This window comes from Bufo gargarizans, chromosome 3 (genome assembly GCF_014858855.1).
Source record: "Bufo gargarizans isolate SCDJY-AF-19 chromosome 3, ASM1485885v1, whole genome shotgun sequence".
NCBI classification, from domain to species: Eukaryota; Metazoa; Chordata; class Amphibia; order Anura; family Bufonidae; genus Bufo; species Bufo gargarizans.
The window spans coordinates 531,082,295-531,226,473 of NC_058082.1; the positions used below are offsets into that span (position 1 = coordinate 531,082,295).

A 144,179-nucleotide genomic window follows, 5' to 3' on the forward strand; every position below is an offset into this window, starting at 1 on the left:
GGTCATACAGCAGTTTAGGACCACATATGGGGTGTTTGTGTAAACTTCAGAATCAGAGTAATAACTATTAGGTTTTGTTTGGCTGTTAACCCTTGCTTTACTATTGGAAAAAACTGTTTAAAATGGAAAATTTGGCAAAAAATAGCTGTTTTGGCACTGTTTTTATTTTATTTTTTTGACCGTGTTCATCTGAAGGGTTAGGTCATGGGGTATTTTTATACAGCAGATTCTTACGGACGCGGTGATACCTAATATTTATTTATTTATTTAGGTTTTACACTATATTATCCTTTTATAAACAAAACAAAAAAACATTTTAGTATCTCCATAGTCTAAGAGTCCGATTTTTTTTGTTTTTAGCCGATTATCTAGGTAGGGGCTCATTTTTTGCAGGATGGTTTTATTGGCACTATTTGGGGGGCATATGACTTTTTGATCGCTTGCTATTACACTATTTGTGATGTAAGGTGACAAAAAAATACCAAAAAATACAGTTTTTATAAAAAAAAAATTTACAGTGTTCATCTGAGGGGTTAGTTCATGGGGTACTTTTATAGAGCAGATTCTTATGGACCCGGCGATACCTAATCCTTTTTTTATTTATTTTAGTTTTACAAAATCAAGTCTGAGAACCATAGTTTTTGTGTCCGATTGTCAGTGGCTAAATGGAATTAAAATAGGGGAAGGGGATTATAAATGTAGTACTCCATGGAAGTGTGGTACTCCCTGAAGCAACCAATAATGCAGAGGCCCGGATGATCGGGGCACGTGTCACACTGAGTGATGGTGTCCTTCCGTATCCCCCTCCTGTGACACACTCTGCACCTTTTTTGGGTCCGTCCCTTCTTTCCAGTATGGGGGACCACACCTGGAAAGTGTTGGCCAGGGACGATCCAGGCGCCTCCAGTTCCTGAGGCACTCTATTCTGCTCTTTCCTGAGGACTGCCTCATAGAACTGGAGGAATTTCCCTGTGTTGCCAGTGCTCCGGGACAGCACAAAAGAGTTGTACAAGGCAACCTGTACCAAGTAGACCGAAACTTTTTTGTACCATGCCCGGGTTTTGCGCATGGCATTATATGGCTTGAGGACTTGATCAGAGAGATCAACTCCTCCCATATACCGATTGTAGTCAACGATACAATCGGGCTTGAGGACTGTTGCCGCGGTACCTCGCACAGGGACAGGGGTGATGCCGTTTCCGTGAATTGTGGACAGTACAAGGACATCCCTCTTGTCCTTATATCTGACCAGCAACAGGTTTCCACAGGTAAGGCACGGGTCTCACCCCTGGGGATAGGTACCTGGGTAGGGAGGCCGCGTTGATTTTTCCGCACGGTCCCACAAGTGGACGGGGATCTGGCGGCGAAGGACTGGAACAAGGGGATACTAGTATAAAAGTTATCCACGTACAGGTGGTAACCTTTATCTAGCAGTGGGTGCTTAAGGTCCCACACAAGTTTCCCGCTAACACCCGGACATTCTGGGGGTTCTATACAAGAATCTCGCCCCTCGTACACACGAAACTTGTAAGTATACCCTGAAGTACTCTCACAAAGTTTGTACAGCTTCACGCCATACCTCTGTTGGGCATACAGGTTAGTTTGCTCCACCATCAGGTTCACAAATTGGTCACTGAAAAAAAGACTAAAGTAGTCGTATTCAGTGAAGCCCACTGTGGGAATCTGGATTCCTGGTTGGCCAACAAAATCAGGAATCGCAGGCTCAAAATGCTCTGGGGTACACCGTGCAAGTTCACTGGTAGGGGGCTCCGGTGGACTTAACCGGTCGGCCGGAAAATTAGTACGGGACCCAGAGCTTCTTGTAGTTGTGTGGGCCACAGGGTCCCTAGCATGGCGGTCCCCTTGATCCGCCTGGTGGCGAGTCCGCCGCCTTGGGGGCTCATCATCATTGCTAGATGATGAGGAGGAGGCGGATGACAAAAGGAAAGTGGGGTCATCCTCATCCTCACTGGGGCTCTTGGAGTCGGAGGCAAGCTGGGCGTATGCCTCCTCGGCTGAGAACATCCAGCGGGCCATAGGGTAGTGTGTGTATGTGTGTGCGTGGAAATCTTTATTTAGTGTGTGTGGGGGCACGGGTGTTTGCGGACTTTGCCCTAGATCTAACAGAAAAAAAAAGGCCAAAAAATTAGATTTTTTAAAATTTTTATTTTATTAATTCAAACTCGCTGATCAGCCGTCCAAAGCTGATCAGCGGTGGGGTGTGCAATACACTAACAGTGGCCGGACGCTAAGAGTGCCGACCACAGTTAGAGTACGCAGAAAAAAAAATACAAAAAATGCTTGCGCCCCAAAAAATGTGTGTGTGTGGAGGCAGGGGGGCAAGCTGCAGCACCCCTGGGGGGTCTAAGGTCACACAGCTGTGCTGTGGACCCCAGACACCCGATTAGGGTGATGCAACAGTTAAAGCGCTTCTGTCACCCCCCCAAAAGTAATTTTTCGGTTTTGGGCTACTTAAAATCACCCTTACCCTTTTTCGTTTAGTAATTTCTTTAAAAATGGCACTTTTATAATATGTAAATTATCTCTACCAGCAAGTAGGGTGGTTACTTGCTGGTAGCAGCCGCATCCTGCTTTAAAAAAAACGCCCCCTCCTCCTGTTGATTGACACGGCCAGCGAGCGCTCTCGTCCCCTGGCTGGCCCTGTCTGCTCTCTAAATCTCGCGCCTGCGCCGTACCAGTCTTCAGTCGGCGCAGGCGCACTGAGAGGAGGACGCTTGCTCGGCCGCTCCTTCCTCAATGCGCCTGCGCCTATGACATCACATCTACACCAGGCGCACTGCGGAAGGAGCGGCCAAGCGAGGTGATGTCACCATCACCTCTCAGGATCGCAGGATGGTGTTTGGTGGTGTATTATCACACCACCGATCACCATCCTGTTCCGGGTTATCGGGTGCCCAGAGACCCTAATAACCCGGAAACGCAGCAAACCGCAGGGGGGGGGGGGGCACATTGTCCCAGGGTGCATGCTCAATGATTTGAGCAGGCACCTTGTTCCGATCACCACTCGCCACGTGGCGGTAATCGGAACTACACATGACGTACCGGTACGTCATGTGTCCTTAAGTACCGGGACATCATGACGTACCGGTAAGTCATGTGTCCCCAAGAGATTAAATGGAACCTGTCACCAGGATTTTGGGTATAGAGCTAAGGACATGTGCTGCTAGATCGCCGCTAGCACATCTGCAATATCCAGTCCTCATAGCTCTCTGTGCTTTTATTGTGTCAAAAAATGATTTTATAGATAAGTAAATGAATCTTAGACGAGTCCTGTCTCCTCCATGCTTGAGAGATGAGTCCAGCATTCTCTGACTCTGAGCTAACGCATGCGCAGTTCGTTCCCTGAGGCTGATGCCAGCACAGGGAAGGAACACTATGCCGACACTGCGCATGCGCTAGCTTGTGCATCGCGAGATTACGGCGCTCTAGTTTTGTGACGTCTGGGAGCAAGGAGGAGATTCCGAGATGCAGGCTGGGCTCCTTCACAGTGGGTGTGGCTGGGCTCCGGAAACGTTAGTAGCCTCATTTACATATATATATAAAATCGTTTTTTTGACACAATAAAAGCAAATGGGGAATGGATATTGCGGATGTGCTAGCAGCAATCTAGCAACCCATGTCCTCAGCTCTATACCCAAATCCAGGTGACAGTTTCCCTTTAAAGGTAAAGTATTATAACAGGCCAGAAACAACAACTTTAACCCCTTAGGGACCCATGACGTACCAGTATGGCATGGTTCCCGAGTCCTTAAGGACCCATGACGTATCGGTACGTCATGTGTTGTTCCGATCACTGCCGCCTGAACCAGCAGGCACCTTGGATAAATGCGCGGGGTTAGGGTGACCCCCCCCCCCCCCGTGTCGGTGATTGCTGCAAACCGCAGGTTAATTCAGACCTGCGGTTTGCGGCTTTTACAGTATTACTCATACAGCCAATGCATTCCAATACAGAAGTATTGGAATGCATTGTAAAGGATTAGATCCCCCAAAAGTTCAAGTCCCAAAGTGGGACAAAAAATAAAGTGAAAAAAAAGTTGAAAAATAAAGCTTTCCCCCCAAAAAATTTAAAGTTTCAAGTAAAAATAAACAAAAACTTCATTTTCCCCAAATAAAGTTAAAAAAAATTGGCAAAAAATAGGGGGGAAAAAAGTATACATATTACGTATCGACCGGCTCTATAAACCTATTACATGACCTAGCCTTTTAGATGAACACCGTAAAAGCTTTAAAATAAAAACTGTGCTAAATAAACCATTAATGTGCTAAATAAACCATGTAATAGCAAGCGATCAAAAAGTCACACGGACCCCAAAATAGTGCCAATAAAACCGTCATCTCATCCCGCAAAAATCATACCCTACCCAAGATAATCGCCCAAAAACTGAAAAAATTATAGATCCGTTTTGAATACCTTGAGGAGTGTAGTTTATAGAATGGGGTCATTTTTGGGTGGTTTATATTATGTAAGCCTCGCAAAGTGACTTCAGACCTGAACTTGTCCCTAAAAATTGGGTTTTTGAAAATTTCTGAAAAATTTCAAGATTTGCTTCTAAACTTCTAAGCCTTGTAACATCCCCCAAAAATAAAATATCATTCCCAAAATGATCCAAACATGAAGTAGACATACGGGGAATGTAAAGTAATAACTATTTTTTGAGGTATTACTATGTATTATAGAAGTAGAGAAATTGAAACTTGGAAATGTGCAATTTTTATTTTATTTTTTGGGGTAAATTTGGTATTTTTTTTACTTCATTTTACCAGTGTCATGAAGTACAATATGTACAATATGTACAGAATGGCCTGGATAAGTCAAAGCGTTTTAAAGTTATCAGCGCTTAAAGTGACACTGGTCAGATTAGCAAAAAATGGCCAAGTCCAGAAGGTGAAATAGGGCCGAGTCCTTAACGGGTTAAAGCCTTCAGCTATTGAACTTCTCATATTTTAATTTTAATGAGCCGCCTTGGGTCATTTTATGTCTATTTGTGTGGGGTGTTTCCCTCAAGTAGAGGAGTATTAGAACAGCCTACTGTCATTTCCTCTTGGCTATGCTGAAGTTGGTGGTGCAGGTGTTGCGCTGACGTGATGAGGAGGTGGTAGAGGATGAACTAGAGGAGGAAACTGAGTCAACAGGAGGCACCAAGAAACATCCAGCAATCCTCTGTGGCAGTTGGACATGTGCCAAATGTCCGTCTCGGGCCCAGCCACTATTACATTTACCCAGTGGGCAGTTTGGAGATATGACGTCCCTGCCCGTGCTTACTGGTCCATGTGTCGGTGGTTATGTGGACCTTACCACTGATAACGTTGCGCAGCGCACACCTGATGTTTTTCCACCTGTAAAAGTAGTGGTGGCTGGGAACCATGTGGTACAGCCACTGTCAGTAAAAGTTTTTAAAACTGTCCATCTCCACCATACGGAATGGCAGCATTTCAAAGGCTAGGAGTTTTGAAAAGATGACATTCAGGTCCGGGGCCCGCAGGTGGGTAGGGGGGTACTTCCTCTTTCTCTCCAGTGTTTGGGGGATAAACAGCTGAACGCTTACATGGGACAGTGTGGAGATGCTTGGTGACAGTGGTGATGGTGTTGCTGTCACATTCTCACTTTGAGGGGTGCCAGGTGGCCCTGTCGCTCCAGAGGGGGAGGAAGAGGCCGAGACTGCAGCAGAAGAAAGAGCAGGAGGAGTCTCAGATCTTTCGTGGTTCTTCACGTGTCTACTCCACTGCAGCTCGTGCTTTGCGGTTAGATGCCTGGTCATGCAGTTGGTGCTCAGGTTGAAAACATTTCTGCCTCGCTTCAGGCTCTGACTGCACAGCGTGCAAACCACCCGTGTCCTGTCGTCAGCACATGTCTGAAGAACTGTCACGCCAAGGAACTCCTTTGCGCTGGCTTTGGTGTGCTATGTCCCTGGGCGCATTGGGCAGTAGCATGTGTACTGGCTGGGGGATGGCAGTTCTGCTTTTGTACCCTGCTCCCTCTTTTGCTGTGCGGTTGGCACTGCATGATCACTACCTCTTCCGACAAACTGCAGACGTCACTCTAATGACCGGGATGCCATTGAGGTCTTGTGACCGCTAAGTGACTGTGTATGACTTTAGGGTTAGACTGCTTTGCTGATGTGCAAGGGGTTGAGGTGGAAGATGGATGCCCGTGGACTGGGTGGAAGACAATGTGAAGGAACTGGAGGCACTCTCAGCCATCCAATCTACTACCGCCTGTACTGTACTTGTCCTGGCCTCACCATTCTTAGAGCGGTATTTGGGCCTGCAAAATAACGCTGAATGTCCTGTCACCTATGTGCACCAGAGGAAGGTGTTTCATTTGGTCGACTAGCTGGCACAGACCAACCCTAACCCTAACCCTAACCACCTAACTGTTTTGACCGAGTCCAGCTCGGGCAGTGGGAAAATTAGCTAACTGGAGGGGGGACAGCTAAAGTCCAAGCAACAGAGGAGAAATAACTGTTAGAAATCGATTCGGGAATAATGGGGGTAAAACCTGTTTTTACTTTCACTTTCAGCTGCATTCACAGCATCCTGATTTCTATCAGTGATATCCTCCCTTGTACTGAACATATGCAATGAGCGCCTCCCCCAGGACCCTCTATATAACGCGTCCCAGGTGTAGGAATGCCGAGTGGTATGTTGCGGCTTAAAATGTCTCTATGTGTGTCACGGTTCTCCTACCTGGATACCGCTGGACCCCAGGCTATGGCTCTAAAGCAATAAATAGGGGAAATAATTGAGGAATAAAAGAAAACTTCCAGACCAAACCTTGAGATGAAGTTCATTTGCAGCTTTACTTAAATTAACATTTCTCCAAAACGGTGTACAGGCTTTGTCTTGGATCCAGCAGGCTTTAGCATGAAACTGGTAGGCAAACTCCACTCTGTTTTATCTGTTTCTGACTCTGATGTACTGATAGGCTAGCTGTATAAGGGTACTTTCACACTAGCGTTTTTGTTTTCCGTCACAGGAGCTCAATACAGGAAAAAAACTGATCAGTTTTATCTTAATGCATTCTGAATGGAGAGCAGTCCATTCAGGATGCATCAGTTCAGTCCCTCTTACGTTTTTTGGACTGAGAAAATGCTGCAGAATACATTGAAGTGTATTAGTGCCGGATCCGGAATTAAGTGTTCTGGCAAAACAGATCCGGATTTCCTGTCTGTGCATGCGCAGACCTTTAAAAATGCAAAAAGAAATAATACCGGATCCATTTTTCCGGATGACACAGAAGAGACGGATCCGGTATTTCAATGCATTTGTCAGACTGATCTGCATCCGGATCCGTCTGACAAATACCACCCGTTTGCGTCCGGAATTTCGGATCCGACAGGCAGTTCTGGCGACGGAACTGCCTGCCGGAATCCTTTGCCGCAAGTGTGAAATTACCCTAACTCAGCTTCTTCCGTATACTGCACTTCACCTTGTAGTCTGACTCTAGGTTATGCCAGGGAACTTTCCTCCTGGCTCCTGAGGATTCAAGCTTTGGCCTCCATGGCCAGCAGAGCTTAAGGTGCTCTGGTTGACGTGGGCACATCCAGCAGAGATGTGCCCCCTGCACACCCTTCCTCTAGCTGGGGGTAAACTAGACTGACTAGAACTTTTGCCCCCACCCTTCCTACAGGAAGTAAGACTTGCCCACTTCTCTCCAGAGGGAGGTTAGAATGGAATAGTAAGTGTCATTCTATCTACATACAGCTCTGCCATGTTTGCTGCCACCTGCTGATGAACCAGGCATATTACATGTGAATGTAACAGTTGCATAACAAAACAGGAATGCACATTGTGGAGGACCTGGAATAAATACACAAGATGACATGAGTTTAGAAAAATAAAGACAGTAGCAGGGTGCAGAAGCGGTAACACCACTCTGGGGTGTTACACATATTGCTTTCACTCTGGTATTGGCTGAAAGATTGGATGTCAGCTTTCAAACAAGACCAGTTGCATGTTTCTAGCTGCTACCATTCAGGAGATAGCAGCATCTAAGGCAGCCCCCCCCCCCCTCCAGTTAGCTATTTTCCCACTGCTGGAGCTGGACTGGGGGAAAACAGTTAGGGGGTTAAATCTCCTATAACAGTAAGACAGATGAAAATGTGGAGTTTTCAACCCCAATAATGACTTTAGGTCACCCACAGAATTAACAGCACAATTAAGTATTGTATTTCTCTATCACTGAGGAGCTGTATTGCAGCCACATAAATGCCTACAGGTCACTCACAGAGTTACTAAAAACATTAAAATCCAAACACTGTCCCTCAGTGCAGCAACTTCCTGTCCCTACACTAGTCAGGTGCTGCAGCCTTTCAATACGAACATGGACTTTGGCGCCAATGTTCAGGTTTGAGTGCTCAGACACCGTAATGTATGAACCTGAAGAGTACGGTCTTGGTTCACTCATACCTAAACATCAGTAGATGCAGTAAAAGAGGACGGCCCACCCTCACTGTCTCCAGCACCACAGCCCTCAGCTCACGTGACTTCTGCAATAACTGGCCTCAGTGGTCTCATGCTGAATACTGCTGAAGCCAGTGATTGGCTGCAGTGGTCACATGCCGTACATGGTTACATCATGGCTGCGGTGCTGGAGAGAGTGAGGACTAAGTGCCATGTGTCTTCTCTTATTATGTTGTTACATTTAGGGGAGCAGAGGGACAACCCCTTTAAAGACATAATGTAACATATTAGGATGGCACAGTGACATAGGAGGGCACAGTGACCTAATCAGACATAGTGGTCTGTGGTAATCAGATAGGTTTCCTTATGTGCTTCATCTTGATATTGTTACTAGCGCCACGTTTTTGCACTCCGCTGGTGTCATCTATGGTGTTTTTACATATTTCTCAAATTGAAGAAGTTTATCGAAAATGGCCAAATTCCAGAATGCCCTGTGATGTTAGCAATGAAATCCGTACAAACAAGGTCTGGAGATTTGATGACTTCATTCCATCATCTACATTACAGTCACTGATCACAGCAGAGATACTGCCATCAAACTCGTGCCCCGAGTGGATGAGCCACCCCATGGAAACCCATCAAGCAGATAATACAGATACTTATATTCCTGACAAAATCAGTCCCAAAAACCATGAAGAACCGAGCTGCCGGAACCTCTGACGAGATCCTCATGGGTAAGAGGAGAACTCATAACCAAACTCAGCCGATCTGAGGATAAGCTCCTTGTTCTTGTAACAGGGGAAGAAGGGGGTTGCACAATCATCTGGTCCTTGTCCAATCTGGTCGTTCTCAGGATAATTGAGAGGCAAAGCCTTGTACCGGGCCATCCATGATTCAAAAATCCTGCAAAACACAAAAGACAATGCCCCGGAGTCATCACAGCAGATAATCCCACCATTAATTATCAACTAGGAAGAATTCATACTAACTAGGAAGCAATCTGAAGGATGTTGGGGCAGATTTACAAATGAGGTGACACTAGATTGCCCTAGAACTGACGGTCACGCCCCCTTTACAGGAAACTATGCTTCAGTGTCCTGGCCTCTTCCAATTAGTCCATTGCCCCTTTGTCTCAGAGCTCTTCTCACTGAAGGGGACATTTAGCTTTTCTGTTGGTTTTGGTGTCAGTTTTATGTCTTTGCTTTGTTAGGTGGCGGCAGATTTATGAAATTCCGCCCAGTAGTGCAGTGTGTAGAGGGGGTCGCCCCACCTCACATAATAAATGAGACTTAGGTCTATTTTAAAATCCTGTCCTGCCTTTCACCCCATTTCTACAAGTGGCGAGGCTTACAAATGTCGCAGGAATATGCACCAAATTGTCATCACTGGTGACTTCTTTACGCCACAATACTGGACTTGCACATTTGCTATATGACTCCTATTATATACACCTAGTGATTAAAATGGTCTTATAACTGTCTCAGAATTCCCGGCTGAAGCCAGGGGCAGCCATAGACCTTACAGGGAAATTTCCCAAAGGGCCGCCAAAGCCCTTTTCTCTGCCGCTGGCCAGGTAGATAATTAGCTCTCAGTGGTAATTAACGCTGTGAGAAGATCATAAACTCATGTATAGTGTTGATCGCGAATATTCTAATCTCAAATTGTTATCATGAATATCTGCACTTCGATATATAGTGCTGTATCTTCGCAATTGCGAACATTCTAGATTTTTTTCATCAGTAACCTTCCTTCTTGCTTGTGGGCCAATGAGAAGGCTGCAATATTTTGGTCTGAGCTTAGCAACATCCCTAGCAACCAATCGGAAAGTTGCCTACCCCTTACTATATAAGAACCTCCCCAGAAGCCATTTTCTGCAGTTTTTTGCAGTTCTGAGAGAGAGAGAGCAGTGACATTGCTGAGCTCTGTGCTTTCATCTGGATCCTATTACTTATTCAATTCCATTAGATAGTTAGTTAGCTGATATATATAATACAGATAGTCAGTGCAGGTTATATCCTGATATATATATATAATACAGATAGTCAGTGTAGGTTAGATAGTGATATAGTATAGCCGATAGGTTCTGCTGTCCATACATACATGCTACAGACATAGTGCTGTGATGTCACAACTAGAGATGAGCGAGTCGAAGCTGATGAAATGGAATTAGTTTAGCATTTCAGAAATTTGATTTGCAACAAATGTGAATTTCCTGACGCTTCATGATGATGGATGTGAATGATGAGAAAATGAAGACGCGGCACTCACCAGATTGCAAAAATAATGTTCAGGCTTTATTCCTTACTGCAAAGACAACAGACAGGCAGGGGAGCCGATCCACAGTGAATGGCTTGCTCCGCTCCCCTGCCTGTCTGTTGTCTTTGTCTGGTGAGTGCCGCATCTTCATTTTCTCATCATTCGCATCCTTTGGACTTGTGTTTTTGCATGCTGTGCACCACTGATAGATTTTGCTTTTCATACAAGAGGCTGTTTGGTCGATGTCATATCGTCTGTTGGGGTATTGTTTGCTTGTCTGGTAGTGCTGCTGTGTTCAACTCTTCATTCTACTATTGATTCACTTCATCATAACGAATCCCATTTTTCATAAAATGGCGGCTACACGTGTGAGGACTGAGGACATGGGGCAAGGAACTCTGGGAAGGCGGGACCACCCAGATTAACATCCCTGCATGCAGCCAATCAGCAGCCAGCCAGCCCGGTAATATCACAGCCCTATAAATAGGGCGGCCATCTTAGAGACAGACATTTTCCAGCGTTCAGAGTGCAGGGACAGATGTGTGAAGGCGCTAGGGACATCAATTGGAAAAACCTAATTGTGGGAAAAAAAGACAGAAAAAACGATTTATAAGTGCAGGGAAAGGACAGGGAGGAATCATTTCACAGCATCTTAGTGCAGGGAGAGATGACAGAAGGTGCTAGGGACATTGATAAGAAAGCAATTTACAAGTGCAGGGAACGATTATTTGGAGATCCAAATAGCCATTATACAGCTCTGTCATTCCAGCTATTTGTTACAGAAATAACATTTTATATTTATATTTTCTTGCTACTGTGGTGGCACTGGGCAAGTGGGCACAGTATATGCTGTGAGCCTGAGACACACGCTGGCAGGCAAATGCAATTAGATTACAGAGAAAAAAAAAAAAAAGCAGACTGATGTACTAGCCCTAAAAAGGGCTTTTTGGTAATAACAGATACGGCAAGGCAGTGGTATTTGTGCCCGCCATAGGCAAAATTATAGTAATTGTGTTCCCCAGCAAACATCAGGGGGCGCCGTGTTGTGCAGTACAACGGTCTTGGCCCCGGCCGAGTGTATGTAAATTTACTTTCTGCTCTTTGCATGTGGGGTTATGTTTGATATCACTTTTCAGTAAAGTAAAGTTTGTTTTGCTGGTGTCGGAGTTACTTTCTTCATTCGTAACTTCACTGTATCCTGGGGAGCCCACCCCGGTACATTTAGAGCGAACTTTAAATGTGATTTTGATGTCTTCTGTGATATTCCTGTTGGAAATGAGAAAGGGAGTGATGATATGCGGACATTGTTTGCAAAACTAGAAAAGGAATTCATTAGGGAAATAAGAACCAGCTGGGATATTGCCTCCCTGGAGCGACTCCTAATGGAAGGCAAGATCCCAGAGGGTTTAAGATGGCAACTCCCTTTGGTAACTGAGGAGGGGGAGGATTTAGTGGGATGGGAAAAGGTATTGAATGAATGTGCATGGAAAGTGATGCAATATATCATTTCTGTTCGGAAAAATAAGTTAAAAAAGATTAATCAAGTGATTGATGAATTGCAAGAGGCGATCAATCCAGAAAAAAACAGCAATAGGGAAACTTATGAAAAATGTAGCAAACAATGCCAAGAAGCAGTGCTTAAATCTGAAAAAGAAATAAGGAACAAAAAGCAGAAAAAGTATGCTAAGATTAATAACGATTATAAAAATGATATAGTGTATAAATGGAAAAATAAACAAAAAAATACAGAGGAGACTATGTTGGATGTGGAGCAGGTGGATGAGCCCAGTGGTGGTAATCCTAAACCGGGATACCACACTGAAGGTTTTAGGAGAACAGAAAATGGGGGTGGAAAACAAAAGGTTTTTAATAATAGGAATAATTACACTCCAAACTACCAAACTAATGGGTATATACCGCAATATAAACATGGGTATTACAATAGGAATTATGAATATGCATATCAGCCTAATAGAGATAATGAAAATGGATATGAGTCAAATTTTGGGAGAGGAAATGAACATACATACCCTCAAAATCATACTTACCAGCATTACCATACAGGCCAGCAGAGTAGAAACTATGGTCATAACAACGGATATAAAGGATATCAATACAGACAACCATATAGACCACCTTATCAAGGGGGTGGATATAAGGGAAAGAAAAATTGGAGACCACAGGATGATTACGGTACGAATCAATATGGAAGAGGGACATATTATGAGGGGAATGGCCGTGGAGAGAATCAGATTAAAGAAAATCAAGACATAGATAGAACAAGGTTAAAACAGCAAGGTGAACAGAATTTTCCCCATCAGAGTATAAAGGGAGTGCAGAGGGAAGGGGAAATAAGAGAACAGGTTGTGAGAACACCATTAAAAAGAAGTCTTGCAGAGGAAGACGGGGAAAAGGGAAGAATAAGCCCAAAAACCAAAAAGAGCAAGGAGATATGAGAGGGATTTTCAATTTGAGTAGCCACATTTTAACAGAAGGAGAAATAAGTGTCCTTGGGAAAGGTCTGAAGTATGCACCAAGCCAGAAAGTAAATAAATTCGAGACATTCCTGGATATTCATAAGTACATTAGGAAAATTAATATGGCCAAATATTGGATAAATAATCCAGCACCGCAGAATAAATGTGTGGAGGAGGAAAAGGGTTTTGTCCACACACAAATGAAAGAAAAATCCAAATTCTTTCCCAAAAACCAGAATAACGAGTGTGTGGAGGCATTCAAGACAGGCCTATTGAAAGAGCTGGAAAATATAGATACTAGTAAGGTGTCACATAATCTTAATTACAATGAAAGAAAGGCCCTGAAAGATCTGGAGCGGAACCCGGATATTATTGTTAAGCCGGCTGACAAAGGGGGGGGGGGGGTGGTTGTAATGAATAAAGAGAACTATGAATCAGAAATGGCGAGATTGGTTTCCGATGAAACAACATATAAGAAGTTAAAAAAGAACCCCACCTCTGAATATAAACAGATTCTTGATGGAATATTAAAAGAGGGTTTTAGGAAAGGAGTACTAAACAAACAAGAGTATGAGTACCTTACCGTTCCTTTTCCAATAGTGCCGGTGATATATCATCTACCAAAAGTGCATAAGAGCATGACTGACCCCCCAGGGAGGCCAATAATTTCTGGTCTCAATTCACTAACCTGTAGAATTACGGAATATATCGATTTTTTTCTGCAGGGATATGTGATGGAAAACCCATCGCACCTAAAGGATACAGGGGCAGTGATACACCTTATCAAGAATTTAATTCCCCCCACGATGAATACATGGATGGCCACAATTGATGTGGCATCCCTGTATACCGTTATCCCAAAGGGGTTAGGCATAGAAGCGGTGGAAAGCAGGATTAGGAATGACCCTAAAATAGGAGATGTGCAGGGGAATTTCATCTTGAAATGTCTTGAATACTGTTTGGATTACAATTACTTCTGGTTTAGGGACTCCCACTATGTTCAGTGCATTGGTACGGCGATGGGGGCGAAATTCGCCCCCAGTTTCGCCAATATTTTTATGGGGGCATGGGAGGAGAAGACTATCCTTCCCACACTAGGAGCAGATATCCAAGGGGGTAAGCTTACCTTCTGGAGAAGATATATAGATGACTGTCTCCTGGTGTGGGAAGGAGAGAGGGAGGGACTTGAGACCTTTATCCAGGGACTAAATATTAACAACTGGAACCTGCGTTTTGTGGGGGAGGTCAGTAATACATCTGTTAACTTTCTGGATTTGTGTATACAGATAGAGGAGGGGCGATTTAAAACTAGCTCGTACTTCAAAGAAACTGATGTGAACTCATACATCGATACGAAAAGCTGCCACTACGGGCCATGGCTCAAAAACATACCTAAAGGGCAGTTTAAAAGGATGGCCCGTAATTGCACAGTAGTAGAAGACTATAGGACACAGTGTAAGGTGCTAAAAGATAGATTTCTAGAAAGGGGTTACGATGAAGTTGTTTTGGACACATGTATTAAAACGGTAGAGGAGGAAAAAAAGAAAGAGAATGAATGTAAGCAAGACAGGGAGGACACAAAAAGGAAAAAGAATGAAAAAGACTACAGATTCTCTTTTGTGACAAAGTACTGTTCGATGGCTGATAAGATTAAAAAAGCGGTGAAAAAGAACTGGCGCGTCCTAAAGAACGACCCAGTGTTAGGTAAGGTCATACCCGACAATCCCTCTTTTATCTTTAGAAAAGCGGCGAGCATTAAAACAAAGCTTGTTCATAGCGCTATCCCCCCAGTAAATGTAAAACCGAGGAAAGATGGAGGAAAATTCACATGGTGCGGCTTCTGCACTGGATGCAGAAACCGGGACAATAAAGGACGTTTAAAAAACATCAACTGTATGATATCGAAAAAAAATGGTGAAGAGTTCCGTATAAAAGGGAACTGTTCATGCGAAAATGAGGGGATCATATACGTGCTGGAGTGTCCTTGTGAGCTCCAGTACGTTGGCAGGACAGTGAGAAAATTAAAAATAAGGATTCAGGAACATGTACGGAATATTAAGAAGGGACTGATGACTCACAGTGTGTCGGCTCACTTCAAACTTATGCATGGGAAAGATCCGCGAGGCTTGAAGTTCGCCGGAGTGGAAGTTGTCAAGCCGCACTGGCGAGGAGGGGACTCGCTGGCACAGATCAACAAAAAAGAAGTAGAATGGATCTACCAGCTGGGGACCCTGCAGCCTGGGGGCCTGAATATTGAATTTGACTTAAAACCCTGCATAATATGAACGATCCTTTCTTATGACGTCATTTGGTGAGTTCTCTGCCATCCTTCTTGAGGACCTTTGAGGCACGTCAAGGGGCGTGGCCACCTGACGGGCGTCGAGGCTAGGTGACGCGGATATTGTGAGGAAGGAGGGCTGAGAACACCTGAATGACGTGGGCATAGGAGGGTGGGACTACATGTAACGGCAAGTGTAATGGTGCAACGGGAAGTATAATGATAAATGTGCACGTAATGATAAATATGCATGTAATAGTAAGTGTAAATCGAGTAACCCTAGAAGACTGGAATATTGACTATATAATCCGGAACGAGAAAGAGCTTTTTTAGGTGATATGCAAGATGCAGGTCTGGAATAAGATAAATGAGATCCTTTGTATAACAGCGGTAACCCGAAAAAGGAAAGGGTGTTTTAAAATGCTGCAATTAGAGAGAAAATTTTTTGAATATATAGGATGCTTTTATTATTTACTGAGTTTGTTTGATTTGTAACAGTAGGTATGAAAATGTGAATGTGATTTGGGCCGATATCGGCACTTGTAATATAAGAGGCCGGACTATTTAAAGGGCCTGACTGCGGACATGCGCAGTTGTCGCCCCTGAGGAAGCCAGCGAGCGAAACCCGGGTCGGGCAGGAACGTGACGGTTCTTTTGTGTTTTATGCCTGTTTTCTGCAAACTCTTGTGAGTACAATAAAACCTTTTAAACCAACGTAATAGAGGGTACTTCACTATCTTGCGAAATCTTCTTGACCCTGTAGAGGAGGCGGTCTGTGAAGGATTGGATCCCCTTTAGGTGAAGAGGAGAGAAGCGGGTGCCCTGCTATATCCACTGGCAAAACGGACTACATAGCCTCGAGCAGCGCGGTTCCAAAACCATTACACCCCGGTACATGGCTTACAACTTGGCGTAGGCCGGCAGGATGCAGCATATGTTATGGACTGGAACATGGCGGGAGACCTTCCCCCAGCGCCAATGGCACCGGACCTGGACCCAGCTCAGGGTGCGCCTGCACAAGGCCATCTTGCCCCCAACACTATGCCCGCCCCAGTAGGGTACATCCCCGTGGGGGTGCTGTTGCATCTTTTTCCAAACTATGATAGTAATAATATGACGTTGCAGGACTGGATTGAAAGGGTGCGGAGTGCGGTTAGAATGTGTAATCTGACCCCCAAGCTGCAGGCAGAGGTTGCATTGGGAGCTCTGGAGGGTGACATTAGACGGAGAATGATGGTAAGGCCCGAATCTGAGAGGGACACCCTAGAAAAAATATTCTCCCTGCTGGAGAGAGCACAGGGGGGGCGTGCTAAAGTAGTGCAGCTGCGAAGACACTTCTTCAACTGACCACAGTGAGAGGGCGAGACTCTGATGCAGTACGCCAATGCCTTACAGGAGACGCTCAATGAAATACAGCAGCGGGACCCAGAGGCCATGGGGGCCTTCCAGGAGGTGGACCTTCTTCTAAGATATCAGTTCTTAGTGGGGCTCTCCAACAAATTCTTACAGGACAAGCTGCAAGAGATGACCCAGACGGTGACTGACATGACATTCTACAGTATCTACCTAGCCGCCGTGGAGAGAGTGGTGGTGAGTGTGGTGAGTACACTCATGCTACCGGGGACCGGTCAGGGTCTGAAGAATCCGAGTCCCTGAAGGACAGGCCCTGCGGACAAAACTAAGAGGACTTCGGCTTGAAGTGTCCCAGATGAAGGCGGAAACATCCCGGTCTCCAGAAATGACCCCAACATCCCGCACCACTCCAACCAAGGAATACCCAGGTGCGGGGGCACATCAAAAGAGGGCCCAAAAAAAGCCCCCTCTCTGTTGGACTTGTCGACAGTACGGCCATATGGCCGGAGAGTCCCCCAAATAGAAGGAGTCCGAGCCGACGTTAAACTTCTGACCACCGCAGTAGCTGGGCATCCTGCGACATTACACCAGAAGCTAAGCCCTATTTGTAAAGAACATGACCAACATTCATACCTAGTGTCATGTCCCGGAAAGAAATGGGGTAACTTTTGGGTGGTTTCTGAAGAGAAATGTGACTCCATCTTGTTTATTCTAAATATGTAAAGAATTGTTATAACATCTCACCCACACACTGTTTCAAGTTCCCCCATTGTGAGTTAGGTTTGCTTATCTGTCCCAGGACAGATTCTGGGAATCTCCCAGAAATAGTACAAACGTTCTTGCCTTATTCAGGGTCATTCGGTTCAGGATCATTAGGCACAACTGAGTACATTCTTATATGTGACTGATTAAAACCTATTCTTTTTGCTTACTGCACGTACACATACCATATAAGGATGTTCCGGTAGTATGTGTATGAGCACCAATGTTTATATTTTATGATTGGCTTAACACTGTTGTTATGCAAACTTTTCTACTGCCTATATAAGGCCAAGAGATGCCATAATAAAGTTAGAGTATTTCTCAGTGATACCACTATAAGAATGGACAGGCTTATATCTGTATTACTTACCCTTATTGGGGTAATAGATGCGCATACTGGGGGTCAGTAGGATGGAATACAGGAGAAGACTGGGTGTATAAACCACAGAATGCCCTTAATCGAAAGGATAAGAATGGTAAATCCTTGATTAGTAGAATGGCAATTATCAACGGAGGGGACTGTCACATAGATGTTAGCCTATATCCTACAGGGTGGGCATGTCCTAAGATGGTGTCTGAGATGAAAATAATTATAAACATATAAACCCCAACAAAGGCGATGAAGGAGATTACGTGCTGGGATGGTACTTTCACAACATGGGGGGGGGGGGGGTATCCTTATATTTCTGACCCTACCCTGGCAGCAGAAACTGGGTTCTCTGATGCCAACCTATGGTTAGAATGGATAATGTACAGTGCAGCTTAAGTAAATAAAAGCAATTGTTATATATGTGGGACCGCTAAGCCTCATCTAGGTACTGTGCCCTTAATATTGCCCTCTAGTGTTGAGGAATGTTTTTTGCAATTATTCTCAAATTCATCTAGTAACCAGTCTGCATGTAAAGAATGGAAGCAAAAATACCCACTCCTCATAAAAACTCTCCACCCTGGTGCAGGTATACATATCTATCCTGGTAACTATACCTGCCACAGAGGAGGAGATCAAGGAAGATTCCTGGGTAATTTCACTGAAGGATACTGTGCAACTTACAGTGAAACAGATATCCCCCTCACACAGAATCAAGTATACTTGATTGGAGATGTATATTGGATCTGTGGGGATGGAAAGATAAGATCTAGACTAGAGGGTTCCTGGAAAGGTAAATGTGCTCTTGCTAAAGCCATAATGAGCCCTAACCCTAACCCAAATATATATTTTAATCATGGGCCATTTTTATGCGTCTTTAAGGGGAATTCTCAAAAATGTGCCCTGCTGGAGCCTAGAAAAAATGTATTTTAGGCCACGGGAGTACGGGCCCCAAAAATTAGGCATTCACCTGACATAAAAGAAATTGTCACTGAATAACAGTTTTACTGCAGGCCAGTGGAGTACAGGCCCAAAACATTAGGCATTCACTGTACAGAAAATATCAAGTGATTATATGGCTGGAGGTATATTAGACGGTCATTGGATATCAATTTTACTGCAGGCCAGTACAAATACATGTCAAATACATATGTTTAAAAGAACTAAAAATATAAAATTCGATTAAAAACATGGCTAACGAAATTTACCCTCTTGAATAAACCCCAAATGATAATAGGTGAAATTCGATAACACGTAGTCGTCACAGGTGTTGAATTCCTCCGCGGCCCCAACAATTAGGCATTCATCATACAGAAAAGATGAAGTGAGTATGTGGCTGGAGATATATTAGACGGTCATTGGATGCCAATTTTACTGCAGGCCAGTGGAGTACAGAAACCAAACATTAGGCATTCACCGGACCGAAAAGGCCTTTTATGCCACTGTATTTAGATAAGACAGGGACCATTCTTTATTCTGAGTGGTGGAGGACATGTGTGGGCTGGCATGAGGAAATTCAACTAAATGTTGTCATCACAGGTGTTGAATTCCTCTGAGATCCATGCCTCATTCTTTTTAGAAATGTGAGGTAGTCCACACTATCGTGAGCTAGGCGAGTGCACTTATTGGTCACGATCCTCCCTGCTGCGCTGAACGTCCTTTTGGAAAGGACACTCGATGAGGGGCGAGCCAAGAATTCCATGGCAAATTGTGCCAGCTCTGGCCACAGGTAAAGCCTGCACACCCACTAGTCCAGGGGTTCCTCGCTTCTCAGAGCATCCACATTGGCCATTAACCCGATGTAGTCGGATGCCTGTCAGTCTAGGCTTTCCCTGAGGCTGTATCTGGAGGGCGGCTGTCGATGGGTTGGCTGCAAGAATGATCTCATATCCGAAGTGACCAACACATCTTCAAACCGCCCTCTTCTTGCATGCACTGTAGGATTGGTACCCGCAACGTTTTCTCTGTGGGTGGAAATTCCTCTGCCAGCGTCCACAACAGCAGAATGCAGCCTCTCTCGCAGCAAGGCCTGGAAATGCTGCATTCTGACAGCCATCTGTGATGCTGGTAACATGTCCGCCATTTTGTGTTTGTACCAGGGGTCTAAGTACGTTGCCACCCAGTACTGGTCCTTGCCCTTTATGCTTTTTACACAGGGATCCATCTTCAAACACTGGAGCATGAAGGCCCCCATTTTCAATAAATTGGTAGCGGTGGAGCGCCCTGTTTCCTGCTCATCGCCCAGGAGAATGTCATCCTCGGTCTCCTCCCCCCATCCACGGACCAGGGATCCCCGAAAGGTTTAAAGTTTGCTCTTGTTGCTCCTTCTCCTCCTCACCCCAGACTCCATCCTCCTCTGACTCCTCTTCAGACTCCTGCTGACTTGTCTCAGATGGAGTAGCTCCCCCTGGAAATTCATTCAGCATTGCGACTTACTCATCTTCCAGCTCCTGCTCTTCGACGGCTTGATCAATGACACGATGCAATGCACGCTCCAGAAAGAAGGCATAAGGCACAATGTCACTGATGGTACCCTGGCTGTGAATGACCAGTTTGGTGATCTCATCAAAAGGCCGCAGAAGTCTGCATGCGGCATGCATGAGCAGCCACTGGCGCAGTGAAAAGAAACCAAGCTCCCCAGAACCTGTCCTGCCGCAGAGTTCGTACAGGTAGTTGTTAACGGCACGTTTCTGCTGGAGCAGCCTATCAAGCATATACAAGGTGGATTTCCAGCACGTCGGGCAGTTACAAATCAGACGCCTGAAGGGCAGGTGGTGTCGCCGCTGAACGTCAGCAAGGCGAGCCATGGACGTGTAAGATCTTCTAAGATGGCCAGAGATTTTCCTGGCCTGCCGCAAGACGTCCTGGAACCCAGGGTATTTGGCAACGAATCTCTGCACGACTAAGTTCAGGACGTGTGCCATGCACGGCACATGTGTAATTTTGCCCTGTTTCAGCACGCAGATTGAGCAGATTGGCACCGTTGTCACACACCACTTTACCAACTGTCAAATTGAGTGGGGTTAGCTACTGATCGGCCTGTGACTGCAGAGCTGAAAGCAGTGCAGGACCGGTGTGGCTCATGGCTTCCAGGCACAACAGCTGCAGCACAGCATGGCAACGTCTCAAATGGCACATTGAATAGGATCTGGGGAGCTTGCGGGGGTGCAGCGGAAGAGGCGGTAGCAGTGGAAAAGGAGTCATCTGAGGAGGAGACGGAGAATGGAGTAGGAGGAGGAGAAGAAGAGGCCGGCCTCCATGCAATCCGTGGCGGTAACACTCACTAAATCCACACGGATGCCACGGGTTTCATGCTTGATGGCCATCAGAAGGTTCACCCAGTGGGCAGTAAAAGTTATGTACCTTCCCTACCCTTGTGTGCTAGACCACGTGTCTGTGGTCTGATGTATCTTGGCACCGACACTGTGTGCCAGAGATATATGAACCTGCCGCTGAACGTGGCCATATAGTTCAGGGATGCCCTTCTGGGAGAAATATTTCCTTCCGGGGACCTTCCATTGCAGTGTGCCAATTGCCACAAATTTTCTAAAGGCCTCCAAGTCCACCAATTTATATGGCAGGAGTTGGCGGGCTAGCAGTTCCGACAAGCCAGCGGTCAGCCGTTGGGTAAGAGGATTATCCTGCGTCATACATTTTTTTGCGCTCGAGCATTTGGGCCACGGAAGCCTGCCTTGTGCCATATGAACGCGACAATGGCATGGTGGAAGGTGGAGTAAAGGACAAATGGGAGGAGAGAAGAGAAGGAGAAAAGGCAGGACAAGGAGTGTCGGGAGTGTGGCTTTGTGGGTTCTGACGGCGTTGCTCCCACTGGGCTCGGTGATGGGAGGGCAGGTGCCTTCTTAAGGCGGTCGTCCCTAGGTGAGTGTTGGGCTTACCGCGACATGTCAACACTATCAGCAGCTGACATGTTAAAAAAGCACACACTGCTGAGCCATGTGCCAGTGTTCTGGGAGCGCAAGATGTGACTGTGCATGTTGAATGGCTCGCTCCAGATACATTTGCAGTCTGCTTTTTGCCTCCTGTGCATTGCGAGTTCTACCTGCTTCTCCTCCTTCTCTTCATTATCTGCTGCTCCGTCTCTCCCTCTGAACTCCCCTCCTCTTTCTTTCTTGTGGGCACCCACGTGATGTCCATTGACACATCATCCTCGTCACCCTCACCAACACTGACATTAGAGATCTCGGGTAGGCAGCAACAGTGGGTACCACCCTCCTTGGGCTGATCTGGGTACTGTCGTCAGACCGCGGGGTGGTGGCCGCTGCTACCTCCTCTTCCTCACCTGATGCCAAAAATGGCTGCGCATCGGTATGGTCTGGGAATGGATGGTAAAATAATTCCTTTGACTCGAGTGGAGGGGTGGTGTCTTTGGGGGTGCACACAGCAGAGAGTGAGGAGGGTACAGATAAAGAGGATGAGGAGGGTGAAGAAGTGGAAGGCTTCTTGAGTGAGCCACTCAACCAAGTCTGGTGTGCCCTTTGAAGTTATTGCATGTGCCTTCTCCAACTTCCCACTTAGGCTCCGGCCTGGTGCACCTTCCCGACCCCTATCATCCCTGCGGAACGGTCTGCCTCTTCCTCTGCCTGTAATTTTCTAAATGACCCTCTGCCTAAGTATGTAGAGGAGAGCAGTATTTGTGGAAACAGGTATATCGCAGTCCTCAATCAGTATTTAGTTGAAGAAGGTATATAGCAATAGCATCCCTCAATCAGTATTTGGCGGAAACAGGTAAATAGCACCCCTCAATCAGTATTTGGCGGAAACAGGTATATGGCACCCCTCAATTAGTATTTTGTGGAAGCAGGTGTATTGCAGCCCCCAATCAGTATTTGGTGGAAGAAGGTATATAGCAATAGCACACCTCAATCAGTATTTTGTGGAAGAAGGTATATGGCACCCCTCAATCAGTATTTGGCGGAAACAGGTATATAGCATACCTCAATCAGGATTTTGTGGAAGAAAGTATATAGCACCCCTCAATCAGTATTTGGCAGAAACAGGTATATGACACCTCTCAATCAGTATTTTGTGAAAGCAGGTGTATTGCACACCTCAATCAGTATTTGGTGGAAGAAGGTATATAGCACCCCTCAATCAGTATTTGGCAGAAACAGGTATATGGCACCTCTCAATCAGTATTTTGTGAAAGCAGGTGTATCGCACACCTCAATCAGTATTTGGTGGAAGAAGGTATATAGCACCCCTCAATTAGTATTTGGTGACCCATGACACACCTGATGGATGTTATCTAGTAAGAAGCAGGGCGGCACTACCTTATTTAAATTCGTGGTGCACGTGTCCGTGGATAGGCGTCCAGACAAACGTTTCAAAGGAAAGGACCGGCACTTCGCGAAGTGCCGGTCCTTTCCTTTGAAACACCTGATGGATGTGTCATGGGACAAAGTTCGGCGCTATGCCCAAAAAAATGGCGCATTGCAATATCGCCATATGTTCGCAAGTTCGGCGAATCACGAACGAGCAAAGTTCGCCTTGAAACGACCGCTGGGCGAACTGCAAGGCCATCACTAATTTTAATATATTTATATTTTTACATGACATTTTTATATATAATGTATATATCCAGTATGTGTTTTCTATACCTTCTACACGTTTGTCATCCACAGTCCCTATTGGATATTTTATTTATTTATTGTCTTTCCACACCATTGTTCCAGGATGTGTTTTGTACAGGAAGCGCTTGTAACGCCCTAAGATTAGGGCGCACCAATTTTTAAATTTTTTTATATACTATGATGGGTATTAAATAAGGGTGTTCCATATGATGACGGATATTATATAAAGTCTGTGAAGGTTCTAATTTATCCAGGTCATGGTATATATCTGTAAAGAATAAATCAAGGCAACTGGACGTCCTGTAGATTTCTTGAAAACGTTTCACTCGTTCTTCCAACAAGCTTTCTCAATTCTGAGTGACTGTACAAAAATTCTGGGAATAAATATGTAACTGAATCCACATCTGGTAATTATACCCAGCATTGGGTCAAAGGTGTGATTCTATTATCCTAATTGGAGTCAGTAGGTGATAAAGACTTCCCAGAAAAAGGTGTCAAGACAGTATTGGATATTACCATGTTGGATATTATATAACAGTGTTCTATATGATAACGGATATTATATAAGGGCGTTCTATATGATGTTGGATATTATATAACAGTGTTCTATATGATAACGGATATTATATAAGGGCGTTCTATATGGTGGTGGATATTATATTAGGGCGTTCTAGATGATGGTGGATATTATATAAGGGTGTTCTATTTGATGATGGATATTATATAAGGGCCTTCTATATGATGATGGATATTATATAATAGCGTTCTATAGGATGATGGATTTTATATAAGGGCGTTATATACCATGTCGGATATTATATAAGGGAGTTCTATATGATGATGCATATTAAATAAGGGCGTTATATATGATGATGGATATTATATAAAGGCATTTTATACCATGTCGGATATTATATAAGGGAGTTCTATATGATCGTAAAAACACAAATGCAATCGCACTCTGCAACCAGCACTCTGCCCTGCCTCTATGCTGGATGCTGAATGAGGCATCAGTGCACACCTTGGCCAAAGCGTAATAAGCCCCTCACCACGTCAAGGTCGCCTCTATGAATGGTCCCTAACACTAGTTCCTACCTGTTATGGGCCATGTCAGCCACACAAAGTCCAGGGAGCGCAGGTACAGCATGCACGCCAGGCACACTCTGCTTTTAACCCCGTCCGGTGCCATTACAGCTTCCATCGGATCCAGGGATACAAGTACCAACATGCATGCTGAGCCCACTATATACTTCTCCTGGAGCCAAATGGCTACTGGTAGGCGCTATGAAAGTGTCACCACTAGAGTTGAGCGGACACCTGGATGTTCGGGTTCGAGAAGTTCGGCCGAACTTCCCGGAAATGTTCGGGTTCGGGATCCGAACTTCGTCCCGAACCCGAACCCCATTGAAGTCAATGGGGACCCGAACTTTTCGGCACTAAAAAGGCTGTAAAACAGCCCAGGAAAGGGCTAGAGGGCTGCAAAAGGCAGCAACATGTAGGTAAATCCCCTGCAAACAAATGTGGATAAGGAAATGAATAAAAATAAAAATAAAATAAATAAAAATTAACCAATATCAATTGGAGAGAGGTCCCATAGCAGAGAATCTGGCTTCACGTCACCCACCACTGGAACAGTCCATTCTCAGATATTTAGGCCCCGTCACCCAGGCAGAGGAGAGAGGTCCCGTAACAGAGAATCTGGCTTCATGTCAGCAGAGAATCAGTCTGCATGTCATACCAGAGAATCAGGCTTCAGGTCAGCCACCACTGCAACAGTCCATTGTCATATATTTAGGCCCAGCACTCAGGCAGAGGAGAGAATCTGCTTTCATGTCAGCAGAGAATCAGTCTGCATGTCATAGCAGAGAATCAGGCTTCACGTCAGCCACCACTGCAACAGTCCATTGTCATATATTTAGGCCCAGCACCCAGGCAGAGGAGAGAGTTCCCGTAACAGAGAATCTGGCTTCATGTCAGCAGAGAATCAGTCTGCATGTCATAGCAGAGAATCAGGCTTCACGTCAGCCACCACTGCAACAGTCCATTGTCATATATTTAGGCCCAGCACACAGGCAGAGGAGAGAGGTCCCGTAACAGAGAATCTGCTTTCATGTCAGCAGAGAATCAGTCTGCATGTCATAGCAGAGAATCAGGCTTCACGTCAGCCACCACTGCAACAGTCCATTGTCATATATTTAGGCCCAGTACCCAGGCAGAGGAGAGAGGTCCCGTAACAGAGAATCTGGCTTCATGTCAGCAGAGAATCAGGCTTCACGTCACCCAACATTGGAACAGTCCATTGGCATATATTTAGGCCCAGGCACCCAGGCAGAGGAGAGAGGTCCCGTAACAGAGAATCTGGCTATATGTCAGCAGAGAATCAGTCTGCATGTCATAGCAGAGAATCAGGCTTCACGTCACCCAACATTGGAACAGTCCATTGTCATATATTTAGGCCCAGCACCCAGGCAGAGGAGAGAGGTCCCGTAACAGAGAATCTGGCTATATGTCAGCAGAGAATCAGTCTGCATGTCATAGCAGAGAATCAGGCTTCACGTCACCCAACATTGGAACAGTCCATTGTCATATATTTAGGCCCAGCACCCAGGCAGAGGAGAGAGGTCCCGTAACAGAGAATCTGGCTTCATGTCAGCAGAGAATCAGTCTGCATGTCATAGCAGAGAATCAGGCTTCACGTCACCCAACATTGGAACAGTCCATTGGCATATATTTAGACCCCGGCACCCAGACAGAGGAGATGTTCATTCAACTTTGGGTAGCCTCGCAATATAATGGTAAAATGAAAATAAAAAGAGGATTGAATGAGGAAGTGCCCTGGAGTACAATAATATATGGTTAAGGGGAGGTAGTTAATGTCTAATCTGCACAAGGGATGGACAGGTCCTGTGGGATCCATGCCTGGTTCATTTTTATGAACGTCAGCTTGTCCACATTGGCTGTAGACTGGCGGCTGCGTTTGTCTGTAATGACTCCTCCTGCCGTGCTGAATACACGTTCAGACAAAACGCTGGCCGCCGGGCAGGCCAGCACCTCCAAGGCATAAAAGGCTAGCTCTGGCCACGTGGACAATTTAGAGACCCAGAAGTTGAATGGGGCCGAACCATCAGTCAGTACATGGAGGGGTGTGAACACGTACTGTTCCACCATGTTAGTGAAATGTTGCCTCCTGCTAACACGTTGCGTATCAGGTGGTGGTGCAGTTAGCTGTGGCGTGTTAACAAAACTTTTCCACATCTCTGCCATGCTAACCCTGCCCTCATAGGAGCTGGCCGTGACACAGCTGCCTTGGCGACCTCTTGCTCCTCCTCTGCCTTGGCCTTGGGCTTCCACTTGTTCCCCTGTGGCATTTGGGAATGCTCTCAGTAGCGCGTCCACCAACGTGCGCTTGTACTCGCGCATCTTCCTATCACGCTCCAGTGAAGGAAGTAAGGTGGGCACATTGTCTTTGTAGCGTGGATCCAGCAGGGTGACAACCCAGTAGTCCGCACACGTTAAAATGTGGGCAACTCTGCTGTCATTGCGCAGGCACTGCAGCATGTAGTCGCTCATGTGTGCCAGGCTGCCCAGAGGTAAGGACAAGCTGTCCTCTGTGGGAGGCGTATCATCATCGTCCTGCCTTTCCCCCCAGCCACGCACCAGTGATGGGCCCGAGCTGCGTTGGGAGCCACCCCGCTGTGACCATGCTTCATCCTCATCCTCCTCCACCTCCTCCTCATCCTCGTCCTCCAGTAGTGGGCCCTGGCTGGCCACATTTGTACCTGGCCTCTGCTGTTGCAAAAAACCTCCCTCTGAGTCACTTCGAAGAGACTGGCCTGAAAGTGCTAAAAATTACCCCTCTTTCTCCTCCTCCTCCTCCTGGGCCACCTCCTCTTCCATCATCGCCCTAAGTGTTTTCTCAAGGAGACATAGAAGTGGTATTGTAACGCTGATAACGGCGTCATCGCCACTGGCCATGTTGGTGGAGTACTCGAAACAGCGCAACAGGGCACACAGGTCTCGCATTGAGGCCCAGTCATTGGTGGTGAAGTGGTGCTGTTCCGTAGTGCGACTGACCCGTGCGTGCTGCAGCTGAAACTCCACTATGGCCTGCTGCTGCTCGCACAGTATGTCCAGCATGTGCAAGGTGGAGTTCCACCTGGTGGGCACGTCGCATATGAGGCGGTGAGCGGGAAGGCCGAAGTTACGCTGTAGCGCAGACAGGCGAGCAGCGGCAGGATGTGAACGCCGGAAGCGCGAACAGACGGCCCGCACTTTATGCAGCAGCTCTGACATGTCGGGGTAGTTGTGAATGAACTTCTGCAACACCAAATTCAGCACATGCGCCAAGCAAGGGATGTGCGTCAAACCGGCTAGTCCCAGAGCTGCAACGAGATTTCGCCCATTATCACACACCACCAGGCCGGGCTTGAGGCTCACCGGCAGCAACCACTCGTCGGTCTGTTGTTCTATATCCCGCCACAACTCCTGTGCGGTGTGGGGCCTGTCCCCCAAACATATGAGTTTCAGAATGGCCTGCTGACGGCTGTGCTGAAGTTGGTGGTGAAGGTGTGTGGCTGACTGGATGAGCAGGTGGAAGAAGAGGAGGAGGAAGCCGAGTAGGAGGAGGATGCAACAGGAGGCAAAGAATGTTGCCCTGCGATCCTTGGCGGCGGAAGGACGTGCGCCAAACAGCTCTCCGCCTGGGGACCAGATGCCACTACATTTACCCAGTGTGCAGTTAGGGAGATATAGCGTCCCTGGCCGTGCTTACTGGTCCACGTATCTGTGGTTAGGTGGACCTTGCCACAGATGGCGTTGCGCAGTGCACACTTGATTTTATCGGAAACTTGGTTTTGCAGGGAAGGCACGGCTCTCTTGGAGAAGTAGTGCCGGCTGGGAACAACATACTGTGGGACAGCAAGCGACATGAGCTGTTTGAAGCTTTCTGTGTCCACCAGCCTAAATGACAGCATTTCATAGGCCAGTAGTTTAGAAATGCTGGCATTCAGGGCCAGGGATCGAGGGTGGCTAGGTGGGAATTTACGCTTTCTCTCAAATGTTTGTGAGATGGAGAGCTGAACGCTGCCGTGTGACATGGTTGAGATGCTTGGTGACGGAGGTGGTGGTGTTGGTGGTACATCCCCTGTTTGCTGGGCGGCAGGTGCCAACGGTCCTCCAGAGGCGGAAGAAGAGTCGGAGGCGGCAGCAGCAGAAGAGGCCAAGGCGGCAGCAGCAGAAGAGGCCGAGGCGGCAGCAGCAGAAGAGGTAGCAGGGGGAGCCTGAGTGACTTCCTTGTTTTTAAGGTGTTTACTCCACTTCAGTTCATGCTTTGCATGCAGGTGCCTGGTCATGCAGGTTGTGCTAAGGTTCAGAACGTTAATGCCTCGCTTCAGGCTCTGATGGCACAGCGTGCAAACCACTCGGGTCTTGTCGTCAGCACATTGTTTGAAGAAGTGCCATGCCAGGGAACTCCTTGAAGCTGCCTTTGGGGTGCTCGGTCCCAGATGGCGGCGGTTAGTAGCAGGCGGTGGGTGTTCTGCTTTTGCCCACTGCTCCCTCTTTTGCTACGCTGTTGGCTCGGTCTCACCACTGCCTCTTCCTCCGAACTGTGAAAGTCAGTGGCACGACCTTCATTCCATGTGGGGTCTAGGACCTCATCGTCCCCTGCATCGTCTTCCACCCAGTCTTGATCCCTGACCTCCTGTTCAGTCTGCACACTGCAGAAAGACACAGCAGTTGGCACCTGTGTTTCGTCATCATCAGAGACATGCTGAGGTGGTATTCCCATGTCCTCATCATCAGGAAACATAAGTGGTTGTGCGTCAGTGCATTCTATGTCTTCCACCGCTGGGGAAGGGCTGGGTGGATGCCCTTGGGAAACCCTGCCAGCGGAGTCTTCAAACAGCATAAGAGACTGCTGCATAACTTGAGGCTCAGACAGTTTCCCTGGTATGCATGGGGGTGATGTGACAGACTGATGGGCTTGGTTTTCAGGTGCCATCTGTGCGCTTTCTGCAGAAGACTGGGTGGGAGATAATGTGACCGTGCTGGATCCACTGTCGGCCACCCAATTGACTAATGCCTGTACCTGCTCAGGCCTTACCATCCTTAGAACGGCATTGGGCCCCACCAAATATCGCTGTAAATTATGGCGGCTACTGGGACCTGAGGTAGTTGGTACACTAGGACGTGTGGCTGTGGCAGAACGGCCACGTCCTCTCCCAGCACCAGAGGGTCCACTAACACCACCATGACCATGTCCGCGTCCGTGTCCTTTACTAGATGTTTTCCTCATTGTTATCGTTCACCACAACAACAAAAATATTATTTGACCCAATGTATTGAATTGAAATTCAGGCCTTTTTTTAAAGACAACTAACACTATCTGGCTATCTATTTAGGTACCGTATTACACTACTACAGGCACAGCAGTAACCACAGATTTAGCTGACTATAAATTTGAGGCCTATTATTTAGGCGCTGGGTGACAGGTAGAAACCACTAAATTAGAAAATTGCTAAATTGGGAATTGTATTTCAACCCAGAACAAAAAATGTCCTTTGACGGACACTAAATAACTTGACCAGCCGCAGCAGTAACGACAGATTTAGCTGGATATAAATTTGAGGCCTAGTATTTAGGCGCTGGGTGACAGGTATAGGTTTACTGACAGAATCCACAGTAGCGTGTGTGGGAAGTTATTCAGAATGACCCTATCTGCACCTTGAATCTAATATACCCTTTTAGGGATAAATTTAAAGTAGGCCTGATACAGCAGAAACCACTAAATTAGGAAATTGCTAAATTGGGAATTGTATTTCAACCCAGAACAAAAAATGTGCTTTGACGGACACTAAATAACTTGACCAGCCACAGCAGTAACGACAGATTTAGCTGGATATAAATTTGAGGCCTAGTATTTAGGCGCTGGGTGACAGGTATAGGTTTACTGACAGAATTAGACTTGGAAATGCACAGTAGCGTGTGTGGGAAGTTATTCAGAATGACCCTATGTGCACCTTGAATCTGATATACCCTTTTAGGGATAGATTAAAAATAGCTCTGATACAGCAGAAGCCACTAATTTAGGAAATTGCTAAATTGGGAATTGTATTTCAACCCAGAACAAAAAATGTGCTTTGACGGACACTAAATAACTTGACCAGCCACACCAGTAACGACATATTTAGCTGGATATAAACTTGAGGCCTAGTATTTAGGCGCTGGGTGACAGGTATACGTTTACTGACAGAATTAGACTGGGATATGGCCAAAAAATAACCACACTATTGATGGTTAAATGCACTTGGTGTGACAGCTTGACCAACCACACTATTGAGGGTTAAATGCACTTGGTGACGGGCGCAGCTTGCCCCTGATGTAGTATATGGCCAAAAAATAAACAGACTATTGATGGTTAAATGCACTTGGTGACAGGCTCAGCTTGCCCCTGATGTAGTATATGGCCAAAAAATAACCAGACTATTGATGGTTAAATGCACTTGGTGTGACAGCTTGACCCTGATGTAGGATTTAGCCAAAAAACAACCACACCATTGAGGGTTAAATGCACTTGGTGACAGCTTGCCCCTGATGTAGTATATGGCCAAAAAATAACCAGACTATTGATGGTTAAGTGCAATTGGTGTGACAGCTTGACCCTGATGTAGGATTTAGCCAAAAAACAACCACACCATTGAGGGTTAAATGCACTTGGTGACAGCTTGCCCCTGATGTAGTATATGGCCAAAAAATAACCAGACTATTGATGGTTAAATGCACTTGGTGTGACAGCTTGACCCTGATGTAGGATTTAGCCAAAAAACAACCACACCATTGAGGGTTAAATGCACTTGGTGACAGGCTCAGCTTGCCTCTGATGTAGTATATGGCCAAAAAATAACCACACTATTGCTGGTTAAATGCACTTGGTGTGACAGCTTCACCCTGATGTAGGATTTAGCCAAAAACAACCACACCATTGAGGGTTAAATGCACTTGGTGGCAGCTTGTGCTGGCGCACCACAAGACACAAAATGGCCGCCGATCACCCCAGAAAAAAGTGACTGAAAAACGCTCTGGGCAGCCTAAAAACAGTGAGCAATTCAATAGCAGCAGTTCAATCATCCACAGCTGCAGATCGATCTCTGAATGAAGTCTTTTGGAGGAGTTAATCACTGCCTAATCTCGCCCTAACGTAGCGGCTGCAACCTCTCCCTATGCTGATCAGAGCAGAGTGACGTGCGGCGCTACGTGACTCCAGCTTAAATAGAGGCTGGGTCACATGGTGCTCTGGCCAATCACAGCCATGCCAATAGTAGGCATGGCTGTGACGGCCTCTTGGGGCAAGTAGTATGACGCTTGTTGATTGGCTGCTTTGCAGCCTTTCAAAAAGCGCCAAGAAAGCTACGAACACCGAACCCGAACCCGGACTTTTACGAAAATGTCTGGGTTCGGGTCCGTGTCACGGACACCCCAAAATTCGGTACGAACTCGAACTATACAGTTCGGGTTTGCTCATCCCTAATCTTGTGCCACTCTTGTGTCAAGGGTAGCCAGCTCAGAGAGTATCTGGGTGTTTGCATTCATGCAAGATGTTGGTTGCAAAACTTGAGAGATCAGCTTTAGAGGGCAGGGAACAGATGAGGGCACATAAATCTGCCATGGTGGTGGTCTAGAGTCCTTGTCAAATAAATCTGCCGAAGATGGAGGTCTCGGGGAGGAGTGGAGGGATAACCTCTGGGCAGGAATGGCCGAAAAGCTGGCTAAATTCTTAGAGACAGAAGGTGTTGGCTTAGGCTCATGTTGATGGGAGCTGCCCCATAAATAACTGGTGGACCAGTGCCAAGATGATGTCAAGGAAGGTCCAGGCGAGTGAAGAGGTGAAAGGGTACTTTTTGCGGCAAGAGGAGGGCAATGAATGGCAAGCAACTAAGCCGGGTCACTGCCTCTGGTGGTCCAAAGCCTGCTCCTGGAAGGAAGCCCCAGGCCCCGGAGATGGTTGGTTATGTGGGGGCCTGTGGTGCAATTCTGGGAGGTCAGACACCTTGTGTGAGCACACTCTTGGCCAGAAGGGATGGGCCATCAGCCTTAAAGGGTTTCTGTCACCTGAAAAATGGGTATTAAGCTGGCTGACATTAGCGATATGCTAATGTCAGCTGAACATAACTATATTAGTGCCATCTCACTGACTGAAGCCTTTATTAGGAAAAACAAACTTTTATAATATGCTAATTAGCCTCCAGGAGCAGTGAGGAAGCTGGCTTCCGGAGAACGTTCTTTCCTCACTGCACCTGTGCTGAATACTGAACGGGGACTGCGCAGGCGCGAGATTTTCTTAGTAGACACGGCCGGCGGGAGGAGAGCAGCGCTGCCCTGGCCCTGTCAATCAAGAGAAAAAGGATGTGAAAAGAGGTGGGAAAACTGAGCCTCTAGGAGCAAGTGCAACGCCCCCCCTCCCTGCTCCTAGAGGCATATTATAAAAGTGATTTTTTTCTCAATAAAGGCTTCAGGCAGTGAGATGGCACTAATATAGTTATGTTCAGCTGACATTAGCACATTGCTAATGTCAGCTAGCTTAATACCCATTTTTCAGGTGACAGAAACCCTTTAAAGCGTAGTCCAAGGGGTTAGCAGGGCTAACAGCTGCTGCAGTTAGAGAAGACTGAACTGCACATCTGGGTTCAGTTGTGGCCACGTGTGGGCTTGTCTCAGGCTCTGGCGAGGTAATGGGGTTGTGCAACTGTGATGGTGGCAGGGAAGCACGGTCGGAGCACTGTGGAGGCTCGCAGCGCTCATCGGGGGAGCACAGAGAAGGCACTGAGGTGAAGCAGCACCCTTGTAATTGTGAGGTACATATTGAAAGCTGATCAATTTTCTCTCTACCTATACCAGATAGGAAAAGCCATGGCAGATAATGGCACACCACCATGACACCTGGTGCTGGTCCTGTGTGTCTCCCAATACCAGACAGTGCTGGTAGCTGATGGTGCCCCCACCATGACACCTCCATCAATACCAGATGGAAATGGCGCCCCCACTATGATGCCTGGTGCTGGTCTTGTTTGTTTCAGCACTATATGATGATGATGTATAGTCTTGTGTACACGCAGTCTTACCCTTAGGGCCTCGATGCGCTTAGCTGGCTGAGAAGAAGGCATGACACTTTGCCATGGGCCACGCCACAAAGGCCTAGAGAATAAGGTGGCTATTCCAGAGACCAATTTCCTAGCACTATATATGATAGCAGCAGACATTCTCCAGTCTATTCTGTTCTTGGATGCTGCCATCAGTGGTAAATAGCAGTGATGAAAACAGGTTCTTCTTTGATACTAATCATGTACCACCTACATCCTCACCACTACTACTCGCTTCCTCTCCATGCACACCCTGAGTTTCTGTATGTGAGTATTGTATATAGTGTGTGCATATGTATATTCAGGAGGGGCATGAAGGGAGGACCCATACACACATCCTGCACAGGGGCCCCGCCAACCATCTATTGATCACATTTGTTTCATTTTTCATCTATTTACTCACTTGTCAACGAAACTGTGATGAAACAGAAATATGGGGTCATTGCTTGAGATTGGAATCTGAGACATGGTGCCCCCCAGATAGATGTGGACCAAGTTGTGCATGCTTCTTCGTAATGTCACTCCATCTGGAGAGAGGAAACCTGGAAGAAGGGAGAAGGATATAGAATATTCCATAAATTCATGAAAGAAGCTTCAGACAAACAACTGGATATAAAATAACAGGAGGAAGCGATCAGTTCATGATATCTCATTACATTTACTGGGGAGGACGTGGTCAGTTCATGATATCTCATTACAGTTACTGGGGAGGACGTAGTCAGTTCATGATATCTCATTACATTTACTGGGGAGGACGTAGTCAGTTCATGATATCTCATTACAGTTACTGGGGAGGACGTGGTCAGTCCATGATATCTCATTACATTTACAGGGGAGGACGTAGTCAGTTCATGATATCTCATTACAGTTACTGGGGAGGACGTGGTCAGTCCATGATATCTCATTACATTTACTGGGGAGGACGTAGTCAGTTCATGATATCTCATTACAGTTACTGGGGAGGACGTAGTCAGTTCATGATATCTCATTACAGTTACTGGGGAGGACGTAGTCAGTTCATGATATCTCATTACATTTACTGGGGAGGACGTAGTCAGTTCATGATATCTCATTACAGTTACTGGGGAGGACGTGGTCAGTCCATGATATCTCATTACATTTACAGGGGAGGACGTAGTCAGTTCATGATATCTCATTACAGTTACTGAGGAGGAAGCGGTCAGTTCATGATATCTCATTACAGTTACTGAGGAGGACGTGGTCAGTTCATGATATCTCATTACAGTTACTGAGGAGGAAGCTGTCAGTTCATGATATCTCATTACATTTACTGGGGAGGACGTAGTCAGTTCATGATATCTCATTACAGTTACTGGGGAGGACGTAGTCAGTTCATGATATCTCATTACATTTACTGGGGAGGACGTAGTCAGTTCATGATATCTCATTACAGTTACTGAGGAGGACGTGGTCAGTTCATGATATCTCATTACAGTTACTGAGGAGGAAGCTGTCAGTTCATGATATCTCATTACATTTACTGGGGAGGACGTAGTCAGTTCATGATATCTCATTACAGTTACTGGGGAGGACGTAGTCAGTTCATGATATCTCATTACATTTACTGGGGAGGACGTAGTCAGTTCATGATATCTCATTACAGTTACTGGGGAGGACGTGGTCAGTCCATGATATCTCATTACATTTACAGGGGAGGACGTAGTCAGTTCATGATATCTCATTACAGTTACTGAGGAGGAAGCGGTCAGTTCATGATATCTCATTACAGTTACTGAGGAGGAAGCAGTCAGTTCATGATATCTAATTACATTTACTGGGGAGGACGTAGTCAGTTCATGATATCTCATTACAGTTACTGGGGAGGACGTAGTCAGTTCATGATATCTCATTACAGTTACTGAGGAGGAAGCGGTCAGTTCATGATATCTAATTACATTTACTGGGGAGGACGTAGTCAGTTCATGATATCTCATTACAGTTACTGGGGAGGAAGCAGTCAGTTCATGATATCTAATTACATTTACTGGGGAGGACGTAGTCAGTTCATGATATCTCATTACAGTTACTGAGGAGGATGTGATCAGTTCATGATATCTCACTACATTTACAGGGGAGGAAGCGGTCAGTTCATGATATCTCATTACAGTTACTGGGGAGGAAGCGGTCAGTCCATGATATCTGATTACAGTTACTGAGGAGGAAGCGATCAGTTCATGATATCTCATTACAGTTACTGGGGAGGACGTAGTCAGTTCATGATATCTCATTACAGTTACTGAGGAGGAAGCGGTCAGTTCATGATATCTCATTACAGTTACTGGGGAGGACGTAGTCAGTTCAGGATATCTCATTACAGTTACTGGGGAGGACGTAGTCAGTTCATGATATCTCATTACAGTTACTGGGGAGGACGTAGTCAGTTCATGATATCTCATTACAGTTACTGAGGAGGAAGCGGTCAGTTAATGATATCTCATTACAGTTACTGGGGAGGACGTAGTCAGTTCATGATATCTCATTACATTTACAGGGGAGGACGTAGTCAGTTCATGATATCTCATTACAGTTACTGAGGAGGAAGCTGTCAGATCATGATATCTCATTACATTTACTGGGGAGGACGAAGTCAGTTCATGATATCTCATTACATTTACTGGGGAGGAAGCGGTCAGTTCATGATATCTCATTACATTTACTGGGGAGGAAGCGGTCAGTTCATGATATCTCGTTACATTTACTGGGGAGGACGTAGTCAGTTCATGATATCTCATTACATTTACTGGGGAGGACGTAGTCAGTTCATGATATCTCATTACAGTTACTGGGGAGGAAGCAGTCAGTTCATGATATCTCATTACATTTACTGGGGAGGAAGCAGTCAGTTCATGATATCTCGTTACATTTACTGGGGAGGAAGCGGTCAGTTCATGATATCTCATTACATTTACTGGGGAGGAAGCGGTCAGTTCATGATATCTCATTACATTTACTGGGGAGGAAGCAGTCAGTTCATGATATCTCGTTACATTTACTGGGGAGGACGTAGTCAGTTCATGATATCTCATTACATTTACTGGGGAGGACGTAGTCAGTTCATGATATCTCATTACAGTTACTGAGGAGGAAGCTGTCAGATCATGATATCTCATTACAGTTACTGAGGAGGAAGCTGTCAGACCATGATATCTCATTACAGTTACTGAGGAGGAAGCTGTCAGTTCATGATATCTCATTACAGTTACTGAGGAGGAAGCTGTCAGACCATGATATCTCATTACAGTTACTGGGGAGAATGCGATCAGTTCATGATATCTCATTACAGTTACTGGGGAGGACGTGGTCAGTCCATGATATCTCATTACAGTTACTGAGGAGGAAGCGATCAGTTCATGATATCTCATTACAGTTACTGAGGAGGAAGTGATCAGTTCATGATATCTCATTACATTTACTGGGGAGGACGTGGTCAGTTCATGATATCTCATTACATTTACAGGGGAGGACGTAGTCAGTTCATGATATCTCATTACATTTACAGGGGAGGACGTAGTCAGTTCATGATATCTCATTACATTTACTGGGGAGGACGTGGTCAGTCCATGATATCTCATTACAGTTACTGAGGAGGAAGCGGTCAGTTCATGATATCTCATTACAGTTACTGAGGAGGAAGTGATCAGTTCATGATATCTCATTACATTTACTGGGGAGGACGTGGTCAGTTCATGATATCTCATTACATTTACAGGGGAGGACGTAGTCAGTTCATGATATCTCATTACATTTACTGAGGAGGACGTGGTCAGTCCATGATATCTCATTACAGTTACTGAGGAGGAAGTGGTCAGTTCATGATATCTCATTACATTTACTGGAGAGGATGTGGTCAGTTCATGATATCTCATTACATTTACAGGGGAGGACGTAGTCAGTTCATGATATCTCATTACAGTTACTGGGGAGGAAGGGGTCAGTTCATGATATCTCATTACAGTTACTGAGGAGGAAGCGATCAGTTCATGATATCTCATTACATTTACTGGGGAGGAAGCGGTCAGTTCATGATATCTCATTACAGTTACTGGGGAGGAAGGGGTCAGTTCATGATATCTCATTACAGTTACTGAGGAGGAAGCGATCAGTTCATGATATCTCATTACATTTACTGGGGAGGAAGCGGTCAGTTCATGATATCTCATTACATTTACTGGGGAGGAAGCGGTCAGTTCATGATATCTCATTACAGTTACTGAGGAGGAAGCAGTCAGTTCATGATATCTCATTACAGTTACTGAGGAGGAAGCGATCAGTTCATGATATCTCATTACATTTACTGGGGAGGAAGCGGTCAGTTCATGATATCTCATTACAGTTACTGAGGAGGAAGCAGTCAGTTCATGATATCTCATTACAGTTACTGAGGAGGAAGCGGTCAGTTCATGATATCTCATTACATTTACTGGGGAGGATGTGGTCAGTTCATGATATCTCATTACATTTACAGGGGAGGACGTAGTCAGTTCATGATATCTCATTACAGTTACTGGGGAGGAAGGGGTCAGTTCATGATATCTCATTACAGTTACTGAGGAGGAAGCGATCAGTTCATGATATCTCGTTACATTTACTGGGGAGGAAGCGGTCAGTTCATGATATCTCATTACATTTACTGGGGAGGATGTGGTCAGTTCATGATATCTCATTACAGTTACTGAGGAGGAAGCAGTCAGTTCATGATATCTCATTACAGTTACTGAGGAGGAAGCGGTCAGTTCATGATATCTCATTACAGTTACTGGGGAGGACGTAGTCAGTTCATGATATCTCATTACATTTACAGGGGAGGACGTAGTCAGTTCATGATATCTCATTACAGTTACTGAGGAGGAAGCGGTCAGTTCATGATATCTCATTACAGTTAATGAGGAGGAAGCTGTCAGACCATGATATCTCATTACAGTTACTGGGGAGGACGTAGTCAGTTCATGATATCTCATTACATTTACAGGGGAGGACGTAGTCAGTTCATGATATCTCATTACATTTACAGGGGAGGACGTAGTCAGTTCATGATATCTCATTACAGTTACTGAGGAGGAAGCGGTCAGTTCATGATATCTCATTACATTTACAGGGGAGGACGTAGTCAGTTCATGATATCTCATTACAGTTACTGAGGAGGAAGCTGTCAGATCATGATATCTCATTACAGTTACTGAGGAGGAAGCGGTCAGTTCATGATATCTCATTACAGTTAATGAGGAGGAAGCTGTCAGTTCATGATTAGGGATGAGCGAACTCGAACTGTATAGTTCGGGTTCGTACCGAATTTTGGGGTGTCCGTGACACGGACCCGAACCCGGACATTTTCGTAAAAGTCCGGGTTCGGGTTCGGTGTTCGTCGCTTTCTTGGCGCTTTTGTGACGCTTTCTTGGCGCTTTTTGAAAGGCTGCAAAGCAGCCAATCAACAAGCGTCATACTACTTGCCCCAAGAGGCCGTCACAGCCATGCCTACTATTGGCATGGCTGTGATTGGCCAGAGCACCATGTGACCCAGCCTCTATTTAAGCTGGAGTCACATAGCGCCGCCCGTCACTCTGCTCTGATTAGCGTAGGGAGAGGTTGCGGATGCGACAGTAGGGCGAGATTAGGCAGATTAACTCCTCCAAAGGACTTCACTTGATTAATCGATCGATCTGCAGCTGTGCATCATAGAGCTGCTGATACTCAAATGCTCACTCACTGTTTTTAGGCTGCCCAGACCGTTTGTCATTCACTTTTTTATGGGGTGATCGGCGGCCATTTTGTGTCTTGTGCGGTGCTGCGACCAAGTGCATCCAAGCTGCGACCAACTGCATTTAACCCTCAATGGTGTGGTTGTTTTTTGGCTAAAGCCTACATCAGGGTGAAGCTGTCACACCAAGTGCATTTAACCAGCAATAGTCTGTTCATTTTTTGGCCATATACTAAATCAGGGGCAAGCTGCGCCTGTCACCAAGTGCATTTAACCCTCAATGGTGTGGTTGTTTTTTGGCTAAAGCCTACATCAGGGTGAAGCTGTCACACCAAGTGCATTTAACCAGCAATAGTCTGTTCATTTTTTGGCCATATACTAAATCAGGGGCAAGCTGCGCCTGTCACCAAGTGCATTTAACCCTCAATGGTGTGGTTGTTTTTTGGCTAAAGCCTACATCAGGGTGAAGCTGTCACACCAAGTGCATTTAACCAGCAATAGTCTGTTCATTTTTTGGCCATATACTAAATCAGGGGCAAGCTGCGCCTGTCCCCAAGTGCATTTAACCCTCAATGGTGTGGTTGTTTTTTGGCTAAAGCCTACATCAGGGTGAAGCTGTCACACCAAGTGCATTTAACCAGCAATAGTCTGTTCATTTTTTGGCCATATACTACATCAGGGGCAAGCTGCGCCCGTCACCAAGTGCATTTAACCCTCAGTAGTGTGGTGCGTCAAGCTGTGACACCAAGTGCATTTAACCCTCAATGGTGTGGTTGTTTTTTGGCTAAAGCCTACATCAGGGTGAAGCTGTCACACCAAGTGCATTTAACCAGCAATAGTCTGTTCATTTTTTGGCCATATACTAAATCAGGGGCAAGCTGCGCCTGTCACCAAGTGCATTTAACCAGCAATAGTGTGGTTATTTTTTGGCCATATCCCAGTCTAATTCTGTCACTAAATCCATACCGGTCACCCAGCGCCTAAATACTAGGCCTCAAATTTATATCCCGCTAAATCTCTCGTTACCGCTGTCCTGTTGTGGCTGGGAAAGTTATTTAGTGTCCGTCAAAGCACATTTTTTGTTCTGGGTTGAAGTACAATTCCCAATTTAGCAATTTCATAATTTAGTGGTTCCTGCTGTATCAGAGCTATTTGAAATCTATCCCAAAAAGGGTATATAATATTCAAGGTGCACATAGGGTCATTCAGAATAACTTCACACACACCCGCTTCTGTGCATTTCCAAGTCTAATTCTGTCACTAAATCCATACCGGTCACCCAGCGCCTAAATACTAGGCCTCAAATTTATATCCCGCTAAATCTCTCGTTACCGCTGTCCTGTTGTAGCTGGGAAAGTTATTTAGTGTCCGTCAAAGCACATTTTTTGTTCTGGGTTGAAGTACAATTCCCAATTTAGCAATTTCATAATTTAGTGGTTCCTGCTATATCAGAGCTATTTGAAATCTATCCCAAAAAGGGTATATAATATTCAAGGTGCACATAGGGTCATTCAGAATAACTTCACACACACGCTTCTGTGCATTTCCAAGTCTAATTCTGTCACTAAATCCATACCGGTCACCCAGCGCCTAAATACTAGGCCTCAAATTTATATCCCGCTAAATCTCTCGTTACCGCTGTCCTGTTGTAGCTGGGAAAGTTATTTAGTGTCCGTCAAAGCACATTTTTTGTTCTGGGTTGAAGTACAATTCCCAATTTAGCAATTTCATAATTTAGTGGTTCCTGCTATATCAGAGCTATTTGAAATCTATCCCAAAAAGGGTATATAATATTCAAGGTGCACATAGGGTCATTCAGAATAACTTCACACACACCCGCTACTGTGCATTTCCAAGTCTAATTCTGTCACTAAATCCATACCGGTCACCCAGCGCCTAAATACTAGGCCTCAAATTTATATCCCGCTAAGTCTCTCGTTACCGCTGTCCTGTTGTAGCTGGGAAAGTTATTTAGTGTCCGTCAAAGCACATTTTTTGTTCTGGGTTGAAGTACAATTCCCAATTTAGCAATTTCATAATTTAGTGGTTCCTGCTATATCAGAGCTATTTGAAATCTATCCCAAAAAGGGTATATAATATTCAAGGTGCACATAGGGTCATTCAGAATAACTTCACACACACGCTACTGTGCATTTCCAAGTCTAATTCTGTTAGTAAATCCATACCGGTCACCCAGCGCCTAAATACTAGGCCTCAAATTTATATCCCGCTGAATTTGAATACAATACATTGGGCCAAATAATATATTTGTTGTTGTGGTGAACCATAACAATGAGAAAAACATCTAGTAAGGGACGCGGACGTGGACATGGTCGTGGTGGTGTTAGTGGACCCTCTGGTGCTGGGAGAGGACGTGGCCGTTCTGCCACATCCACACGTCCTAGTGTACCAACTACCTCAGGTCCCAGTAGCCGCCAGAATTTACAGCGATATATGGTGGGGCCCAATGCCGTTCTAAGGATGGTAAGGCCTGAGCAGGTACAGGCATTAGTCAATTGGGTGGCCGACAGTGGATCCAGCACGTTCACATTATCTCCCACCCAGTCTTCTGCAGAAAGCGCACAGATGGCGCCTAAAAACCAACCCCATCAGTCTGTCACATCACCCCCATGCATACCAGGGAAACTGTCTCAGCCTCAAGTTATGCAGCAGTCTCTTATGCTGTTTGAAGACTCCGCTGGCAGGGTTTCCCAAGGGCATCCACCTAGCCCTTCCCCAGCGGTGAAAGACATAGAATGCACTGACGCACAACCACTTATGTTTCCTGATGATGAGGACATGGGAATACCACCTCAGCATGTCTCTGATGATGACGAAACACAGGTGCCAACTGCTGCGTCTTTCTGCAGTGTGCAGACTGAACAGGAGGTCAGGGATCAAGACTGGGTGGAAGACGATGCAGGGGACGATGAGGTCCTAGACCCCACATGGAATGAAGGTCGTGCCACTGACTTTCACAGTTCGGAGGAAGAGGCAGTGGTGAGACCGAGCCAACAGCGTAGCAAAAGAGGGAGCAGTGGGCAAAAGCAGAACACCCGCCGCCAAGAGACTCCGCCTGCTACTGACCGCCGCCATCTGGGACCGAGCACCCCAAAGGCAGCTTCAAGGAGTTCCCTGGCATGGCACTTCTTCAAACAATGTGCTGACGACAAGACCCGAGTGGTTTGCACGCTGTGCCATCAGAGCCTGAAGCGAGGCATTAACGTTCTGAACCTGAGCACAACCTGCATGACCAGGCACCTGCATGCAAAGCATGAACTGCAGTGGAGTAAACACCTTAAAACCAAGGAAGTCACTCAGGCTCCCCCTGCTACCTCTTCTGCTGCTGCCGCCTCGGCCTATTCTGCTGCTGCCGCCTCGGCCTCTTCCTCCGCCTCTGGAGGAACGTTGGCACCTGCCGCCCAGCAAACAGGGGATGTACCACCAACACCACCACCACCACCTCCGTCACCAAGCGTCTCAACCATGTCACACGCCAGCGTTCAGCTCTCCATCTCACAAACATTTGATAGAAAGCGTAAATTCCCACCTAGCCACCCTCGATCCCTGGCCCTGAATGCCAGCATTTCTAAACTACTGGCCTATGAAATGCTGTCATTTAGGCTGGTGGACACAGACAGCTTCAAACAGCTCATGTCGCTTGCTGTCCCACAGTATGTTGTTCCCAGCCGGCACTACTTCTCCAAGAGAGCCGTGCCTTCCCTGCACAACCAAGTATCCGATAAAATCAAGTGTGCACTGCGCAACGCCATCTGTAGCAAGGTCCACCTAACCACAGATACGTGGACCAGTAAGCACGGCCAGGGACGCTATATCTCCCTAACTGCACACTGGGTAAATGTAGTGGCAGCTGGGCCCCAGGCGGAGAGCTGTTTGGCGCACGTCCTTCCGCCGCCAAGGATCGCAGGGCAACATTCTTTGCCTCCTGTTGCCACCTCCTCCTTCTCGGCTTCCTCCTCCTCTTCTTCCACCTGCTCATCCAGTCAGCCACACACCTTCACCACCAACTTCAGCACAGCCCGGGGTAAACGTCAGCAGGCCATTCTGGAACTCATATGTTTGGGGGACAGGCCCCACACCGCACAGGAGTTGTGGCGGGGTATTGAACAACAGACCGACGAGTGGTTGCTGCCGGTGAGCCTCAAGCCCGGCCTGGTGGTGTGTGATAATGGGCGAAATCTCGTTGCAACTCTGGGACTAGCCAATTTGACGCACATCCCTTGCTTGGCGCATGTGCTGAATTTGGTGGTGCAGAAGTTCATTCACAACTACCCCGACATGTCAGAGCTGCTGCATAAAGTGCGGGCCGTCTGTTCGCGCTTCCGGCGTTCACATCCTGCTGCTGCTGCTCGCCTGTCTGCGCTACAGCGTAACTTCGGCCTTCCCGCTCACCGCCTCATATGCGACGTGCCCACCAGGTGGAACTCCACCTTGCACATGCTGGACAGACTGTGCGAGCAGCAGCAGGCCATAGTGGAGTTTCAGCTGCAGCACGCACGGGTCAGTCGCACTACAGAACAGCACCACTTCACCACCAATGACTGGGCCTCCATGCGAGACCTGTGTGCCCTGTTGCGCTGTTTTGAGTACTCCACCAACATGGCCAGTGGCGATGACACCGTTATCAGCGTTACAATACCACTTCTATGTCTCCTTGAGAAAACACTTAGGGCGATGATGGAAGAGGAGGTGGCCCAGGAGGAGGAGGAGGAGGAGGAAGAGGGGTCATTTTTAGCACTTTCAGGCCAGTCTCTTCGAAGTGACTCAGAGGGAGGTTTTTGGCAACAGCAGAGGCCAGGTACAAATGTGGCCAGCCAGGGCCCACTACTGGAGGACGAGGAGGACGAGGATGAGGAGGAGGTGGAGGAGGATGAGGATGAAGCATGGTCACAGCGGGGTGGCACCCAACGCAGCTCGGGTCCATCACTGGTGCGTGGCTGGGGGGAAAGGCAGGACGATGACGATACGCCTCCCACAGAGGACAGCTTGTCCTTACCCCTGGGCAGCCTGGCACACATGAGCGACTACATGCTGCAGTGCCTGCGCAACGACAGCAGAGTTGCCCACATTTTAACCTGTGCGGACTACTGGGTTGCCACCCTGCTGGATCCACGCTACAAAGACAATGTGCCCACCTTACTTCCTGCACTGGAGCGTGATAGGAAGATGCGCGAGTACAAGCGCACGTTGGTAGACGCGCTACTGAGAGCATTCCCAAATGTCACAGGGGAACAAGTGGAAGCCCAAGGCCAAGGCAGAGGAGGAGCAAGAGGTCGCCAAGGCAGCTGTGTCACGGCCAGCTCCTCTGAGGGCAGGGTTAGCATGGCAGAGATGTGGAAAACTTTTGTCAACACGCCACAGCTAACTGCACCACCACCTGATACGCAACGTGTTAGCAGGAGGCAACATTTCACTAACATGGTGGAACAGTACGTGTGCACACCCCTCCACGTACTGACTGATGGTTCGGCCCCATTCAACTTCTGGGTCTCTAAATTGTCCACGTGGCCAGAGCTAGCCTTTTATGCCTTGGAGGTGCTGGCCTGCCCGGCAGCCAGCGTTTTGTCTGAACGTGTATTCAGCACGGAAGGGGGCGTCATTACAGACAAACGCAGCCGCCTGTCTACAGCCAATGTGGACAAGCTGACGTTCATAAAAATGAACCAGGCATGGATCCCACAGGACCTGTCCGTCCCTTGTCCAGATTAGACATTAACTACCTCCCCATAACCATATATTATTGGACTCCAGGGCACTTCCTCATTCAATCCTATTTTTATTTTCATTTTACCATTATATTGCGAGGCTACCCAAAGTTGAATGAACCTCTCCTCTGTCTGGGTGCCAGGGCCTAAATATATGCCAATGGACTGTTGCAGTGGTGGCTGACGTGAAGCCTGATTCTCTGCTATGACATGCAGACTAATTCTCTGCTGACATGAAGCCAGATTGTCTGTTACGGGACCTCTCTCCTCTGCCTGGGTGCTGAGCCTAAATTTATGAAAATGGACTGTTGCAGTGGTGGGTGACGTGAAGCCTCATTCTCTGCTATGACATGCAGACTGATTCTCTGCTGACATGAAGCCAGATTGTCTGTTACGGGACCTCTCTCCTCTGCCTGTGTGCTAGGCCTAAATATATGCCAATGGATTGTTGCAGTGGTGGCTGACGTGAAGCCTCATTCTCTGCTATGACATGCAGACTAATTCTCTGCTGACATGAAGCCAGATTGTCTGTTACGGGACCTCTCTCCTCTGCCTGTGTGCTAGGCCTAAATATATGCCAATGGATTGTTGCAGTGGTGGGTGACGTGAAGCCTGATTCTCTGCTATGACATGCAGACTGATTCTCTGGTGACATGAAGCCAGATCCTCTGTTACGGGACCTCTCTCCTCTGCCTGGGTGCTGGGCCTAAATTTATGAAAATGGACTGTTGCAGTGGTGGGTGACGTGAAGCCTCATTCTCTGCTATGACATGCAGACTGATTCTCTGCTGACATGAAGCCAGATTGTCTGTTACGGGACCTCTCTCCTCTGCCTGTGTGCTAGGCCTAAATATATGCCAATGGATTGTTGCAGTGGTGGCTGACGTGAAGCCTCATTCTCTGCTATGACATGCAGACTAATTCTCTGCTGACATGAAGCCAGATTGTCTGTTACGGGACCTCTCTTCTCTGCCTGTGTGCTAGGCCTAAATATATGCCAATGGATTGTTGCAGTGGTGGCTGACGTGAAGCCTGATTCTCTGCTATGACATGCAGACTGATTCTCTGGTGACATGAAGCCAGATCCTCTGTTACGGGACCTCTCTCCTCTGCCTGGGTGCTGGGCCTAAATTTATGAAAATGGACTGTTGCAGTGGTGGGTGACGTGAAGCCTCATTCTCTGCTATGACATGCAGACTGATTCTCTGCTGACATGAAGCCAGATTGTCTGTTACGGGACCTCTCTCCTCTGCCTGTGTGCTAGGCCTAAATATATGCCAATGGATTGTTGCAGTGGTGGCTGACGTGAAGCCTGATTCTCTGCTATGACATGCAGACTGATTCTCTGGTGACATGAAGCCAGATCCTCTGTTACGGGACCTCTCTCCTCTGCCTGGGTGCTGGGCCTAAATTTATGAAAATGGACTGTTGCAGTGGTGGGTGACGTGAAGCCTCATTCTCTGCTATGACATGCAGACTGATTCTCTGCTGACATGAAGCCAGATTGTCTGTTACGGGACCTCTCTCCTCTGCCTGTGTGCTAGGCCTAAATATATGCCAATGGATTGTTGCAGTGGTGGCTGACGTGAAGCCTCATTCTCTGCTATGACATGCAGACTGATTCTCTGCTGATATGAAGCCAGATTGTCTGTTACGGGACCTCTCTCCTCTGCCTGTGTGCTAGGCCTAAATATATGCCAATGGATTGTTGCAGTGGTGGCTGACGTGAAGCCTGATTCTCTGCTATGACATGCAGACTGATTCTCTGCTGACATGAAGCCAGATCCTCTGTTACGGGACCTCTCTCCTCTGCCTGGGTGCTGGGCCTAAATTTATGAAAATGGACTGTTGCAGTGGTGGGTGACGTGAAGCCTCATTCTCTGCTATGACATGCAGACTGATTCTCTGCTGACATGAAGCCAGATTGTCTGTTACGGGACCTCTCTCCTCTGCCTGGGTGCTGGGCCTAAATTTATGACAATGGACTGTTGCAGTGGTGGCTGACGTGAAGCCTGATTCTCTGCTATGACATGCAGACTAATTCTCTGCTGACATGAAGCCAGATTGTCTGTTACGGGACCTCTCTCCTCTGCCTGGGTGCTGGGCCTAAATTTATGACAATGGACTGTTGCAGTGGTGGCTGACGTGAAGCCTGATTCTCTGCTATGACATGCAGACTGATTCTCTGCTGACATGAAGCCAGATCCTCTGTTACGGGACCTCTCTCCTCTGCCTGGGTGCTGGGCCTAAATTTATGAAAATGGACTCTTACAGTGGTGGGTGACGTGAAGCCTGATTCTCTGCTATGACATGAAGACTGATTCTCTGCTGACATGAAGCCAGATCCTCTGTTACGGGACCTCTCTCCTCTGCCTGGGTGCTGGGCCTAAATATCTGACAATGGACTGTTGCATTGGTGGCTGACGTGAAGCCTGATTCTCTGCTATGATATGAAGACTGATTCTCTGCTGACATGAAGCCAGATTGTCTGTTACGGGACCTCTCTCCTCTGCCTGGGTGCTGGGCCTAAATTTATGAAAATGGACTCTTACAGTGGTGGGTGACGTGAAGCCTGATTCTCTGCTATGACATGAAGACTGATTCTCTGCTGACATGAAGCCAGATTGTCTGTTACGGGACCTCTCTCCTCTGCCTGGGTGCCGGGGCCTAAATATCTGAGAATGGACTGTTCCAGTGGTGGGTGACGGGAAGCCAGATTCTCTGCTATGGAACCTCTCTCCATTTGATTTTGGTTAATTTTTATTTATTTAATTTTTATTTTAATTCATTTCCCTATCTACATTTGTTTGCAGGGGATTTACCTACATGTTGCTGCCTTTTGCAGCCCTCTAGCCCTTTCCTGGGCTGTTTTACAGCCGTTTTAGTGCCGAAAAGTTCGGGTCCCCATTGACTTCAATGGGGTTCGGGTTCGGGACGAAGTTCGGATCGGGTTCGGATCCCGAACCCGAACATTTCCGGGATGTTCGGCCGAACTTCTCGAACCCGAACATCCAGGTGTTCGCTCAACTCTATTCATGATATCTCATTACAGTTAATGAGGAGGAAGCTGTCAGACCATGATATCTCATTACAGTTACTGGGGAGAAAGCGATCAGTTCATGATATCTCATTACATTTACTGGGGAGGAAGCGGTCAGTTCATGATATCTCATTACATTTACTGAGGAGGAAGCGGTCAGTTCATGATATCTCATTACATTTACTGGGGAGGAAGCGGTCAGTTCATGATATCTCATTACATTTACTGGGGAGGAAGCGGTCAGTTCATGATATCTCATTACATTTACTGGGGAGGAAGCAGTCAGATCATGATATCTCATTACAGTTACAGGGGAGGAAGCAGTCAGTTCATGATATCTCATTACAGTTACAGGGGAGGAAGTAGTCAGTTCATGATATCTCATTACATTTACTGGGGAGGACGTAGTCAGTTCATGATATCTCATTACAGTTACAGGGGAGGAAGCTGTCAGTTCATGATATCTCATTACAGTTACTGGGCAGGACGTAGTCAGTTCATGATATCTTATTACAGTTACTGAGGAGGAAGCTGTCAGACCATGATATCTTATTACAGTTACTGAGGAGGAAGCTGTCAGACCATGATATCTTATTACAGTTACTGGGGAGGAAGGGGTCAGTTCATGATATCTCATCACAGTTACTGAGGAGGAAGCTGTCAGACCATGATATCTTATTACAGTTACTGGGGAGGAAGGGGTCAGTTCATGATATCTCATCACAGTTACTGGGGAGGAAGGGGTCAGTTCATGATATCTCATTACATTTACTGGGGAGGAAGCGATCAGTTCATGATATCTCATTACAGTTACTAGGAAGGAAGTGGTCAGTTCATGATATCTCATTACAGTTACAGGGGAGGAAGCGGTCAGTTCATGATATTTCATTACATTTACTGGGGAGGAAGCGGTCAGTTCATGATATCTCATTACATTTACTGGGGAGGAAGCAGTCAGATCATGATATCTCATTACAGTTACAGGGGAGGAAGCAGTCAGTTCATGATATCTCATTACAGTTACAGGGGAGGAAGTAGTCAGTTCATGATATCTCATTACATTTACTGGGGAGGACGTAGTCAGTTCATGATATCTCATTACAGTTACAGGGGAGGAAGCAGTCAGTTCATGATATCTCATTACAGTTACAGGGGAGGAAGCTGTCAGTTCATGATATCTCATTACAGTTACTGGGCAGGACGTAGTCAGTTCATGATATCTTATTACAGTTACTGAGGAGGAAGCTGTCAGACCATGATATCTTATTACAGTTACTGAGGAGGAAGCTGTCAGACCATGATATCTTATTACAGTTACTGGGGAGGAAGGGGTCAGTTCATGATATCTCATCACAGTTACTGAGGAGGAAGCTGTCAGACCATGATATCTTATTACAGTTACTGGGGAGGAAGGGGTCAGTTCATGATATCTCATCACAGTTACTGGGGAGGAAGGGGTCAGTTCATGATATCTCATTACATTTACTGGGGAGGAAGCGATCAGTTCATGATATCTCATTACAGTTACTAGGAAGGAAGTGGTCAGTTCATGATTAGAGTTGAGTGAACACCTGGATTTTCGGGTTCGAGAAGTTTGGCCGAACTTCCCGGAAATGTTCGGGTTTGGGATCCGAACTCGCCCCGAACTTCGCCCCGAACCCGAACCCATTGAAGTCAATGAGGACCCGAACTTTTCGGCACTAAAAAGGCTGTAAAACAGCCCAGGAAAGGGCTAGAGGGCTGCAAAAGGCAGCAAAATGTAGGTAAATCCCCTGCAAACAAATGTGGATATGAAAATTAATCAAAATAAAAATAAAATAAATAAAAATTAACCAATATCAATTGGAGAGAGGTCCCATAGCAGAGAATCAGGCTTCATGTCACCCACCACTGGAACAGGCCACTGTCAGATATTTAGGCCCCGGCACCCAGACAGAGGAGAGAGGTCCCATTGCAGAGAATCAGGCTTCATGTCACCCAACACTGGAACAGGCCACTGTCATATATTTTTAGGCCCCGGCACCCAGACAGAGGAGAGGTTCATTCAACTTTGGGTTGCCCCGCAATATAATGGTAAAATGAAAATAAAAAGAGGATTGAATGAGGAAGTGCCCTGGAGTACAATAATATATGGTTAAGGGGAGGTAGTTATAAATGTCTAATCTGCACAAGGGATGGACAGATCCTGTGGGATCCATGCTTGGTTCATTTTTATGAACGTCAGCTTGTCCACATTGGCTGTAGACAGGCGGCTGCGTTTGTCTGTAATGACGCCCCCTGCCGTGCCGAATACATGTTCAGACAAAACGCTGGCCGCCGGGCAGGCCAGCACCTCCAAGGCATAAAAGGCTAGCTCTGGCCACGTGGACAATTTGGAGACCCAGAAGTTGAATGGGGCTGAACCATCAGTCAGTACGTGGAGGGGTGTGCACACGTACTGTTCCACCATGTTAGGGAAATGTTGCCTCCTGCTAACACGTTCCGTATCAGGTGGTGGTGCAGTTAGCTGTGGTGTGTTGACAAAACTTTTCCACATCTCTGCCATGCTAACCCTGCCCTCAGAGGAGCTGGCCGTGACACAGCTGCCTTGGCGACCTCTTGCTCCTCCTCTGCCTTGGCCTTGGGCTTCCACTTGTTCCCCTGTGACATTTGGGAATGCTCTCAGTAGCGCATCTAACAACGTGCGCTTGTACTCGCGCATCTTCCTATCACGCTCCAGTGCAGGAAGTAAGGTGGGCACATTGTCTTTGTACAGGGGATCCAGCAGGGTGGCAAACCAGTAGTCCGCACACGTTAAAATGTGGGCAACTCTGCTGTCGTTGCGCAGGCACTGCAGCATGTAGTCGTTCATGTGTGCCAGGCTGCCCAGAGGTAAGGACAAGCTGTCTTCTGTGGGATGCGTATCGTCATCGTCCTGCGTTTCCCCCCAGCCACGCACCAGTGATGGGCCCGAGCTGCGTTGGGTGCCACCCCGCTGTGAACATGCTTCATCCTCATCCTCCTCCACCTCCTCCTCATCATCGTCCTCCTCGTCCTCCAGTAGTGGGCCCTGGTTGGCCACATTTGTACCTGGCCTCTGCTGTTGCAAAAAAACTCCCTCTGAGTCACTTCGAAGAGACTGGCCTGAAAGTGCTAAAAATAACCCCTCTTCCTCCTCCTCCTCCTCCTCCGGGGCCGCCTCCTCTTCCATCATCGCCTTAAGTGTTTTCTCAAGGAGACATAGAAGTGGTATTGTAACGCTGATAACGGCGTCATCGCCACTGGCCATGTTGGTGGAGTACTCGAAACAGCACAACAGGGCACACAGGTCTGGCATGGAGGCCCAGTCATTGGTGGTGAAGTGGTGCTGTTCCGCAGTGCGACTGACCCGTGCGTGCTGCAGCTGAAACTCCACTATGGCCTGCTGCTGCTCGCACAGTCTGTCCAGCATGTGCAATGTGGAGTTCGACCTGGTGGGCACGTCGTATATGAGGCGGTGAGCGGGAAGGCCGAAGTTACGCTGTAGCGCAGACAGGCGAGCAGCGGCAGGATGTGAACGCCGGAAGCGCGCACAGACGGCCCGCACTTTATGCAGCAGCTCTGACATGTCGAGGTAGTTGTGAATGAACTTCTGCACCACCTATTTCAGCACATGCGCCAGACAAGGATGTGCGTCAAACCGGCTAGTCCCAGAGCTGAAACGAGATTTCGCCCATTATCGCACACCACCAGGCCGGGCTTGAGGCTCACCGGCAGCAACCACTCGTCGGTCTGTTTTTCTATACCCCGCCACAACTCATGTGCGGTGTGGGGCCTGTCCCCCAAACATATGAGTTTCAAAATGGCCTGCTGACGTTTACCCCGGGCTGTGCTGAAGTTGGTGGTGAAGGTGTGTGGCTGACTGGATGAGCAGGTGGAAGAAGAGGAGGAGGAAGCCGAGTAGGAGGAGGAGGCAACAGGAGGCAAAGAATGTTGCCCTGCGATCCTTGGCGGCGGAAGGACGTGCGCCAAACAGCTCTCCGCCTGGGGCCCAGCCGCCATTACATTTACCCAGTGTGCAGTTAGGGAGATATAGCGTCCCTGGCCGCGCTTACTGGTCCACGTATCTGTGGTTAGGTGGACCTTGCCACAGATGGCATTGCGCAGTGCACACTTGATTTTATCCTCTGTTTGCTTGGCGGCAGGTGCCAACGTTCCTCCAGAGGCGGAGGAAGAGGCCGAGGCGGCAGCAGCAGAAGAGGTAGCAGGGGGAGCCTGAGTGAGTTCCTTGTTTTTAAGGTGTTTACTCCACTGCAGTCCATGCTTTGCATGCAGGTGCCTGGTCATGCAGGTTGTGCTAAGGTTCAGAACGCTAATGCCTCGCTTCAGGCTCTGATGGCACAGTGTGCAAACCACTCGGGTCTTGTCGTCAGCACATTGTTTGAAGAAGTGCCATGCCAGGGAACTCCTTGAAGCTGCCTTTGGGGTGCTCGGTCCCAGATGGCGGTGGCCAGTAGCAGACGGACTCTCTTGGCGGTGGGTGTTCTGCTTTTGCCCACTGCTCCCTCTTTTGCTACGCTGTTGGCTCGGTCTCACCACGGCCTCTTCCTCCGAACTGTGAAAATCAGTGGCACGACCTTCATTCCATGTGGGGTCTAGGACCTCATCGTCCCCTGCATCGTCTTTCACCCAGTCTTGATCCCTGACCTCCTGTTCAGTCTGCACACTGCAGAAAGACGCAGCAGTTGGCACCTGTGTTTCATCATCATCAGAGACGTGCTGAGGTGGTATTCCCATGTCCTCATCATCAGGAAACATAAGTGGTTGTGCGTCAGTGCATTCTATGTCTTCCACCGCTGGGGAAGGGCTAGGTGGATGCCCTTGGGAAACCCTGCCAGCGGAGTCTTCAAACAGCATAAGAGACTGCTGCATAACTTGAGGCTCAGACAGTTTCCCTGGTATGCATGGGGGTGATGTGACAGACTGATGGGCTTGGCTTTCAGGTGCCATCTGTGCGCTTACTGCAGAAGGCTGGGTGGGAGATAATGTGAACGTGCTGGATCCACTGTCGGCCACCCAATTGACTAATGCCTGTACCTGTTCAGGTCTTACCATCCTTAGAAGGGCATTGGGCCCCACCATATATCGCTGTAAATTCTGGCGGCTACTGGGACCTGAGGTAGTTGGTTCACTAGGACGTGTGGCTGTGGCAGAACGGCCACGTCCTCTCCCAGCACCAGAGGGTCCACTAACACCACCACGACCAAGTCCGTGTCCACGTCCCTTACTAGATGTTTTCATCATTGTTACCGTTCACCACAATAAGAAAAAAATTATTTGGCCCAATGTATTGAATTCAAATTCAGGCCTTTTTTTTACAGGCACCTAACACATCTGGCTATCTATTTAGGTACCGTATTACACTAATACAGGCACAGCAGTAACCACAGATTTAGCTGAATATAAATTGTAGGCCTATTATTTAGGCCCTGGATGACAGGTATCCCTTTTACGGACAGAATTAGACTTGGAAATGCACGGTAGCGTGTGAAGTATTCGCACCTTCAATCTAATATACCCTTTTACGGATAGATTTAAACTTGGCCTGATACAGCAGAAACCACTGATTTAGGGAATTGCTAAGTTGGGAATTGTATTTCAACCCAGAACAAAAATATATCCTTTGCCAGACAGCAGACAGTATTACAATTGGCTGGCCACAGCTGAAACACCAGATTTAGGGTACTGCTATTTTGGCAATTGTATTTCACCCCTCAATAAAATAGCAAGCACAGCCGAGCCCCTGATGTAGGATATAGCAAAAAAAAAAAAAACACACTATTGATGGTTAAATGTATTTGGTGGCAGCTTGTGCTGGCGCACCACAAGACACAAAATGGCCGCCGATCACCCCAGAAAAAAGTGACAGAAAAACGCTCTGGGCAGCCTAAAAACAGTGAGCAATTAAATAGCAGAGGTTGAATGATTTACAGCTGTAGATCGATCACTGAATTAAGTCCTTTGGAGGAGTTAATCTGCCTAATCTCGCCCTAACAGCAGCAGCTGCATCCTCTCCCTACACTGATCAGAGCAGAGTGACGTGCGGCGCTATGTGACTCCAGCTTAAATAGAGGCTGGGTCACATGGTGCACTGGCCAATCACAGCCATGACAATAGTAGTCATGACTGTGATGGCCTCTTGGGGCAAGTAGCATGACGCTTGTTGATTGGCTGCTTTGCAGCCTTTCAAAAAGCGCCAAGAAAGCGCCAAACACCGAACCCGAACCTGGACTTTTACGAAAATGTCACGGACACCCCAAAATTCGGTACGAACCCGAACTATACAGTTCGAGTTCGCTCATCCCTACTTGTGGGTATTGTTAAAGTATTAAAATCATCTTAAATCCAGCGCTGTACTACTTACTACTAACTTCTTGGCAGTCAGGAGGCTGGGCGGGCGCTCACAGCGTAGCTCACTACGTCATGCACCTGCACCACCTGCTTCATTCATAAAGTGTACGGAGCAGGCGCGTGACATAGTGAGCTACGCTGCGAGCGCCCGCCCGGCCTCCTGACTGCCAAAAAGTTAGTAGTAAGTAGTACAGTGCTGGATTTAAGATGATTTTAATACTTTAACAAAAACCACAAGTTAGATATGATTATACTAGTGAACGGGGCTCGGTGTAGTAGAATACAGTGACTGCACCGGGCCCCGCTGCCATTACAGAACCAGGTGCCGGCCCCCAGCCCCTCCTCCCTCTCAGCTGATACACCCGATGGTCGCAGCATTCGCCCCATAAGATGCACTGCTATTTCCCCCCCACTTTTGGGGCAGAAAAGTGCGTCTTATAGGGCGAAAAATACGGTATATTGTGTTTTAGACTAATGGCAATCTGCTGTTTTTGTTTGACAGCTATCTGATGTGCTTAGCTAAAGGCTATCTGGTGTTGTGGCTGACAGCTGTCTGGTGTGCTTGACTCACGGCTATCTAGTGTTTTTGGCTAATGGCTATCTGATGTGTTTGTCTGTTAGCTATCTGGTGTGTTTGACAGCTATCTGGTGTGTCTGGCTGATAGTCGTCAAGCAAAAACACCAGATTGCTATCTGATGTGTTTGGCTGATGGCTTTCTCATATGTTTCGCTGACGACAGTCTGATGTGTTTGGCTGATGGTTGTCTGGTGTGCTTTGCTCACAGCTATCGAGTGTTCTTGGCTGATGGCTATTTGGTGTGCTTGGCTCATGGCTATCTGGTGTTATTGGCTGATGACTATCTTGTGTTGTTGGCTGATGGATTTCTGGTGTATTTTGTCAGCTGTAGGGCTTTAACGAGTCTTTGTGATGTTAATGAATTTGGAAATACATTAGTTAGAGTGTAAGAATTGTATCCAATGAAACTATAATTAGAGTTGATAAAATGAAGAGATGACTATATGAACACAACTGCCCAAAATGATGATGTTATAAGACATATCCCACCTTCCAGGGCGTTTCTGAAGCTGTATAAAGATGTCTCATTATAAGGTGGAGTGTCAAAGTTCTCAAGCTTCAGTATGTTCTCCACATCCAGGAATGTGGGTAAGTTGGTGGCATATGGTGTGGTCCCAGGTTTCCTATGCAGTCTTTCCATCTTGTGCTCAGAGTCTGCCAATGGACAATATTCATCTGGGAAATTGAACCCGCTGCAAATTGCCTACAAAATGTAATCAGAGTGAAGATTTTGTGTATTGTAATAGATTTAAAAACAGCTATAGATACTGGCACTGTACCATATGTTACCGGTCTGAATGACAATAATAGCATTACCATAACGTTACAGGTGATCTGTTAAGACAAAGATTAAATTCCTGGGTGCAAGAAACAGGGAACCTGTCACCTGGATTTTGGGTATAGAGCTGAGGACATGGGTTGCTAGATGGCCGCTAGCACATCCACAATACCCAGTCCCCATAGCTCTCTGTGCTTTTATTGTGTAAAAAAAAAATGATTTGATACATATGCAAATTAACCTGAGATGAGTCCTGTCCCTGACTCATCTAACGTACAGGACTCATCTCAGTTTAATTTGCATATGTATCAAATAGTTTTTTTTTTACACAATAAAGGCACACAGAGCTATGGGGACTGGATATTGCGGATGTGCTAGCGGCCATCTAGCAACCCATGTCCTCAGCTCTATACACAAAATCCCGGTGACAGGTTCCCTTTAAATGGGTTCTCCAAGAGTATTAAATGTCCCCTCATGTGCTGAGCACCCGACATGGAATATACTTACCCCGTTCTCCGCTCCTGGAGCCACTCCTGGTCCCTGCACCACTACTGTTGCTTCTCCCTGCACAGGGATGTAGACATCCGGTGTTGGGGGGAGCAGCCAATGGCAGGCGGGGATGGGGACAAGCCTCCCTAGCATAGCCGGTGACGCTATGAAGGCTCGTCCCCGCCCCCGCCTGCCATTGGCTGCTCCCCCGACATCAGATGTTTTCATTGGTGTGCAGGGAAAAACAGCAGTGGCGGGGACCAGGAGTGGCGCCGGAAGAGGGGACCGGGGTAAGTATATTGCATGTGGGGTGCGCGGCACATGAGGGGACATTTTATACTCTTGGAGAACCCCTTTAATGGAGTGTTTCTATTATTCCAACTGAAGAATTAGGAGCTGTTACATTACTAGTGCAAGGGATGCAAGAAAAATTACCACAGAAACCAAATAGTCCTATTGCACTTCTCAGTGTGGTGTACACTTTGTGCATCTTGTCACATATCTCCAGAAGTCATCACTAGAGATTAACGATTTGCAAAGAATGCAAATTTACTTACGCTTTGTGGTAACGAATCACAATTTTTCTAAAATAGAGGCTACAATGGCGGCTACACATGTGAGGACATGGGACAAGGAACTCTGGGAAGGCGGGCTGACCCATAATGACATGCATGCAGCCAATCAGCAGCCAGCCAGCCCTGTAATGTCACAGCCCTATAAATACGGCGGATATCTTAGAGTCAGACATTTTCCAGTGTTCAGAGTGCAGGGACAGACATAAGAAGGAGCTAGGGACAGCAACTGGAAAAACCTCTATGTTTAAAAAAAAAACTGAAAAAACAATTTTTTAAGTGCAGGGAAAGGATAGGGAGGAATAATTTCACAGCATCTTAGTGCAGGGAGAGACATCAGAAGGCACTTGGGACAGTGCTAGAAAAACCTCATTGTGAAAAAAAAGCGATTTACAAGTGCAGGGAAACATTATTTGGGATCCAAATAGCCATTAAAAAGCTCTGGCATTCTAGAAACGTTTTCTTGTTATTGGGGTGCAAGTGCTATGTTGAAAAGCCTTTAGTGGCTTATATCTGTGGAAAAAGAAAAATATATACGCATTTCACTTCTGCAGTTATTTGTGTTGAAAGAGTTTAGTGGCCTATTTCAATATAAAAAGGAAAAATATATACGCATTTCACTTCTGCAGTAATTTGTGTTGAAAGAGTTTAGTGGCCTATTTCAATATAAAAAGGAAAAATATATACGCATTTCACTTCTGCAGTAATTTGTGGTGAAAGCGTCCAGTATTAGGGATGAGCGAACCCGAACTGTATAGTTCGGTTTCGTACCGAATTTTGGGGTGTCCGTGACACGGACCCGAACCCGGACATTTTCGTAAAAGTCCGGGTTCGGGTTCGGTGTTCGTCGCTTTCTTGGTGCTTTTTGAAAGGCTGCAAAGCAGCCAATCAACAAGCGTCATACTACTGGCCCCAAGAGGCCGTCACAGCCATGCCTACTATTGGCATGGCTGTGATTGGCCAGAGCACCATGTGACCCAGCCTCTATTTAAGCTGGAGTCACATAGCGCCGCCCGTCACTCTGCTCTGATCAGTGTAGGGAGAGGCTGCAGCTGCGACAGTAGGGCGAGATTAGGCTGATTAACTCCTCCAAAAGACTCCATCCAGAGATCGATCTGCAGCTGTGGATGATTAAACTGCTGCTATTGAATTGCTCACTGTTTTTAGGCTGCCCAGAGCGTTTTTCAGTCACTTTTTTCTGGGGTAATCGGCGGCCATTTTCTGTCTTGTGTTGCGCCAGCAGAAGCTGCAGCCAAGTGCATTTAACCCTCAATGGTGTGGTTGTTTTTTGGCTAAAGCCTACATCAGGGTGAAGCTGTCACACCAAGTGCATTTAACCAGCAATAGTCTGTTTATTTTTTGGCCATATACTACATCAGGGGCAAGCTGCGCCTGTCACCAAGTGCTTTTAACCCTCAATGGTGTGGTTGTTTTTTGGCTAAATCCTACATCAGGGTGAAGCTGTCACACCAAGTGCATTTAACCAGCAATAGTCTGTTTATTTTTTGGCCATATACTACATCAGGGGCAAGCTGCGCCCGTCACCAAGTGCATTTAACCCTCAATGGTGTGTTTGTTTTTTGGATAAATCCTACATTAGGGTGAAGCTGTCACACCAAGTGCATTTAACCAGCAATAGTCTGTTTATTTTTTGGCCATATACTACATCAGGGGCAAGCTGCGCCTGTCACCAAGTGCATTTAACCCTCAGTAGTGTGGTTGGTCAAGCTGTCACACCAAGTGCATTTAACCATCAATAGTGTGGTTATTTTTTGGCCATATCCCAGTCTAATTCTGTCAGTAAACGTATACCTGTCACCCAGCGCCTAAATACTAGGCCTCAAGTTTATATCCCGCTAAATCTGTCGTTACTGGTGTGGCTGGTCAAGTTATTTAGTGTCCGTCAAAGCACATTTTTTGTTCTGGGTTGAAATACAATTCCCAATTTAGCAATTTCCTAATTTAGTGGTTTCTGCTATATCAGAGCTATTTTAAATCTATCCCTAAAAGGGTATATAATATTCAAGGTGCACATAGGGTCATTCTGAATAACTTCACACACACGCTACTGTGCATTTCCAAGTCTAATTCTGTCAGTAAACCTATACCTGTCACCCAGCGCCTAAATACTAGGCCTCAAATTTATATCCAGCTAAATCTGTCGTTACTGCTGTACTGTTGTGGCTGGGCAAGTTATTTAGTGTCCGTCAAAGCACATTTTTTGTTCTGGGTTGAAATACAATTCCCAATTTAGCAATTTCCTAATTTAGTGGTTTCTGCTGTATCAGAGCTATTTTAAATCTATCCCTAAAAGGGTATATAATATTCAAGGTGCACATAGGGTCATTCTGAATAACTTCACACACACGCTACTGTGCATTTCCAAGTCTAATTCTGTCAGTAAATCCATACCGGTCACCCAGCGCCTAAATACTAGGCCTCAAATTTATATTCAGCTAAATCTGTCGTTACTGCTGTGCCTGTATTAGTGTAAAACGGGACCTAAATAGATGCCAGATAGTGTTAGGTGTCTGTAAAAAAAGGCCTGAATTTGAATTCAATACATTGGGCCAAATAATATTTTTGTTGTTGTGGTGAACGATAACAATGAGGAAAACATCTAGTAAAGGACGCGGACGCGGACATGGTCGTGGTGGTGTTAGTGGACCCTCTGGTGCTGGGAGAGGACGTGGCCGTTCTGCCACAGCCACACGTCTTAGTGAACCAACTACCTCAGGTCCCAGTAGCCGCCATAATTTACAGCGATATTTGGTGGGGCCCAATGCCGTTCTAAGGATGGTAAGGCCTGAGCAGGTACAGGCATTAGTCAATTGGGTGGCAGACAGTGGATCCAGCACGTTCACATTATCTCCCACGCAGTCTTCTGCAGAAAGCGCACAGATGGCGCCTGAAAACCAAGCCCATCAGTCTGTCACATCACCCCCATGCATACCAGGGAAACTGTCTGAGCCTCAAGTTATGCAGCAGTCTCTTATGCTGTTTGAAGACTCCGCTGGCAGGGTTTCCCAAGGGCATCCACCTAGCCCTTCCCCAGCGGTGGAAGACATAGAATGCACTGACGCACAACCACTTATGTTTCCTGATGATGAGGACATGGGAATACCACCTCAGCATGTCTCTGATGATGACGAAACACAGGTGCCAACTGCTGCGTCTTTCTGCAGTGTGCAGACTGAACAGGAGGTCAGGGATCAAGACTGGGTGGAAGACGATGCAGGGGACGATGAGGTCCTAGACCCCACATGGAATGAAGGTCGTGCCACTGACTTTCACAGTTCGGAGGAAGAGGCAGTGGTGAGACCGAGCCAACAGCGTAGCAAAAGAGGGAGCAGTGGGTAAAAGCAGAACACCTGCCGCCAAGAGACTCCGCCTGCTACTGACCGCCGCCATCTGGGACCGAGCACCCCAAAGGCAGCTTCAAGGAGTTCCCTGGCATGGCACTTCTTCAAACAATGTGCTGACGACAAGACCCGAGTGGTTTGCACGCTGTGCCATCAGAGCCTGAAGCGAGGCATTAACGTTCTGAACCTGAGCACAACCTGCATGACCAGGCACCTACATGCAAAGCATGGACTGCAGTGGAGTAAGCACCTTAAAACCAAGGAAGTCACTCAGGCTCCCCCTGCTACCTCTTCTGCTGCTGCCGCCTCTGCCTCTTCTGCTGCTGCCGCCTCGGCCTCTTCCTCCGCCTCTGGAGGAACGTTGGCACCTGCCGCCCAGCAAACAGGGGATGTACCACCAACACCACCACCACCTCCGTCACCAAGCATCTCAACCATGTCACACGGCAGCGTTCAGCTCTCCATCTCACAAACATTTGAGAGAAAGCGTAAATTCCCACCTAGCCACCCTCGATCCCTGGCCCTGAATGCCAGCATTTCTAAACTACTGGCCTATGAAATGCTGTCATTTAGGCTGGTGGACACAGAAAGCTTCAAACAGCTCATGTCGCTTGCTGTCCCACAGTATGTTGTTCCCAGCCGGCACTACTTCTCCAAGAGAGCTGTGCCTTCCCTGCACAACCAAGTATCCGATAAAATCAAGTGTGCACTGCGCAACGCCATCTGTGGCAAGGTCCACCTAACCACAGATACGTGGACCAGTAAGCACGGCCAGGGACGCTATATCTTCCTAACTGCACACTGGGTAAATGTAGTGGCGGCTGGGCCGCAGGCGGAGAGCTGTTTGGCGCACGTCCTTCCGCCAACAAGGATCGCAGGGCAACATTCTTTGCCTCCTGTTGCCACCTCCTCCTTCTCGGCTTCCTCCTCCTCTTCTTCCACCTGCTCATCCAGTCAGCCACACACCTTCACCACCAACTTCAGCACAGCCCGGGGTAAACGTCAGCAGGCCATTCTGAAACTCATATGTTTGGGGGACAGGCCCCACACCGCACAGGAGTTGTGGCGGGGTATAGAACAACAGACCGACGAGTGGTTGCTGCCGGTGAGCCTCAAGCCCGGCCTGGTGGTGTGAGATAATGGGCGAAATCTCGTTGCAGCTCTGGGACTAGCCGGTTTGACGCACATCCCTTGCCTGGCGCATGTGCTGAATTTGGTGGTGCAGAAGTTCATTCACAACTACCCCGACATGTCAGAGCTGCTGCATAAAGTGCGGGCCGTCTGTTCGCGCTTCTGGCGTTCACATCCTGCCGCTGCTTGCCTGTCTGCACTACAGCGTAACTTCGGCCTTCCCGCTCACCGCCTCATATACGACGTGCCCACCAGGTGGAACTCCGCCTTGCACATGCTGGGTGTGATGTTGTGATAGATCACTGTGACCTTTCCCCTTTTTCTCCTGATGCATGATGGGGGAGGAGGAGCTGTACCAGGAAGTCAGACAGTGTGTGTGAGGGGAACTGGAAGCAGACACATGAGGCTGAGAAGGGATTACATCTGATAAGGACAGAAGCTGTTGGAATAAGACTCCTCCATGTAAGAATGCCATAATGTTCTGAGTAATAAACCTTGCTCTGGTTAAGTAGTACATCGGCCTGTGTGCGTAACTTGTTGAGCAGATACTGGCAGCATTGCCAGCAGCACCTGAGAGACACAGAGTGTCCAGGGGACATAACAGTGGCGACGAGGATTGTTGATTTTAGCACACATGGCCTTCATAGGGTTTATTCAACCATTTGATCCTGCAGCTGAGTCATGGACCTCCTGGGTGGAGAGGCTGGAACAGTATATGGAAGCGAATAATGTGACTGTTGAAAAGAGAAGTGCAGTTTTTCTCACTGCATTGGGTCAAGCTGCATATGGAACCCTCAGAGACCTTGTTTCTCCAGACAAGCCAGCCTCTAAGTCCCTGCCTGAGTTAATTCAGACGCTACATACACACTACAACCCGAAGCCGTTGGAAATCGCGGAGCGGTTTAAATTCTACGGTAGAAGGCAGCAGGCCGGGGAGGATATAAAGACATATATCATTGCTTTACGTAAACTGGCTGCCACTTGTCAGTTTGGAGACTACCTACAGACGGCTCTCCGTGACATGTTCGTTATGGGACTCTGCGACCCAGCCATACAGAAACGTTTACTCACAGAACCCGACTTGACTCTGACGAAAGCCACTGACCTTGCTACGGTCATGGAGTTGGCAACACGGGACGCCACCCTACTGAAGGCACCACCTACAACTCCTGCAAGCCAGGGTGAGGAAATATTCCACACTGCTATCACTCAACGCTCGAGACGCCCGTCCCCTGCCACTCGGCTTAAACCTCGCCACCCTAATTCTTCTGTCTCTGGGACCCCGACTTGCTACCGTTGTGGTAACACTACTCACAGTGCGCCTGCTTGCAAGTTCAAGGATGTCGTTTGTTTTCGCTGTGGGAAGACTGGTCATATTGGGCGCGTTTGCCGCAGCTCTCGCTCCCCGAACACTACCACTAAAGATAGACGTAAACAGACATTCCGTGTGGATATGGACAATAACGGTTTTAGCTCTGATGAGGAGACATGTGTCCATGTTGGACTGTTTTGAGTAGCTGGGAGTACTCCGGCGATTAAAGTGGATGTCACACTCAATGGCTGTCCTGTCTCCATGGATGTTGATACACGGGCAGCTGTGTCTGTCATTTCATGGACTGATTTAAAGGCATCGGGTCTGTCCCTGCCGCTAAAACCTACAAAGCTCACGCTACAAACCTACAGCAAGGAACTACTACAGCCCTTGGGTTATGTAAAGCCCCTTGTTACATTAGGCAACCACAGTCAAAGTCTACGCCTTTATGTTGTAAGGAATGGAGGTCCTCCGCTGTTTGGAAGGGACTGGATCAAAGCCCTGGGCATGCCTCCTTTTACCATTGGCCAATGTACATTGCTTTCTAAAGTAGACCATTGGGTGGAATCCCTGAAGTCACGTTTTAAAGAGGTTTTTGAGGACTCTTTGGGCACCGTAAAAGGAAAGATGGCCCACCTCCTCTTGAAGCCTGGTGCTACACCTCGTTTTTGTAAGGCAAGATCAGTACCTTTTGCCTTGCGGAAAAAAGTGGAAGCAGAGCTGGACCACCTATTGGCTGAAAAGATCATAACGAAAGTGGATAGAAGTGAATGGGCATCACCAATTGTGCCTGTCAAGAAAAAGAATGGAGACATTAGGATTTGTGGTGATTTCAGGGTAGCTCTGAACAACCAACTTCTTGTGGATCAATACCCATTGCCTCGACTTGAAGATTTATTTGGCTCACTGGCTGGGGGGCAAAAGTTTACAAAAATAGACTTAAAGCAAGCTTACCTGCAACTGCAAGTACACCCAGATTCACGCCATCTGTTGACCATTAACACTCATAAAGGATTATTCCAGTATAACCGCATGGTTTTTGGCATAGCCCCAGCTCCAGCCATCTGGCAGCGGATCATGGATGAGGTACTGGCAGGAATACCTTTCACCCAATGTCTACTGGATGACATGCTCATCACTGGTCCCACTGATGAAGAACACAGAAAGAATGTTGAAGCTGTGCTAGGGAGACTCCAAAAGTATGGTTTAAGTGTCAATCTGTCAAAATGCGAATTTCTCAAGTCTCAACTGGAGTTTTGTGCCCACACGGTGGACCGTCATGGGTTACACACTACTGAAGAAAAGGTTAAAGCCCTTACCCATGCCCCTACCCCCCGGAATGTCACCCAGCTCAGGTCCTACCTTGGCCTCCTAAATTACTACCACCGTTTCTTGCCGAACCTAGCGCACCAGCTCTACCCATTACATCGCTTACTGGATGCAAGAGCTAAATGGATATGGACAGACAAATGTGAAGAAGCTTTTCGGCTTTCTAAAGAACTCATTCTGTCTTCTCGAGTTCTGGTCCACTATGATTTAAAGAAACCCGTCATCCTGGCTTGTGATGCCTCGCCTTATGGACTGGGTGCAGTGCTTTCCCATGTCATGCCGGATGGCACGGAGTGCCCCATTTCTTTTGCCTCCAGGTCTTTAACCTCAGCAGAACAAAACTACTCCCAGATTGACAAGGAAGCTTTGGCCATTGTATGGGCCACAAAAAAATTTCACGCGTACGTCTATGGTCGGGAGTTCACACTTATCACTGACCACAAACCTCTGTTGTCAATACTGAACCCTCAGAAAGGAATTTCTACAACAACCGCATCTCGCTTACAAAGGTACGCTTTATTTTTAGGAGCTTATGCTTATTCGATCAGATACCGCTCCCATGATACCCATGGCAATGCAGATGCATTTTCCAGATTGCCACTAAGAGATGACCACCCACTAAGAGAGGTACGTGTAGTGGAAGTACACAGGCCACAATCTTGCATGTCCACCTCCCTGATTGCCAGACATACAGCCACAGATCCTTTTCTGTCTCAGATATTCTCTTATGTTCAGACTGGATGGCCAGGGAGTGTTTCAGGTGACTTTCGTCCGTACTTTGCCAGAAAATGTGAGCTTGTGACTAATGCTGGTTGCCTACAATGGGGCAATAGAGTGATTGTACTCCAGTACTTGCAATCAACCATGCTAAGGATACTGCATGAAGGCCATCCTGGTGTGGTGCGCATAAAGCAGCGGGCCCGGAGCTATGTTTGGTGGCCACAAATGGATACAGCAATTGAAGATTATGTTGCTCAATGTCCTGGGTGCTGTCAAGCCCAGCGACCCCAAAAGAGAGGAACCCTGCAACCTTGGCCATGGCCAACAGAACCGTGGTCCAGACTCCATCTTGATTTTGCTGGCCCCATCCAGGGTAAAATGTATTTGATCGTGGTAGATGCACATTCAAAATGGCCGGAGGTTTTTCAAATGCCTTCTATTACCTCAGCTGCTACCATTCTAGTCTTAAGGAAGCTCTTTGCTCAATTTGGCTTGCCTACAGCCATAGTCTCCGACAATGGAACTCAATTTACATCGCATGAGTTTCAATCCTTCCTTAGTGGTTTGGGTGTCCAACACTACAAAACAGCTCCTTATCATCCAGCTTCAAATGGGCTGGCAGAACGATTTGTGCAGTCATTTAAGAAGCACTTACTGTCCACTCTGGACCAGGTTGGACTGTCAGAAGAGAAGCTGCTGGAATTCTTGATCATGTACCGTAACACGAAACACGCTACTACTGGGCTGTCACCGGCTTTTCTTATGTTTGGCAGGCATCTCCGCACCAAACTTGATTTAGTTCGTCCGCAGGAGCAGTCACCAACACCTCCTCCGCCGGGCCGTCTGGGATTCCGTGCCGGTGATCTTGTATGGTCTCAGAATTACAGAGCTTTGCCTCCTTGGCTTCCTGGCGTTATTGATGGAACTCTTGGCAGAAGAATGTACCTTGTCCGCCTGGAGGAAGGCATTTGTGTTCGGCGACACCTTTCACAATTGAGGAAACGCATTTGCCGGCCACTAGTGACAAAACCGACCCTTCTTTCTGACCACCCACCAGAGTCTACTCTGAACTCTGCTGGTGACATATGGCATGGTGTCTGGCATGATCCCACAAGTTTACACCCAAACCCTGAACCGGTTGGTGACCATATTCCTAAGGAGCCCGGACATGTGCCTGAAGTTACAGAGACTGATTTGTCTGTGGGACGCCCACTGACATCTCCAGTACCTTTGACTGACTTTATTCCTCCCGGTGCTGTACCTCTGCGTAGGTCTACCCGTCAAAGACGTCAAACGCCTCGCTGGCAAAGTGCTGAAATCTTACGGGACACATTGGAGGTCAGGGAACAGAGACAAAGGGCTCATGAAGTGCTGCGGAAATCACAGAACTGAATTGGAGATACTACTTGCTGAACGGATCTCGCTTGCCTTGTTATGTTATGTGTTCAACATTTTGTTCTCTTGTTATGTTTTTTTTTTTTTTTTTTTGGGGAGGAAAGGAGGTGTGATGTTGTGATAGATCACTGTGACCTTTACCCTTTTTCTCCTGATGCATGATGGGGGAGGAGGAGCTGTACCAGGAAGTCAGACAGTGTGTGTGAGGGGAACTGGAAGCAGACACATGAGGCTGAGAAGGGATTACATCTGATAAGGACAGAAGCTGTTGGAATAAGACTCCTCCATGTAAGAATGCCATAATGTTCTGAGTAATAAACCTTGCTCTGGTTAAGTAGTACATCGGCCTGTGTGCGTAACTTGTTGAGCAGATACTGGCAGCATCGCCAGCAGCACCTGAGAGACACAGAGTGTCCAGGGGACATAACACTGGACAGACTGTGCGAGCAGCAGCAGGTCATAGTGTAGTTTCAGCTGCAGCACGCACGGGTCAGTCGCACTACAGAACAGCACCACTTCACCACCAATGACTGGGCCTCCATGCGAGACCTGTGTGCCCTGTTGCGCTGTTTCGAGTACTCCACCAACATGGCCAGTGGCGATGACGCCGTTATCAGCGTTACAATACCACTTCTATGTCTCCTTGAGAAAACACTTAGGGCGATGATGGAAGAGGAGGTGGCCCAGGAGGAGGAGGAGGAGGAGGAGGAGGAGGAGGAGGAAGAGGGGTCATTTTTAGCACTTTCAGGCCAGTCTCTTCGAAGTAACTCAGAGGGAGTTTTTTTGCAACAGCAGAGGCCAGGTACAAATGTGGCCAGCCAGGGCCCACTACTGGAGGACGAGGATGAGGAGGAGGTGGAGGAGGATGAAGCATGGTCACAACGGGGTGGCACCCAACGCAGCTTGGGCCCATCACTGGGAAACGCAGGACGATGACGATACGCCTCCCACAGAGGACAGCTTGTCCTTACCCCTGGGCAGCCTGGCACACATGAGCGACTACATGCTGCTGTGCCTGCGCAACGACAGCAGTGTTGCCCATATTTTAACGTGTGCGGACTACTGGGTTGCTACCCTGCTGGATCCACGGTACAAATGTGCCCACCTTACTTTCTGCACTGGAGCGTGATAGGAAGATGCGCGAGTACAAGCGCACATTGGTAGACGCGCTACTGAGAGCATTCCCAAATGTCACAGGGGAACAAGTGGAAGCCCAAGGCCAAGGCAGATGAGGAGCAAGAGGTCGCCAACGCAGCTGTGTCACGGCCAGCTCCTCTGAGGGCAGGTTTAGCATGGCAGAGATGTGGAAAAGTTTTGTCAACACGCCACAGCTAACTGCACCACCACCTGATACACAACGTGTTAGCAGGAGGCAACATTTCACTAACATGGTGGAACAGTACGTGTGCACACCCCTCCACGTACTGACTGATGGTTCGGCCCCATTCAACTTCTGGGTCTCTAAATTGTCCACGTGGCCAGAGCTAGCCTTTTATGCCTTGGAGGTGCTGGCCTGCCCGGCGGCCAGCGTTTTGTCTGAACGTGTATTCAGCACGGCAGGGGGCGTCATTACAGACAAACGCAACCGCCTGTCTACAGCCAATGTGGACAAGCTGACGTTCATAAAAATGAACCAGGCATGGATCCCACAGGACCTGTCCATCCCTTGTGCATATTAGACATTACCTACCTCCCCTTAGCCATATATTATTGTACTCCAGGGCACTTCCTCATTCAATCCTATTTTTATTTTCATTTTACCATTATATTGCGGGGCAACCCAAAGTTGAATGAACCTCTCCTCTGTCTGGGTGCCGGGGCCTAAATATCTGACAATGGACTGTTCCAGTGTTGGGTGACGTAAAGCATGATTCTCTGCTATGACATGCAGACTGATTCTCTGCTGACATGAAGCCAGATTCTCTGTTACGGGACCTCTCTACTCTGCCTGGGTGCCTGGGCCTAAATATATGACAATGGACTGTTACAGTGGTGGGTGACGTGAAGCCAGATTCTCTGCTATGGGACCTCTCTCCAATTGATATTGGTTAATTTTTATTTATTTTATTTTAATTCATTTCCCTATCCACATTTGTTTGCAGGGGATTTACCTACATTTTGCTGCCTTTTGCAGCACTCTAGGTCTTTCCTGGGCTGTTTTACAGCCTTTTTAGTTCGGGTCCCTATTGACTTCAATGGAGTTCGGGATGAAGTTCGGGTCGGGTTCGGATCCCGAACCCGAACATTTCCGGGAAGTTCGGCCGAACTTCTCGAATCCGAACATCCAGGTTTTCGCTCAATTCTATCCATAACCTACTAAAGGGGCCCCATGACACTTATTTAGAGTTTAGCAACAAGTTGTCCCATGCCCTCGACCAGTGGACCCGTGGGCCCTGGACCAGTGGACCCATGGCTGTGGCGTAGAGACTTTTGAGGACCTCCGCCAGCTATTTCTGAAGGAGCAGTTTTTGGAAATTTGTCCAGTAGGAACTAGGAAGTGGGTGATGGATCGAGAACCCCAAACATTAGAGGAGGCAGCCTGCCTTGCAGATAGGTATATGGAAAGTCGATCTGCAACACAGAAGGCCTGCACGAACCACGAACACCAGCCAAGGTAACTGACCGCACAACCGAGGGGGGCTTGCACCCAACTTCTACAGGCCTCCTGTAAACTATCTGCAATGGCTCCTGCTGGCTCAAGAAATTGTTATAAATGTGGCTCCTTAGGGTTAGGGTGCCACCTATCACTAGAGCTCCAGTGGCACACCCTATTGCTTCAGTCAGTACGGAAGGGATGGCAACAGGTTGAGAATGTATTCCATACCAGAGGATGCCAATGGGATGTCCAATGGACTACAGAGCATGGGAGACTCTGAGTATTTGGTGATGCAAATCCACTGGACTCACACTGAAGAGGAGAAATCACATATTCCCAGTAAAGGTGAATGGATGACCAGCTGAAGGATTTAATGAACCTTCATCCCTCTGGTAGAACCCCATGTGGTCACCTTGGATAAAAAAAATCCTGGGACAGAAAGCCAAGATAGTGTTGGCTGGAGAGAGACATGAAATGCCAGTTGCCGAGGTGACTCTGGACTGGGGTGAAGGACCCATCAACCACACTGTAGGTGTAATGGACAATCTACCTGCGGACATACTGCTGGGAAATGATGTTTAGGACATCTACTGCAGCATTACCAGGAGACAGGCACGGCTCACAGGAGGGCATCCATCGGTCCCCAATCGCAACCAGAGAAGCCGCTGAATGAGCCTATAAATACCCTAATAGCATTATAGATGGCTGTAGAACAAATGTGAACCTCACATATATTGGAGCTCAGCCCAGGACCCTCCAAGATGGTTCACTCAGGGTGCAGCAGCTACACCCATCCTTCATTCAAAGACCTATTGGGCTGACACCACAATGTATCTACCCACCATCCCTTGTGCAGCTAAGTGTGGTCATTCCAATCTGACTACCTCCATATATTGACTATAATTCTGCCCATCGCACCACAGATGCCTATGGACAGTATCCCTGTGCAGCCCTACCTGCCACTGGCTACATGGTGCCACCACAAGGACCTTTCACAGCAATGTAGAAATATTATTGTGACAGGGACTACAGACTAATCAATTGTAGATACCTCCAGGCTCCCCCTGTTTAGGGGTCGTCCAGAGGTCCACTATTTGGGGGGAAGGTGTGTCACTATTGACTGTCATATCTGGTTAATGTGCTTCTTTTATTAGTCAGTGTGTTGTATTAGATATTGTGTTTGGAGTTATGGTCTTCACTAGTGTTGAGCAAGCACGCTCAGCTAAACACCAGTTCGGCCGAATACCTTGTGTGCTCGAGTCAATGTATTTAAATCCAATTTAGCCTCTATTTCTGAAAAGCTTCTGCCAGGATTTGAACTCGCAACCTTCTACATTAGCGGCAAGGACTTTAACCACTCAGTTATAAAGCTGAATGATAAACTATGTCAGAATAACCTCATAGTAGTTTGTCATGTAGTAAGTATTCCTATACAGCAGAAGTATCATTTCATATTTTAGTGCAGGTTAACATGTAGCTGTATAGTGTAGTGGCTAAGGTTCTTGGCTCTAATGTAGGAGGCTGTGAGTTCAAATCTCAGCAGACACTTTTCAGAAATAGAGGCTAAATTTAATTTAAACATATATACTGCCTGTCCCCCCCCAAAAAAGGTCACATACGCTAATATTTAGTTGGACCGCCTTTAGCTTTGATTATGGCACACATTCGCTGTGGCATTGTTTCGATAAGCTTCTGCAATATTACAATATTTATTTCCATCCAGTGTTGCATAAATTTTTAACCAGGATTTTGCATTCAATGGGGTTAAGGTCTGGACTCTGTGGTGGCCAATCCATGTGTGAAAATGATGTCTCATGCTCCCTGAACCACTCTTTCACAATTTGAGCCCGATGAATCCTGGTATTGTCATCTTGGAATATGTCTGTGCCATCAGGGAAGAAAAAATCCATTGATGGAATAACCTGGTCCTTCAGTATGTTCAGGTAGTCAGCTGACCTCATTTTTGGAGCACATACTGTTGCTGAACCTAGACCTGACCAACTGCAACCCCAGATCATAGCACTGCCCCCACAGGCTTGTACAGTAGGCACTAGGCATGATGGGTGCATCACTTCATCTGCCTCTCTTCTTACCCTGATGCGCCCATCACTCTAGAACAGGGTAAATCTGGACTCATCAGACCACATGACCTTCTTCCATTGCTCCAGAGTCCAATCTTTATGCTCCCTAGCAAATTGAAGCCTTTATTTTTCAGTTTTGCCTCACTGATTAGTGGTTTTCTTGCAGCTACACAGCTGTTCAGTCCCAATCCCTTGAGTTCCCTTCACATTGTGCATGTGGAAATGCTCTTACTTTCACTATTAAACATAGCCCTGAGTTCTACTGTTTTTCTTCGATTTGATTACACCAAACGTTTAAGTGATTGACGATCACAATCATTCAGGATTTTTTTCCAGCCACATTTCTTCCTGGAATACGATGGGTCCCCACTATCCTTCCAGTTTTTAATAATGCATTGCACAGTTGCCTTAACCCTTAAACCAATTTTAGTAGTTTCTGCAATATCCCTAGATGTTTTCTCTGCTTGATGCATGCCAATGATTTGACCCTTCTCAAACAGACTAACCTCTTTTCCACGACCACGAGAAGAGTCTTTCGACATGGTTATTTAAGAAATGAGAAGCAACTCATTGCACCAGTTGGGGTTAAATAACTTGTTGCCAGCTGAAAGATAACCGCCCATGCAGTAATTATCCAATAGGAGGCTCATAACAATTTGCTTAGTTAAATCCAGGTGGTGACTTTTTTTTGGGGACAGGCAGTGTATATAAAAGTTTTTAGCCATAAGATATTTACATCAGTAGTAGTTTCCCACATATTATGCATTCATATATATTTTAGAAGTATGATTTATTTATATATATATATATATATATATATATATATATATATATATATAGTTAGTAATTACACATTTATTTTGTGCCATACATTTTTTACAATTACTAAAAAAAATATATAGATTTAATGTAGCCTCTATTTCTGAAATGTTTCTGCTGGGATTTGAACACACAACATTCTACATTAGAGCAAAGAACTTTAACCACTACGCTATACAGCTACATGTTAACCTGCACAGAAATATGAAATGATACTTCTGCTGTATAGGAATACTTACTACATGACAAACTACTATGAGGTTTTTCTGACTTAGTTTATCATTCAGCTTTATAACTGAGTGGTAAAGTCCTTTCCTCGAATGTAGAAGGTTGTGAGTTCAAATCCTGACATAAACTTTTCAGAAATAGAGTCTAAATTAGATTTAAATACACTGGGTGTCCCCAAGAACTGACTCCATATATGGACATAGCTATATATGAAGTCAGAGCAGGGATTCCCTTACTGTACAGCGATCTTCTGAATAGACCTCAGTGGGACCTGGTACCCTCCCCTCTTCAGAGCAGGGGGTGCCTGGTTTAATGCTCAATTTCTCCCATTGACTTCCATTGTGCTCGGGTGTTCTGTAGAGCACACGAGCATTGCAAAGTGTTCTATCAGAGTACCCGAGCAAACACTAATCTTCACATCTCCCTAGTACCAGAGATAAGAGTATGCTGATGACTAGAGATAAGCAAATTTGTAAAAAATTTGGCTAGACCTGAATTTATTTGTGGCGAATCGCGTTAAAAAACGTATATTTCCTGTCTGCAAAGAGCCTTTATAGTGGTGCAGAAAACTGTGCCTTGCAGTAACATGGGAGTCTGCTATGGTAGTCAAATAATACTGTGAGTCCGTGTGACATGCAGATGACCGGCGTTGCTCTTAGAATCACTGCACACTTCACTTATTTGGGCAGTCACGGGGCCAAAACTGACAAAATAATTCAAGTATGAACTGAGCCTTACAGGTTGATGTTAGCCCAAGAAGAAGCGCATTCCTTTTACACCGTTGTCAGCTTATTCCACATAGATATGTGTACAGAACTTGTTCTATTAAACGCTTATACAAGTAGAGCCCCCCTGACAGAGTGGAGAGGGTGTCAGCAGTAAGTTTGTGTTGACGTCACAGATTATTTTGCCCTTCCTCTGATCCATCAGAACAATAATCCCCAAAATACGGATCCTGTCTGTCTGTGGAGCATCCGCAGTGGATAAACAGAGTGGATAAACAGAGATGACACATAAACTGAATATTTGCATGTCTTCTGTGTTTTGTATCCACTCCTGCTTTTGGCTACTAAATCATAAGCCAATTATGATGGGACCATACAGGCCTTACAGCTGCTATGCAGACAAGATCCGTTGTGCGTCTCCTTTTTACTTCCTTCTGACAGATCAGAAGAAGGGTCAAATAACTTATGATGTCAGCCAAGTCAAAAAGGCTAAATAGTGGCCCAATTACAGTTTGGAGGAGGGAGCAGCATCAGAAGACCACAGAATGGCAAGGTGACATATTGTGGAGGTGGCAGCAGCATCAGGCGACCACATAGTGGCAAGGTGACATAGTGTGCAGGTGGCAGCAGCATCAGGAGGCCACAGAGTGACACAATGACAGAGCGTGGAGGTGGCAGCAGAATCAGGGGAGGCCACAGACAGGCACAATGACAGTGTGGAGGTGGCAGCAGCATTAGGAGACCATAGAGTTACTCGGTGACAGAGTGGGGAGGTGGGTGGCAATACCACTACCAGCTGAAGATGGTGGGTGAAAGAAGGAGCACTTGACATCTGATATGTGGCATCAGGCGGGTGGCAGCATCCGAATAATAGCTGAGGCAGGTAGCCAGAAGAAACCGATCTCTTTTGTCAAAGTGTTGGTGTGGCACCATGGATGATCTAGTCTGGTGCATCAGGCATTAGTGGGAGGAAATCCTGGCTGATCCATGCCTGATTCATCTTGACAAAGGTCAGTCTCTCCACATTTAGGGTGGACAGGCGAGTTGTCCTTGGGGTAACTATGGCCCCCGCCGCACTAAACACCTGCTCTGATGCCACACTACTAGTTGGGTAGGACAGCTTTTCCAGGGCAAACTCGGACAGTTGTGGCCACAAATCCAGTTTGGCTGCCCAGTAGTCCAGCGAATGGCAGGATGCTGTCCAAGTATGCCACCACCTGTTGGTTCAGGTTCTGCTCCAGGTCTAGATGCTGCTGCTGGTCAGTAGTTTCTTCACTAGGGGGGTGAAGAAAGCTGCTCATCAGCGACTCTAGACTCAAGTTGCTGCTGATGGAGCTGGAATTGCTCCTACCCCCCTCCCTGCCACAGCAGCCATGGCAGAGGGCCCCTCTGGTCAGACCTGTGAGAAAATGGACGATGGTGCAGATAGGCAGCGGCTAACTGACTACATAGGATGTCTCTATAGTAGTTCCGTTTGTCCTCTCTCTCAGCAGGTGTAAAAAATGCCCCCCTTTTGGACCAGTAGCGAGGGTCCAACAAGGTGGAGAGCCAGAAGTCATCCCATCTGCCGAATGGTGACAATTCAGCTGTCATTATGCAAGCAAGTTAGCATGCATCGGGCCATTTTTGCAAGCGACTTGGAGGGACTCCCTGCCTCCATCTCCAATGCATACTGCCACGGTTTATCTGGGTCCTCTGCCTCGTCTTCCTCATCGCCCTGTAGCTCCTCTGGCTGCTCCTGCTCCTCCTCTCCTGTCAGGGGCTCATATGGCCATTAGATCTAGGCGCACATCTCCAGTCCCCTGACCAGCCAGATTTACCAGCATCTGTTCCAGGAAATGAAGCAGTGGAATGACATTGTTCATCCCGTAGTCCTGGCGACTGACAAATAACGTGGCCTCCTCAAAGGGCCTTAGCAAACGGCAGGTGTCACGCATGAGCTGCCACTGGCTGACATCGAAGTTACACAGGGGAGTACTCCTGTCCGCTTGGATCATTAAGAAATCGCTTATAGCCTTTCTCTGTTCATATAGTCGGTCCGACATATGGAGGGTGGAATTTCAACGGGTGGAAACGTTTCATATCAGCCTTTGTTGGGGGATGCCGTTCTGCCGCTGCAGCTCAAGGAGGTCGTGCTTTGCGGTGTATTCTGAAGTGCATGCAAAATTTCCTGGACATTTTTAGGATATCTTGCACATGGCTCAGCCCTTCTTGACACTGTTCCGACACAATGTTCTTCCCGTTGTCGGTCACCATAGTTCCGATTTTTAGTTGTCGCGGAGAAAGCCAGGATTCGATTTCTTGATGAAGGACACCGAGCAGTTCCTCCCCTGTGTGACTCACCAAGGCAAACGAGGTGCAGAACAGCCTGACACCGCTGTGCCCTGCTCATGTGGTATGCTGGAGGGCCACTGTGAATTGTCCCTGCAGTGAAGGATGAGGAGGCAGAGGCGGACATTGCCATAGGAGCAACGGCGTGAGAACGTGGAGGCGAAAGCGGCTTGACCTGGCCAAGTTTCGGGTGTGGCTGTGCAGGAACCACATTCACCCAGTTGGCCATAACGGACATGTATTGTCCCTGACTGTAGTTACAGCTCCACATGTCAACGCTGCCGTGCACTTTGGCAGACACTGACAGGCTCAAGGACTGGCCCACCTTCTGTTCTACATGTGTGTGTGCATGGCTGGTACTGCCTTTTTGGCAAAGAAATGACAGCTTGGGACTCTCCACCTCGGCTTGGCACAAGCCATCAGTTCTCCGAAAGGTGCAGAGTCCACCACTTGGAAAGGGGGGGACTGCAGCACCAGCAACTGGAACAGGAGCACATTCAGCTTCTGCGCCGTTGGATGAGTGCACGCATACTGCTGTCTCTTAGCAATCGCTTCGGTGATTGATTGATGACGGAATGACTGATGACAAGTAGAAGGAGGAGGAGCAGTAGCATCAGGAGCAGCAGATGATGGGAAGGACAGACAGCTCCTTTTGACTGAGGTGGTGAAGCCTTGACTGCCTAAAATTGGGTACGTGCCACTGGATGATGCAGTGGTTGCTGTGGCAGGCTGGATCACCACATCAGAGCCACGGTTCTCCCAGGCCACTTGCTGACTATGGTGACACTGCATATGTTGACGCAGGGCCGTGGTGCCAACATTGACACCCTGGCCATGCTTTACCTTCTGCCCACAGATTCTATATATGTCCATGTTCACCTCCTCCAGCTGCTTAACAAAAAACTGCCACACAGCCGAGTAGGGTTTTTTTACCTCCAACACTACGGTACCCTCTTCTCCCGACTATGAAGCCCCTTCGTCACCCGGATCCCAAGTGCAAGCAGCTACATCATCCTCATCGAGTACTGTCTGCACCTCACTGAAGTCCTCCTCAACGGTCTCTGGGTCAGGAACCTGACCGCTTGCAACACCTGCTCCCGCGCCATTCTCGTCATCACTACTTGCCCACCTAGTGGAGGAAGTGGCGGATGTCTCTATACATCTTGGCTTGCCAGTAGCTGCTGACTGTCTTCTAGTAGCTTGTCTTCTAGTAGCTCGTCCTCGCTATATAGTGGAGATGAGCCCACAGCATATAATACTTCTCGCGGTGAGGGAAAAGAAAAGGACAGAGGCAGGTTGAGAATAAGTGAGGGCACAGGGCCTGCTCCCGGGCCATGCCAGCTAAGGATTGTGTCTAACGAACCCACGACTCTTTGCTGGAGGCATCTGATGTTACTTGAGATGAAGTCGAAGATAGAGTCAACCATTTAACCACTTAAGGACCACAGGTTTATACCCCCCTAGTGACCAGGCCCTTTTTTACAAATCGGCACTCCACAACTTTAGCGGTTTATTGCTCGGTCATGCAACTTACCACCCAAATGAATTTTACCTCCTTTTCTTCTCACTAATGGAGCTTTCATTTGGTGGGATTTCATTGCTGCTGACATTTTTTCTTTTTTTGTTATTAATCAAAATTTAACGATTTTTTTGCAAAAAAATGTCATTTTTCACTTTCAGTTGTAAAATTTTGCAAAAAAAACGACATCCATATATAAATTTTTCGCTAAATTTTTTGTTATACATGTCTTTGATTAAAAAAAAATGTTTGGGTAAAAAAAAAATGGTTTGGGTAAAAGTTATAGCGTTTACAAACTATGGTACAAAAATGTGAATTTCCGCTTTTTGAAGCAGCTCTGACTTTCTGAGCACCTGTCATGTTTCCTGAGGTTCTACAATGCCCAAACAGTAGAAAAACCCCACAAATGACCCCATTTCGGAAAGTAGACACCCTGAGGTATTCGCTGATGGGCATAGTGAGTTCATAGAACTTTTTGTTTTTTGTCACAAGTTAGCGGAAAATGATGATTTATTATAATTTTTTTTTTTTTCTTACAAAGTCTCATATTCCACTAACTTGTGACAAAAAATAAAAACTTCCATGAACTCACTATGCCCATCACGAAATACCTTGGGGTGTCTTCTTTCCAAAATGGGGTCACTTGTGGGGTAGTTATACTGCCCTGGCAATTTAGGGGCCCAAATGTGTGAGAAGAACTTTGCAATCGAAATGTGTAAAAAATGGCCTGTGAAATCCTAAAGATGCACTTTGGAATATGTGCCCCTTTGCCCACCTAGGCTGCAAAAAAGTGTCACACATCTGGTATCGCCGTACTCAGGAGAAGTTGGGGAATGTGTTTTGGGGTGTCATTTTACATATACCCATGCTAGTTGAGAGAAATATCTTGGCAAAAGACAACTTTTCCCATTTTTTTATACACAGTTGGCATTTGACCAAGATATTTATATCACCCAGCATGGGTATATGTAAAATGACACCCCAAAACACATTGCCAAACTTCTCCTGAGTACGGCGATACCAGATGTGTGACACTTTTTTGCAGCCTAGGTGGGCAAAGGGGCCCACATTCCAAAGAACACCTTTAGGATTTCACCGGCCATTTTTTACAGATTTTGATTTCAAACTACTTCGCACACATTAGGGCCCCTAAATTGCCAGGGCAGTATAACTACCCCACAAGTGACCCCATTTTGGAAAGAAGACACCCCAAGGTATTCCGTGAGGGGCACTGCGAGTTACTGGAATTTTTATTTTTTTGTCACAAGTTAGTGGAATATGAGACTTTGTAAGGGGAAAAAAAAAATAAAAAATCATAATTTTTTGCTAACTTGTGACAAAAAATAAAAAATTCTAGGAACTCGCCGTGCCCCTCACGGAATACCTTGGGGTGTCTTCTTTCCAAAATGGGGTCACTTGTGGGGTAGTTATACTGCCCTGGCAATTTAGGGGCCCAAATGTGTGGTAAGTAGTTTGAAATCAAAATGTGTAAAAAAGGACCTGTGAAAATTTTTTATACACAGTTGGCATTTGACCAAGATATTTATATCACCCAGCATGGGTATATGTAAAATGACACCCCAAAACACATTGCCCAACTTCTCCTGAGTACGGCGATACCACATGTGTGACACTTTTTTGCAGCCTAGATGCGCAAAGCGGCCCAAATTCCTTTTAGGAGGGCATTTTTAGACATTTGGATCCCAGACTTCTTCTCACGCTTTCGGGCCCCTAAAAAGCCAGGGCAGTATAAATACCCCACATGTGACCCCACTTTGGAAAGAAGACACCCTAAGGTATTCCGTGAGGGGCATGGCGAGTTCCTAGAATTTTTTTTTTTGGCACAAGTTAGCGGAAATTTATTTTTTTTGTATTTTCTCACAAAGTCTCCCTTTCTGCTTGGGACAAAAATTTCAATCTTTCATGGACTCAATATGCCCCTCACGGAATACCTTGGGGTGTCTTCTTTCCAAAATGGGGTCACATGTGGGGTACTTATACTGCCCTGGCATTTTAGGGGCCCTACAGCGTCAGAAGAAGTCTGGAATATAAATGTCTAAAAAAATTTACGCATTTGGATTCCGTGAGGGGTATGGTGAGTTCATGTGAGATTTTATTTTTTGACACAAGTTAGTGGAATATGAGACTTAGTAAGAAAAAACAAAAACAAACAAAAAATTTCCGCTAACTTGTGCCCAAAAAAATGTCTACATGGAGCCTTACAGGGGGTGATCAATGACAGGGGGGTGATCAGGGAATCTATATGGGGTGATCACCCCCTGTCATTGATCACACCCCTGTCATTGATCACCCCCCTGTAAGGCTCCATTCAGACATCCGTATGATTTTTTACGGATCCACGGATACATGGATCGGATCCGCAAAACACATGCGGACGTCTGAATGGAGCCTTACAGGGGGGTGATCACCCATATAGACTCCCTGATCACCTTCGTCATTGATCACCCCCCTGTAAGGCTCCATTCAGACGTCCGTATGATTTTTTACGGATCCACGGATACATGGATCGGATCCGCAAAACACATGCGAACGTCTGAATGGAGCCTTACAGGGGGGTGATCAATGACAGAGGGGTGATCACCCATATAGACTCCCTGATCACCTTCGTCATTGATCACCCCCCTGTAAGGCTCCATTCAGACGTCCGTATGATTTTTACGGATCCACGGATACATGGATCGGATCCGCAAAACACATGCAGACGTCTGAATGGAGCCTTACAGGGGGGTGATCAATGACAGAGGGGTGATCACCCATATAGACTCCCTGATCACCTTCGTCATTGATCACCCCCCTGTAAGGCTCCATTCAGACGTCCGCATGTGTTTTGCGGATCCGATCCATGTATCCGTTGATCCGTAAAAAATCATACGGACGTCTGAATGGAGCCTTACAGGGGGGTGATCAATGACAGGGGGTGATCAGGGAGTGTATATGGGGTGATCACCCCCCTGTCATTGATCACCCCCCTGTCACTGATCACCCCCCTGTAAGGCTCCATTCAGACGTCCGTATGTGTTTTGCGGATCCGATCCATGTATCCGTGGATCCGTAAAAATCATACGGACGTCTGAATGGAGCCTTACAGGGGGGTGATCAATGACAGGGGGTGATCAGGAAGTCTATATGGGTGATCACCCCTCTGTCATTGATCACCCCCCTGTAAGGCTCCATTCAGACGTCCGTATGTGTTTTGCGGATCCGATCCATGTATCCGTGGATCCGTAAAAATCATACGGACGTCTGAATGGAGCCTTACAGGGGGGTGATCAATGACGGAGGTGATCAGGGAGTCTATATGGGTGATCACTCCTCTGTAATTGATCACCCCCCTGTAAGGCTCCATTCAGACGTCCGCATGTGGTTTGCGGATCCGATCCATGTATCAGTGGATCTGTAAAAATCATACGGACGTCTGAATGGAGCCTTACAGGGGGGTGATCAATGACAGGGAAGTGATCAGGAAGTCTATATGCATGATCACCCCCTTGTCATTGATCACCCCCCTTTAAGTCTCCATTCAGACGTCCGTATGCGTTTTGCGGATCCGATCCATGTATCCGTGGATCCGTAAAAATCATACGGACCTCTGAATGGAGCCTTACAGGGGGGTGATCAATGACAGGGGGGTGATCAATGACAGGGGGGTGATCAGGGAGTCTATATGGGCTGATCAGTGGTTTATAAAGGGTTAATAAGTGACAGGGGGGGGTGTAGTGTAGTGGTGTTTGGTGCTACTTTACTGAGCTGCCTGAGTCCTCTGGTGGTCGATCCTAACAAAAGGGACACCAGAGGACCAGGTAGCAGGTATATTAGACGCTGTTATCAAAACAGCATCTAATATGCCTGTTAGGGGTTAAAAAAATCACATCTCCAGCCTGCCAGCGAACGATCGCCGCTGGCAGGCTGGAGATCCACTCTCTTACCTCCCGTTCCTGTGAACGCGCACGTCTGCGTGCGCGCGTTCACAGGAAATCTCGGCTCACGCGAGATGACGCCTATTGCCGTTAGCGTAGCCTGGGAGAGCCGCCGCGATGACGCCTTTCGGCGTTAGCGTAGCGCTAAGTGGTTAAGAACCGCTAGGTTGCTGGTCAAGACACGACCGCTAGCTGACATTGGGATCTCAGGCCTCTCGAAGTGACCTCTGCTGCCACGGCCCCTTACTCTGCTGCGACCTCTGCCTGTGTCAGAAACATTAAGGCCTCTGGCCTTTCCCTGTGCAGGGCCTGGCAAATTCTCTGTCTGACATACTGTTAGATCAATTAAATAAATAAAAAGGTAATTAAAATACCCCAAAAAAGTCAATTTTCTCACTTCACCACACAAAGCCCCCCCCCCCCCCCCCCCACTAATACACGGAAAAAGGGCTTTAGAACATAAAACTGCACCAGTGAACGGAATATATTTTACTTTTGCCACTAATACACAACAAAAAGGGCTGTAATATCCGCACTTCACCACACAACTGCTAATAAGCCCTTTTTTCCCACTAATACAAGCCAAAAGAAATGCTTTAGAACATAAAACTGCACCGCACAAGGGCAAATAAGACGTAGAAACATCTCCCTGTAATAAACCTGTTAATGCTGGTATCACAGAGCACCTGCACCCTAATAACAAGAACGGTTTACTGGAATTACAGAGCTGTATGATGGCAATGTGGATCCGCAGTCAGTGCAGCAAGGTGTAATAGGATTGTTCCTATTCCCCCAGGATGTAACCTCCCCTAATGAACCTTGTTCTAAATGATGTGGATGATTCCTCCCTGTCCTTTCCCTGCACCTTGAATAATCTTTCCCTGCACTTGTAAATCGTTTATTTAGCACAATGAAGTCTTTCCTTGCACTGTCCCTAGCGCCTGCTGACGTCTCTCCCTGCACCAAGTAGACTGGAAAATGGCAGAATCCAAGATGGCTGAGGCTATTTATAGGGCTGTGACATCACAGGGCTGGCTGGCTGCTGATTGGCTGCATGCATGGCATTGTGGGTGATCCCGCCTTCCCAGAGTTCCTTGCTCCATGTCCTCACACGTGCAGCAGCCATTTTGGGAAAAAATGTGATTCGTTACCACGAAGCGTGAGGAAATTCAGATTTGGTGCGAATCGAATTCCATTTCGTCTGCTTCGATTCTCTCATCTCTACTAATGACCTCTGTGACTCTCAGCCGATGTTAGGTTTGGGATCTGTACACTTTTACAGGGGTCTTAGTGGTCTGGCTGTGCGTCAAAGCATTCCTCTCCATGGGGGTTGGGAACCTCACCCCTGCTAGTGATAATAGGGATATCTCTGAGACTAGGGGTAGTAGTCAGATATTGGGGGTAGTGATCCCTGGCCTCTGCTAGTGATTGTACAGACAGGGGAGGGGGGGATGTGTTTCTGGATATCTCTGAGACTGGGGGTAGTAGTCAGATATTGGGGGTAGTGATCCCTGGCCTCTGCTAGTGATTGTACAGACAGGGGAGGGGGGGATGTGTTTCTGGATATCTCTGAGACTGGGGGTAGTAGTCAGATATTTGGGGTAGTGATCCCTGGCCTCTGCTAGTGATTGTACAGACAGGGGAGGGGGGGATGTGTTTCTGGATATCTCTGAGACTAGGGGTAGTAGTCAGATATTGGGGGTAGTGATCCCTGGCCTCTGCTAGTGATAGTACAGACAGGGGAGGGGGGATGTGTTTCTGGATATCTCTGAGACTAGGGGTAGTAGTCAGATATTTGGGGTAGTGATCCCTGGCCTCTGCTAGTGATTGTACAGACAGGGGAGGGGGGGGGGGATGTGTTTCTGGATATCTCTGAGACTAGGGGTAGTAGTCAGATATTTGGGGTAGTGATTGTACAGACAGGGGAGGGGGGATGTGTTTCTGGATATCTCTGAGACTAGGGGTAGTAGTCAGATATTTGGGGTAGTGATCCCTGGCCTCTGCTAGTGATTGTACAGACAGGGGAGGGGGGGGGGATGTGTTTCTGGATATCTCTGAAACTAGGGGTAGTAGTCAGATATTTGGGGTAGTGATCCCTGGCCTCTGCTAGTGATTGTACAGACAGGGGAGGGGGGGGGGGGATGTGTTTCTGGATATCTCTGAGACTAGGGGTAGTAGTCAGATATTTGGGGTAGTGATTGTACAGACAGGGGAGGGGGGATGTGTTTCTGGATATCTCTGAGACTAGGGGTAGTAGTCAGATATTTGGGGTAGTGATCCCTGGCCTCTGCTAGTGATTGTACAGACAGGGGAGGGGGGGGATGTGTTTCTGGATATCTCTGAGACTAGGGGTAGTAGTCAGATATTGGGGGTAGTGATCCCTGGCCTCTGCTAGTGATTGTACAGACAGGGGAGGGGGGGGATGTGTTTCTGGATATCTCTGAAACTAGGGGTAGTAGTCAGATATTTGGGGTAGTGATCCCTGGCCTCTGCTAGTGATTGTACAGACAGGGGAGGGGGGGGGGATGTGTTTCTGGATATCTCTGAGACTAGGGGTAGTAGTCAGATATTTGGGGTAGTGATCCCTGGCCTCTGCTAGTGATAGTACAAACATTGGAGGGGGGGATGTGTTTCTGGATATCTCTGAGACTGGGGGTAGTAGTCAGATATTGGGGGTAGTGATCCCTGACCCCTGCTAGTGATTGTACAGACAGGGGAGGGGGGGGATGTGTTTCTGGATATCTCTGAGACTGGGGGTAGTAGTCAGATATTGGGGGTAGTGATCCCTGGCCTCTGCTAGTGATTGTACAGACAGGGGAGGGGGGGATGTGTTTCTGGATATCTCTGAGACTGGGGGTAGTAGTCAGATATTGGGGGTAGTGATCCCTGACCCCTGCTAGTCATAGTACAGACAGGGGAGGGGGGGGGATGTGTTTCTGGATATCTCTCACACTGGGGGTAGTAGTCAGATGTTGGGAAGCGTGAGAACAAGCTGAGGCATTCTCAACTTCTGGATTTTCTTTACTATGGGAACTTGGAACATCTGTAACTTTACCTGCAACTTCATGTGTGACCTCCAATAAACTGCTCACTGGTGACAACTCCTATCAATTTCGTGACAATACTCTTTTGGCTGCAGCGATTTGGAAGTGATTATTTGTAGCATGATTGAAATGTTCAGGTATCTCCTCAGCCTAACGCTTAATGACTTCAGTCAGGTATACTACATCTATTTGTGAATAGATGATAATTGCTAATAAACGAAAAATAATTAAAATAATAATTGATAAATTATAACAAGTAATTAAAAAATTGCCTGCCGACAGTGCTGTAGATAACAAGTGTGACAGAGATGAGTTAGGCCTCATGCACACAAACGTATTTTCTTTCCGTGTCCGTTCCGGGTTTTTTTGCGGACCATATACAGAACCATTCATTTCAATGGGTCCACAAAAAAAAACAGTAGTTACTCCGTGTGCAGTCCGTTTCCGTATGTCCTTATTTTCATTTCACAAAAAAGAACATTTATCAGCCGCATTACGGACAGGGATAGTACTGTTTTATTAGGGGCCAGCTGTTCCGTTCTGCAAAATACGGAATGCACGTGGACTTCATCCGTATTTTTTTGCGGACCACAAAATACATACGTCGTGTGCATGAGGCCTTAGTTGAGGTATTTCATTCAGCCTTCCTTTCACTTACCGCTTCATCTGATTGCCTGCTGCACCACCATTATCATTGCCTATTTAATTATTTATACACATTTGGTTATGTATCTTTAACCTTACTGTGTATGTAAACTAGAGAACTAACTCTACTCTGCTACTCTTGTAGCATTGTTTTATGTAGAGCAGGTTGACTCTGCCAGACCAGGCAGGGAATAGTGTGGAAGGATGAGGAGGAGCAGGCAGAGATACAAGGATGCTGAGGAATGGGCAGAGATGAAGGGATGCCAGGATGAGTGGTGCCAAGAGTAGAGGAGTAGAAATGGAGGGATGAGGAGAAGTTGACAGAGATGGAGGGAAGCGGAGGAGCGGGCAGAGATGGAGGGAAGCGGAGGAGCGGGAAGAGATGGAGGGAAGCGGAGGAGCGGGCAGAGATGGAGGGAAGCGGAGGAGCGGGCAGAGATGGAGGGAAGCGGAGGAGCGGGCAGAGATGGAGGGAAGCGGAGGAGCGGGCACAGATGGAAGGAAGTGGAAGAGTGGGCAGAGGTGGAGGGAAGCGGAGGAGCGGGAAGAGATGGAGGGAAGCGGAGGAGCGGGCAGAGATGGAGGGAAGTGGAGGAGCGGGAAGAGATGGAGGGATGCCAGGATGAGTGGTGCCAAGAGTAGAGGAGTAGAAATGGAGGGATGAGGAGAAGTTGACAGAGATGGAGGGAAGCGGAGGAGCGGGCAGAGATGGAGGGAAGCGGAGGAGCGGGCAGAGATGGAGGGAAGCGGAGGAGCGGGAAGAGATGGAAGGAAGTGGAGGAGCGGGCAGAGATGGAGGGAAGCGGAGGAGCGGGCAGAGATGGAGGGAAGCGGAGGAGCGGGCAGAGATGGAGGGAAGCGGAGGAGCAGGCAGAGATGGAGGGAAGCGGAGGAGCGGGAAGAGATGGAAGGAAGTGGAGGAGCGGGCAGAGATGGAGGGAAGCGGAGGAGCGGGCAGAGATGGAGGGAAGCCGAGGAGCGGGCACAGATGGAGGGAAGCCGAGGAGCGGGCAGAGATGGAGGGAAGCGGAGGAGCGGGCACAGATGGAAGGAAGCGGAGGAGCGGGCAGAGATGGAGGGAAGCGGAGGAGCGGGCAGAGATGGAAGGAAGCGGAGGAGCGGGCAGAGATGGAGGGAAGCGGAGGAGCGGGCAGAGATGGAAGGAAGTGGAGGAGCGGGCTGAGATGGAGGGAAGCGGAGGAGCGGGCAGAGATGGAGGGAAGCGGAGGAGCGGGCAGAGATGGAGGGAAGCGGAGGAGCGGGCAGAGATGGAAGGAAGTGGAGGAGCGGGCTGAGATGGAGGGAAGCGGAGGAGCGGGCAGAGATGGAGGGATGCTGAGGATTGGGCAGAGGTGGAAGGATGCGGAGAGGTGCCGTACCAGAAAGAGCAGGGCAGGGACTGATGGATATGGGGAATATCTGTGCTGGGAGGATCATGCAGAAATGGTCATGCAGAAAAGGTGGGGAGGTGCAGGCAGAGATGGAGAGATGCCAAGAGGAGCGGTACCAGGAGGAGAGGATCATAAATGGAGAGATGAGGGGAGGAGCGGTACTAGGAGTAGCAGGCAGAGATGGAGGGATGGCAGGTGGAGTGGGCAGAAGTGGAGAGATGCTGAGAGGAGCAGTGCCAGAATGAGTGGGTCAGAGATAGAGGGATGCTGGGAGGAGCAGTAGATAAAACTCTAGGATCAGCTGTCAGAATGCCGCAAGTGTTTACTGCCTGTCTTACTATACTGTAGCTCCATGCGCCATCTGCTGGTGCTAAAACCACATTACACCCTAGTGTATTCTAGCAATTCTTTTAACACAATCTACTACCTAAGGAAGCACAATACTGCTATGCGCTCACACGATGCCCCTGTGATCTCTAGCACTGCTACATCTGTAGAAGTAAACAAAGACAGATTTGCTACATCTGTAGAAAAATGACTACATTCATTCGTCATAATTTCACCCACATAAGATACAGTACTGTGATTTACCTTCCAAAACGAAAAGTGGGAGTACGGATTGATCACTCCTTGGTCATCATTTGTTCCCAAAAGTTCATCAGTACAGATGGAGCAGTTTTTGTCCCCCCGCCAGTCATAGTACGGGATGGCAAAATCTTCATCTCTTGTCATGAGCTGGATTTGCCTTTCCAGAAATAAGAGATTTAGACGATGCCATCCGGGAAATGCAGGGCCCTGGTGAGCAAAGTTCTTATCAGGGATGAATGTGCTATTTATCATGAGAGCCTTCATGGAGTAATAGTGCATCCAAACAAAGAGATCATAGAGAGACGCGTCTACAAAGCGGTAAGTCTCACGATGGTGTCGGTCTCCTGTGCTCAGGACAACAAAATCTTGACTTTTCGTGGTCTTGGCCAAGGCCAGGTAGCTGAATAATCTTTTTTGTTCTAGGAGTGACAGCTCGCGGATCTCTCTCCTTATGATGACCTTCTTTCTCTCACACTTCTCACCATGGTGGCCAAATCTGCAGTCATCACAATCGAAGCCACTATAGTTCCCAAAGCACTCACAAGTGTTCTCATAATAGTGTCTTGGCCAATCTAGTCGATCGTCATTATACTGGGGGATTGTTTTTTTGGCTGTCCAGCTTCGGCATCTTCCACGACCTGACAGGGAACCACATGGGCTTTTGTCCTTCCAAAGTGGACAACAAGTCTTGGTGCGAAAAGCAGCTTCAGTTGTGCAGACTCTGGGGAACTGACTCTCCACGAAGCAAAGGCAAAACGTGAGGAAGATGATGAGGTGAAGCATGACTTCCTGACCTTGTTAGGAAACCTATAGATGGAAATTAATATGGAGGTTATGACCGGTATGATAGGAAGGCCTCCTGTGCTGTGTACTGGATGGAAGTTCTGGTTTGTATAATGCCACCTAGTAACCTTCTCACTACTAATGGCCATTTGTAAAGCATAAAGACTATGACATGATAATTGCCGTGACTAAAATAAATGGGCTGGAGCTTTTCTAACATATCAACTCAGGATGATTCCAGGATGGGAGCTCTTGGTGAAATCACTCCCAGAGTCCCTCCCTATGTTTGGAATCCAGGAGTTCCTCATCATGTTTGGAGTCCCAGAGTCCTTCACTATGTTTGGAGTCCTGAAGTCCCTTACTGTGCTTTTGAGTCCAGGAGTCCCACTAGGTTTGGAGTCCCACACTCGGTTTGGGGTCCCTCACTATGTTTGGATTCCAGGAGTCTTTCACTATGTTTGGAGTCCCTTGCTATGTTTAGAGTCCCTCTTTATGTTTGGAGTCCTGGAGTCCCTCACTATGTTTGTAATCCCTCACTATTTTTGGAGTTACTCACTATATTTGAAGTCCTTTACTATTTTTGCAATCCTCACTATGTTTGGAGTCAAGGAGTCTCTCACTATGTTTGGAGTCCCTCGCTGTGTTTGGAGTCCCTCACTATATTTAGAGTACCACACTATGTTTGGAGTCCCGGAGTCCCTCACTCAATTTGGAGTCCCTCGCTATGTGTGGAGTCCTGGAGTCCCTCGCTATGTGTGGAGTCCTGGAGTCCCTCGCTATGTGTGGAGTCCTGGAGTCCCTCGCTATGTGTGGAGTCCTGGAGTCCCTCGCTATGTGTGGAGTCCTGGAGTCCCTCGCTATGTGTGGAGTCCTGGAGTCCCTCGCTATGTGTGGAGTCCTGGAGTCCCTCGCTATGTGTGGAGTCACGGAGTCCCTCGCTATGTGTGGAGTCCTGGAGTCCCTCGCTATGTGTGGAGTCCTGGAGTCCCTCGCTATGTGTGGAGTCCTGGAGTCCCTCGCTATGTGTGGAGTCCCTCGCTCTGTGTGGAGTCCCTCGCTCTGTGTGGAGTCCCTCACTATGTGTGGAGTCCTGGAGTCCCTCGCTATGTGTGAAGTCCTGGAGTCCCTCGCTATGTGTGGAGTCCTGGAGTCCCTCGCTATGTGTGGAGTCCTGGAGTCCCTCGCTATGTGTGGAGTCCTGGAGTCCCTCGCTATGTGTGGAGTCCTGGAGTCCCTCGCTATGTGTGGAGTCCTGGAGTCCCTCGCTATGTGTGGAGTCCTGGAGTCCCTCGCTATGTGTGGAGTCCCTCGCTCTGTGTGGAGTCCCTCGCTCTGTGTGGAGTCCCTCACTATGTGTGGAGTCCTGGAGTCCCTCGCTATGTGTGGAGTCCTAGAGTCCCTCGCTATGTGTGGAGTCCTGGAGTCCCTCGCTATGTGTGGAGTCCTGGAGTCCCTCGCTATGTGTGGAGTCCTGGAGTCCCTCGCTATGTGTGGAGTCCTGGAGTCCCTCGCTATGTGTGGAGTCCAGGAGTCCCTCGCTATGTGTGGAGTCCTGGAGTCCCTCGCTATGTGTGGAGTCCTGGAGTCCCTCGCTATGTGTGGAGTCACGGAGTCCCTCGCTATGTGTGGAGTCCTGGAGTCCCTCGCTCTGTGTGGAGTCCTGGAGTCCCTCGCTCTGTGTGGAGTCCCTCGCTCTGTGTGGAGTCCCTCGCTCTGTGTGGAGTCCCTCGCTCTGTGTGGAGTCCCTCACTATGTGTGGAGTCCTGGAGTCCCTCGCTATGTGTGGAGTCCTGGAGTCCCTCGCTATGTGTGGAGTCCTGGAGTCCCTCGCTATGTGTGGAGTCCTGGAGTCCCTCGCTATGTGTGGAGTCCTGGAGTCCCTCGCTATGTGTGGAGTCCTGGAGTCCCTCGCTATGTGTGGAGTCCTGGAGTCCCTCGCTATGTGTGGAGTCCTGGAGTCCCTCGCTATGTGTGGAGTCCCTCGCTCTGTGTGGAGTCCCTCGCTCTGTGTGGAGTCCCTCACTATGTGTGGAGTCCTGGAGTCCCTCGCTATGTGTGGAGTCCTGGAGTCCCTCGCTATGTGTGGAGTCCTGGAGTCCCTCGCTATGTGTGGAGTCCTGGAGTCCCTCGCTATGTGTGGAGTCCTGGAGTCCCTCGCTATGTGTGGAGTCCTGGAGTCCCTCGCTATGTGTGGAGTCCTGGAGTCCCTCGCTATGTGTGGAGTCCTGGAGTCCCTCGCTATGTGTGGAGTCACGGAGTCCCTCGCTATGTGTGGAGTCCTGGAGTCCCTCGCTCTGTGTGGAGTCCTGGAGTCCCTCGCTCTGTGTGGAGTCCCTCGCTCTGTGTGGAGTCCCTCGCTCTGTGTGGAGTCCCTCGCTCTGTGTGGAGTCCTGGAGTCCCTCGCTCTGGGTGGAGTCCCTCGCTCTGTGTGGAGTCCCTCGCTCTGTGTGGAGTCCCTCGCTCTGTGTGAAGTCCCTCGCTCTGTGTGGAGTCCCTCGCTCTGTGTGGAGTCCCTCGCTCTGTGTGGAGTCCCTCGCTCTGTGTGGAGTCCTGGAGTCCCTCGCTCTGTGTGGAGTCCCTCGCTCTGTGTGGAGTCCCTCGCTCTGTGTGGAGTCCCTCGCTCTGTGTGGAGTCCCTCGCTCTGTGTGGAGTCCCTCGCTCTGTGTGGAGTCCCGGAGTGCCTCGCTATGCTTTGGAGTAAAGTGTCTTTATAGGACAGGGAGCGTAGAGGCTGCAAGGAAAAGCAGACAGAAAGTTCAAAGACTATTACTGTAATGTCTCCTCTTGTGTAGTCTCCAGCAACCATAGGAGGGTGGACAGGAACTTCTCATTATTTTATGACTCCTCCTCTTTAAAAAGCATTGAGGAGAAACACTGTACTGAAAGAGTGTGAACAGCAGTTGCACATATATTCTTCACCTGTGTCGATTGCACATATAATCATCCCCTGTGTCGATTGCACATATAATCATCCCCTGTGTCGATTGCACATATAATCATCCCCTGTGTCGATTGCACATATAATCATCCCCTGTGTCGATTGCACATATAATCATCCCCTGTGTCGATTGCACATATAATCATCCCCTGTGTCGATTGCACATATAATCATCCCCTGTGTCGATTGCACATATAATCATCCCCTGTGTCGATTGCACATATAGTCATCCCCTGTGTTGATTGCACATATAATCATGCACTGTGTCGATTGCACATATATTCATCCCCTATGATTACTGCACATATATTCATGACTGATGCTGACTGCACATACACTGCTCACAAAAAGTTAGGGATATGTGGGTAAAATTTCAGGATGAACCTAAAATGCCCTCTAACCTTTACAGATGAACTTAATGTCCCCTTCTCTAACCTTCTGAATGCACATGTTAACTGTTCGGTGTTTTAGGGTTGGATAGCAACATGCAAATGCTACCTGCTCACACAGTGGTAGCAGCAGCAAGATTCTACAATATGATTTATTATCGGGGCCCCTGCAGTGACATCGAGAGGGAAAGTCCCTGAGGAAAAAGGATACTGGCTAGCCTAGAAGTCCCTAGAAGTCATCTTAGTCATCCATAATAATAAACTAGGTACTTTGTTAAATAATCTGGCCATTTTTATAGGATCAAATAGATTGGTTGTGACTGTTGTGAATTTTGACGTGGATTTTAGTGACAGCGCTTTTAACATCATCACATCAGTCTGCTCATTTTGTATTAAAATATACTAGTATTACTACCCTAAGTGATGTCCTTTGTCTAGAAAATCGCTTTTATTATTATGGTAATTACCTGAGTAAGGTGCCCAAGGGGCTGTCCCTCCGGCCGTTGGTGCCCAGACGCGCCCCTTCTCCTGGAGCCCAGCACCGCCCCACTGCTAATTTATTCACTCCTCATTGCCGGCTGGCGCATGTGCAGTGCATCCTGTGAGGCCGATTCCAGGCGCTGACATGTGTATCCACGGAATGCGTTCGCTCAGCCATAAGCTTGCGTGGATACACATGTCAGCGCCTGGAATCGGCCTCACAGGATGCACTGCACATGCGCCAGCCGGCAATGAGGAGTGAATAAATTAGCAGTGGGGTGGTGCTGGGCTCCAGGAGAAGGGACGCGTCTGGGCACCAACGGCCGGAGGGAGAGCCCCTTGGGCACCTTACTCAGGTAATTACCATAATAATAAAAGCGATTTTCTAGACAAAGGACATCACTTAGGGTAGTAATACTAGTATATTTTAATACAAAATGAGCAGACTGATGTGATGATGTTAAAAGCGCTGTCACTAAAATCCACGTCAAAATTCACAACAGTCACAACCAATCTATTTGATCCTATAAAAAGGATCATCGGCTTACATAGGCCAGGGAGCATCTACGCTGGACGAGGGACCAGTGGGCCTCAGTGCTGTTCACTGATTAAAGGCGACTCAAGCTGAACAGAAATCATGGCCGCCATCGATGTTGGAGACGTCAAGGAGAACGTTATGCATCAGCCACTGTTGTCACCAGACCAGCCTTTTGTGGTGGTGTTACAGTGTGGGCAGGTGTGTCTAGTCCATACAGAACTGCCCTACACTGTGTGACTGGTCCAGTGACAGCCCATACTACCTGAAGAACATCAGTAATCTGGTCATTGTGCCTCTGCAGGAACAACACAGGCCTAATCTCATCTTCATGGAAGACAATGCCCCAGTTCATCGAGGTCACGTCATTAGGGAACGGCTGCTGGATACTGGGGAACCTCATAGGGAGCGGCCTGCACTTTCTCCAGAACTGAATCCCATTGAAAACCTATGGGATCAGCCATTTAGAGGCTCATTACTTTGTACCTTAGAACCTCAATGACTTCAGGGCCACCCTTTCAAGGAGAGTGGGATGCCATGCCTCAGCATACAATAAGAAGACTTGTGAACAGCAGGAGACGTCGTTGTCAAGCTGGAATTGATGCTCAAGACCACATGACATGTTCTGGAGACACTGACATTTTTGTGGTGGTATACCCAGCACTGGTGGTGGCTTTTGTGTCAATAACTTGTTTGAGATGAGGAGATCACCATTAATGCTTCTACTTAAAGAGGACCTTTCACCAGAATTAAACTTCTAAAGCAGCGGTTCTCAACCTAGGGGTCGCGACCCCTTTGGGGGTCGATCGGCCCTTTCCGGGGGGTCGTCTGAGGCTTCCTATTGTGGGTCGCCCGCACAGCGGCAGCGGCCCCTTATACTCGTGCACAGGAAGTGATGTCCTATCACTGCCTGTGCTTGAAGGAGCCTGACGTCTGGACGGGTAAATCGGGCCGCCTGTCTGCTGAGGTCCGAGTTTTTTCGTTAATGACACCGCCGCTGAGCACCACCGCCACCAATGGTTTAATTGAGCCTGGATAGTTTTATTTTAATTATTTGGCTGAGCAAGGCTTAATTTATTTGGGGGGACATGAAACACCGCTGATTTATTTATTTGGGGGACCCTGAGCACTTCTGATTTATTTATTTGGGGGACCCTGAGCACTTCTGATTTATTTATTTGGGGGGACGGGGACCTGAAGCCCCGCTGATTTATTTATTTGGGGACCCTGAGCACTTCTGATTTATTTATTTGGGGGAAACCTGATGCACGACTGATTTATTTATTTGGGGGACCCTGAGCACCACTGATTTATTTATTTGGGGGACCCTGAGCACCACTGATTTATTTATTTGGGGGAAACCTGATGCACCACTGATTTATTTATTTGGGGGGAGACCTGAAGCCCCGCTGATTTATTTATTTGGGGGACCCTGAGCACCATTGATTTATTTATTTGGGGGGGGGGGGGACCTGAAGCACCGCTGATTTATTTATTTGGGGACCCTGAGCACCACTGATTTATTTATTTGGGGGACCCTGAGCACTTCTGATTTATTTATTTGGGGGGGACTTGAAGCACCACTGATTTTTTTTTTTTTTTTTTGGGGGGGTACTGTGAGCACCACTGAGTTATTTATTTGAGGGGTACTGTGCGCACCACTGATTTATTTATTTGGGGGGGACTTGAAGCACCACTGATTTATTTATTTATTTTTTTGGGGGGGACTTGAAGCACCACTGAGTTATTTTTTAGTTTATTATTTATTTTAAAGTTATTTATTTGGTTTACAAATATTTTGTATTTATGCTAAAGTTCTGTGGTTATGAATGAATACTTGTGTATTGGTGTCTGTGCGTGTTTTTGGTGGGTCAAAAAGATATTTACATTACAATTCATAACAGCAGCAAAATTAGTTATGACGTAGCAAGGAAACAAATGTACTGGTTGGGGGTCACCACAACATGAGAAGCTGTATTAAGGGGTCACGGCTTTAGAAAGGTTGAGAACCACTGTTCTAAAGTAACTATACAGGCGTGTAGAGCGGCGCCCAGGGACCCCCTGCACTTACTGTTATACCTGGGCGCCGCTCCGTTCTGCCATAATTGCCTCCGGTATCTTTACATTCTCCCATGCTGCAGCGCTGGCCAATCACAGGCTTTTATCTCTCTCAGGCTATGAGCTGAGCGTGGTGATTGGCCAGCGCTGCAGCATGGGAGAAGGAGGCGCCGGCAGGTTCCCCTGGGTGGAGCCTAACTGTAAAGATACCGGAGGCTATAACCGGAGAACGGAGCGGCGCCCGGGTATAACAGTAAGTGCAGGGGGGTCCCTGGGCGCCGCTCTACACGCCTGTATAGTTACTTTAGAAGTTTCATTCTGGTGAAAGGTCCTCTTTAATGCCTAACTTTCATCATATAATATCCCTGGAGCTGCAACGTTTTACGTTTTCCTGAAATTTCACCCGAAAGACAAATATCCCTAACTTTTTGTGAGCACTTTATTCATCCCCTGTGCTGATTGCACATATATTCATCCCCTGTGCTGCTTGCACATATAGTCATCCCCTGTGCTGATTGCACATATATTCATCCCCTGTGCTGCTTGTACATATAGTCATCCCCTGTGCTGATTGCACATATATTCATCCCCTGTGCTGATTGCACATATATTCATCCCCTGTGCTGATTGCACATATAGTCATCCCCTGTGCTGATTGCACATATATTCATCCCCTGTGCTGATTGCACATATATTCATCCCCTGTGCTGATTGCACATATATTCATCTCCTGTGCTGATTGTACATATAGTCATCCCCTGTGCTGATTGCACATATATTCATCCCCTGTGCTGATTGCACATATATCGATCCCCTGTGCTGATTGCACATATATTCATCTCCTGTGCTGATTGCACATATATTCATCCCCTGTGCTGATTGCACATATATTCATCTCCTGTGCTGCTTGTACATATAGTCATCCCCTGTGCTGATTGCACATATATTCATCCCCTGTGCTGATTGCACATATATCGATCCCCTGTGCTGATTGCACATATATTCATCTCCTGTGCTGATTGCACATATAGTCATCCCCTGTGCTGATTGCACATATATTCATCCCCTGTGCTGATTGCACATATATCGATCCCCTGTGCTGATTGCACATATATTCATCTCCTGTGCTGATTGCACATATATTCATCCCCTGTGCTGATTGCACATATATTCATCTCCTGTGCAGATTGCACATATAGTCATCCCCTGTGCTGATTGCACATATATTCATCTCCTGTGCTGATTGCACATATAGTCATCCCCTGTGCTGATTGCACATATATTCATCCCCTGTGCTGATTGCACATATATCGATCCCCTGTGCTGATTGCACATATATTCATCTCCTGTGCTGATTGCACATATATTCATCCCCTGTGCTGATTGTACATATAGTCATCCCCTGTGCTGATTGCACATATATTCATCCCCTGTGCTGATTGCACATATATTCATCCCCTGTGCTGATTGTACATATATTCATCTCCTGTGCTGATTGCACATATAGTCATCCCCTGTGCTGATTGTACATATATTCATCTCCTGTGCTGATTGCACATATATTCATCCCCTGTGCTGATTGCACATATAGTCATCCCCTGTGCTGATTGCACATATATTCATCTCCTGTGCTGATTGCACATATATTCATCTCCTGTGCTGATTGCACATATATTCATCCCCTGTGCTGATTGCACATATATTTATCCCCTGTGCTGATTGCACATATATTCATCTCCTGTGCTGATTGTACATATATTCATCTCCTGTGCTGATTGCACATATATTCATCTCCTGTGCTGATTGCACATATATTCATCCCCTGTGCTGATTGCACATATATTCATCCCCTGTGCTGATTGCACATATATTCATCTCCTGTGCTGATTGCACATATAGTCATCCCCTGTGCTGATTGCACATATATCGATCCCCTGTGCTGATTGCACATATATTCATCTCCTGTGCTGATTGCACATATATTCATCTCCTGTGCTGATTGCACATATAGTCATCCCCTGTGCTGATTGTACATATATTCATCCCCTGTGCTGATTGTACATATATTCATCTCCTGTGCTGATTGCACATATAGTCATCCCCTGTGCTGATTGTACATATAGTCATCCCCTGTGCTGATTGCACATATATTCATCTCCTGTGCTGATTGCACATATATTCATCTCCTGTGCTGATTGCACATATATTCATCTCCTGTGCTGATTGTACATATATTCATCCCCTGTGCTGATTGCACATATATTCATCCCCTGTGCTGATTGTACATATAGTCATCCCCTGTGCTGATTGCACATATATTCATCTCCTGTGCTGATTGCACATATATTCATCCCCTGTGCTGATTGCACATATATTCATCCCCTGTGCTGATTGTACATATAGTCATCCCCTGTGCTGATTGTACATATATTCATCCCCTGTGCTGATTGCACATATATTCATCCCCTGTGCTGATTGCACATATATTTATCCCCTGTGCTGATTGCACATATATTCATCTCCTGTGCTGATTGCACATATATTCATCTCCTGTGCTGATTGCACATATATTCATCCCCTGTGCTGATTGCACATATATTTATCCCCTGTGCTGATTGCACATATATTCATCTCCTGTGCTGATTGCACATATATTTTTCCCCTGTGCTGATTGCACATATATTCATCTCCTGTGCTGATTGCACATATATTTATCCCCTGTGCTGATTGCACATATAGTCATCCCCTGTGCTGATTGTACATATAGTCATCCCCTGTGCTGATTGCACATATATTCATTTCCTGTGCTGATTGTACATATAGTCATCCCCTGTGCTGATTGTACTTATAGTCATCCCCTGTGCTGGTTGCACATATATTCATCCCCTGTGCTGATTGCACATATATTCATCTCCTGTGCTGATTGTACATATATTCATCTCCTGTGCTGATTGCACATATAGTCATCCCCTGTGCTGATTGCACATATAGTCATCTCCTGTGCTGATTGCACATATATTCATCTCCTGTGCTGATTGCACATATATTTATCCCCTGTGCTGATTGCACATATAGTCATCCCCTGTGCTGATTGCACATATATTCATCTCCTGTGCTGATTGTACATATATTCATCCCCTGTGCTGATTGTACATATAGTCATCCCCTGTGCTGATTGCACATATATTCATCTCCTGTGCTGATTGCACATATAGTCATCCCCTGTGCTGATTGCACATATATTCATCCCCTGTGCTGATTGCACATATATTCATCTCCTGTGCTGATTGTACATATAGTCATCCCCTGTGCTGATTGCACATATATTAATCCCCTGTGCTGATTGCACATATATTCATCTCCTGTGCTGATTGTACATATATTCATCTCCTGTGCTGATTGCACATATATTCATCCCCTGTGCTGATTGCACATATAGTCATCCCCTGTGCTGATTGCACATATATTCATCTCCTGTGCTGCTTGTACATATATTCATCCCCTGTGCTGATTGTACATATATTCATCTCCTGTGCTGATTGCACATATAGTCATCCCCTGTGCTGATTGCACATATAGTCATCCCCTGTGCTGATTGTACATATAGTCATCCCCTGTGCTGGTTGCACATATATTCATCCCCTGTGCTGATTGCACATATATTCATCTCCTGTGCTGATTGTACATATATTCATCCCCTGTGCTGATTGCACATATATTCATCCCCTGTGCTGATTGCACATATAGTCATCCCCTGTGCTGATTGCACATATAGTCATCTCCTGTGCTGATTGCACATATATTCATCCCCTGTGCTGATTGCACATATATTTATCCCCTGTGCTGATTGCACATATATTCATCTCCTGTGCTGATTGCACATATATTTATCTCCTGTGCTGATTGCACATATATTCATCTCCTGTGCTGATTGCACATATATTTATCCCCTGTGCTGATTGCACATATAGTCATCCCCTGTGCTGATTGTACATATAGTCATCCCCTGTGCTGATTGTACATATAGTCATCCCCTGTGCTGATTGCACATATAGTCATCCCCTGTGCTGATTGTACATATAGTCATCCCCTGTGCTGATTGTACATATAGTCATCCCCTGTGCTGATTGTACATATAGTCATCCCCTGTGCTGATTGCACATATATTCATCTCCTGTGCTGATTGCACATATATTCATCCCCTGTGCTGATTGTACATATAGTCATTCCCTGTGCTGATTGCACATATAGTCATCCCCTGTGCTGATTGTACATATAGTCATCCCCTGTGCTGATTGCACATATAGTCATCCCCTGTGCTGATTGTACATATATTCATCTCCTGTGCTGATTGTACATATAGTCATCTCCTGTGCTGATTGCACATATATTCATCTCCTGTGCTGATTGCACATATAGTCATCCCCTGTGCTGATTGCACATATATTTATCCCCTGTGCTGATTGCACATATAGTCATCTCCTGTGCTGATTGCACATATATTCATCTCCTGTGCTGATTGCACATATATTCATCCCCTGTGCTGATTGCACATATATTCATCCCCTGTGCTGATTGCACATATAGTCATCCCCTGTGCTGATTGCACATATAGTCATCTCCTGTGCTGATTGCACATATATTCATCCCCTGTGCTGATTGCACATATATTTATCCCCTGTGCTGATTGCACATATATTCATCTCCTGTGCTGATTGCACATATATTTTTCCCCTGTGCTGATTGCACATATATTCATCTCCTGTGCTGATTGCACATATATTTATCCCCTGTGCTGATTGCACATATAGTCATCCCCTGTGCTGATTGTACATATAGTCATCCCCTGTGCTGATTGCACATATATTCATCTCCTGTGCTGGTTGCACATATATTCATCCCCTGTGCTGATTGCACATATATTCATTTCCTGTGCTGATTGTACATATAGTCATCCCCTGTGCTGATTGCACATATAGTCATCCCCTGTGCTGATTGTACATATAGTCATCCCCTGTGCTGATTGCACATATATTCATCTCCTGTGCTGATTGTACATATAGTCATCTCCTGTGCTGATTGCACATATATTCATCTCCTGTGCTGATTGCACATATAGTCATCCCCTGTGCTGATTGCACATATATTCATCCCCCTGTGCTGACTGCACATATAGTCATCCCCTGTGCTGATTGCACATATATTTATCCCCTGTGCTGATTGCACATATAGTCATCCCCTGTGCTGATTGCACATATATTCATCCCCTGTGCTGATTGTACATATAGTCATCCCCTGTGCTGATTGTACATATAGTCATCCCCTGTGCTGATTGCACATATATTCATCTCCTGTGCTGATTGTACATATATTCATCTCCTGTGCTGATTGCACATATAGTCATCCCCTGTGCTGATTGCACATATATTCATCCCCTGTGCTGATTGCACATATATTCATCCCTGTGCTGATTGCACATATATTCATCCCCTGTGCTGCTTGCACATATATTCATCTCCTGTGCTGATTGCACATATATTCATCTCCTGTGCTGATTGCACATATAGTCATCCCCTGTGCTGATTGCACATATAGTCATCCCCTGTGCTGATTGTACATATAGTCATCCCCTGTGCTGGTTGCACATATATTCATCCCCTGTGCTGATTGCACATATATTCATCTCCTGTGCTGATTGCACATATATTCATCCCCTGTGCTGATTGCACATATATTCATCTCCTGTGCTGATTGTACATATAGTCATCCCCTGTGCTGATTGCACATATATTCATCCCCTGTGCTGATTGCACATATATTCATCTCCTGTGCTGATTGCACATATATTCATCCCCTGTGCTGATTGCACATATAGTCATCCCCTGTGCTGATTGCACATATATTCATCTCCTGTGCTGATTGTACATATAGTCATCCCCTGTGCTGATTGCACATATATTCATCCCCTGTGCTGATTGCACATATAGTCATCCCCTGTGCTGATTGCACATATATTCATCCCCTGTGCTGATTGCACATATATTCATCTCCTGTGCTGATTGTACATATATTCATCCCCTGTGCTGATTGCACATATATTCATCCCCTGTGCTGATTGCACATATATTCATCCCCTGTGCTGATTGCACATATAGTCATCCCCTGTGCTGATTGCACATATATTCATCTCCTGTGCTGATTGCACATATATTCATCTCCTGTGCTGATTGTACATATATTCATCCCCTGTGCTGATTGCACATATATTCATCCCCTGTGCTGATTGCACATATAGTCATCCCCTGTGCTGATTGCACATATAGTCATCTCCTGTGCTGATTGCACATATATTCATCCCCTGTGCTGATTGCACATATATTTATCCCCTGTGCTGATTGCACATATATTCATCTCCTGTGCTGATTGCACATATATTTTTCCCCTGTGCTGATTGCACATATATTCATCTCCTGTGCTGATTGCACATATATTTATCCCCTGTGCTGATTGCACATATAGTCATCCCCTGTGCTGATTGTACATATAGTCATCCCCTGTGCTGATTGCACATATATTCATCCCCTGTGCTGATTGTACATATAGTCATCCCCTGTGCTGATTGCACATATATTCATTTCCTGTGCTGATTGTACATATAGTCATCCCTGTGCTGATTGTACATATAGTCATCCCCTGTGCTGATTGCACATATATTCATCTCCTGTGCTGATTGTACATATAGTCATCTCCTGTGCTGATTGCACATATATTCATCCCCTGTGCTGATTGCACATATATTCATCTCCTGTGCTGATTGTACATATATTCATCCCCTGTGCTGATTGCACATATAGTCATCCCCTGTGCTGATTGCACATATATTTATCCCCTGTGCTGATTGCACATATAGTCATCTCCTGTGCTGATTGCACATATAGTCATCCCCTGTGCTGATTGCACATATATTCATCCCTGTGCTGATTGCACATATATTCATCTCCTGTGCTGATTGTACATATAGTCATCCCCTGTGCTGATTGCACATATAGTCATCCCCTGTGCTGATTGTACATATAGTCATCCCCTGTGCTGGTTGCACATATATTCATCCCCTGTGCTGATTGCACATATATTCATCTCCTGTGCTGATTGCACATATATTCATCCCCTGTGCTGATTGCACATATATTCATCTCCTGTGCTGATTGTACATATAGTCATCCCCTGTGCTGATTGCACATATATTCATCCCCTGTGCTGATTGCACATATATTCATCTCCTGTGCTGATTGCACATATATTCATCCCCTGTGCTGATTGCACATATAGTCATCCCCTGTGCTGATTGCACATATATTCATCTCCTGTGCTGATTGTACATATAGTCATCCCCTGTGCTGATTGCACATATATTCATCCCCTGTGCTGATTGCACATATAGTCATCCCCTGTGCTGATTGCACATATATTCATCCCCTGTGCTGATTGCACATATAGTCATCCCCTGTGCTGATTGCACATATATTCATCCCCTGTGCTGATTGCACATATATTCATCTCCTGTGCTGATTGCACATATATTCATCCCCTGTGCTGATTGCACATATATTCATCTCCTGTGCTGATTGTACATATAGTCATCCCCTGTGCTGATTGCACATATATTCATCTCCTGTGCTGATTGCACATATATTCATCTCCTGTGCTGATTGTACATATAGTCATCCCCTGTGCTGATTGCACATATATTCATCCCCTGTGCTGATTGCACATATATTCATCTCCTGTGCTGATTGCACATATATTCATCTCCTGTGCTGATTGCACATATAGTCATCCCCTGTGCTGATTGTACATATAGTCATCCCCTGTGCTGATTGCACATATATTCATCCCCTGTGCTGATTGTACATATAGTCATCCCCTGTGCTGATTGCACATATATTTTCCACTGTGCTGATTGCACATATAGTCATCCCCTGTGCTGATTGCACATATATTCATCCCCTGTGCTGATTGCACATATATTCATCCCCTGTGCTGATTGCACATATATTCATCTCCTGTGCTGATTGTACATATAGTCATCCCCTGTGCTGATTGCACATATATTCATCTCCTGTGCTGATTGTACATATAGTCATCTCCTGTGCTGATTGCACATATATTCATCCCCCTGTGCTGACTGCACATATAGTCATCCCCTGTGCTGATTGCACATATATTCATCTCCTGTGCTGATTGCACATATATTCATCCCCTGTGCTGATTGCACATATATTCATCCCCTGTGCTGATTGCACATATATTCATCCCCTGTGCTGATTGCACATATAGTCATCCCCTGTGCTGATTGTACATATATTCATCCCCTGTGCTGATTGCACATATATTCATCCCCTGTGCTGATTGCACATATATTCATCCCCTGTGCTGATTGCACATATAGTCATCCCCTGTGCTGATTGCACATATATTCATCCCCTGTGCTGATTGCACATATATTCATCCCCTGTGCTGATTGTACATATAGTCATCTCCTGTGCTGATTGCACATATATTCATCCCCTGTGCTGATTGTACATATATTCATCTCCTGTGCTGATTGTACATATATTCATCCCCTGTGCTGATTGTACATATATTCATCTCCTGTGCTGATTGCACATATATTCATCTCCTGTGCTGATTGCACATATATTCATCCCCTGTGCTGATTGCACATATATTCATCCCCTGTGCTGATTGTACATATATTCATCTCCTGTGCTGATTGTACATATAGTCATCCCCTGTGCTGATTGCACATATATTTATCCCCTGTGCTGATTGCACATATATTCATCCCCTGTGCTGATTGTACATATATTCATCCCCTGTGCTGATTGTACATATATTCATCCCCTGTGCTGATTGTACATATAGTCATCCCCTGTGCTGATTGCACATATAGTCATCCCCTGTGCTGATTGCACATATATTCATCCCCTGTGCTGATTGCACATATATTCATCCCCTGTGCTGATTGCACATATATTCATCTGCTGTGCTGATTGCACATATATTCATCCCCTGTGCTGATTGCACATATATTCATCTCCTGTGCTGCTTGTACATATATTCATCTCCTGTGCTGATTGCACATATATTCATCCCCTGTGCTGATTGCACATATATTCATCTCCTGTGCTGATTGCACATATAGTCATCCCCTGTTCTGATTGTACATATATTCATCTCCTGTGCTGATTGCACATATATTCATCTCCTGTGCTGATTGCACATATATTCATCCCCTGTGCTGATTGCACATATATTCATCTCCTGTGCTGATTGCACATATATTCATCTCCTGTGCTGATTGCACATATAGTCATCCCCTGTGCTGATTGCACATATAGTCATCCCCTGTGCTGATTGCACATATATTCATCCCCTGTGCTGATTGCACATATATTCATCTCCTGTGCTGATTGCACATATATTTATCCCCTGTGCTGATTGCACATATAGTCATCCCCTGTGCTGATTGTACATATATTCATCCCCTGTGCTGCTTGTACATATAGTCATCTCCTGTGCTGATTGCACATATATTCATCTCCTGTGCTGATTGCACATATATTCATCTCCTGTGCTGATTGCACATATAGTCATCTCCTGTGCTGATTGCACATATATTCATCCCCTGTGCTGATTGCACATATATTCATCTCCTGTGCTGCTTGTACATATATTCATCTCCTGTGCTGATTGCACATATAGTCATCCCCTGTGCTGATTGCACATATAGTCATCCCCTGTGCTGATTGCACATATAGTCATCCCCTGTGCTGATTGTACATATATTCATCCCCTGTGCTGATTGTACATATAGTCATCCCCTGTGCTGGTTGCACATATATTGATCCCCTATGCTGCTTGTACATATATTCATCTCCTGTGCTGATTGCACATATATTCATCTCCTGTGCTGATTGCACATATAGTCATCCCCTGTGCTGATTGCACATATATTTATCCCCTGTGCTGATTGCACATATAGTCATCCCCTGTGCTGATTGCACATATATTCATCTCCTGTGCTGATTGCACATATATTCATCCCCTGTTCTGATTGTACATATAGTCATCCCCTGTGCTGATTGCACATATAGTCATCCCCTGTGCTGATTGTACATATAGTCATCCCCTGTGCTGGTTGCACATATATTCATCCCCTGTGCTGATTGCACATATATTCATCTCCTGTGCTGATTGCACATATATTCATCCCCTGTGCTGATTGCACATATATTCATCTCCTGTGCTGATTGTACATATAGTCATCCCCTGTGCTGATTGCACATATATTCATCCCCTGTGCTGATTGCACATATATTCATCTCCTGTGCTGATTGCACATATATTCATCCCCTGTGCTGATTGTACATATAGTCATCCCCTGTGCTGATTGCACATATATTCATCTCCTGTGCTGATTGTACATATAGTCATCTCCTGTGCTGATTGCACATATATTCATCCCCCTGTGCTGACTGCACATATAGTCATCCCCTGTGCTGATTGCACATATATCATCCCCTGTGCTGATTGCACATATATTCATCCCCTGTGCTGATTGCACATATATTCATCCCCTGTGCTGATTGCACATATATTCATCCCCTGTGCTGATTGCACATATATTCATCCCCTGTGCTGATTGTACATATATTCATCTCCTGTGCTGATTGTACATATAGTCATCCCCTGTGCTGATTGCACATATATTTATCCCCTGTGCTGATTGCACATATATTCATCCCCTGTGCTGATTGCACATATATTCATCCCCTGTGCTGATTGTACATATATTCATCTCCTGTGCTGATTGTACATATAGTCATCCCCTGTGCTGATTGCACATATATTTTTCCCCTGTGCTGATTGCACATATAGTCATCCCCTGTGCTGATTGCACATATATTCATCCCCTGTGCTGATTGCACATATATTCATCCCCTGTGCTGATTGCACATATATTCATCTCCTGTGCTGATTGCACATATATTCATCCCCTGTGCTGATTGCACATATATTCATCTCCTGTGCTGATTGCACATATAGTCATCCCCTGTGCTGATTGCACATATATTCATCCCCTGTGCTGATTGTACATATAGTCATCCCCTGTGCTGATTGTACATATAGTCATCCCCTGTGCTGATTGCACATATAGTCATCTCCTGTGCTGATTGCACATATATTCATCCCCTGTGCTGATTGCACATATATTCATCTCCTGTGCTGATTGCACATATATTCATCCCCTGTGCTGATTGCACATATATTCATCTCCTGTGCTGATTGTACATATAGTCATCCCCTGTGCTGATTGCACATATATTCATCCCCTGTGCTGATTGCACATATATTCATCTCCTGTGCTGATTGCACATATATTCATCCCCTGTGCTGATTGCACATATAGTCATCCCCTGTGCTGATTGCACATATAGTCATCCCCTGTGCTGATTGTACATATATTCATCCCCTGTGCTGCTTGTACATATAGTCATCTCCTGTGCTGATTGCACATATAGTCATCCCCTGTGCTGATTGCACATATATTCATCTCCTGTGCTGATTGCACATATATTCATCCCCTGTGCTGATTGCACATATATTCATCCCCTGTGCTGATTGCACATATAGTCATCCCCTGTGCTGATTGCACATATATTCATCTCCTGTGCTGATTGCACATATATTTTTCCCCTGTGCTGATTGCACATATAGTCATCCCCTGTGCTGATTGCACATATATTCATCCCCTGTGCTGATTGCACATATATTCATCCCCTGTGCTGATTGCACATATATTCATCTCCTGTGCTGATTGTACATATAGTCATCTCCTGTGCTGATTGCACATATATTCATCCCCCTGTGCTGACTGCACATATAGTCATCCCCTGTGCTGATTGCACATATATTCATCCCCTGTGCTGATTGCACATATATTCATCCCCTGTGCTGATTGCACATATATTCATCCCCTGTGCTGATTGCACATATAGTCATCCCCTGTGCTGATTGCACATATATTCATCCCCTGTGCTGATTGCACATATATTCATCCCCTGTGCTGATTGTACATATATTCATCTCCTGTGCTGATTGTACATATAGTCATCCCCTGTGCTGATTGCACATATATTCATCCCCTGTGCTGATTGCACATATATTCATCCCCTGTGCTGATTGTACATATATTCATCTCCTGTGCTGATTGTACATATAGTCATCCCCTGTGCTGATTGCACATATATTTATCCCCTGTGCTGATTGCACATATATTCATCCCCTGTGCTGATTGTACATATATTCATCTCCTGTGCTGATTGCACATATAGTCATCCCCTGTGCTGATTGCACATATATTCATCCCCTGTGCTGATTGCACATATATTCATCCCCTGTGCTGATTGCACATATATTCATCTCCTGTGCTGATTGCACATATATTCATCCCCTGTGCTGATTGCACATATATTCATCTCCTGTGCTGCTTGTACATATATTCATCTCCTGTGCTGATTGCACATATATTCATCTCCTGTGCTGATTGCACATATATTCATCCCCTGTGCTGATTGCACATATATTCATCCCCTGTGCTGATTGCACATATATTCATCTCCTGTGCTGATTGCACATATAGTCATCCCCTGTTCTGATTGTACATATAGTCATCCCCTGTGCTGATTGTACATATAGTCATCCCCTGTGCTGATTGCACATATATTCATCTCCTGTGCTGATTGCACATATAGTCATCTCCTGTGCTGGTTGCACATATATTCATCCCCTGTGCTGATTGCACATATAGTCATCCCCTGTGCTGATTGTACATATAGTCATCCCCTGTGCTGGTTGCACATATATTCATCCCCTGTGCTGATTGCACATATATTCATCTCCTGTGCTGATTGCACATATATTCATCCCCTGTGCTGATTGCACATATATTCATCTCCTGTGCTGATTGTACATATAGTCATCCCCTGTGCTGATTGCACATATATTCATCCCCTGTGCTGATTGCACATATATTCATCTCCTGTGCTGATTGCACATATATTCATCCCCTGTGCTGATTGCACATATAGTCATCCCCTGTGCTGATTGCACATATATTCATCTCCTGTGCTGATTGTACATATAGTCATCCCCTGTGCTGATTGCACATATATTCATCCCCTGTGCTGATTGCACATATATTCATCTCCTGTGCTGATTGCACATATATTCATCCCCTGTGCTGATTGCACATATAGTCATCCCCTGTGCTGATTGCACATATAGTCATCCCCTGTGCTGATTGTACATATATTCATCCCCTGTGCTGCTTGTACATATAGTCATCTCCTGTGCTGATTGCACATATAGTCATCCCCTGTGCTGATTGTACATATAGTCATCCCCTGTGCTGATTGTACATATAGTCATCCCCTGTGCTGATTGTACATATAGTCATCCCCTGTGCTGATTGCACATATATTTTTCCCCTGTGCTGATTGCACATATAGTCATCCCCTGTGCTGATTGCACATATATTCATCCCCTGTGCTGATTGCACATATATTCATCCCCTGTGCTGATTGCACATATATTCATCCCCTGTGCTGATTGCACATATATTCATCTCCTGTGCTGCTTGTACATATAGTCATCCCCTGTGCTGATTGTACATATAGTCATCTCCTGTGCTGATTGCACATATATTCATCCCCTGTGCTGATTGCACATATAGTCATCCCCTGTGCTGATTGCACATATATTCATCCCCTGTGCTGATTGCACATATATTCATCTCCTGTGCAGATTGCAAATATATTCATCCCCTGTGCTGATTGCACATATAGTCATCCCCTGTGCTGATTGTACATATAGTCATCCCCTGTGCTGATTGCACATATATTCATCTCCTGTGCTGATTGCACATATATTCATCCCCTGTGCTGATTGCACATATAGTCATCCCCTGTGCTGATTGCACATATATTCATCCCCTGTGCTGATTGCACATATATTCATCTCCTGTGCAGATTGCAAATATATTCATCCCCTGTGCTGATTGCACATATAGTCATCCCCTGTGCTGATTGTACATATATTCATCCCCTGTGCTAATTGTACATATAGTCATCCCCTGTGCTGATTGTACATATAGTCATCCCCTGTGCTGATTGCACATATAGTCATCTCCTGTGCTGATTGCACATATATTCATCCCCTGTGCTGATTGCACATATATTCATCCCCTGTGCTGATTGCACATATATTCATCTACTGTGCTGATTGCACATATAGTCATCCCCTGTGCTGATTGTACATATAGTCATCCCCTGTGCTGATTGTACATATAGTCATCCCCTGTGCTGATTGCACATATAGTCATCCCCTGTGCTGATTGTACATATAGTCATCCCCTGTGCTGATTGCACATATATTTTTCCCCTGTGCTGATTGCACATATAGTCATCCCCTGTGCTGATTGCACATATATTCATCCCCTGTGCTGATTGCACATATATTCATCCCCTGTGCTGATTGCACATATATTCATCCCCTGTGCTGATTGCACATATATTCATCTCCTGTGCTGCTTGTACATATAGTCATCCCCTGTGCTGATTGTACATATAGTCATCCCCTGTGCTGATTGCACATATAGTCATCCCCTGTGCTGATTGCACATATATTCATCCCCTGTGCTGATTGCACATATATTCATCTCCTGTGCAGATTGCAAATATATTCATCCCCTGTGCTGATTGCACATATAGTCATCCCCTGTGCTGATTGTACATATAGTCATCCCCTGTGCTGATTGCACATATATTCATCTCCTGTGCTGATTGCACATATATTCATCCCCTGTGCTGATTGCACATATAGTCATCCCCTGTGCTGATTGCACATATATTCATCCCCTGTGCTGATTGCACATATATTCATCTCCTGTGCAGATTGCAAATATATTCATCCCCTGTGCTGATTGCACATATAGTCATCCCCTGTGCTGATTGTACATATATTCATCCCCTGTGCTAATTGTACATATAGTCATCCCCTGTGCTGATTGTACATATAGTCATCCCCTGTGCTGATTGCACATATAGTCATCTCCTGTGCTGATTGCACATATATTCATCCCCTGTGCTGATTGCACATATATTCATCCCCTGTGCTGATTGCACATATATTCATCTACTGTGCTGATTGCACATATAGTCATCCCCTGTGCTGATTGAACATATAGTCATCCCCTGTGCTGATTGCACATATATTCATCTCCTGTGCTGATTGTACATATATTCATCCCCTGTGCTGATTGCACATATAGTCATCCCCTGTGCTGATTGCACATATATTCATCTCCTGTGCTGATTGTACATATATTCATCCCCTGTGCTGATTGCACATATAGTCATCCCCTGTGCTGCTTGTACATATATTCATCCCCTGTGCTGATTGCACATATATTCATCCCCTGTGCTGATTGTACATATATTCATCCCCTGTGCTGATTGCACATATATTCATCTCCTGTGCTGATTGCACATATATTCATCCCCTGTGCTGATTGCACATATATTCATCTCCTGTGCTGATTGTACATATAGTCATCCCCTGTGCTGATTGCACATATAGTCATCCCCTGTGCTGATTGCACATATAGTCATCCCCTGTGCTGATTGCACATATATTCATCCCCTGTGCTGATTGTACATATAGTCATCTCCTGTGCAGATTGCAAATATATTCATCTCCTGTGCTGATTGCACATATAGTCATCCCCTGTGCTGATTGTACATATATTCATCCCCTGTGCTGATTGTACATATATTCATCCCCTGTGCTGATTGCACATATATTCATCCCCTCTGCTGATTGTACATATAGTCATCTCCTGTGCTGATTGCACATATATTCATCTCCTGTGCTGATTGCACATATATTCATCTCCTGTGCTGATTGCACATATAGTCATCCCCTGTGCTGATTGCACATATAGTCATCTCCTGTGCTGATTGCACATATAGTCATCCCCTGTGCTGATTGCACATATAGTCATCCCCTGTGCTGGTTGCACATATATTGATCCCCTATGCTGATTGCACATATATTGATCCCCTGTGCTGATTACAGTACAGACCAAAAGTTTGGACACAGCTTCTCATTCAAAGAGTTTTCTTTATTTTCATGACTATGACAATTGTAGATTCGCACTGAAGGCATCAAAACTATGAATTATCACATGTGGAATTATCTACATAACAAAAAAGTGTGAAACAACTGAAAATATGTCATATTCTAGGTTTTTCAAAGTAGCCACCTTTTGCTTTGATTACTGCTTTGCACACTCTTGGCATTCTCTTGATGAGCTCCAAGAGGTAGTCACCTGAAATGGTCTTCACTTCACAGGTGTGCCCTGTCAGGTTTAATAAGTGGGATTTCTTGCCTTATAAATGGGGTTGGGACCATCAGTTGTGTTGTGGAGAAGTCAGGTGGATACACAGCTGATAGTCCTACTGAATAGACTGTTAGAATTTGTATTATGGCTAGAGTTGAGCGAACACCTGGATGTTCGGGTTCGAGAAGTTCGGCCGAACTTCCCGGAAATATTCGGGATCCGAACTCGACCCGAACTTCACCCAGAACCTGAACCCCATTGAAGTCAATGTGCACCCGAACTTTTCGGCACTAAAAAGGCTGTAAAACAGCCCAGGAAAAGGCTAGGGGGCTGCAAAAGTCAGCAAAATGTAGGTAAATCCCCTGCAAACAAATGTGGATATGGAAATGAATCGAAATAAAAAATAAATAAATACAAATTAACCAATATCAATTGGAGAGAGGTCCCATAGCAGAGAATCAGGCTTCATGTCACCCACCACTGGAACAGGCCACTGTCAGATATTTTTAGGCCCCGGCGCCCAGACAGAGGAGAGAGGTCCCATAGCAGAGAATCAGGCTTCATGTCATAGCAGAGAATCAGGCTTCACGTCACCCACTATTGGAACAGGCCATTGTCAGATATTTAGGCCCCGGCACCCAGACAGAAGAGAGAGGTCCCATAGCAGAGAATCAGGCTTCATGTCATAGCAGAGAATCAGGCTTCATGTCACTCAACACTGAAACAGGCCACTGTCAGATATTTTTAGGCCCCGGCACCCAGACAGAGGAGAGAGGTCCCATTGCAGAGAATAAGGCTTCATGTCATAGCAAAGAATCAGGCCTTATGTCACCCAACACTGGAACAGGCCACTGTCAGATATTTTTAGGCCCCGGCACCCAGACAGAGGAGAGAGGTCCCATAGCAGAGAATCAGGCTTCATGTTATAGCAGAGAATCAGGCTTCACGTCACCCACCATTGGAACAGGCCATTGTCAGATATTTAGGCACCGGCACCCAGACAGAAGAAAGAGGTCCCATAGCAGAAAATCAGGCTTCATGTCATAGCAGAGAATCAGGCTTCATGTCACCCAACACTGAAACAGGCCACTGTCAGATATTTTTAGGCCCCGGCACCCAGACAGAGGAGAGAGGTCCCATAGCAGAGAATCAGGCTTCATGTCATAGCAGAGAATCAGGCTTCTTGTCACCCACCACTAGAACAGGCCATTGTCAGATATTTTTAGGCCCCGGCACCCAGACAGAGGAGAGAGGTCCCATAGCAGAGATTCAGGCTTCATGTCATAGAAGAGAATCAGGCTTCATGTCACCCAACACTGGAACAGGCCACTGTCAGATATTTTTAGGCCCCGGCACCCAGACAGAGGAGAGGTTCATTCAACTTTGGGTTGCCCCGCAATATAATGGTAAATGAAAATAAAAAGAGGATTGAATGAGGAAGTGCCCTGGAGTACAATAATATATGGTTAAGGGGAGGTAGGTAATGTCTAATCTGCACAAAGGATGGACAGGTCCTGTGGGATCCATGCTTGGTTCATTTTTATAAACGTCAGCTTGTCCACATTGGCTGTAGACAGGCGGCTGCGTTTGTCTGTAATGACGCCCCCTGCCGTGCTGAATACACGTTCAGACAAAGCGCTGGCCGCCGGGCAGGCCAGCACCTCCAAGGCATAAAAGGCTAGCTCTGGCCACGTGGACAATTTGGAGACCCAGAAGTTGAATGGGGCTGAACCATCAGTCAGTATGTGGAGGGGTGTGCACACGTACTGTTCCACCATGTTAGTGAAATATTGCCTCCTACTAACACGTTCCGTATCAGGTGGTGGTGCAGTTAGCTGTGGCGTGTTGACAAAACTTTTCCACATCTCTGCCATGCTAACCCTTCCCTCAGAGGAGCTGGCCGTGACACAGCTGCCTTGGCGACCTCTTGCTCCTCCTCTGCCTTCGTCTTGGGCTTCCACTTGTTCCCCTGTGACATTTGGGAATGCTCTCAGTAGCGCGTCTACCAATGTGCGCTTGTACTCGTGCATCTTCCTATCACGCTCCAGTGAAGGAAGTAAGGTGGGCACATTGTCTTTGTACCGGGGATCCAGAAGGGTGGCAACCCAGTAGTCCGCACACGTTAAAATGTGGGCAACTCTGCTGTCGTTGTGCAGGCACTGCAGCATGTAGTCGCTCATGTGTGCCAGGCTGCCCAGGGGTAAGGACAAGCTGTCCTCTGTGGGAGGCGTATCGTCATCGTCCTGCGTTTCCCCCCAGCCACGCACCAGTGATTGGCCCGAGCTGCGTTGGGTGCCACCCCGCTGTGACCATGCTTCATCCTCATCCTCCTCCACCTCCTCCTTATCCTCGTCCTCCAGTAGTGGGCCCTGGCTGGCCACATTTGTACCTGGCCTCTGCTATTGCAAAAAAACTCCCTCTGAGTCACTTCGAAGAGACTGGCCTGAAAGTGCTAAAAATGACCCCTCTTCCTCCTCCTCCTCCTCCTGGTCCACCTCCTCTTCCATCATCGCCCTAAGTGTTTTCTCAAGGAGAAATAGAAGTGGTATTGTAACACTGATAACGGCGTCATTGCCACTGGCCATGTTGGTGGAGTACTCGAAACAGCGCAACCACCAAATTCAGCACATGCGCCAGGCAAGGGATGTGCGTCAAACCGGCTAGTCCCAGAGCTGCAACGAGATTTCGCCCATTATCGCACACCACCAGGCCGGGCTTGAGGCTCACCGGCAGCAACCACTCGTCGGTCTGTTGTTCTATACCACGCCACAACTCCTGTGCGGTGTGGGGCCTGTCCCCCAAACATATGAGTTTCAGAATGGCCTGCTGACGTTTACCCCGGGCTGTGCTGAAGTTGGTGGTGAAGGTGTGTGGCTGACTGGATGAGCAGGTGGAAGAAGAGGAGGAGGAAGCAGAGTAGGAGGAGGTGGCAACAGGAGGCAAAGAATGTTGCCCTGCGATCCTTGGCGGCGGAAGGACATGCGCCAAACAGCTCTCCGCCTGGGGCCCAGCTGCCACTACATTTACCCAGTGTGCAGTTAGGGAGATATAGCGTCCCTGGCCGTGCTTACTGGTCCACGTATCTGTGGTTAGGTGGACCTTGCCACAGATGGCGTTGCGCAGTGCACACTTGATTTTATCGGATACTTGGTTGTGCAGGGAAGGCACAGCTCTCTTGGAGAAGTAGTGGCGGCTGGGAACAACATACTGTGGGACAGCAAGCGACATGAGCTGTTTGAAGCTGTCTGTGTCCACCAGCCTCAATGACAGCATTTCATAGGCCAGTAGTTTAGAAATGCTGGCATTCAGGGCCAGGGATCGAGGGTGGCTAGGTGGGAATTTACGCTTTCTCTCAAATGTTTGTGAGATGGAGAGCTGAACGCTGCCGTGTGAAATGGTTGAGATGCTTGGTGACGGAGGTGGTGGTGGTGTTGGTGGTACATCCCCTGTTTGCTGGGCGGCAGGTGCCAACGTTCCTCCAGAGGCGGAGGAAGAGGCCGAGGCGGCAGCAGCAGAAGAGGCCGAGGCGGCAGCAGCAGAAGAGGTAGCAGGGGAAGCCTGAGTGAGTTCCTTGTTTTTAAGGTGTTTACTCCACTGCAGTTCATGCTTTGCATGCAGGTGTCTGGTCATGCAGGTTGTGCTAAGGTTCAGAACGTTAATGCCTCGCTTCAGGCTCTGATGGCACAGCGTGCAAACCACTCGGGTCTTGTCATCAGCACATTGTTTGAAGAAGTGCCATGCCAGGGAACTCCTTGAAGCTGCCTTTGGGGTGCTCGGTCCCAGATGGCGGCAGTCAGTAGCAGGCGGAGTCTCTTGGCGGCGGGTGTTCTGCTTTTGCCTACTGCTCCCTCTTTTGCTACGCTGTTGGCTCGGTCTCACCACTGCCTCTTCCTCTGAACTGTGAAAGTCAGTGGCACGACCTTCATTCCATGTGGGGTCTAGGACCTCATCGTCCCCTGCATCGTCTTCCACCCAGTCTTCCTCCCTGACCTCCTGTTCAGTCTGCACACTGTAGAAAAACGCAGCAGTTGGCATCTGTGTTTCGTCATCATCAGAGACGTGCTGAGGTGGTATTCCCATGTCCTCATCATCAGGAAACATAAGTGGTTGTGCGTCAGTGCATTCTATGTCTTCCACCGCTGGGGAAGGGCTAGGTGGATGCCCTTGGGAAACCCTGCCAGCAGAGTCTTCAAACAGCATAAGAGACTGCTGCATAACTTGAGGCTCAGACAGGTTCCCCAATATGCATGGGGGTGATAGGACAGACTGATGGGCTTGATAGGACAGACTGCAGAAGACTGGGTGGGAGATAATGTGAACGTGCTGGATCCACTGTCGGCCACCGAATTGACTAATGCCTGTACCTGCTCAGGCCTTACCATCCTTAGAACGGCATTGGGCCCCACCAAATATCGCTGTAAATTCTGGCGGCTACTGGGACCTGAGGTAGTTGGTTCACAAGGACGTGTGACTGTGGCAGAACGGCCACGTCCTCTCCCAGCACCAGAGGGTCCACTAACACCACCACGACCATGTCCGCGTCCCTTACTAGGTGTTTTCCTCATTGTTACCGTTCACCACAATAAGAAAAAAATTATTTGGCCCAATGTATTGAATTCAAATTCAGGCCTTTTTTTACAGACACCTAACACTATCTGGCATCTATTTAGGTACCGTATTACACTAATACAGGCACAGCAGTAACCACAGATTTAGCTGAATGTAAATTGTAGGCCTAGTATTTAGGCGCTGGGTGACAGGTATAGGTTTACTGACAGAATTAGACTTGGAAATGCACGGTAGCGTGTGAAGTTATTGAGGATGACCCTATCAGCACCTTCAATCTAATATACCCTTTTATGGATAGATTTAAAGTAGGTCTGATACAGCAGAAACCACTGATTTAGGGAATTGCTAAGTTGGGAATTGTATTTCAACCCAAAACAAAAATATATCCTTTGCCAGACAGCAGACAGTATTACAATTGGCTGGCCACAGCTGAAACACCAGATTTAGGGTACTGCTATTTTGGCAATTGTATTTCACCCCTCAATAAAATAGCAAGCACAGCCGAGCCCCTGATGTAGGATATAGCAAAAAAAAAAACACACTATTAATGGTTAAATGGACTTTGTGGCAGCTTGTGCTGGCGCACCACAAGACACAAAATGGCCGCTGATTACCCCAGAAAAAAAGTGACTGAAAAACGCTCTGGGCAGCCTAAAAACAGTGAGCAATTGAATAGCAGAAGATGAATGATTCACAGCTGTAGATCGATCACTTCATTAAGTGTTTTTGCTGAGTAAATCCCTGCCTAATCTCGCCCTAACAGCAGCAGCTGCAACCTCTCCCTACACTGATCAGAGCAGAGTGACGGGCGGTGCTACATGACTCCAGCTTAAAAAGAGGCTGGGTCACATGCTGCACTGGCCAATCACAGCCATGCCAATAGTAGGCATGACTGTGATGGCCTCTTGGGGCAAGTAGTATGACGGCTGTTGATTGGCTGCTTTGCAGCCTTTTTGAAAAAGCGCCAAGAAAGCGCCGAACACCGAACCCGAACCCGGACTTTTACGAAAATGTTCGGGTTCGGGTCCATGCCACGGACACCCCAAAATTCGGTACGAACCCGAACTATACAGTTCGGGTTCGCTCATCCCTAATCAGGTACTAATAATCTACATACATATATCCTAGGGGGAGTAACACTGGAGGGTCACTTGTAGAGAACGAGCATATACTAATAATCTACATTTATCATATATCCTAGGAGGATTAACACTGGAGAGTCATTTGCAGAGCAGGAGCAGATACTAATACTCTACAAACATCATATGTCCTAGGAGGAGTAACACTGGAGAGACAATTGTAGAGAAGGATTAGGTACTAATAATCTACATGCATATATCCTAGGGGGAGTAACACTGGAGAGTCAATTGTAGAGAATGAGCAGATACTAATAATCTACATACATTATATTTCCTAGGAGAAATAACACTGGAGATTCATTTGTAGAGAAGGATCAGATACTAATAATCTGCATACATCATATGTACTATGAGGAGTAACACTGCAGAATCAATTGTAGAGAACGAGCAGATACTAATAATCTACATACATCTTATGTCCTAAGGTGAGTAACACTGAAAAGTCACTTGTAGAGAAGGATCAGGTACTAATAATCTACATACATGACATATCCTAATTGGAGTAACACTGGAGAGTCACTTGTAGAGAAGGATTCTAATAATCAACCTACATCATATGTCCTAGGGGAAGTAACAAAGACAGAGTCACTTGTCGAGAAAGATCAGGTACAAATAATCTACATACATTATATGTCCTAGAGGGAGTAACACTGGAGAGTCAGTTATAGAGAATGATTAGGTAGTACTAATCTACATACATCATATGTACTAGGAGGAGTAAGACTGGAGAGTCAATTGTAGAGAACGAGCGCATACTAATAATCTACATACAGTACATCATATGTCCTAGAAGGAGTAACACTGGAGAATCACTTGTAGAGAAGGATCAGCTACTAATAATCTACCTACATCATATGTCCTAGAGGGAGTAACAAAGGTGGAGTCACTTGTAGAGAAAGATCATGTACTAATAATCTTAATACATCATATGTGCTAGAGGGCGTAACACTGGAGAGTCACTTGTAGAGAAGGATCATGTACTAATAAACTATATACATCATATGTCCTAAGAGGAGTAACAATGGAGAGTAACTTGTAGAGAAGGATTGGGTACTAATAATCTATATACATCATATGTCCTAGGAGAAGTAACACTGGAGAGTCACTTGTAGAGAAGGATTTGGTACTAATAATCTGCATACTTCATATGTCCTAGGAGGAGTAACACTGGAGAGTAACTTGTAGAGAAGGATTGGGTACTAATAATCTATATACATCATATGTCCTAGGTGAAGTAACACTGGAGAGTCACTTATAGAGAAGCATCGGGTACTAATAATCTACATACTTCATATGTCTTTGGATGAGTAACACTGGATATTCAGTCAGAGAGAAGCATCGGGTACTAATAAGCTACATACAGGTGAAACTCGAAAAATTTGAATATCGTGCAAAAGTCCATTTATTTCAATAATGCAGCTTAAAATTAGAATATTGTGACAAGGTTCAATATTCTAGGCTCAAAGTGTCACACTCTAGTCAGCTAATTAGTCCATATCCCTGAGCAAAGGGTACCTCAAAATTGAGACTTTGGGGTTTCATAAACTGCAAGCCATAATCATCCAAATTATAACAAACAAAATATCTTGTTTTGCAGGTAATGAGTCTCATGTGTTAGTTTCACCTTTTAAGTTGCATTACTGAAATAAGTAAACTTTTCACAATATTCTAATTTTTTGAGTTTCACCTGTACATCTTATGTCTTTGGGTTAGGGTTAGGGTTAGGCGTAACACTGGAAAGTCACTTGTAAAGAAGGATCAGGTACTAATAATCTACATACGGATGTAGCAGGGTTAACACACATGCTTTATGAGACATCTAAACTAAATGCAACTAAATGCATTAAGAAATTTATTTTCAATTGCTTATGTTTCAAAATAACACGATGAGTTAAGAAATTTGATTTAAGAGTGAGTGTTACTCCTGCTACATCTGTACATTATATGTCCTAGGACGAGTGACACTGGAGAGTCCCTTGTAGAGAAGGATCAGGTACTAATAATCTACATACATTATATGTCCTAGGAGGAGTAACACTGGAGAGTCACTTGTAGAGAAGAATCTGGTACTAATAATCTATATACATCATATGTCCTAGGAGGATTAACACTGGAGAGTCACTTGTAGAGAAGAATCTGGTACTAATAATCTATATACATCATATGTCCTAGGAGGATTAACACTGGAAAGTCACTTGTAGAGAAGAATCTGGTACTAATAATCTATATACATCATATGTCCTAGGTGGAGTAACAATGGAGAGTCCCTTGTAGAGAAGAATCTGGTACTAATAATCTATATACATCATATGTCCTAGGAGGAGTAAAACTGGAGAGTCACTTGTAGAGAAGAATCTGGTACTAATAATCTATATACATCATATGTCCTAGGAGGAGTAACACTGGAGAGTCAATTGTAGAGAAGCATCAGAGTACTAATAATCTACATACATCATATGTCATAGGAGGAGTAACACGGGAGAGTCAATTGTAGAGAAGAATCTGGTACTATTAATCTATATACATCATATGTCCTAGGTGGAGTAACAATGGAGAGTCCCTTGTAGAGAAGAATCTGGTACTAATAATCTATATACATCATATGTCCTAGGAGGAGTAACACTGGAGAGTCACTTGTAGAGAAGAATCTGGTACTAATAATCTATATACATCATATGTCCTAGGAGGAGTAACACTAAAGAGTCACTTGTAGAGAAGAATCTGGTACTAATAATCTATATACATCATATGTCCTAGGAGGAGTAACACGGGAGAGTCACTTGTAGAGAAGGATCAGGTACTAATGATCTACATACATCATATGTCCTAGGAGGAGTAACACTGGAGAGTCACTTGTAGAGAAGAATCTGGTACTAATAATCTATATACATCATATGTCCTAGGAGGAGTAACACTAAAGAGTCAGTTGTAGAGAAGAATCTGGTACTAATAATCTATATACATCATATGTTCTAGGAGGAGTAACACTGGAGAGTCAATTGTAGAGAAGCATCAGAGTACTAATAATCTACATACATCATATGTCCTAGGAGGAGTAACACTGGAGAGTCACTTGTAGAGAAGCATCAGAGTACTAATAATCTACATACATCATATGTCCTAGGAGGAGTAACACTAAAGAGTCACTTGTAGAGAAGAATCTGGTACTAATAATCTATATACATCATATGTCCTAGGAGGAGTAACACGGGAGAGTCACTTGTAGAGAAGGATCAGGTACTAATGATCTACATACATCATATGTCCTAGGAGGAGTAACACTGGAGAGTCACTTGTAGAGAAGAATCTGGTACTAATAATCTATATACATCATATGTCCTAGGAGGAGTAACACTAAAGAGTCAGTTGTAGAGAAGAATCTGGTACTAATAATCTATATACATCATATGTTCTAGGAGGAGTAACACTGGAGAGTCAATTGTAGAGAAGCATCAGAGTACTAATAATCTACATACATCATATGTCCTAGGAGGAGTAACACTGGAGAGTCAATTGTAGAGAAGCATCAGAGTACTAATAATCTACATACATCATATGTCCTAGGAGGAGTAACACTGGAGAGTCACTTGTAGAGAAGCATCAGAGTACTAATAATCTACATACATCATATGTCCTAGGAGGAGTAACACGGGAGAGTCAATTGTAGAGAAGGATCAGGCAGGGGCGTTCCTAGGGTCTGAAAACATCCGGAGCACAAGCCCACTGTATTACGCCCCCGTGAAGCCACGCCCCTACCCAATGAAGCCATGCCCCCATTACCTGGGTGGGCCTTCATAGTAGTTATTAACCCCTTTCAGCAGTCCCCCCCTTCACAGTAGTTATTAACCCCTTTTAGCAGTCCCCCCCCCTTCACAGTAGTTATTAACCCTTTTTTGCATTCCCCTCTTCAGTGAATGGAGGACTGCTGAAAGGGGTTAATAACTACTGTGAAGGGCCTAGCCATCTGGGAAACCCCACAGATCATCCACCCACCCCCCTTGTACTTTAACCCCTTTCAGCAGTCCCGTTTTTACAGTATTTATTAACCCCTTTCAGCAGTCCCCCCTTCAGTGAATGGGGGACTGCTGAAAGGGTTTAATAACTACTGTGAAGGGCCCATCCATCTGGGCAACCCCACAGATCACTCCATCAGTAATTTGTATCCTGCAGTAACTTAACTTTAAATCAGCGCTCATCTCATTACTATCTTGACTTACACGCTCAGCTCCAGTAACAGACAGTGCGGGAGGCGCTCACTCACTGACGTCACGCGCCTGTGCCGCATAGTTGGAGGAGCAGGCACGTGACCTCAGTGAGCAAGCACCGCTCGCACTGCCTGCTACCGGAGCTGAGTGTGTAAGATAGTATTGAGAGGAACGCTGATTTAAAGTTCAGTTACTGCAGGATACGGATTAGGATGGCGGGGCCGGTGTAGAGTAGCGCTGCACAGCGCAGGAGAGTCAGAGCGGCCGGCTCTGCCAGCATAACATCTGGGGGCACTAGTCAAAACATCTGGGGCTCAAGCCCTGAATGTTTTGACCTAACGATGCCACTGGGATCAGGTATCAATAATCTCCATACATCATATGTCCTAGGAGGAGTAACACGGGAGAGTCACTTGTAGAGAAGGATCAGGTACTAATTATCTACATACATCATATGTCCTAGGAGGAGTAACACGGGAGAGTCACTTGTAGAGAAGGATCAGGTACTAATAATCTACATACATCATATGTCCTAGGAGGAGTAACACTGGAGAGTCACTTGTAGAGAAGGATCAGGTACTAATAATCTACATGCATCATATGTCCTAGGAGGAGTAACACTGGAGAGTCACTTGTAGAGAAGGATCAGGTACTAATAATCTACATACATCATATGTCCTAGGAGGAGTAACACTGGAGAGTCACTTGTAGAGGAGCATCAGGTACTAATAATCTACATGCATCATATGTCCGAGGGCAGTGATGACTAACCTCCGCCACTCCAGCTATGGTGAAACTATGACTCCCAGCATGCTGTATTCATTTCTATGGGGTTTTGAAAACAGCTAAGCAAGTGGGCATCTTGGGAGTTGTTGTTGTACTGCAGCTGGAGTGTCAGAGGTTAGCCATCACAGTTCTAGGAGGAGTAACACTGGAGAGTCACTTGTAGAGAAGGATCAGGTACTAATGATCTACATACATCATATGTCCTAGGAGGAGGAATACTGTATACACCATGTGTATCACTGATTAACTGAAGCCAGAATATGAGTATCCACTGGATAACTGTAATATGTAATATATTTTATGATGCTTTATCCAGATTGTTAATTATACACTTGAGTCATTAAGCTTGCAGTATATATACCTTATGCATGCACATGTCACATTGGTTGAAAAAAGGCCTCATTGTTGGGCTGTAACGTTGCTTTTGGGTGAAATAAAGTGCTCCACCTCTTCACTAAATTGGAGTGCTGCCTTATCTTGTACTTGTTAATGCTCAGGCTCAATGCTCTACAGCCTGGAGGAATTGCACCCACATGAATTTTGACAAGTGCTGCTGTTTTTTTGTTCTATAAATAGATAGACTTCATCTCCATGGAGGAGGAAGAGAGACTCTGCATACTGCTGGGGAAAGAGAAGAACACAGCGGCCACAGCAGCACAATATATTACTGCCTGCCATAGACTGAGGGGAGCCTGATATCCCATGGACTCCTATACCCCCACCCTGTATATGTCCCCATCCCCCAACCCTAGATAGATAATAGATAGATAGATAGATGAACATTTACTCCATCAGTTTTCTACATAACCCTGACATCTTACCGTTCGTGGAGGTGAAGGTAGGTGAGTCCTCCAGGTTCTGCACTCTTCAGCCTCCTGGTGTCACGCAGCGTCATTGGAAGTCTCTGGTTTATAAGCGGCTTGGGTGGGGGTGAAAGGTGTGTCTTCGCCCAGAGAAGAGGGAATCTTGTCTTCTTCCTCCAATTCCTGATGTGACATGAAGTTTTTCTGCTGGTAATTGCTGCTGTGAGACACACGCTCATTTCACGCTCATTTCATGGAGTTATTGCTCTTCCCAGGGCTTCTTCTATAAGTGCTTTACAGTCAGATTAAAGTGTGAAGTCTCATAATCCTCCTTCACTCCCTCTCAGACTCTTAAATCTTCCTTTGATTTTGCTATTAAACTAGAAGATGTTGAGGGATCAGAGATTTTATAGTCCTGAAACCACCGCCTGTCTCCAGCCTGGCAGCGAATGATTCCACTCATCTCCAGCCCAAGTTGTGTAGAAACCTGTTCCTTCTAATGCTGGAAAAACATCAGCAGCTTCCATGTAGAAATAATGTCAGTTAGGTCTAGAAGAAGTCTTACATATAATCCTCATGTATTACTGCATACAACATACATAACATTAGAGATGGCCTTGCGGTTTGCCCGGCGGTCGTTTTGTGGCAAATTTTGCTCGTTCGGAGTTTGCCAAACATGCAAACATATGGCGAAATTCTTTTGTATTGCGCCGAACTTTGACCCATGACACATCCATCAGGTGGGACAGGACGGCCAATTGAGATGTTTCAGCACATGGACACACCCCCTACCTTATAAATAAACCTGATCTGGCCGCCATTTTCCATTCTGTGTTTTGCCAGTGTAGGGAGAGGTTGCTGTGTGGAGCAGGGATAGACTGTTAGGGGCACCAAACGCTAGCTAATAGGGCCACAAAAGCCCTTTTAAAAACTGGTATAGGGGTGCTATCGATAGGTGAGATATACTGAGGGGTGTGAAATACTTATAATATACTTTCTAACATAGAAAGTATATGATAGTGCATACCTGCTTCCACAAAATACTGATAGAGGGGTGTGATATACCAGCTTCCACCAAATATTGATTAATGGGTTTGATATACCTGCTTCCCCCAAATACTCATTAAGGGATTTAAGATACCAGCTTCAACCAAATATTGATTAAGGAGTTTGATATACCATCTTCCAGCAAATACTCATTAAGTCGTTCTATATACCTGTTTCCACTAAATACTGATAGAGGGGATTGATATACCGGTTTCCACCAAATATTGATTGAGGCCTGCCATATACCTGCTTCCACAAATACTGCTCTTCTTTAGGGACTTTGACACAGGGTAATTTTGAATATCACAGGCAGAGATAGAGACAGGCCGTTCTGCATGGGTGGTAGGGGTCGGGCAGGTGCACCAGGCCAGAGCCTAAGAGGGAAGTTGGAGAAGGTGTATGCGATTACGTCAAAGGATGCACCAGAGTTGGTTGAGTGGCTCACTCAGCCTTCCGCTTCTGCACCCTCCTCATCCTCTGCATCTGCACCCTCCTCACTATCTGCTGTGTGCACCTCCAAAGACACCACCACCACCACCATAGCCCCTCCACTCGAGACAGAGGAATTATTTTCCCATCCATTCCCAGACCTTACCGATGCGCAGCCATTCTTGGCACCGGATCAGGTAGAGGAGGTAGCAATGGACGCCACCAATCGTTCTGACGACAGTACCCAGATCAGCCCAAGGAGAGTGGTCCCCGCTGTTGCTGCCTTCCCCCGAGATCTCTAATGTCAGTGGTGGTGAAGGTGACGATGATGACGTGTCGATGGACGTCATGTGGGTGCCCACAAGAGAGGAAGAGGAGGGGAGTTCAGAGGGAGAGACGGAGCAACAGAAAGGTAGGAGAAGGAGGAGAAGCAGGCAGAGCTCGCAGTGCACAGGAGGCAAAAAGCAGACAGCAAATATCGGTCACATCTGGCGCTTCCACGACGCCGGCACATGGCTCCGCAGTGTGGGCTTTTTTTAACGTGTCAGCTGCTGACAATACTGTTGCCATCTGCAGCCTGTGCTGTTAACGCATAAGTCGCGGTAAGCCTAACACTTACCTAGGGACGACCGTCTTCCGAAGGCACCTGGCCTTCTATCACCGAGCCCAGTGGGAGCAACACCATTAGAACCCACAAAGTCACACTCCCGGCGCTCCACGTCCTGCCTCTTCTCCTTTTCCTCTCTCTTCCCATTTGTCCTCCACTCCACCTTCCACCGTGCCATTGTCCAGTTCATCTGGCAAAAGACAGGCTTCTGTGGCCCAAATGTTCGACGTAAAAAGTTGATGAAGCCAGATAACCCTCTTGCCCAATGGCTGACCTCTGACTTGTCGGAACTGTAGCTGGCCAGCTAAGACCTGTCCTAGGTTGCTAATATAGCTTATACGTTTATACAGCTAGACCTGCCAATAACCTAAATACAGTTCCTATGTTTATGTGTCAAAGACAAAAGCAGAGTTATTTACTGTGACTTAATGTTTTGGATGTCATGTAACAGTTATATTTTGTGTTTACAGAAGCAGAAAAGATAGAATGCCTTTAAGATTCATTATATAATGTAAGTTAAGCTCAATGACACAGCAGAAACAACAGAAAGCATAGAGTTAAACTGTTGTTGCTAGGCAGGAGTCTTGATCAATCACAGCCAGCCTCACACACAGCCTGTGTGGGAAATCGCTTAGCAGGAGCTGCTAGAATCATTACACCAGAGGAGAGGAGCTGAATAGACATTCACTCCACTAACAGCTGTGTTTTATGGAAGCAGAGAGGCCAAAATATGCATTTAAAACTGTTATATAATGTTCCTACTGTTAATACAGTGATTACAGCTACACCAATTGCAAACTTGTTCACAGTCCAAATTCAAATTCCATATTGCAATCCAAATTGCATAAAACCATACCAGATCATACTCAACCAATCTGAAAATAGTTACTACTAACTGCATACTGCAAATTGCAACCAAATTCAGCAAGTGAACTATTAGTTAGACTTCAGATATACCTCTCAGAGAGATCATAAAGTACTTAAATAACCTAAAGTGAGAGTACAGATACTCAAGAGAGAAATATATCCACCATTTTATGTTGAATGACAAGATTGAACAGTTGAACCACCATCTTATGCATACCGCCATTTTGTGATATCTTTTCAACACGTTATGTACATGGACTATCTGCTATGGAGGCGGCCGTGTTATATATGAAGAAAACTTAAAGTTAATAAAGAAGTTATTTCAGGCATTTGGTATGCTCTTTAAACCTACTGTTTTCATAGAACGGCGAATTACAGAGTAATAGACAGTCTGGTTAGACTAAAAAGTCAGAAATCTTCTAATGCCACAGTGCAGAAGGCATAGCGCTGCGTCTGCCACAGGAGCTGCTAGCCCGCCAACTACTGCCATATAAACTGATGGACTCGGAGGCCTTTAGAAAATTTGTTGCCATTGACACATCGCAATGGAAGGTCCCCGGAAGGAAATATTTCTTCCAGAAGGGCATCCCAGAGCTATATGGCCATGTTTATCGGCAAGTGAATGTATGTATGGCACACAGTATCGGTGCCAAGATACATCTGAACACAGACATGTGGTGTAGACACTTTTAAATACATAAAGGGAATCAACAGGGTAAAAGAGGAGAGAATATTTAAAAGAAGAAACACTGCTACAAGAGGGCATAGTTTTACATTAGAGGGGCAAAGGTTTAAAAGTAATATCAGGAAGTATTACTTTACTGAGAGAGTAGTGGATGCATGGAATAGCCTTCCTGCAGAAGTGGTAGCTGCAAATACAGTGAAGGAGTTTAGGCATGCATGGGATAGGCATAAGGCCATCCTTCATATAAGATAGGGCCGGGGCTGTCCATAGTATTCAGTATATTGGGCAGACTAGATGGGCCAAATGGTTCTTATCTGCCGACACATTCTATGTTTCTAGCAAACACGGGCAGGGAAGGTACATAACTTTTACTGCCCACTGGGTGAACCTTCTGACAGCTGTCAAGCATGCAACCCATAGCACCCGTGTGGATTTGGTGTTACCGCCACGGATTGCATGCAGGCCGGCCTCTTCTTCTCCTCCTCCTACTCAATCCCCCGTCTCCTCCTCGGCTGACTCCTCTTTTCCACTGCTACTGCCTCTTTCTCTGCGCCCCCCAAGCTCCCCAGAACCTGTTCGACGTGCCAGGTGAGTTATTGCCGTGCTGTGCTGTGGCTGTTCTGCCTTGAAGCCAAGAGCCACATGGGTCTTGCACTGCTTTCAGCTCTGCCTGTCACAGGCCGATCAGTGGCTAACCATGCTCAATTTGAAAGTTGGTAAAGTGATGTGTGACAATGGTGCCAATCTGCTGAGCGTGCTGAAACAGGGCAAAATGACACACTTGGTCGTTCAGCGATTTGTTGCCAAATTCCCCAGGGTCCACGACGTCTTGCAGCAGGCCAGGAAAATCTCTGCCCATTTTAGAAGCTCTTACATGGCCATGGCTCGCCTTGCTGATATTCAGTGGAGACACCACCTGCCTGTCAGATGTCTGATTTGTGACTGCCCAATGCACTGGAACTCCATCTTGTATATACTTGATAGGCTGCTACAACAGCAATCTGCAATTAACGACTACCTGTACAAACTATGCAGCAGGACAAGTTCTGAGGAGCTTGGTTTCTTTTCACCACGCCAGTAGCTGCTCATGCGCGACGCATGCAGACTTCTGCAGCCATTTGATGAGATCACCAAACTGGTCAGTCACAGCCAGGACACCATCAGTGACATCGTACCTTACGCCTTCTTTCTGGAGCATTCATTACATCGTGTCATTGATCAAGCCGTCGAGGAGCAGGAGCTGGAAGATGAGCAAGTCGCAATGCTAAATGAATTCCCAGTGGAGGCTACTCCATCTGAGACAAGTCAGCAGGAGTCTGAAGAGGAGTCAGAGGAGGATGGTGGCTGGGGGGAGGAGGAGGACAAGAAGCAAGAAGAGCAGGCTTTAAACTTTTCTGGGATCCCTGGTGTTTTCTGTGGCAGGGGGAGGGGACCGAGGATAAAATTCTCCTGGGCGATGAGCAGGAGCCAGGGCGCTCCACCGCTTCCAATTTAGTGCAAATGGGGGCCTTCATGCTCCAGTGTTTAAAGATGGACCCCCGTATAAAAAGCATAAAGGACAAGGATCAGTACTGGATGGCAATGTACTTAGAACACCCCCGGTACAAACACAAAATGGCAGAAATGTTACCAGCATCATAGAGGGCTGTCAGAATGCACAGCCTTGCTGTGAGAGATGCTGCATTCTGCTGTTGTGGGGGCTGGCAGAGGAATTTCCACCCACAGAGAAACAGGTGTGGGTACCAATCTTACCACCCATGCAAGAAGAGGGTGGTTTGAAGATGTGTTGGTCACTTCAGATATGAAATAATTCTTGCAGCCAACCCATAGACAGCCTTCCTCCACATCCAGCCTCAGGGAAAGCCTAGACTGACAGGTGTCCGACTACATTGGGATAACGGCTGATGTGGACGCTCTGAGAAGCGAGGAACCCGTGGACTACTGGGTGTGAAGGCTTGACCTGTGGCCAGAGCTGGCACAATTTGGCATGGAACTCTTGGCTTGCCCATCAACGAGTGTCCTGTTCGAAAGGACATTCAGCGCAGCAGGGAGGATAGTGACCGATAAGCACATTCGCCTAGCTCACAACAGTGTGGACTACCTCACATTTCTAAAAATAAATGAGTCATGAATCTCAGAGGAATTCAACACCTGTGACGACCACGTTTAATTGAATTTCCTCATGCCAGCCCACACATATCCGCCACCACCCAGAACAAAGAATGGTCCCTGTCTTATGTAAATACAGCGGCATAAAAGGCCTTTTCTGTCTGGTGAATGCCTAATGTTTGGGACCTGTACTCCACTGGCCTGCTGTAAAATTGTTATCCACCGACCGCCTAATATATCTCCAGCCACATAATCACTTGATGTTTTCTGTCCGGTAAATGCCTAATGATTGGGGCCTGTACTCCACTGGCCTGCAGTAAAATTGATATCCAATGACCGTCTAATATACCTCCAGCCACATAATCACTTGATCTTTTCTGTCCGGTGAATGCCTAATTGTTGGGGCCTCGGAGAAATTCAACACCTGTGACGACCACGTGTTATCAAATTTCACCTATTAACATTTGAGGTTTATTCAAGAGGGGAATTTCGTTAGCCATGTTTATAATCCAATTTTATATTTTTAGTTCTTTTAAACATATGTATTTGACATGTATTTGTACTGGCCTTCAGTAAAATTGTTATTCAATGACTGTCTAATGTGCCTCCAGCCAAATAATCACTTGATCTTTTCTTTCCTGTGAATGCCTAATGTTTGGGCTCTGTACTCCACTGGCCTGCAGTAAAATTGTTATTCAATGACCGTCTAATATACCTCCTGCCACATAATCACTTGATCTTTTCTGTCCGGTGAATGCCTAATGTTTGGGTCCTGTACTCCAGTGGGCTGCAAATGAAATTTTTCTAGGCTCCAGCAGGGCACATTTTTGAGAATTTCCCTTTAAGATGCATACAAATGGCCCCTGGTTAAAATACATATTTTTTGTGTGAAATGTTGTCATTGATCCCCCTCTAGTATGTAAGTGTCCATGTTGTGGGACTATTTGTGCACTTATAGTAAGTATTTGGTGGCTGCAAATATAACTTGAAGGTTTTCCAGGTTTGCCTGCCATTAAAATGAACGGGACCTGCCGCGAACTTGTGTTTGTGAACATTTGATCGTGTTTGAGCGATCGGGTTAGCGAACCGCCCAGGACGATGTTTGTCCATCACTACATAATATATAGAAATAATGAAGTTATCCAGATCTTGAAGGAGTCTTACATACAATCCTCATGTGTTCCTGTCACCACCAGATCTTTGAGAAGTTCTGATAGACGCTCTTCAGTACCTCCTGCATAATCTTCTTTTGTTTTGCTTTCGTTTTGACATCTCTCCTCCCTCTCCCAGCTGTCATCTATTAGCAGTGATTGCCTCCCTATATATCTCCTCCCCATACTACCTCACCTTGCGGTTTATACAACTTCCTGGAGTGTGCTCATGCTGCAAACTGCAACTGATGCTTCTACAGATAAGTCTGTTCGTTTATTTGGGTTTTCCTGTTGCCTTGATCCTAGGTGGCCCTGACTCCCTCCGTATTAAGTGTAGGGAGCCGGTGGTCGTGTCCCCTCACTATTATAGGGTGTTCAGGTGTCATACAGTCGAGGCACGAGGGCATGCAATTTTCTATCATAGAGATCTTTGCATGGGCTGAGAAGACAGGGAGAGTTTCAGGGCTTAAATAGGGGTCACCCTTTTGTTCCTTAGTTTCGGATCAAGCCAGTCGGATCCTTATTTGTAACTTCTTGTTTTCTGTTACACCATCCATGACACTTCCTATACACAACATACATAAGATATAGAAATAATGAAGCCATCCAGATCCAGACGGAGTCTTACATACAATCCTCATGTGTTCCTGCACGCAAATACATAACATAGAAATAATTAAGTCAGTATAAAGGCTGGTTTTAAAGTCAGTATAAAACTGAGTCTGCTTATACAGCACCTACCAGTAGCCATTAGGCTCCAGGAGAAGTATAAAGTGGGCTCAGCATGCATGTGAGTACTTGCATCCCTGGATCCGATGAAAGCTGTAATGGCACCGGACGGGGTTAAAAGCAGAGTGTGCTTGGCGTGCATGCTGTACCTGCGCTCCCTGGACTTTATGTGGCTGTCATGGCCCATAAAAGGTAGGAACTAGTGTTAGGGACCACTCATGAAGGCGACCTTGACGTGGTGAGTGGCTTATTACGCTTTGGCCAAAATGTACACCAATGCCTCATTCAACATCCAGCATAAAGGCAGGGCAGAGCGCTGGTTGCAGTGTGCGATTGCATTTTGTGTTTTTAAAATTTAGAAAGAGTCTTACATACAATCCTCATGTATTACTGTACAGAACATACATAACATATAGGAATAATGGAGTCATCCAGCTCCAGAAGGAGTCTTACATACAATCCTCATGTGTTCCTATACACAACATACATAACATATAAAAATAATGAACTCATCCAGCTCCAGAAGGAGTCTTACATACAATTCTCATGTGTTCCTACACACAACATATATAACATATAGAATTAGTGAAGCCATCCAGATCCAGAGGGAATCTAACATACAATCCTCATGATGTGTTACTGCACAGAACATATATAACATATAGAAATGGTGAAGCCATCCAGACCCAGAAGGAGTATTACATACAAACCTTGTGTGTTACTGCATGCAACATATGTTGAAGGCTGCTTGCAGCCTGTAATTGTGGGAGGAGCGTGCTCACCCTTTATAAACCCCCTCCTACAAGCAGGAGGGCGCCCGTTGTTGCATACTTTGTCGTTTGGTTTCAGCAACTCAGCGTCTGACGTCACTTCCGGTCGCGTCTCCCGTCGGTGTGTTCTCCACGCTGCCCCTTCGTGCTCCCAGCCGCTTTCCCTGTCGTGAGTATTGCCGCTCTGCGGCTGGCCGGACGCGCCGCCACCGGCACCTCATATGTTCTGGGTAGCAGCGCAGCTGCCCGTCGAACCCCCGCTCTGCCCGGCCGCCGCTGCGCCCCGGTCGGTGTTCAGTGTGGGGCCTCCCCTCTCCCGCCCCCGCTCCGGGTTCCTCTGCCCCCCCCCCCGCTACTTATCCTCCGGCGCTTACATCGCGGGTGGGGGGGGGGGGGTGGGGGGTTCGCGGGATGACGGCTCACAGCTACTCCGAGCGGGATCCTCCCTGCGGGGGTGTCCCTGGCAGCGGAGGCATTCAGGTTGTGCCTTCTAGCCCCCCCCTGCCACTGGTTAAAATTGCTCAGTATGCCACGTTCCCAGTGCGGGGGTCCGGGGCGGCCGGCTTCCGGGTGCCGGCCTGCTGCTATTAACCCCCGCACTGCCGTGTGTGTGAAAAAAAAAAAAAAAAAAAAGGGGTCAAAATGCTTGTCCTGGCTTGGCATGCTCCTGTCAACCCCTGCAGGGAAGGAGAAGTAGAATGGAGCACTTCCATGATCTTCCTGACAGCTGGCCATCTGGTCAACCCCTGCAAAAAAAAAAATATAAATTAATAAATAAATTATAGAGGGGGGGGGGGAATAGGTTGCGATGCCAGGCTGGGCAACCTTCAGCCACACCGGTGCAGTTATCCGGTCTCGCCCCTTGGGTGTTCAGGGGCAGTCGTTCGCTGGGGTCAGGGGTCTGGTACCTGGGCCTCACCGGTGCGGCTGCCCTTGGGTCACCCCGGGGGGGGGGGGGGGGTGACTCCGGGACAGGTCTCCCTGTTCGCTCTGGCATGTGCCTCCCTGATTCGACGGTGATGTCTCCCTGAATCACTCAGGTATATGTCTCCCTGAATCGCTCAGATGTAATGTCTCCCTGAATCGCTCAGGTGCAATGTCTCCCTGAATCGCTCAGGTGTAATGTCTCCCTGAATCGCTCAAGTGTAATATCTCCCTGAATCGCTCAAGTGTAATGTCTCCCCAAATCGTGCTGGTGTAATGTATCCCTGAATCGCTCAGGGTAATGTCGCCCTGAATCGCGCTGGTGTAATGTCTCCCTGAATCGCTCAGGTGTAATGTCGCCCCGAATCGCTCAGGTGTAATGTCTCCCCAAATCGCGCTGGTGTAATGTCTCCCTGAATTGCTCTGGTGTAATGTCTCCCTGAATCGCTCAGGTGTAATGTCTCCCTGAATCGCTCAGGTGTAATGTCTCCCTGAATCGCTCAGGTGTAATGTCTCCCTGAATCGCTCAGGTGCAATGTCTCCCTGAATCGCTCAGGTGCAATGTCTCCCTGAATCGCTCAGGTGCAATATCTCCCTGAATCGCTCAGGTGCAATGTCTCCCTGAATCGCTCAGGTGCAATGTCTCCCTGAATCGCTCAGGTGTAATGTCTCCCTGAATCGCTCAGGTGTAATGTCTCCCTGAATCGCTCAGGTGCAATGTCTCCCTGAATCGCTCAGGTGCAATGTCTCCCTGAATCGCTCAGGTGCAATGTCTCCCTGAATCGCTCAGGTGCAATGTCTCCCTGAATCGCTCAGGGGTAATGTCTTCTCTGGTTGGCTCTGGTGTAATGTCTTCTCTGGCTTGCTCAGGTGGTATCTGCCCTGATTCGCTCTGGCGTTAATGTCTTCCCTGGATCACTCAGATATCATGTTTTCCCTCAGTCATTCAGGTGCGGTGTCTGCCCGGCTTCGTGTGGGTGTTGCGTGTTCACTGGGTCACTCGGGGGTCATGGGTCCCTTGTTCATTCGGGGGACATGTTCCCTGTTCGCTCGGGTGTCATGGATCCCCTTGGTTGGCCGGGCGTCTTGTGTTTTCCTGTGCGTTCAGGGGTCATGTGTTCCCTGTTCGTTCGGGGGGCATGTGTTCCCTGCGTTGGTCAGGTTTCATGTGCAGTATAAACCCGGGTGTCATGTGTTCCCTGAGTCCCTCGGGCACGGTTCCGGTCCAGGTTCGTATGGGTCAGGGTCACGCACCCGTTCACTGCATGAGGGACTAGCTGTTCGCATCCCTCGCCGGGTATCGGTCCAAACACAGCTTATTTCTTCACATAAACAGGGCCTCGACCACCAGAGCTGCAAGCAAGCCACTATCGTTGCGCCAACATTTCCTCCTTGTCCAGGTAAGATCCAGCCACGAGGCTGCTGTTACACCCTGTCACTGCGTTAAGTATTCGTCTTCACGAGCTCCCGTTCATAGGTCTTCATCTCACTGCAGAAGGCAGTAGCGTGGTTCTCTTCCCTGATTCGCTCAGGCATCATGTTTTTTCTCCAAATCTCAGGTGTCATGTTCCCAAAAAAATCGCATGTGTCATGTCTTCCCTGAATCGCTCAGGGTTATGTTTTCTCCAAATTGCAGGTGTCATTTACCCAAGAATCGCAGGTGCCATGTCTTCCCTGAATCGCTCAGGGTTATGTTTTCTCCAATTCACAGGTGTCATGTTCCCAAATTGCATGTGTCATGTCTTCCCTAGGTGACTCAGGGGCCAGGTTCCCTGGATTGCTCTGGTGTTATGCCTCCCCTTACTCACTTAGGGGTAATTTTCCCTGGATCGATCGGGTCTTGTGTGTTCCCTGGATTTCTGTTTTCCGCAGGTTGTTGCATGCGGCGTGACTTCGGGCTCTTATTCTGGCTGTCCAGGGTTACCCAGCAGTTGGCCATGGTGCCCAGGCTGCATCCCGGTTCTCCGTCGCCTCTTCCAGTGCCACCAAGATCGCACCTCTCTCCGGGTCTCGTACTAACGCAAGCTTATTTCCGGGTAAGCAAGGCCTCAGGCCACCGGAATTTCGATCCATCATCAATTGTGTCGCAGGGCTCCTCCATGCCCGATCACTCCACGGGGCCGGGTTTCAGGTAAGTTCCAGCCAAGTAGCGACGTGACGCTTCTCCGCAGCTCAGAGCCTTCCTTCATTTTTCACAAGCCGCCATTCCTAGGTCTTCAGTATCGCCGGAGTCGGCAGTGCTGTCCGTTGATTCGGTAGGTTGCGATCCTTTCTATACCATGTGCATTCCTGTTTCCTTCTGATTCTCAGGTTCATGTATTTCCCGGATTAGCTCAAAAATTCACGTATTTACCTATTCACCCAGGTCTAATTCCCCAGAGTCGCGCGGGTGTACGTGTTTCCTGGATCGCTCGGGTTCATGCATTTCCCTGAAACACTCAGGTTCATGTATTTACCTGAATCACTCGGGTTATGTTTCCAAATTCGCCCAGGTTCATGTTTCTGGATCGCTCAGGTTCATGTAGGTGCCCAAATCACTCAGGGTTCACGTTTTCCCTGAATCACTCAGGTTTTGTATTTTCCTGTCTCTTTCAGGTTGGCGGTATTTCCAGGTGGTATGTTTTTCTGGTTCACTCAGGTTACGTATTTCCCGGAATCACTTAGGTTTTGTATTTTCCTGTCTCTTTCAGGTTGGCGGTATTTCCAGGTTGTGTGTATTTCCTTGATTCACTCAGGTTGCGTATTCCCTGAATCGCTCAGGTCTTTCTTCCCACAGGTTGTTCGCATGTACCTGAATCACTCAGCTCTTTTCCACAGGTTGTTTGCATTTGCCTGAATCGCTCAGGTCTTTTCCCGCAGGTTGTTCGCATTTGCCTGAGTCACTCTGGATCCGTTATATTTGCCTGAAACGCTCAGGTCTTTTTCCCACAGGTTGTTCGCATTTGCCTGAGTCACTCTGGATCCGTTATATTTGTCTGAAACGCTCAGGTCTTTTTCCCACAGGTTGTTCGCATTTGCCTGAATCACTCTGGATCCGTTATATTTGCCTAAAACGCTCAGGTTTTTTTTTTTCCACAGGTTGTTCGCAGTTGCCTGAATCGCTCAGGTCTTTTCCCACTGGTGGTACACATTTGCCTGAATCCCTCTGGATCCGTTATATTTGCCTGAAACGCTCGGGGTTTTTCCAGCAGTATCTAGTGTTTCCTGTTTACCCGGTTCGGGTTCCGCATGTGTGAATCCCTGATTGCATGGGATCCTAGTGCATCACGGGGTTTGGACATGGTCACCCATTATCTTGACAGTTGTTATTACATCAGGTATTGTGCTCTGCTCCCACTCAAGCGGCATTCTCCTGTTCTTTGCTACGTTATGGTTTGCTCAGTCTCACCTGGGCAGTCTGCACCCTGATTCCTGATCATCAGGGGACCTCAGGGCGTCCCCTTGGTCTGGGCTAGTTGCTCCAGCTTTTCGCCAGGCTTGAGGCCCCCGTGGCGGCCGCCAAGCTGGCTAACATCCAGGCCGCCGTTTCTTCCGCAACTTCTTCCAGGGTCCTGTCCAAGTGGGAGCTCCAGTCCCTGTTAGGGTTCCTCTACTGTGCATTTACGATCATGCCCAGTGCAGGTCTGTCACTTCCCGGCTCCTCAGTCTCCAAAAAAAAAAAAAAAACATCCTCAGGGGGAGGTGGACGAGGCCATCAGGCCTCAAAGCCACCCTCAGGGTTAGCGCGGCGGTCCAGGTGCGTAGGCAACCCGTGTCAGGCGAGCTTCCGCAGATTGTCCGTAGCCCTAGACGGTCTCCCTTTTTGGGCACTCAGCAAGCATCATCACCAAAGCAGCCATGTACCTAGGGTCCTATGGATTCTTAGACCCGGGGAGTTCACGTGCGGCACGGTCAACCGGGCAACCCTGCTCAGGCGACATCTCGCCTGGCATTCGGTCCACCTTATGCTGTCCATCCCAGCCACCAAGTGCAATCAGGCTGGTCCTCCCACCGAGGTAGTTCTTCCCTACGGCCAACTGTTGGTGTCCCGTCAAGGCGCTCCAAGAGCTCCTGGCCTCACTCCAGTCTCCCGCGTTAGACGACCCGTTGCTCCCGATCACGGCATCCGGGCACTCCCCCCACGTAGGGGCCGCTCCCGCAGCATCCAGTCATCAGGTATCGGCCACGTCATCCGCAATGGGTCATTAGCGGTCGTCCTGCTACGCTAGGTACATCCCCAATCCGCAAATTGAGATTGTCAGAGCCTTTCGTTCTTTGGGCTTCATGGGTCCGTGATGCTCCAATAACACATTGCACCCTACTCCATGGGTTCCTCAGGCCCGGGGAGTTCACCTGCAGCGCCATCTCCCGCACAAACCCTGCTCAGGCGACATCTCACCTGGCACTCTGATCACTTCATCCTATCCATCCCATCCTCAAGACCAGTCAGACCGGTCCTCCCACAGAGGTGGAATTTTCCCTACGGCCACCGCTGATGTCCTATCAAGGTGCTCAAGGAGCTCCTGGCCTCCCTTCAATCTTCCGACCTAGACGACCCGTTGCTCCCGATCAACGGTAGGCCCCTGTCTTCAACCCTGTTCATGTCCAACATCCGTACCCTGGCCGCAGGGCTGTGTTTCAACCCTAGCACGATATTCGGGCACTCCTTCCGCATAGGGGCCGCATCCGCAGCATCAAGTCACCAGGTTCCGTCGCATGTCATCCGCAAGATGGGTCGTGGGCGGTCGTCCTGCTTCACAAGGTACATTCCGAGTCCACGGGCGGGTGCCTGGTTGCCTGGTTCATAAGAGAATGTCAGGAGCGGGTGCCTGGTTCATAAGAGAATGTCAGAAATTGTTGGTAACACTACCGAAATGGTTCTATAACAGCATGGGGAGGATGTAAGAATGCATCTTGGACTCGCTGGTCGCTGCTGGGAACTAGGTTGTCCAAATAGTACGCCACTTTTACATAATGACCATAAAACGCACAAAACCAAGGGGGGAAAAAATCTATTTTAGAGAAAAATTTATAGAAAACATTCTTTCCTGAATATTTACTTGTATATAAAGTGCAAGTGCTGCCAAAAATTACAAGGAAGAGGCAATCAGATACAACCTGTATATCACATAAAGGAGGGCATTAGACACACCCTTTAAAAATTATGATTGATGGCCTGCTGGTGACCCTCAGAAACATTAGGAGCAAGGGCCTGCTGATGACCCTCTAACACAGGCATCTCAAACTGCGGCCCTCCAGCTGTTGTAAAACTACAACTCCCACAATGCCCTGCTGTAGGCTGATACCTGTAGGCTGTCCGGGCATGCTGGGAGTTGTAGTTTTGCAACAGCTGGAGGGCCGCAGTTTGAGATGCCTGCTCTAACACATTAGGGGCGAGGGCCTGCTGATCTTACCATCTAAAACAGTATGGACGGTGGCCTGCTGCCTCTTTGTTGACTCTAGTTAACCTGGGGCAGGTGGCACGTCCCCGTGACGGCGATGATCCATTCGGATGTCTGGTCTATCAACTTTCAATGTAATTGTCAGCTCAAAACCATTGTAAACTATGGGTAACGGGGAATCAGTGTTTGATTCCGGAGAGGGAGCCTGAGAAACGGCTAACACATCCAAGAAAGGCAAAAGGTTGTCGCGCAAGTCACACACTCCCGACTGGTGGAGGTAGTGACGATAAATAACGATACAGGACTCTTAAGATGCCCTGTTATTGGAATGAATAATAAAAAATTACAGGGAATGTCACTGCAGCATTTTGGATGAGGAAACTTTATATAGGAGAGCCCTAGATGACTCTAGATAACTTCTGCCTGATAAAGACCTAACAGGGTGAAACGTCGCTGTCTTCAGTGAAATAAAGATGAAAGTTTCCCCTATAGCTACGCCACTGGTCTGCATTAATCTGCAGATGACAGTCATACAGCTTCACAGATGCATCTTTCTAAACAATCTGTGGCCTTAGTCTTTTATCCAGACTCAGTCATTGTGCCACTATGTGGCCTCCTCATGCTGCCATCGCCACATTTTATCACCTTGAGACTCAATTTTATCACCATGCTGCTGCTGATGCTGCTTAAAATGCCTTAAAGTGATCACCAGGCCCAGAATCTAATTTAGGTTTTACGCACAAAACGAAAGTAAAAAAATCTATTTTATAGGAAAAATGTATTGAAAACATTCTTTCCTGTATATTTACTTGTATATAAAGTGCAAAAGTGCTGTCAAAAATTACAAGGAAGAGGCACTTCGATACAACCTGTATATAACATAAGGGAGGGCCTCATTCACATTTAGTTGTGGGCCTGCAGGTGAGCTGACACTATAAAAGATTTGAGTTGCGGGTAGAGTTGAGCGAACACCTGGATGTTCGGGTTCGAGAAGTTCGGCCGAACATCCCGGAAATGTTCGGGTTCGGGATCCGAACCCGATCCGAACTTCGTCCCGAACCCGAACCCCATTGAAGTCAATGGGGACCCGAACTTTTCGGCACTAAAAAGGCTGTAAAACAGCCCAGGAAAGAGCTAGAGGGCTGCAAAAGGCAGCAACATGTAGGTAAATCCCCTGCAAACAAATGTGGATAGGGAAATGAATTAAAATAAAAATTAAATAAATAAAAATTAACCAAAATCAATTGGAGAGAGGTTCCATAGCAGAGAATCTGGCTTCCCGTCACCCACCACTGGAACAGTCCATTCTCAGATATTTAGGCCCCGGCACCCAGGCAGAGGAGAGAGGTCCCGTAACAGAGAATCTGTCTTCATGTCAGCAGAGAATTAGTCTGCATGTCATAGCAGAGAATGAGGCTTCACGTCAGCCACCACTGCAACAGTCCATTGGCATATATTTAGGCCCAGCACCCAGGCAGAGGAGGGAGGTCCCGTAACAGAGAATCTGTCTTCATGTCAGCAGAGAATTAGTCTGCATGTCATAGCAGAGAATGAGGCTTCACGTCAGCCACCACTGCAACAGTCCATTGGCATATATTTAGGCCCAGCACACACACAGGCAGAGGAGAGAGGTCCCGTAACAGAGAATCTGGCTTCATGTCAGCAGAGAATCAGTCTGCATGTCATAGCAGAGAATGAGGCTTCACGTCAGCCACCACTGCAACAGTCCATTGGCATATATTTAGGCCCAGCACACACACAGGCAGAGGAGAGAGGTCCCGTAACAGAGAATCTGGCTTCATGTCAGCAGAGAATCAGTCTGCATGTCATAGCAGAGAATGAGGCTTCACGTCAGCCACCACTGCAACAGTCCATTGGCATATATTTAGGCCCAGCACCCAGGCAGAGGAGGGAGGTCCCGTAACAGAGAATCTGTCTTCATGTCAGCAGAGAATTAGTCTGCATGTCATAGCAGAGAATGAGGCTTCACGTCAGCCACCACTGCAACAGTCCATTGGCATATATTTAGGCCCAGCACACACACAGGCAGAGGAGAGAGGTCCCGTAACAGAGAATCTGGCTTCATGTCAGCAGAGAATCAGTCTGCATGTCATAGCAGAGAATGAGGCTTCACGTCAGCCACCACTGCAACAGTCCATTGGCATATATTTAGGCCCAGCACACACACAGGCAGAGGAGAGAGGTCCCGTAACAGAGAATCTGGCTTCATGTCAGCAGAGAATCAGTCTGCATGTCATAGCAGAGAATGAGGCTTCACGTCAGCCACCACTGCAACAGTCCATTGGCATATATTTAGGCCCAGCACCCAGGCAGAGGAGGGAGGTCCCGTAACAGAGAATCTGTCTTCATGTCAGCAGAGAATTAGTCTGCATGTCATAGCAGAGAATGAGGCTTCACGTCAGCCACCACTGCAACAGTCCATTGGCATATATTTAGGCCCAGCACCCAGGCAGAGGAGGGAGGTCCCGTAACAGAGAATCTGTCTTCATGTCAGCAGAGAATTAGTCTGCATGTCATAGCAGAGAATGAGGCTTCACGTCAGCCACCACTGGAACAGTCCATTCTCAGATATTTAGGCCCCGGCACCCAGGCAGAGGAGAGAGGTCCCGTAACAGAGAATCTGTCTTCATGTCAGCAGAGAATTAGTCTGCATGTCATAGCAGAGAATGAGGCTTCACGTCAGCCACCACTGCAACAGTCCATTGGCATATATTTAGGCCCAGCACCCAGGCAGAGGAGAGAGGTCCCGTAACAGACAATCTGGCTTCATGTCAGCAGAGAATCAGTCTTCATATCATAGCAGAGAATCAGGCTTCACGTCACCCACCACTGTAAGAGTCAATTTTCATAAATTTAGGCCCAGAACCCAGGCAGAGGAGAAAGGTCCCGTAACAGACAATCTGGCTTCATGTCAGCAGAGAATCAGTCTTCATATCATAGCAGAGAATCAGGCTTCACGTCACCCACCACTGTAAGAGTCAATTTTCATAAATTTAGGCCCAGAACCCAGGCAGAGGAGAAAGGTCCCGTAACAGACAATCTGGCTTCATGTCAGCAGAGAATCAGTCTTCATATCATAGCAGAGAATCAGGCTTCACGTCACCCACCACTGTAAGAGTCAATTTTCATAAATTTAGGCCCAGAACCCAGGCAGAGGAGAAAGGTCCCGTAACAGACAATCTGGCTTCATGTCAGCAGAGAATCAGTCTTCATATCATAGCAGAGAATCAGGCTTCACGTCACCCACCACTGTAAGAGTCAATTTTCATAAATTTAGGCCCAGAACCCAGGCAGAGGAGAAAGGTCCCGTAACAGACAATCTGGCTTCATGTCAGCAGAGAATCAGTCTTCATATCATAGCAGAGAATCAGGCTTCACGTCACCCACCACTGTAAGAGTCAATTTTCATAAATTTAGGCCCAGAACCCAGGCAGAGGAGAAAGGTCCCGTAACAGACAATCTGGCTTCATGTCAGCAGAGAATCAGTCTTCATATCATAGCAGAGAATCAGGCTTCACGTCACCCACCACTGTAAGAGTCAATTTTCATAAATTTAGGCCCAGAACCCAGGCAGAGGAGAAAGGTCCCGTAACAGACAATCTGGCTTCATGTCAGCAGAGAATCAGTCTTCATATCATAGCAGAGAATCAGGCTTCACGTCACCCACCACTGTAAGAGTCAATTTTCATAAATTTAGGCCCAGAACCCAGGTAGAGGAGAAAGGTCCCGTAACAGACAATCTGGCTTCATGACAGCAGAGAATCAGTCTGCATGTCATAGCAGAGAATCAGGCTTCACGTCAGCCACCACTGCAACAGTCCATTGTCATAAATTTAGGCCCAGCACCCAGGCAGAGGAGAGAGGTCCCGTAACAGACAATCTGGCTTCATGTCAGCAGAGAATCAGTCTTCATATCATAGCAGAGAATCAGGCTTCACGTCACCCACCACTGTAAGAGTCAATTTTCATAAATTTAGGCCCAGAACCCAGGCAGAGGAGAAAGGTCCCGTAACAGACAATCTGGCTTCATGTCAGCAGAGAATCAGTCTTCATATCATAGCAGAGAATCAGGCTTCACGTCACCCACCACTGTAAGAGTCAATTTTCATAAATTTAGGCCCAGAACCCAGGCAGAGGAGAAAGGTCCCGTAACAGACAATCTGGCTTCATGTCAGCAGAGAATCAGTCTTCATATCATAGCAGAGAATCAGGCTTCACGTCACCCACCACTGTAAGAGTCAATTTTCATAAATTTAGGCCCAGAACCCAGGTAGAGGAGAAAGGTCCCGTAACAGACAATCTGGCTTCATGACAGCAGAGAATCAGTCTGCATGTCATAGCAGAGAATCAGGCTTCACGTCAGCCACCACTGCAACAGTCCATTGTCATAAATTTAGGCCCAGCACCCAGGCAGAGGAGAGAGGTCCCGTAACAGACAATCTGGCTTCATGTCAGCAGAGAATTAGTCTGCATGTCATAGCAGAGAATCAGGCTTCATGTCAGCCACCACTGCAACAGTCCATTGGCATATATTTAGGCCTAGCACACAGGCAGAGGAGAGGTTCATTCAACTTTGGGTAGCATCGCAATATAATGGTAAAATGAAAATAAAAATAGGATTGAATGAGGAAGTGCCCTGGAGTCCAATAATATATGGTTATGGGGAGGTAGTTAATGTCTAATCTGGACAAGGGACGGACAGGTCCTGTGGGATCCATGCCTGGTTCATTTTTATGAACGTCAGCTTGTCCACATTGGCTGTAGACAGGCGGCTGCGTTTGTCTGTAATGACGCCCCCTGCCGTGCTGAATACACGTTCAGACAAAACGCTGGCTGCCGGGCAGGCCAGCACCTCCAAGGCATAAAAGGCTAGCTCTGGCCACGTGGACAATTTAGAGACCCAGAAGTTGAATGGGGCCGAACCATCAGTCAGTACGTGGAGGGGTGTGCACACGTACTGTTCCACCATGTTAGTAAAATGTTGCCTCCTGCTAACACGTTGCGTATCAGGTGGTGGTGCAGTTAGCTGTGGCGTGTTGACAAAAGTTTTCCACATCTCTGCCATGCTAACCCTGCCCTCAGAGGAGCTGGCCGTGACACAGCTGCCTTGGCGACCTCTTGCTCCTCCTCTGCCTTGGCCTTGGGCTTCCACTTGTTCCCCTGTGACATTTGGGAATGCTCTCAGTAGCGCGTCTACCAACGTGCGCTTGTACTCGCGCATCTTCCTATCACGCTCCAGTGCAGGAAGTAAGGTGGGCACATTGTCTTTGTAGCGTGGATCCAGCAGGGTGGCAACCCAGTAGTCCGCACAGGTTAAAATGTGGGCAACTCTGCTGTCGTTGCGCAGGCACTGCAGCATGTAGTCGCTCATGTGTGCCAGGCTGCCCAGGGGTAAGGACAAGCTGTCCTCTGTGGGAGGCGTATCGTCATCGTCCTGCCTTTCCCCCCAGCCACGCACCAGTGATGGACCCGAGCTGCGTTGGGTGCCACCCCGCTGTGACCATGCTTCATCCTCATCCTCCTCCACCTCCTCCTCATCCTCGTCCTCCTCGTCCTCCAGTAGTGGGCCCTGGCTGGCCACATTTGTACCTGGCCTCTGCTGTTGCAAAAAACCTCCCTCTGAGTCACTTCGAAGAGACTGGCCTGAAAGTGCTAAAAATGACCCCTCTTCCTCATCCTCCTCCTCCTCCTCCTGGGCCACCTCCTGTTCCATCATCGCCCTAAGTGTTTTCTCAAGGAGACATAGAAGTGGTATTGTAACGCTGATAACGGTGTCATCGCCACTGGCCATGTTGGTGGAGTACTCGAAACAGCGCAACAGGGCACACAGGTCTCGCATGGAGGCCCAGTCATTGGTGGTGAAGTGGTGCTGTTCTGTAGTGCGACTGACCCGTGCGTGCTGCAGCTGAAACTCCACTATGGCCTGCTGCTGCTCGCACAGTCTGTCCAGCATGTGCAAGGTGGAGTTCCACCTGGTGGGCACGTCGCATATGAGGCGGTGAGCGGGAAGGCCGAAGTTACGCTGTAGCGCAGACAGGCGAGCAGCAGCAGGATGTGAACGCCGGAAGCGCGAACAGACGGCCCGCACTTTATGCAGCAGCTCTGACATGTCGGGGTAGTTGTGAATGAACTTCTGCACCACCAAATTCAGCACATGCGCCAAGCAAGGGATGTGCGTCAAATTGGCTAGTCCCAGAGCTGCAACGAGATTTCGCCCATTATCACACACCACCAGGCCGGGCTTGAGGCTCACCGGCAGCAACCACTCGTCGGTCTGTTGTTCTATACCCCGCCACAACTCCTGTGCGGTGTGGGGCCTGTCCCCCAAACATATGAGTTTCAGAATGGCCTGCTGACGTTTACCCCGGGCTGTGCTGAAGTTGGTGGTGAAGGTGTGTGGCTGACTGGATGAGCAGGTGGAAGAAGAGGAGGAGGAAGCCGAGAAGGAGGAGGTGGCAACAGGAGGCAAAGAATGTTGCCCTGCGATCCTTGGCGGCGGAAGGACGTGCGCCAAACAGCTCTCCGCCTGGGGCCCAGCTGCCACTACATTTACCCAGTGTGCAGTTAGGGAGATATAGCGTCCCTGGCCGTGCTTACTGGTCCACGTATCTGTGGTTAGGTGGACCTTGCTACAGATGGCGTTGCGCAGTGCACACTTGATTTTATCGGATACTTGGTTGTGCAGGGAAGGCACGGCTCTCTTGGAGAAGTAGTGCCGGCTGGGAACAACATACTGTGGGACAGCAAGCGACATGAGCTGTTTGAAGCTGTCTGTGTCCACCAGCCTAAATGACAGCATTTCATAGGCCAGTAGTTTAGAAATGCTGGCATTCAGGGCCAGGGATCGAGGGTGGCTAGGTGGGAATTTACGCTTTCTATCAAATGTTTGTGAGATGGAGAGCTGAACGCTGGCGTGTGACATGGTTGAGACGCTTGGTGACGGAGGTGGTGGTGGTGGTGTTGGTGGTACATCCCCTGTTTGCTGGGCGGCAGGTGCCAACGTTCCTCCAGAGGCGGAGGAAGAGGCCGAGGCGGCAGCAGCAGAATAGGCCGAGGCGGCAGCAGCAGAAGAGGTAGCAGGGGGAGCCTGAGTGACTTCCTTGGTTTTAAGGTGTTTACTCCACTGCAGTTCATGCTTTGCATGCAGGTGCCTGGTCATGCAGGTTGTGCTCAGGTTCAGAACGTTAATGCCTCGCTTCAGGCTCTGATGGCACAGCGTGCAAACCACTCGGGTCTTGTCGTCAGCACATTGTTTGAAGAAGTGCCATGCCAGGGAACTCCTTGAAGCTGCCTTTGGGGTGCTCGGTCCCAGATGGCGGCGGTCAGTAGCAGGCGGAGTCTCTTGGCGGCGGGTGTTCTGCTTTTGCCCACTGCTCCCTCTTTTGCTACGCTGTTGGCTCGGTCTCACCACTGCCTCTTCCTCCGAACTGTGAAAGTCAGTGGCACGACCTTCATTCCATGTGGGGTCTAGGACCTCATCGTCCCCTGCATCGTCTTCCACCCAGTCTTGATCCCTGACCTCCTGTTCAGTCTGCACACTGCAGAAAGACGCAGCAGTTGGCACCTGTGTTTCGTCATCATCAGAGACATGCTGAGGTGGTATTCCCATGTCCTCATCATCAGGAAACATAAGTGGTTGTGCGTCAGTGCATTCTATGTCTTTCACCGCTGGGGAAGGGCTAGGTGGATGCCCTTGGGAAACCCTGCCAGCGGAGTCTTCAAACAGCATAAGAGACTGCTGCATAACTTGAGGCTGAGACAGTTTCCCTGGTATGCATGGGGGTGATGTGACAGACTGATGGGGTTGGTTTTCAGGCGCCATCTGTGCGCTTTCTGCAGAAGACTGGGTGGGAGATAATGTGAACGTGCTGGATCCACTGTCGGCCACCCAATTGACTAATGCCTGTACCTGCTCAGGCCTTACCATCCTTAGAACGGCATTGGGCCCCACCATATATCGCTGTAAATTCTGGCGGCTACTGGGACCTGAAGTAGTTGGTACACTAGGACGTGTGGATGTGGCAGAACGGCCACGTCCTCTCCCAGCACCAGAGGGTCCACTAACACCACCACGACCATGTCCACGTCCGCGTCCCTTACTAGATGTTTTTCTCATTGTTATGGTTCACCACAACAACAAATATATTATTTGGCCCAATGTATTGTATTCAAATTCAGCGGGATATAAATTTGAGGCCTAGTATTTAGGCGCTGGGTGACCGGTATGGATTTAGTGACAGAATT

The 144,179-nt window shown here is 47.0% G+C and overlaps 1 protein-coding gene across 1 annotated transcript; it reads right to left on the minus strand.

The window, feature by feature from the left end:
• Positions 1-9,152: 9,152 nt before the first annotated feature.
• Positions 9,153-121,359, minus strand: LOC122931738 (tyrosinase-like). Its single transcript, XM_044285804.1, has 5 exons — positions 121,234-121,359; positions 86,069-86,872; positions 55,562-55,775; positions 34,048-34,186; positions 9,153-9,327 (listed from the first exon to the last, which is right to left on the minus strand). The coding sequence occupies exons 2-5, from the start codon at positions 86,846-86,848 to the stop codon at positions 9,153-9,155; spliced, it is 1,308 nt and encodes a 435-aa protein (XP_044141739.1). The 5' UTR covers positions 86,849-86,872; positions 121,234-121,359.
• Between the last annotated feature and the right edge of the window lie 22,820 nt (positions 121,360-144,179).

Excerpts from the sequence above, each read along its gene's own strand:
- LOC122931738 (XM_044285804.1), bottom strand. The coding sequence starts at position 86,848 with ATGCTTCACCTCATCATCTTCCTCACGTTTTGCCTTTGCTTCGTGGAG. Across the intron at positions 55,776-86,068 it reads CCCACTTTTCGTTTTGGAAG|GCAATTTGCAGCGGGTTCAA; the intron begins GTAAATCACAGT and ends TACATTTTGTAG. Across the intron at positions 9,328-34,047 it reads CATCACAGTTTCGTTGACAA|GATTTTTGAATCATGGATGG; the intron begins GTGAGTAAATAG and ends TGTGTTTTGCAG.